Source organism: Oculina patagonica, chromosome 11 (genome assembly GCF_052425735.1).
Source record: "Oculina patagonica isolate OP01 chromosome 11, crgOcupat, whole genome shotgun sequence".
Taxonomy (NCBI): domain Eukaryota; kingdom Metazoa; phylum Cnidaria; class Anthozoa; order Scleractinia; family Oculinidae; genus Oculina; species Oculina patagonica.
Window position 1 is genome coordinate 21,121,140 of NC_135768.1, and position 116,860 is coordinate 21,237,999.

A 116,860-nucleotide genomic window follows, 5' to 3' on the forward strand; every position below is an offset into this window, starting at 1 on the left:
CTCCCGTTAAAATCTTGAACCTTAAGATTTTGACTCCCGTTGAAATCTTGAACTTGAAGATTTTGACTCCCGTTAAAATCTTGAACTTCACGATTTTTACTCTCGTTCATATCTTGAACTTTAGAATTTTGACTCCCGTTAAAATCTTGATCTTCAATATTTTCACTCCCGTTAAAATCTTGAACTTCAAGATTTTGACTCCCGTTAAAATCTTGAACCTTAAGATTTTGACCCCCGTTGAAATCTTGAACTTCAAGATTTTCACCGATCCCGTTAAAATCTTGAACTTAGAGATTTTCACTCCCGTTAAAATCTTGAACTTCAAGATTTTCACTCCCGTTAAAATCTTGAACTTCAAGATTTTCACCGATCCCGTTAAAATCTTGAACTTCAAGATTTTCACTCCCGTTAAAATCTTGAACTTCAAGATTTTCACCGATCCCGTTAAAATCTTGAACTTCAAGATTTTCACCGATCCCGTTAAAATCTTGAACTTCGAGATTTTCACTCCCGTTAAAATCTTGAATTTCAAGATTTTCACTCCCGTTAAAATCTTGAACTTCAAGATTTTCAACGATCCCGTTAAAATCTTGAACTTCAAGATTTTCACTCTCGTTCAAATCTTGAACTGCAGGATTTTAACTCCCTTTAAAATCTTGAACTTCAAGATTTTGACTCCCTTTAAAATCTTGAACTTCAAGATTTTGACTCCCGTTAAATTCTTGATCTTCAATATTTTCACTCCCGTTAAAATCTTGAACTTCAAGATTTTGACTCCCGTTAAAATCTTGAACCTTAAGATTTTGACTCCCGTTGAAATCTTGAACTTCAAGATTTTCACTCCCGTTAAAATCTTGAACTTCAAGATTTTCAGCGATCCCGTTAAAATCTTGAACTTCGAGATTTTCACTGCCGTTAAAATCTTGAACTTCAAGATTTTCACTCCGGTTAAAATCTTGAACTTCAAGATTTTCACCGATCCCGTTAAAATCTTGAACTTCAAGATTTTCACCGATCCCGTTAAAATCTTAACCTTGGAGATTTTCACTCCCGTCAAAATCTTGAACTTCAAGATGTTCACTCCCGTTAAAATCTTGAACTTCAAGATTTTCACCGATCCCGTTAAAATCTTGAACTTCAAGATTTTCACCGATCCCGTTAAAATCTTGAACTTCGAGATTTTCACTCCCGTTAAAATCTTGAACTTCAAGATTTTCACCGATCCCGTTAAAATCTTGAACTTCGAGATTTTCACTCCCGTTAAAATCTTGAACTTCAAGATTTTCACTCCCGTTAAAATCTTGAACTTCAAGATTTTCACTCTCGTTCAAATCTTGAACTTCAAGATTTTGACTCTCGTTCAAATCTTGAACTGCAGGATTTTAACTCCCGTTAAATTCTTGATCTTCAATATTTTCACTCCCGTTAAAATCTTGAACTTCAAGATTTTGACTCCCGTTAAAATCTTGAACCTTAAGATTTTGACTCCCGTTGAAATCTTGAACTTCAAGATTTTGACTCCCGTTAAAATCTTGAACTTCAGGATTTTTACTCTCGTTCATATCTTGAACTTTAGAATTTTGACTCCCGTTAAAATCTTGATCGTCAATATTTTCACTCCCGTTAAAATCTTGAACTTCAAGATTTTGACTCCCGTTAAAATCTTGAACTTCAAGATTTTTACTCCCGTTAAAATCTTGAACTTCAAGATTTTCAACGATCCCGTTAAAATCTTGAACTTCAAGATTTTCACTCTCGTTCAAATCTTGAACTGCAGGATTTTAACTCCCTTTAAAATCTTGAACTTCAAGATTTTGACTCCCTTTAAAATCTTGAACTTCAAGATTTTGACTGCTGTTCAAATCTTAAACTTCAAGATTTTGACTTTCGTTGAAATCTTGAACTTCAAGAATTTCACTCCCGTTAAATTTTTGAACTTCAAGATTTTCACCCCCGTTAAAATCTTGAACTTCAAGATTTTGACTCCCGTTAAATTCTTGATCTTCAATATTTTCACTCCCGTTAAAATCTTGAACTTCAAGATTTTCACTCCCGTTAAAATCTTGAACTTCAAGATTTTCAGCCCCGCTAAAGTCTTGAACTTCAGATTTTGACTCCCGTTAAAATCTTGAACTTCAAGATTTTTACTCTCGTTCATATCTTGAACTTTAGAATTTTGACTCCCGTTAAAATCTTGATCTTCAATATTTTCACTCCCGTTAAAATCTTGAACTTCTAGATTTTGACTCCCGTTAAAATCTTGAACCTTAAGATTTTGACCCCCGTTGAAATCTTGAACTTCAAGATTTTGACTCACGTTAAAATCTTGAACTTCAAGATTTTCACTCCCGTTAAAATCTTCAACTTCAAGATTTTGACTCCTGTTAAAATCTTGAACTTCAAGATTTTGACTCCCGCTAAAATCTTGAACTTCAAGATTTTGACTTTCGTTGAAATCTTGAACTTCAAGATTTTGACTCCTGTGAAAATATTGAATTTCAAGATTTTGATTGCTGTTCAAATCTTGAACTTTAGGATTTTGACTCCCTTTAAAATCTTGAACTTCAAGATTTTCACTCCCTTTAAAATCTTGAACTTCAAGATTTTCACTCCCGTTAAAATCTTGAACTTCAAGATTTTCACCGATCCCGTTAAAATCTTCAACTTTGAGATTTTCACTCCCGTTAAAATCTTGAACTTCAAGATTTTCACCGATCCCGTTAAAATCTTGAACTTCGAGATTTTCACTCCCTTTAAAATCTTGAACTTCAAGATTTTCACTCCCGTTACAGCAAGGCGCCCAAATGTGTGACCACTTTTAATTTATTCACATTCTTTCGTGCAGATTTAATCCAATCAAAAGCCGTGGATAGCTTGCAGTTGACTTCTGATTGGATTAAATCTGCACGAAAGAATGTGAATAAATTAAAAGTGGTCACACATTTGGGCGCCTTGCTGTAAAATCTTGAACTTCAAGATTTTCACTCCCGTTAAAATCTTGAACTTCAAGATTTTCAACGATCCCGTTAAAATCTTGAACTTCAAGATTTTCACTCTCGTTCAAATCTTGAACTGCAGGATTTTAACTCCCTTTAAAATCTTGAACTTCAAGATTTTGACTCCCTTTAAAATCTTGAACTTCAAGATTTTGACTCCCGTTAAATTCTTGATCTTCAATATTTTCACTCCCGTTAAAATCTTGAACTTCAAGATTTTGACTCCCGTTAAAATCTTGAACCTTAAGATTTTGACTCCCGTTGAAATCTTGAACTTCAAGATTTTCACTCCCGTTAAAATCTTGAACTTCAAGATTTTCAGCGATCCCGTTAAAATCTTGAACTTCGAGATTTTCACTGCCGTTAAAATCTTGAACTTCAAGATTTTCACTCCGGTTAAAATCTTGAACTTCAAGATTTTCACCGATCCCGTTAAAATCTTGAACTTCAAGATTTTCACCGATCCCGTTAAAATCTTAACCTTGGAGATTTTCACTCCCGTCAAAATCTTGAACTTCAAGATGTTCACTCCCGTTAAAATCTTGAACTTCAAGATTTTCACCGATCCCGTTAAAATCTTGAACTTCAAGATTTTCACCGATCCCGTTAAAATCTTGAACTTCGAGATTTTCACTCCCGTTAAAATCTTGAACTTCAAGATTTTCACCGATCCCGTTAAAATCTTGAACTTCGAGATTTTCACTCCCGTTAAAATCTTGAACTTCAAGATTTTCACTCCCGTTAAAATCTTGAACTTCAAGATTTTCACTCTCGTTCAAATCTTGAACTTCAAGATTTTGACTCTCGTTCAAATCTTGAACTGCAGGATTTTAACTCCCTTTAAAATCTTGAACTTCAAGATTTTGACTCCCTTTAAAATCTTGAACTTCAAGATTTTGACTCCCGTTAAATTCTTGATCTTCAATATTTTCACTCCCGTTAAAATCTTGAACTTCAAGATTTTGACTCCCGTTAAAATCTTGAACCTTAAGATTTTGACTCCCGTTGAAATCTTGAACTTCAAGATTTTGACTCCCGTTAAAATCTTGAACTTCAGGATTTTTACTCTCGTTCATATCTTGAACTTTAGAATTTTGACTCCCGTTAAAATCTTGATCGTCAATATTTTCACTCCCGTTAAAATCTTGAACTTCAAGATTTTGACTCCCGTTAAAATCTTGAACTTCAAGATTTTTACTCCCGTTAAAATCTTGAACTTCAAGATTTTCAACGATCCCGTTAAAATCTTGAACTTCAAGATTTTCACTCTCGTTCAAATCTTGAACTGCAGGATTTTAACTCCCTTTAAAATCTTGAACTTCAAGATTTTGACTCCCTTTAAAATCTTGAACTTCAAGATTTTGACTGCTGTTCAAATCTTAAACTTCAAGATTTTGACTTTCGTTGAAATCTTGAACTTCAAGAATTTCACTCCCGTTAAATTTTTGAACTTCAAGATTTTCACCCCCGTTAAAATCTTGAACTTCAAGATTTTGACTCCCGTTAAATTCTTGATCTTCAATATTTTCACTCCCGTTAAAATCTTGAACTTCAAGATTTTCACTCCCGTTAAAATCTTGAACTTCAAGATTTTCAGCCCCGCTAAAGTCTTGAACTTCAGATTTTGACTCCCGTTAAAATCTTGAACTTCAAGATTTTTACTCTCGTTCATATCTTGAACTTTAGAATTTTGACTCCCGTTAAAATCTTGATCTTCAATATTTTCACTCCCGTTAAAATCTTGAACTTCTAGATTTTGACTCCCGTTAAAATCTTGAACCTTAAGATTTTGACCCCCGTTGAAATCTTGAACTTCAAGATTTTGACTCACGTTAAAATCTTGAACTTCAAGATTTTCACTCCCGTTAAAATCTTCAACTTCAAGATTTTGACTCCTGTTAAAATCTTGAACTTCAAGATTTTGACTCCCGCTAAAATCTTGAACTTCAAGATTTTGACTTTCGTTGAAATCTTGAACTTCAAGATTTTGACTCCTGTGAAAATATTGAATTTCAAGATTTTGATTGCTGTTCAAATCTTGAACTTCAAGATTGTGACTCTCGTTCAAATCTTGAACTTTAGGATTTTGACTCCCTTTAAAATCTTGAACTTCAAGATTTTCACTCCCTTTAAAATCTTGAACTTCAAGATTTTCACTCCCGTTAAAATCTTGAACTTCAAGATTTTCACCGATCCCGTTAAAATCTTCAACTTTGAGATTTTCACTCCCGTTAAAATCTTGAACTTCAAGATTTTCACCGATCCCGTTAAAATCTTGAACTTCGAGATTTTCACTCCCTTTAAAATCTTGAACTTCAAGATTTTCACTCCCGTTACAGCAAGGCGCCCAAATGTGTGACCACTTTTAATTTATTCACATTCTTTCGTGCAGATTTAATCCAATCAAAAGCCGTGGATAGCTTGCAGTTGACTTCTGATTGGATTAAATCTGCACGAAAGAATGTGAATAAATTAAAAGTGGTCACACATTTGGGCGCCTTGCTGTAAAATCTTGAACTTCAAGATTTTCACTCCCGTTAAAATCTTGAACTTCAAGATTTTCACCGATCCCGTTAAAATCTTGAACTTTGAGATTTTCACTCCCGTTAAAATCTTGAACTTCAAGATTTTCACTCCCGTTAAAATCTTGAACTTCAAGATTTTCACCCTCGTTCAAATCTTGAACTTCAAGATTTTGACTCTCGTTCAAATCTTGAACTTCAAGATTTTCACTCCCTTTAAAATCTTGAACTTCAAGATTTTCACTCCCGTTAAAATCTTGAACTTCAAGATTTTCACTCCCGTTAAAATCTTGAACTTCAAGATTTTCACCGATCCCGTTAAAATCTTGAACTTCGAGATTTTCTCTCCCGTTAAAATCTTGAACTTCAAGATTTTCACCGATCCCGTTAAAATCTTGAACTTTGAGATTTTCACTCCCGTTAAAATCTTGAACTTCAAGATATTCACTCTCGTTCAAATCTTGAACTTCAAGATTTTGACTCCCTTAAAATCTTGAACTTCAAGATTTTTACTCTCGTTCATATCTTGAACTTTAGAATTTTGACTCCCGTTAAAATCTTGATCTTCAATATTTTCACTCCCGTTAAAATCTTGAACTTCAAGATTTTGACTCCCGTTAAAATCTTGAACTTCAAGATTTTCACTCCCGTTAAAATCTTCAACTTCAAGATTTTGACTCCTGTTAAAATCTTGAACTTCAAGATTTTGACTCCAGCTAAAATCTTGAACTTCAAGATTTTGACTTTCGTTGAAATCTTGAACTTCAAGATTTTGACTCCTGTGAAAATATTGAATTTCAAGATTTTGATTGCTGTTCAAATCTTGAACTTCAAGATTGTGACTCTCGTTCAAATCTTGAACTTTAGGATTTTGACTCCCTTTAAAATCTTGAACTTCAAGATTTTCACTCCCTTTAAAATCTTGAACTTGAAGATTTTCACTTCCGTTAAAATCTTGGACTTCAAGATTTTCACTCCCGTTAAAATCTTGAACTTCAAGATTTTCACCGATCCCGTTAAAATCTTGAACTTCGAGATTTTCACTGCCTTTAAAATCTTGAACTTCAAGATTTTCACTCCCGTTACAGCAAGGCGCCCAAATGTGTGACCACTTTTAATTTACTCACATTCTTTCGTGCAGATTTAATCCAATCAAAAGCCGTGGATAGCTTGCAGTTGACTTCTGATTGGATTAAATCTGCACGAAAGAATGTGAATAAATTAAAAGTGGTCACACATTTGGGCGCCTTGCTGTAAAATCTTGAACTTCAAGATTTTCACTCCCGTTAAAATCTTGAACTTCAAGATTTTCACCGATCCCGTTAAAATCTTGAACTTTGAGATTTTCACTCCCGTTAAAATCTTGAACTTCAAGATTTTCACTCCCGTTAAAATCTTGAACTTCAAGATTTTCACCCTCGTTCAAATCTTGAACTTCAAGATTTTGACTCTCGTTCAAATCTTGAACTGCAGGATTTTAACTCCCTTTAAAATGTTGAACTTCAAGATTTTGACTCCCTTTAAAATCTTGAACTTCAAGATTTTGACTGCTGTTCAAATCTTAAACTTCAAGATTTTGACTTTCGTTGAAATCTTGAACTTCAAGAATTTCACTCCCGTTAAATTTTTGAACTTCAAGATTTTCACCCCCGTTAAAATCTTGAACTTCAAGATTTTGACTCCCGTTAAAATCTTGAACTTCAAGATTTTTACTCTCGTTCATATCTTGAACTTTAGAATTTTGACTCCCGTTAAAATCTTGATCTTCAATATTTTCACTCCCGTTAAAATCTTGAACTTCAAGATTTTTACTGGCGTTCAAGTCTTGAACTTTAGGATTTTGACTCCCGTTGAAATCTTGAACTTCAAGATTTTGACTCCCGTTGAAATCTTGAACTTCAAGATTTTGACTCCTGTGAAAATATTGAATTTCAAGATTTTGTTTGCTGTTCAAATCTTGAACTTCAAGATTGTGACTCCCGTTGAAATCTTGAACTTCATGATTTCCACTCGATCCCGCTAAAATCTTGAACTTCATGATTTCCACTCGATCCCGCTAAAATCTTGAATTTCAAGATTTTCACTCTCGTTAAAATCTTGAACTTCAAGATTTTGACTCCGTTTAAAGTCTTGAACTTCAAGATTTGACTCCCGTTACAATCTTGAACTTCTAGATTTTGATTGCTGTTCAAATCTGGAACTTCAAGAGTTTGACTCCCGTTAAAATCTTGAACTTGTAGATTTTGTCTCCAGTTACAATCTTGTACTTCAAAAGTTGGCTCCCGTTAAAATCTTGAACTTCAAGATTTGACTCCCGTGAAAATCTTGAACTTCAAGATTTTAACTCCCTTTAAAATCTTAAACTTCAAGATTTTGACTCCAGTTGAAATATTGAAATTCAAGATTTTGAATCTCGTTCAAATCTTGAACTTTAGGATTGTGACTTTCGTTAAAATCTTGAACTTTAAGAGTTTGACTCCCGTTGAAATCTGGAACTTCAAGACTTTGACTCCCGTTAAATTCTTAAACTTCAAGATTTTGTCTCCTTTGAAAATATTGAATTTCAAGAGTTTTATTGCTGTTAAAATCTTGAACTTCAAGATTTTGACTCCAGTTGAAATATTGACATTCAAGATTTTGAATCTCGTTCAAATCTTGAACTTTAGAATTGTGACTTCCGTTAAAATCTTGAACTTCACGTTTTTGACTCCCCTGTTGAAATCTTGAACTTCAAGATTTTGACTCCCGTTGAAATCTTGAACTACAAGATTTTGTCTCCCGTGCAAATCTTGAACTTTAAGATTTTGACTCCCATTGAAATCTTGAACTCATGATTTCCACTCGATCCCGCTTAAATCTTGAATTTCAAGATTTTCACTCTTGTTAAAATCTTGAACTTCAAGATTTTGGCTCCGTTTAAAGTCTTGAACTTCAAGATTTTGACTCCCGTTACAATCTTGAACTTCTAGATTATAACTCCCTTTAAATCTTGAACTTCAAGATTTTGATTCCCTTTAAAATATTGACAATTTTTGGCAAGACCTGCTCGTAATTATGACGTTACCATGACAACGTCAAATATCATGGTCACATAACTGACATATCAAAATTTCCTCTAGGGATAAATGAACAGCTGCTGAAAGGATTTCAGAATAAATCCTCTTTGTAAAATTTAGAAAAAAATCCATAAGCGGCGTATAAATCTTAACTTTCCAGGGACGGCGTTAACTTTTGGCTTTAAAGCGAAATGTTTCGACAAATTTAAGACTTTGTATGGAAAATTTTGGCGGGAATTACACAGGAACTGCGCACGCTCGCTGCGTTTGACCGCTGTGTTCACAGCGGTCAAACGCAAAAGTTGACGTCACATCCGGTCTTCGCCGCCTTGAACTTGAAAGTGGGAGAACGTTTATAAAAAATTGTTTAAGAAATAGTAGGGGGCTCAGTGAAGATAAATTATCAAATTTCCAGGGACGGCGTTAACTTTTGGCTTTAAAGCGAAAGTTTTCGACAAATTTAAGACTTTGTATGGAACACAGGAACTGCGCTCGCTGCGTTTGACCGCTGTGTGCCATAGACCGGAGTCGACCGGGATATTTTTGGAATCTTTTTCAAACTATTAATTATTCTTTTTATCTTGCTTTCTCTACATTCTTCTTCTTTTTCTTTGGAAACCGATTTTAACATTCTCTCCAAATCGAACCCTGGCGCATTCTTGACCCATACAGCATCTATCACAGGCATTGAACGAGCTATTTGTAATCATTTGGTAAATGCTTGAGCGAGATTGAAACAGAACTAGTATTAGCAACATTGCCTTTTGCTTTTTATTAGATATTCCAAATAAACATGATAAAAGTTGCAAACATATTTTACAGATAACTTTTTCTAGTGACCTTTAAACATTTGCATTTTGAGCTACTCTCAAAATATTATTCAAGACTTGATATCAGTGTTAAAAATTACATGGTACCGGAAAACAAAAGGTAAATAACCATATTTTTTGTCAAATCGTTTTATATATAATTGAGTGCAATGATAATAATTATGTTATAATTGAAAAATAAAACTTGTGCAGTCAGGTGAAAGAATATTTTGATATCTATCCAAAGTCACTTTGAAGGTGTTATGGAGGAAAAAAACTAAGTCTTATCAGTTTTCAGAGCAACTTGAATATTACAAAATTGCTGTAAACTGCAGTGCAGGAGACAACATTATTGGCTAATCCATTCAAAAAATAAAAGCAAACCTTTTCAAAGTTTCTAGATCGAAATGAATGTACCATAAATTTATAATTACGATGTTAACTGCAATGCAAGCGAGCATAATTCAGGGACCCATATACAAAACCTTGCAACTCTCACGTTTTTGATTGTGCGTCCGGGTGTACAGGCTTTCTGCCTGTCAGAGTCTAAAAATAAACCTTTTACGAAAGCTCCTTAGATTAATTTAATGGTCGAATAAGTGAATCCAGAGGATCCGAACTCACAACAACTCCTCTTTCCAACTTCCCCTTTATTCCTTCTTATCCTAACCCAATCCCTGATAGGAGGCAGGTAAAAGATTGCAAAAAAGCTACAAAATTGGATGGCGATTGGTGGAGATTGAGATTGGAAATTTAGGTGATATTAAACGTAATGAAACTATACTGGGATATTATTTGGGGAAAAGGGGATACGGATTGGGTTGTGGGGATATCGTGAAAGGGGTTCATTGGGAAGGCAAGGGATTGTTTTAAAAATAATGAAGGGAAGAAGGCTAAATTAAAAACAACTGGGATTGAAGGGAATATGGCAAAGATTTGTGAGGGGGGATGAATGGGGAAGTAATAATAAATAGTAATAATTAATAATAATAATAATAATTTCTAATAATTTCTAATTAATGAAACTATGCGGGGATACTATAAGGGAGTTAAGGGGGGATTGGGTTGTGAGGGATATCGGGATTGAGGGGGATATGGAAAAAAATTAAAAATAAGAGGTAAAAAATTGTGAGGGGTGATTGAATATTGAATGGGGGTGGTGATAATAATAATAATAATAATAATAATAATAATAATAATAATAAATAATAATAATAATAAATAATAATAATAATAATAAGTAATAATAACAATAATAATAATATTAACTCCACTTTAACAATTGCTATAAATTAGGGCCCTAAAAAATAAATGAATGATATTATGATGGAAATAATTAGTTAAATGATTGGGTTAGGATAAGGGGGAATATCGAGATAAGATGGAGAGGAAAGTTGTGGTGAGTTTAAAAATTATTGAGCAAGGTAGCACAGGAATAGGTTTGGAAAATTGAAGACGGTATTGAGAATGGATTGCACTAAAAGGTAAAAACAAACCGTTAACTTGTTCTAAGATTTTTCTTCCTTCCTTTGAGACCGATTTAAATACCGAATTTTAACACTTGCACTGCAGTAACATATTTGGAAATTTTTGAAGTAGATTTACGTTTTTCTATATTATTACCTGAGTATTGTAAATAAGTAGTATTATAATACGTTGCTTGTAGCCTTGCAAAGTTGTTAAAAAAGAGGTTTAAAAAAAGATAAAAAACGAATGCAAAAAAAAGATATAACTTAATACATGTATGTTGTGAAAGCAAAATTAACTCAAACAAAAAATAGTGTTTTTAAAAATGAAATGTAGTGTTTATAGAAAAAAATATATGTTTTTTTTTTTAAAAAAATAAGCAGTTAAGTTAAATCTCTGGTCGCTTGATTAACACCAGGTATTTCCAGTAAAGTATATATTAATAAAGAGGTTTAGACAGCAATAAAAAACATCCAGTGTCTTTGATACACACATAGCTGGTCATCACAATTTGTTTATAAAAATAAATTAATTAAATAGCCATTAAAACCTTAAGTTGCTTAAGTATTTCTATGTAAAAAAATATCATTAAAGTACTCATTGTCTTCGAGACTCCCTCTCGATTTTCTCCATCAGCTTAAGCTCTGCAGATTCATAAACGATTCCAGGAGCCGCTCTGGGTTTGCTTCCGCTTGTTACAGGTACAGCGGTTGTTCTGTGTGTGGCCATGCTCTGTTGGCTTGCAAGTAAGGGTACAGCGGTTTCTCTAGAAGCTCTCATGCGCGGTTTTCGCACGGTTTTGTCCTCTTTGAGGATAGCTGGCAGTGTTTGTCTTCTCTTGGAGAGCTGGTTCCTTGTTGTGTCGGAAGTTGGAAGCTTAATTGTGCCATAGGAAGCAGAGAATCCCATAGACGTTGTCCTAGAATATCCTGCCGCCATTGGTCGCATGGTATCTCCACTGACAACGGAGCATCCACTGTCGCAATTCGTTGTTGTAATACTAGAAGAACTGGCCTTAGAATCCGGGGATTCAATATCCGGGACACCTGTATCATCAACAGCCTGTGCAGACTCTTTTTCGATCTGCTCCATAAGCGTAAGCTCTCCAGTTTCGTAAAAGATTCCCGAACTGGTACTGGGGCTGTATCCACTGCTCACATGAGCAGGGGCTTTTCTGTGCGTTGTCAAGTTTCCTTGCTTAGGTACAGCGGTTCCTCGAATAGCCTGCATACGCGGTTTTTGGACGTCCTTTACCGAAATTTCGTTGCCCTTAGAGACCGATTGCCTTGTGCTGGAAGATGTAGCATTAACTATATCAGAGGAGGAAGAATAAAAATATTTTAAAATAAATTATCGTCATATTACAACTAGAGCAGTTTTTAGTTGAGTGCCGTACAACCAAAACCAAAGTAGTTACTCTCACCAATCACAAGGGATATTACACTTCAGTTAACCAATCAAGAAACGATCGAAGTAATAACATAAAGTCGTCAGGAAACGCTCGAGGACGTACGTAAGTAAACAAGAAATTGGTTTTGGTTTCACCTCTAATTAGATGAGAATGGGGCGCAATCAATGAGCGTATTAATGAAAAACCAAAATAACATTAAACTACTTGCGACACTGCTGAAGTGAAAATCGCTCGAGTACTTACACTAAATACCACTTATTACAAACAATACACACGATTACAATAAATAAACTTGGCTGACGGAGGAGCTTTTATGATGGGATGATACATTCCATAGAAGCTACTGCCACCATAGGTCGCAGGCATCTTCACTGGCAACGGGACATCCACTTCTCCAACTCAATATTAAAAGTGCACGGTCACGAATGCTGTCAATGCTTGTTCTTCTAACAAAAAACATGCCTTAATAACATCTTGGACACTTTTCTATTAGCGAGTTGTATGTGCTTTACAGTGAGCTTCTTATTATCTATCACACGTGACGCACCCGATGACATCCTTCCTTGGCCTTGTCGACAGTCTCCCTTTTTCAGTACTCTTCAGCATTACTTGACGGTGAGAGTAAACCCATTGCGAAGTTGAAGATTACTGGTAACGAGTGAAAGTCAAAGCCGACAAAGAAAGTTAAAAGGCAAGAAACGAACTTAGAACCAGAGATTGAATTTATTTTAGAAAAATCCAAAATCTACTCAATACCTTCTTCCAAGTTAGTTTTCTTAAACAAATTGTTCTGCCTTGTGGTATTCTTATTCAAACCTGCTCCAACATAGAAATTTTTTTTACCTGAAGCACCACAGTCCGCTGTTGGAATGTCCAAGATCGCGTTTATTATGTTGTCCAAATCCGCATCTTCTGTTTTCTCTGGCTGGTTTGAAGAATGCTTTGTTGCACGATTTTGTCTTGGAATGGAATCTTTGGACAACTGCGGCACTACGCAAGAACTTGAAGCGATTTCCATATTGGTATCAAGTTCTTCTAGTATTAACATGTCTTCGGGTTTCTTTGTGGAATCTTTGTTTGTGCGCTGGACTGCACTAGAGCTCGACAGAGGTTTACCACGTGATGTACCTCCAACAGAGGCATCTTTTGCCAATTTGCAAGTTGAGTGCCTTGGTTTTCGATTATAATCTTGTTTTGGGCGTTGTACCGCACGAGAACTAGAAGCGACTGGTGAAGAACTTTGGGTCTCGCTCGTATTCATAGCAAACGCACGTTTTGGATTTCGAGACTTTGGTCTTTGTAATGAGGAAGAGGTACAAGAAATCGATCGAACTGATTCCGCAGTTGATTCTCCTTCAACGATGTAATCGGTACCCTTTGACAATGCTTTGTCTTCCAAGGTATCTCTTTTCCTCGAGGAATCTGTTCTGGGGTGTTGTGTTGAGCCAGATCTCGATGAGAAATCACTTTTCGAGCAGCGACGATGGACTAGATGGAGAATTTGACACCTTTGATGTGGTTCCGTCTGCCACGTTCCTCGATTTTCTTGTAGGGACCTTCTTTTCGGGACGTGCCTCCCGAGCACCCAAGGAGTTTCGTTCTTTTGAAGTAAACTGGACGGTTTTATCTTGTAGTGTTTGCTTAGATTTGAACAGTTTGGCATCTGTTTGTTTTGATGTTTCAGTAACAGATTGGTTTTTGACACGCTGTCCTGAAGCAGATCTCATCGGAATTGGTACATTAGAGGCCACGTCGACAAGATCGTCATTAAGGATGAATTCAATATCTTCTGCCAAGTTATCATCTGCCTGATTTGAAGAGTCTATAGATTCAGGATTTAATAATCTGTCCATATCCATTGCTAAGAGAAGCTTTGGGTTACTGGTCTTTGGCCTTGGTATTTCGCTAGGACTGCACGGGGTTGGAACATCTTGCTCAACAGCAAAAATGTCATCACTTAAAATCTCCGCAATATCCTTAGCTAATTGATCATCTGCCTGCTTGGAATGTTTTCTTGTCAAATCCTTTTTGGGAGGTGGACGTTTGCAAAGGCTCAGTGAATTCTTTGCATTTGGGACAACTTCGTCAACGTCATCTTCAAGAATATATTTGATCTCTTTTGCCAAGTTGTCATCTTCCTGATCTAGTTATTGAAAAGAAACTTTCTTCCTTGGCAAAGCTTTTCCCGAAGAGACTTGACTATTGGAAATTGATTTAACTGCAGGACGGTCATCTTTTAAGGCATGGTTGATATCCGTTGGAAACTTCTTGTTGTCTATGTGCTTGGCATTTCTTGTGGAACATTTCTTGCGGGGAAATTGTGTCTTTTTTACAGACGAAACTGCACCAGAAGAGATTTCTCCTTTTATTGCGACATCGTCATCATCCTTTGCTAGTTTATCATGCTCGGCATTCTTATTTTCTTTCATGGAATATTTCATGTGTTGATGTGCATTTTTGGTAGATGAAGCTGTTCTAGAAGAAGTGTCTGTGTTTGATTCATCTGCCTGACCGATATCGTCGTTCAGTATGAATCGTATGTCATTGGTTAGCTCTTCATCATTAAAGTCAATCGTCTTCGGTGTTTCCTTGTTAAACGCTGTTGGAGGTAGTGTCTTCTTCCGGGGTAAAACGGTAACATCACTGGCTTCATGTGAAGCGTCGACATCATCACTCAAAATATAATTGATAGCGTTTGCCAATTTCTCGTCCTCTGCCTTCTTCTTGTTTTGGATTGTTGAATGACGCTGAGCATTTTTGACAGGTGAAACTACACCAGAGGGATCTCTGCATTTGAAAAATCGATGTCTTTTGCCAATTTCTCGCCAACTGCGTTTTGTTTTGCTCTCATGGGATATTTTGATAGACGCTGCGACCTTTTGATGGGTGAAACTGAACCAGAGGTGATCTTTCTGTTTACCTCAGCTGTATCGAAATCGTCGCTCAAAATGAAATAAGTATCATTGGCTAGTTCCTTTTCAATGGTATTCTTCTGATATCTTCTGGAAGATTTCTTGGGGCGCTGCGCCATTTCAGTGGGTGAAACTTTATTAGAGGAAAGTTTAAGTTCAGCTGAAGCGACAACGATATTCTTAGTAAGTTCTTCGCCTTCTTTGCTCTTTTGTTCCTTTGTGAAAGATTCCTTGGGACGCTGCGGCTTTTTCTTGGGTGAAACTGCACCAGAAGAGGATTGTGGACTTGATTCATTTGTGTCTTCATCGTCATTTAAGATGTATTTAATATCCAGTGCTAGTTTCTCGTCATCTGTGATAACTTTTTCCGTTGTTGGACATCTCTCGCGATATTGTTTGGTGTCAGCCAAGCTCGTCAATGAATCACTGTGCATCTGTGACAGGCTTGAAGTTGTTGCTGGACTCAAATCGACCTCTTCTACTTCTTGTTCTGAGGTCATCATATGTGTCTGTTTCTTTGTGGCATCCTCTGTGTCCAAGCTTGCCAATGAATTACTGTGCATCTGTGACGGGCTTGAAGTTGTTGATGGACTCAAATCAACCTCTGCTACTTCTTGTTCTGAAGTATTCAGATGTGTCCTTTGCTTTGTGGCGTCCTCTGTTCTGGCCTCCAAAGCTTCATCAGCATCATTCGGCGTCGGTGCAGTGGGTTCACCATGAAATGGATCATCCTTAAGCATACTTCTGATCTCCTCCTCTACTCTAATGTCTTCATCGTCCATCGTTTCTTGAGAAAGATTCTTTTTCAACGTTGGAATTGAGAAAGAACTTATCGCAAATGGAGAACTTGCTGAATCGCCTTCTTCAGTGTCTTTCGCTTTCACCTTTATAGTTAAACGAGAATCAAATAATCATTTAATCGATTGATAAATCAATGAAACAATCAAACAGTGAAAGAAATACAGTCAACTCTCGCCTCTCGCCTAAATGATGTATTTTTTTGTATAATTTTTGTCCAAGGGAGAAAGGCACAATGATGTTTAACCTATGTGAAGCACCAAGGCGTGAAACAGGGCCAGACCACAACACCGGGAACTCTTTGTGATAGAATTTGTTGGATGCCATGCCTGAGTCCACTGAACAACCTCTGTAACAACAAAGATTTTTTTCATTGGACTCAGGCGAAGCATCAATATTTCTTGTCAGTTTCTCGTCCTCTGCATTATTTACAAAATTGCACAGTGTCCCATGAAAATTCAAAGAATATTCATGGGACACTGTGCAATTTTGAAAAGTGAAACTATTCCAGAAAGTATCTGTTAAACTTATTTGTCTCACTGTAGTGTTAAAATAACTTATTTAATTAACTCATTTAATTTCTCACAATTACTCCCTCCACTGCGTTTCCAAAATGTAACCGACTTTCTTCCATATAACTCGCCACAAGAAAAAGCGTTTGGGAGCTATTTTTAAGAAAGGCGGTTACATTTTTGGAATTCCTATTTTTATTCTGGACTGCTTCTGAGCATGTTTCATTAATCTTAGAAAAAGTTCATCATTATTGGCAATAAACTTAATACTGGAACCAGTTTGCGATCGGTAGAAGACGTTCTCTGAAAAACTTTTTTAAAACCAATCTATTTTTCTTGACTCAATATTCGTTGACTTCAAAAATGAACTGAAGGCACCAATTCAAATACGTAGTGGCTAAAACAAACTTTTTTTGTGAACTTATAGAAACGGGAAAGTGGAAAATGGAGAGGTATTAAAGGTATTAATACCTTTACCAGCTTTCCATTTTCCACTCTTCTGTTTCTCCTTGTAGTTTCAGTCCTAGGCCCACCATCGCTCAAGTTGTTTTTCAAATACAGAGAAACGATGTCGGAAAAAAGCACCAAAGTGCACGCGGCAAGACCGAAAGGTGGTCTGGGTATTCAATTCAATTTTGCATATTGGCCTAGAGGAAATGTACAAGTTTGTATTTTTGCACGTGAAGATTTTGGTTTCCCCTTATGAGAACTCTTTCTGCAAGTTTACTTTTACTGTCGCTTGTCTTTGAGTTTTAAAAATTCTTCTAAAATTATGCGTGGCTAAGAGGTCCTTGTTTCCACATTTCTGAAGGGAGAGAAAACGTGCAAATTTCCGTTTCATGTCACCATCTTATTTGTATTCAGCACGTGCAGTAGCTCGATCTCTACTTCTACCCATACTACCTTTCGATCTTGTCGCGTGCACTTTTGGCTTTTTCCGACAACCTTTCGTGAACTAGCTATATCTTACTGGTTTGTCAGGTTTCTTCCTCTTCTTCCTTTTTCTCGCTGATGGGTGTGGTGTTACCTCGGAGCTATAAGGACTTGCCGCACGTGATTCTACAGCGGGCGTGTCATCACTCAAGATGCTGTCTACATCGGATGCCAAGGCCGCCACTTCATCTGGGATTTCTGGAATCTCCTTCTCTACCATACTATCTATGTTCTCACTCAGCATAATCTCATCTTTGTATTTAGGCCGTCGAGTACTGTCCTTCTTTTTCAATCTCGTTATTGCCCCGGCACAATGCGGCTTCGTTGCAACATTTTTTCTATCTTCGCCGTCGTTTTCGGCAAAAGATTGATCACTCCGTTTGTTCGCACTTCCAGTCAAACGGTCCTTCTGCTGCGAAGCATTTTCCAAACATTCTCGCTTCTTTTGGTGGTGATGTTTGGGTGTTTCGTGATGTTCCACGCCCATAGTATGATCATCCGTTTTAATATTTGCTTTCTCCGCTGCATTCTCCACAGTGGATTCTTGCCTGTACTCGTTTTCAGCTGGAAATCGACCAGGAGAGCTACAGACTGAAACAAAGTGTCGCGATGACGATGTACCTGTTGGTCTTGCGTCTTTAGTACAACAGACTCCCATATTTCTAAAAAAATTAAGGTTTTTCTACGAGCGATTTCTTGCACAACTTTACTCAAGAAAATGTGTCTGAGTTTAAATTTTCTTTTGTGACGTTTGCCACACGTAACTTAACGAGAAAATTAGGGAAAAATCGAACGCAGCAGCGCGCGCGCGTGGAAACTATTGATATTTTACAATTTTTTCGCGGTTATGTGGTGGAATACCTTGTCAGTTATTTTCAGGAGTCTTTAATTTTTGTGACAAAAAAAACAACAACAGGAAATTTAGAATTCACAAAAAAAGGGTTCCGCGAAAATTGAAAATGGGATTTTTAATGCAAGTAAAAGTTAACCTAATTGCCGAGTTAGAGCGGTTTTCTTTGGTTGATCTAAGCTAGGAGTGTCTTGCTCCGGTTTTGTTACTCATACGCAGCTACGATAAGATAGTTGTGCGTGTCACTTGAACGGGTATTCGAATCGAATATGCGTTTATTTGATAACGAAAAAATGCTTTCTTATTTATTTTTGTTAAAGGAAGGCTTTCTCCATCTTTCATACCTGTGTACGCTCATGGAATAATTGTCAAGTATCCTCAAGCCATTTTAATCGTAGTGCGAGCGTCCTTGTTTGGACAGAGCAGATCGCTAACGTGAATTCGAAAATTGCTTTTGTTAAAGAACGAAATATTCTATAAGTTACTTTTGAAAAAGGTAAAGAGGAAAGTTCGGAAAGACCACAGCAAATTTGTACTATAAGATTGTTCACCCCCCCCCCCCCCATTTTTCACGCAAAAGAACGCCAGAGAGAGTCACGAGGGGGTAGCCATGGGGGACGGAAGTACTTCCTCTTGCCTCCTGTTTTGCGCTGGCGTGCAGCTCCCCGCGATTCTTTTCCCGCGATCATTTGTTTGATTGATTGATTGATCTAAGAAAAATAGGGGAAAATAGAGGGCTGTAAACAGTGTGGACATACAGACTTTATTGTATAGCTCCCCCTAGGGGCACTCCGCATAAAGAAATTAAAAAAGAAAAAAAAAAAAATATAAAAAAAAAAAAAAAAAAAAAAAAAAAAAAAAAAAAAAAAGGAAAAAAAAAAAAAAAGGGGAAAAAAAAAGTACTGTTGACCTAACTGTATAGAGTACTTGTAATCGGTCTTTTTCTTAGGAACTGACTAGCCGTTTTTTAATCGGGAACCTGAGCGCAAAAAAAAATAAATAAATAATTAAAACGAAGAAAAAAAGGCGGCAAGGACGAGAAGGATTTTGGGGCGAGACTGTATAAGATACGATTCATTTTTTATCTCCTCTATAATTAAGAAAAAATTCCAAAAAATCAACATAAAATTATCAATTTTATTAACATTCACAGTTACAGCTTACTGGTAATGTGAGGTTTCTCCTTCACGGTTTTCTTCAGTTGCCAAACACTTTTCATGTGATCTGAAACTAAACCTCGCAAGGTATCTTCAACATCTCTTCTCTTAACAGCTGAAACTAATTTGTACAGCAAATTAGCAGGAATGCTAAAGTTGATATGAGGGAAGCTTGATGACAGATTTGCATCTTTTATATGGCTTGTGACCCTTGTGACCATCCCTAACAGTTCCCCTGTCTCCATGGAAACCAGAGCTCCTCCACTTGCACCACAATGCACTGCGGCAGTGGACTGAAGTAAAACTGGTTTGTTGTCTGCATATGCAACATTTGATATTACTCCAGAAACAATTGACGCCCCAGTGTTGAGATGACTTGCAAACAATGGAAAACCAACAACATAAATCTCCTCTCCTTTCTTGAATAAAGGTTTTGAGGTGACTACAGATTTTATTTGAGTGACAGCAGGACCTAACCTTGGTCTTAAGGATCCAAATTCAGGATTTGGTTTTACTTTTAATAGTGCAAAATCCAAAGGACAATCTTCTTTAGTAGCATAAAGGACTTGTGCTTTATGATGGGTGCTGTTTGAACTGTCCTGGGAAATCCTGACCTCTCTTGCACTGTTCAAATACCGACTTATGGTTTTGTCTTCCGTTACAATAAGGGTGTTATGACAATCTCGAATCACATGAATACAGGTTGCTATGAGACAAGCCTCTGCATCTACGACAATACCAGACCCCGAAGTGTTCCCACAATGCACCATAATCACACTAGAAAGAGCTGTCTTTAACGTCTTTAACTCTAAAATTGCTTTGATCTGAATGCAAATCAGAAGTATTTCTATCTTGATTTCTTTAGCTCTTAAAATGGTTTGATCTGAATGCATATCAGAAGTTTGAAATCTTTTACTTCAAGATTTTGATCCCCGTTTAAATCTTGAACTTCAAAATTTTTACTCCCGCTGAAATCTTGAACTTCAAGATTTTTACTCCCGTTAAAATCTTGATCCTCAAGATTTTGACTCCCGTTGAAATCTTGAACTTCAAGATTTTGATTGCTGTTCAAATCTTTAACTTCATGATTTCCACTCCTGCTAAAGTCTTGAAATTCAAGATTTTCACTCTCTTTAAAATCTTGAACTTCAAGATTTTGACTTCCGTGGAAATCTTGAACTTCAAGATTTTGACTCTCGTTCAAATCTTGAACTTCAAGAATCTGAATCCCGTGCAAATCTTGAACTTCAAGATTTTGTCTAACGTTGAAATCTTGAACTTTAAGATTTTGACTCCCTTTAAAATCTTGAACTTCAAGATTTTGACTCCCGTTCAAATCTTGAACTTCAGAATTTTAACTCCTGTTGAAATCTAGAACTTCAAGATTTTGACAATCTTTAAAATCTTGAACTTCACGATTTTGACTACGTTTAAAATCTTGAACGTCAAGATTTTGACTCCCGTTAAAATCTTGAAATTCAAGATTTTGACTCCCGTGCAAATCTTGAACGTCAAGATTTTGACTCCCGTTAAAATCTTGAACTTCAAGATTCTGATTCCCGTGCAAATCTTGAACTTCAAGATTTTGACTCCCGTGCTAATCTTGAACTTCAAATTTTGTCTAACATTGAAATCTTGAACTTTAAGATTTTGACTCCCTTTAAAATCTTGAACTTCAAGATTTTGACTCCCGTTCAAATCTTGAACTTCAGAATTTTAACTCCTGTTGAAATCTAGAACTTCAAGATTTTGACAATCTTTAAAATCTTGAACTTCAGGATTTTGACCTCCTTTAAAATCTTGAACTTCAAGATTTTGACTCTCTTTAAAATCTTGAAATTCAAGATTTTGACTCCCGTGCAAATCTTAAACTTCAACATTTCGACTCCCTTTAAAATCTTGAACTTCAAGATTTTGACTCCCGTTAAAATCTTGAACATCAAGATTTTGACTCCCGTTAAAACCTTGAACTTCAAGATCTTGACTCCCGTTGAAATCTTGAACTTCAAGATCTTGACTCCCTTTAAAATCTTGAACTTCAAAATTTTGGCTCCCGTTAAAATCTTGAACTTCAAGATTTTTACTCCCGTTCAAATATTGAACTTCAGAATTTTAACTCCTGTTGAAATCTAGAACTTCAAGATTTTGACAATCTTTAAAATCTTGAACTTCACGATTTTGACTAGGTTTAAAATCTTGAACGTCAAGATTTTGACTCCCGTTAAAATCTTGAACTTCAAGATTTTGACTCCCGTGCAAATCTTGAACTTCAAGATTTTGACTTCCTTAAAAAAATCTTGAACCTCAAGATTTTGACTCCCTTTAAAATCTTGAACTTCAAGATTTTGACTCCCGTGCAAATCTTGAACTTCAACATTTTGACTCCCTTTAAAATCTTGAACTTCAAGATTTTGACTCCCGTTAAAATCTTGAACATCAAGCTTTTGACTCCCGTTAAAACCTTGAACTTCAAGATTTTGACTCCCTTTAAAATCTTGAACTTCAAGATTTTGACTCCCTTTCAAATCTTGAACTTCAAGATTTTGACTCCCGTTAAAATCTTGAACTTCAAAATTTTGTCTAACGTTGAAATCTTTAACTTTAAGATTTTGACTCCCTTTAAAATCTTGAACTTTAAGATTTTGACTCTCGTTAAAATCTTGAACTTCAAGATATTGACTCTCGTTCAAATGTTGAACTTCAAAATTTTGACTTCCGTTGAAATCTTGAACTTCAAGATTTTGACTCCCGTTGAATTCTTGAACTTCAAGATTTTGACTCCCGTTGAAATCTTGAACTTCAAGATCTTGACTTCCGTGGAAATCTTGAACTTCAAGATTTTGACTCTCGTTAAAATCTTGAACTTCAAAATTTTCACTCCCGTGCAAATCTTGAACTTCAAGATTTTGACTCCCGTTCAAATCTTGAACTTCAAGATTTTGACTCTCGTTAAAATCTTGAAATCAAAATTTTGACTCCCGTGCAAATCTTGAACTTCAAATTTTGACTCCCTTTAAAATCTTGAACTTCAAGATTTTGACTCCCGTTGAAATCTTGAACTTCAAGATCTTGACTCCCTTTAAAACCTTAAAGATTTTGATTACTGTTCAAAGCTTGAACTTCAAGATTTTGACTCCCATTCAAATCTTGAACTTTAAGCTTTTGACTCCCTTTAAAATCTTGAACTTCAAGATTTTGACTCCCATTCAAATCTTGAACTTTAAGCTTTTGACTCCCTTTAAAATCTTGAACTTCAAGATTTTGACTCCCGTTAAAATCTTGACCTTCAAGATTTTGACAATCTTTAAAATCTTGAACTTCACGATTTTGACTCGTTGAAATCTTCAACTTCAAGATTTTGACTCCCATTAAAATCTTGAACCTGAAGATTTTGACTCCCGCTAAAATCTTGAACTTCAAAATTTGACTCCCGTTAAAATCTTGAAGTTCAAGATTTTAACGGGAGTCAAAATCTTGAAGTTCAAGATTTGAAAGAGAGCCAAATTTTGAAGTTTAAGATCTTGATTCAATTTAAAATCTTGAAGATTTTGACTCCCGTGCAAATCTTGAACTTCAAGATTTTGACTCCCTTTAAAATCTTGAACTTCAAGATTTTGACTCCCTTACAAATCTTGAACTTCAAGATTTTGACACCGGCTAAAATCTTGAACATCAAGATTTTGACTCCCGTTAAAATCTTGAACTTCAAGATTTTGACTCCCTTTCAAATCTTGAACGTTAAGATTTTGACTCCCGTTAAAATCTTGAACTTCAAGATTTTGACTCCCTTTAAAATCTTGAACTTCAAGATTTTGACTCTCGTTAAAATCTTGAACTTCAAGATTTTGACTCCCATGCAAATCTTGAACTTTCATATTTGACTCCCTTTAAAATCTTGAACTTCAAAATTTTGCCTCGTTAAAATCTTGAACTTCAAGATTTTGACTCCCTTTAAAATCTTGAACTTCAAGATTTTGACTCTCGTTAAAATCTTGAACTTCAAGATTTTGACTCCCATGCAAATCTTGAACTTCAAGATTTTGACTCCCTTTAAAATCTTGAACTTCAAAATTTTGCCTCGTTAAAATCTTGAACTTCAAGATTTTGACTCCCTTTAAAATCTTGAACTTCAAGATTTTGACTCTCGTTAAAATCTTGAACTTCAAGATTTTGACTCCCATGCAAATCTTGAACTTCAAGATTTTGACTCCCTTTAAAATCTTGAACTTCAAAATTTTGCCTCGTTAAAATCTTGAACTTCTAAATTTTGCCTCGTTAAAATCTTGAACATCAAGATTTTGACTCCCGTTAAAATCTTGAACTTCAAGATTTTGACTCCCTTTCAAATCTTGAACGTTAAGATTTTGACTCCCGTTAAAATCTTGAACTTCAAGATTTTGACTCCCTTTAAAATCTTGAACTTCAAGATTTTGACTCCCTTTAAAATCTTGAACTTCAAGATTTTCATTCCCGTTATAATCTTGAACATCAAGATTTTGACTCCCGTTAAAATTTGAACTTCAAGATTCTGATTCCCGTGCAAATCTTGAACTTCAAAATTTTGTCTAACGTTGAAATCTTGAACTTCAAAATTTTGACTCCCGTTCAAATCTTGAACTTCAAGATTTTGACTCTCGTTAAAATCTTGAAATCAAAATTTTGACTCCCGTGCAAATCTTGAACTTCAAATTTTGACTCCCTTTAAAATCTTGAACTTCAAGATTTTGACTCCCGTTGAAATCTTGCACTTCAACATCTTGACTCCCTTTAAAACCTTAAAGATTTTTATTACTGTTCAAAGCTTGAACTTCAAGATTTTGACTCCCATTCAAATCTTGAACTTTAAGCTTTTGACTCCCTTTAAAATCTTGAACTTCAAGATTTTGACTCCCGTTAAAATCTTGACCTTCAAGATTTTGACAATCTTTAAAATCTTGAACTTCACGATTTTGACTCGTTGAAATCTTCAACTTCAAGATTTTGACTCCCATTAAAATCTTGCACCTTAAGATTTTGACTCCCGCTAAAATCTTGAACTTCAAAATTTGACTCCCGTTAAAATCTTGAAGTTCAAGATTTTAACGGGAGTCAAAATCTTGAAGTTCAAGATTTGAAAGAGAGTCAAATTTTGAAGTTTAAGATCTTGATTCAATTTAAAATCTTGAAGATTTTGACTCCGGTGCAAATCTTGAACTTCAAGATTTTGACTCCCTTTGAAATCTTGAACTTCAAGATTTTGACTCCCTTTAAAATCTTGAAATCAAGATTTTGACAATCTTCAAAATCTTGAACTTCACGATTTTGACTCCCGATGAAATCTCGAACTTACAAGATCTTGACTCCCTTTAAAATCTTCAAGATTTTGATTGCTGTTCAAATGTTTAACTTCAAGAATTTGACTCAATTTAAAATATTGAACTTCAAGATTTTGACTCCCGTTAAAATCTTGAACCTCAAGATTTTGACTCCCGTTAAAATCTTGAACTTCAAGATTTTGACTCCCTTTAAAATCTTGAACTTCAAGAGTTTGACTCCCGTGCAAATCTTGAACTTCAAGATTTTGACTCCCTTTAACATCTTGAACTGTATAATTTTGCCTCGTTAAAATCTTGAACTTCAAGATTTTGACACCGGCTAAAATCTTGAACATCAAGATTTTGACTCCCGTTAAAATCTTGAACTTCAAGATTTTGACTCCCTTTCAAATCTTGAACGTTAAGATTTTGACTCCCGTTAAAATCTTGAACTTCAAGATTTTGACTCACTTTAAAATCTTGAACTTCAAGATTTTGACTCCCTTTAAAATCTTGAACTTCAAGATTTTCATTCCCGTTAAAATCTTGAACATCAAGATTTTGACTCCCTTTAAAATCTTGAACTTCAAGATTTTGACTCCCGTGCAAATCTTGAACTTCAAGATTTTGACTCCCTTTAAAATCTTGAACTTCAAGATTTTGACTCCCTTACAAATCTTGAACTTCAAGATTTTCACTCCCGTTAAAATCTTGAACTTCAACATTCTGATTCCCGTGCAAATCTTGAACTTCAAAATTTTGTCTAACGTTGAAATCTTTAACTTTAAGATTTTGACTCCCTTTAAAATCTTGAACTTTAAGATTTTGACTCTCGTTAAAATCTTGAACTTCAAGATATTGACTCTCGTTCAAATGTTGAACTTCAAAATTTTGACTTCCGTTGAAATCTTGAACTTCAAGATTTTGACTCCCGTTGAATTCTTGATCTTCAAGATTTTGACTCCCGTTGAAATCTTGAACTTCAAGATCTTGACTCCCTTTAAAATCTTGAAGATTTTGATTACTGTTCAAATCTTGAACTTCAAGATTTTGACTCTCGTTAAAATCTTGAAATCAAAATTTTGACTCCCGTGCAAATCTTGAACTTCAAGATTTTGACTCCCGTTCAAATCTTGAACTTCAAGATTTTGACTCTCGTTAAAATCTTGAAATCAAAATTTTGACTCCCGTGCAAATCTTGAACTTCAAATTTTGACTCCCTTTAAAATCTTGAACTTCAAGATTTTGACAATCTTTAAAATCTTGAACTTCACGATTTTGACTCCCTTTAAAATCTTGAACGTCAAGTTTTTGACTCCCGTTAAAATCTTGAACTTTAAGATTTTGACTCCCGTGCAAATCTTGAACTTTAAGATTTTGACTCCCTTTAAAATCTTGAACTTCAAGATTTTGACTAATCTTTAAAATTGTGAACTTCACGATTTTGACTCGTTAAAATCTTGAACTTCAAGATTTTGACCCCCGTTAAAATCTTGAACTTCAAGATTTTGACTCCCGTTAAAATCTTGAACTTCAAGATTTTGACTCCCTTTCAAATCTTGAACGTTAAGATTTTGACTCCCGTTAAAATCTTGAACTTCAAGATTTTGACTCCCTTTAAAATCTTGAACTTCAAGATTTTGACTCCCTTTAAAATCTTGAACTTCAAGATTTTCATTCCCGTTAAAATCTTGAACATCAAGATTTTGACTCCCTTTAAAATCTTGAACTTCAAGATTTTGACTCCCGTGCAAATCTTGAACTTCAAGATTTTGACTCCCTTTAAAATCTTGAACTTCAAGATTTTGACTCCCTTACAAATCTTGAACTTCAAGATTTTCACTCCCGTTAAAATCTTGAACTTCAACATTCTGATTCCCGTGCAAATCTTGAACTTCAAAATTTTGTCTAACGTTGAAATCTTTAACTTTAAGATTTTGACTCCCTTTAAAATCTTGAACTTTAAGATTTTGACTCTCGTTAAAATCTTGAACTTCAAGATATTGACTCTCGTTCAAATGTTGAACTTCAAAATTTTGACTTCCGTTGAAATCTTGAACTTCAAGATTTTGACTCCCGTTGAATTCTTGATCTTCAAGATTTTGACTCCCGTTGAAATCTTGAACTTCAAGATCTTGACTCCCTTTAAAATCTTGAAGATTTTGATTACTGTTCAAATCTTGAACTTCAAGATTTTGACTCTCGTTAAAATCTTGAAATCAAAATTTTGACTCCCGTGCAAATCTTGAACTTCAAGATTTTGACTCCCGTTCAAATCTTGAACTTCAAGATTTTGACTCTCGTTAAAATCTTGAAATCAAAATTTTGACTCCCGTGCAAATCTTGAACTTCAAATTTTGACTCCCTTTAAAATCTTGAACTTCAAGATTTTGACAATCTTTAAAATCTTGAACTTCACGATTTTGACTCCCGTTAAAATCTTGAACTTCAAGATTTTGACTCCCGTGCAAATCTTGAACTTTAAGATTTTGACTCCCTTTAAAATCTTGAACTTCAAGATTTTGACTAATCTTTAAAATTGTGAACTTCACGATTTTGACTCGTTAAAATCTTGAACTTCAAGATTTTGACCCCCGTTAAAATCTTGAACTTCAAGATTTTGACTCCCGTTAAAATCTTGAACTTTAAGATTCTGACTCCCGTGCAAATCTTGAACTTCAAGATTTTGACTCCCTTTAAAATCGTGAACTTCAAGATTTTGACTCCCGTTAAAATCTTGAACATCAAGATTTTGACTCCCTTTAGAATCTTGAACTTCAAGATTTTGACAATCTTTAAAATCTTGAACTTCACGATTTTGACTCCCGTTAAAATCTTGAACTTCAAGATTTTGACTCCCGTGCAAATCTTGAACTTTAAGATTTTGACTCCCTTTAAAATCTTGAACTTCAAGATTTTGACTAATCTTTAAAATTGTGAACTTCACGATTTTGACTCGTTAAAATCTTGAACTTCAAGATTTTGACCCCCGTTAAAATCTTGAACTTCAAGATTTTGACTCCCGTTAAAATCTTGAACTTCAAGATTTTGACTCCCTTTTAAAACTTGAACGTCAAGATTTTGACTCCCGTTAAAATCTTGAACTTCAAGATTCTGACTCCCGTGCAAATCTTGAACTTCAAGATTTTGACTCCCGTTAAAATCTTGAACTTCAAGATTCTGACTCCCGTGCAAATCTTGAACTTCAAGATTTTGACTCCCTTTAAAATCGTGAACTTCAAGATTTTGACTCCCGTTAAAATCTTGAACATCAAGATTTTGACTCCCTTTAAAATCTTGAACTTCAAGATTTTGACTCCCGTGCAAATCTTGAACTTCAAGATTTTGACTCCCTTTAAAATCTTGAACTTCAAGATTTTGACTCTCGTTCAAATCTTGAACTTCAAAATTTTGACTTCCGTTGAAATCTTGAACTTCAAGTTTTTGACTCCCGTTGAATTCTTGAACTTCAAGATTTTGACTCTTGTTGAAATCTTGAACTTTAAGATCTTGACTCCCTTTAAAATCTTCAAGATTTTGATTACTGTTCAAATCTTAAACTTCAAGATTTTGACTCCCGTTCAAATCTTGAACTTCAAGATTTTGACTCCCTTTAAAATCTTGAACTTCAAGATTTTGACTCCCGTTCAAATCTTGAACTTCAAGGTTTTGACTCTCGTTGAAATCTTGAACTTCAGTATTTTAACGTTTGACCGCTGTGTGCCATAGACTGGAGTCAAGTACCATATCTGGAAGAGTGAGATATTTTTGGAATCTTTTTCAAACTCTAAATTGTTCTTTTTATCTTGCTTTCTCTACATACTTCTTCTTTTTCTTTGAAAACCGATTTTAACATTCTCTCCAAATCGAACCCTGGCGCATTCCTGACCCATTCGGCATCTATTACAGGCATTGAACGAGCTATTCGTAATAATTAGGTAATTCTTGGGGGAGATTAAAACACCACTAGTATTAGCAACATTGCCTTTTGCTTTTAATTAGATATTCCAAGTAAACATAGGCTGAAAGTTGCAAACATATTTTACAGATAACTTTTTCCAGTGTCCTTTTAACATTTGTATTTTGAGCTACTCTTAATGTATTATTCATGACTTGATATCATTGTAAAAAATTACCTGGTACCAGAAAATAAAGAGTAAATAAACCATATTTTTTGTTGAATCCTTTTTTATATAATAATAATTTTATAAATGAAAAATAAAATTCGTGCAGTCATGGTTGCAAGAATATTCTTCCTTGATATATTTTTAAAGTCACTATGAAGGTGTTATGGAGGAAAAAATCTAAGTCTTATCAGTTTTCAGAGCAACTTGAATAGCACAAAATTACTGTAAACTGAAGTGCAGGAGACAACATTATTGGCTAATCCATTCAGAAAATAAAAGCAAACCTTTTCATAGTTTCCAGATCGAAATGAATGTACCATAAATTTACGACGTAAACTGCAGTGCAAGCGAGCATAATTCAGTGTCCTATAGGCAAAACCTTGGATCTCTCACGTTTTTTATTGTGCGTCCTGTTCTACAGGCTTTCTGCCTGTCAGAGTCTTAGATTAATTTAATGGTCGAATAAGTGAATCCAGAGGATGCCAACTCACAACAACTCCCCTTTCCAACTTCCCCTTTATTCCTTTTTAACCTCACCCAATCGCTGAAGGGAAAGCGCGGGTCAAAGATTGCAAAAAGTTACAAAATTGGATGGCAATTGGTGAAGATTGAGATTGTAATATTAGCAGGTGATAGTAAACGTAATGAAACTATGCGGGGGATATTTTTAGGGAGTAAGGGAATTAGGATTGGGTTATGGGGATGTCGGGAAAGGGGTTCATTGGGAAGGCAAGGGATAGTTGTAAAATGATGAAGGGAGGGATAAAGAAAGCTTTTTAAAAACAACTGGGATAAATGGGAATATGGGAAGACGTCGGAAAAAAAGTTGAGGTAAAGAAAATTTTGTGAGGGGATTGAATGGGAAGGTAATAATAATAGTAACAACAACAAAAACAACAACAACAATGATAATAATAATAATAATAGTAATAATAATAATAATAATAATAATAATAATAATAATAACATTTCTTATTATTAATGAAACTGCGGGGGATATTATTTGGTAGTAAGGGGATTAGGATTGGGTTATGGGGATGTCGGGAAAGGGGTTCATTGGGAAGGCAAGGGATAGTTGTAAAATGATGAAGGGAGGGATTAAGAAAGCTCTTTTAAAAACAACTGGGATAAATGGGAATATGGGAAGACGTCGGAAAAAAAGTTGAGGTAAAGAAAATTTTGTGAGGGGATTGAATGGGGAGGTAATAATAATAGTAACAACAACAATAATAATAATAATAATAATAATAATAATATTTCTTATTAGTAATGAAACTATGTGCGGGATATTATTTGGGAGTAATAATAATAATAATAATAATAATAATAATAATAATAGTAATAGTAATAATAATGATAATAAAACTAATATTTCTTATAATAATTGAAGCTACACGGGGAATATTATTAGGGGGTTAAGGGATTCGGATTGGGTTGTGAGGGATATCGGAAAAGGAGTTTACTGGGAAGACAAGGGATAATGGTAAAATCATGAAGGGAGGGATTAAAAAGCTTTTTAAAAACATCAATGAATTAATAATAATAATAATGATTATGATAATGATAATAATAATAATATTAATAATTATGATATAGGGTAGTCAATTTAGTTTCACAGTTGCTATCAATGTTAGGTAATTTCTCTAATAAAAAGGAATTTCATTATTAAGGGATGGTTGTAAACAATGTGGAGGGAGGAAATGAATTGTTAAAGGATTGGGTTGGATAAGGGGGAATATCGAGGTAAGAGGAAACGGAAAGTTGTTGCGAGTTTAAAAATTATTAAGCAAGGTAGCACAGGATTTGGTTTGAAGAATTGGAGACGGTTTTGAGAATGAATGTCACTAAAAGGTAAAAACGTAAAGTTGACTCGTTCAAGCATTTTCTTTCTTCCTCTGGGACCAATTGAAACACTGAATTTTAACGCTTGCATTGCAGTAACGTATTTTGAAAAAATTATAGTCGATTTCCGTTTCCTTATAGTTATTATTAAAATATTGTATTAAAATTCCTGAAGAATAGTAATACGGTGCTTGTAGGCTTGCAACGTTATTAATAAAGAAGCTTAAAGAAAGATAATCTGAAACAAATGCGAAAAAGTAACATGTTGTAAAAGCAAAATTGATTTAAACTTTTAAAAAGATAGTTTCTTACCTCCATAACAACCTGTGTTTATAAGTGTTTATAAAAATAAAATATAGTGTTTATAAAAATAAAATATAGTGTTTATAAAAATAAAATATAGTGTTTATAAAAATAAAATATAGTGTTTATAAAAATAAAATGTAGTGTTTATAAAAATAAAATACAGCGTTTATAAAAATAAAATACGGCGTTTATAAAAATAAAATATAGCGTTTATAGAAATTAAGTAGTTAAGAAGCCACTAAAATCTGTGGTCGCTTGATGAACAGCAGGTATTTCTAGTAAACTATATATTATGAAAAAGTTTTAGATAACAATTAAAACCTCCAGTGTCTTTCATACACACATTGGTGAATATGAAAATTTGTTTACAGGATTAAATTAGTTGAATAGCCATTAAAACCTTAAGTCTCTTTTAAGAAAAAATTGACATTAGTAATTGTATATAAAAAATATATCATTATGTTTCGTTTAGACAGCAATAAGTACTCATTGTCTTCGAGACTCCTTCTCAATCTGCTCCATCAGCTTAAGCTCTTCAGATTCATAAACGATTCCAGGAGCCGCTCTGGGTTTGCTTCCGCGTGTTACAGGTACAGCGGGTGATCTCTGTGTGACCATGCTCTGTTGGCTTGCAAGTAAGGGTACAGCAGTTTCTCTAGAAGCTCTCATGCGCGGCTTTCGCACGGTTTTGTCCTCTTTGAGGATAGCTGGCAGTGTTTTTCTTCTCTTGGAGAGCTGGTTCCTAGTTGTGTCGGAAGTTGGAAGCTTAATTGTGCCATAAGAAGCAGAGCATCCCATAGACGTTGTCCTAGAAGATCCTGCCGCCATTGGTCGCATGGCGTCTCCACTGACAACGGAACATCCACTGTCGCAATTCGTTGTTGTAATACTAGAAGAACTGGCCTTAGAATCCAGGGATTCAATATCCGGGACACCTGTATCATCAACAGCCTGTGCAGACTCTTTCTCGATCTGCTCCATAAGCGTAAGCTCGCCAGTTTCGTAAAAGATTCCCGGACTGGTGCTGGGGCTGTATCCACTGCTCACATGAGCAGGGGCTTTTCTGTGAGTTGTCAAGCTTCCTTGCTTAGGTACGGCGGTTTGTCGATCAGCTTGCATGCGTGGTGTTTGGACGTCCTTTACTGAGATTCCGTTGCCCTTAGAGACCGACTGCCTTGTGCTGGAAGATGTAGCATTAACTATATCAGAGGAGGAAGAATAAAAATGTTTTAAATATTTTTATCGACATATTACAACTAGAGCAGTTTTCAGTTGAGTACCGTACAACTAAAGCCAAAGAAATTACTCTCACCAACCACAAGAGACATTACACTTCAGTGAACCAATAAAAAAACGATCGAAGTAATAACATAAAGTCGCCAGGAAGCGCACGAATACGTACGTAAGTAAAGAAGATATTGATTTTGGTTTCACCTTTAATTGGATGAGAATGGGGCGCAGGATTTTTGGACCAATCAATGAGCGTATTAATAAAAAACCAAAATAACAGTTAAAAACTTGCGACACTGACGTGAAAATCGCTCGAGTGCTAACACTAAATATCACTTATTACAAACAACAAAACTGATTACAATTAAATAAACTTGGCTTGACGGCAGGAACTTCTATGATGGGATGATACATTCCATAGAAGCTACTGCCACCATGGGTCGCATGGCATCTTCACTGGCAACGGAACATCCACTTCTCCAACTCAATACTAAAAGTGTCCCGAATGTCGCCAATACTTGTTCTTCTAACAAAAGAACATGCCTTAATGGCATCTTGGATACTTTTCTATTAGCGAGTTGTGTGCGCTACAAAGTGAGCTTCTTCAGTTATTATCTATCACACGTGACGCACCCGATGACATACTTTCTTAGCTTTGTCAGTCTCTCTTTTCAAGTACTCTTTAGCATCAACACGGGTTTACGATCGTCGTCACCACCAATTTCGACGCTTAAGAGAACTGGAAACGACAGGAAGTCAAAGCCGAGAAAAAAGTTAAAAGGCAAGAAACGAACTTAGAAAAAGACATTGAAGATATTATAGAAAAATCCAAAATAAACTCAATACCTTTTTCCAAGTTAGTTTTCTTAAACAATTTGTTCTGCCTTGTGGTATTCTTATTCAAACCTGCTCCAACATAGAAAATGTTTTTACCTGAAGCACCACAGTCTGCTTTTGGAATGTCCAAGATCGCGTTTATTATATTGTCCAAATCCGCATTTTCTGTTTTCTCGGGCTGGTTTGAAGAATGCTTTGTTGCACGATTTTGTCTTCGAATGGAATCTTTGGACAACTGCGGCACTACGCATGAACTTGAAGCGATTTCCATATTGGTATCAAGTTCTTCTAGTATTAACATGTCTTCTGATTTCTTTGTGGAATCTTTGTTTGTGCGCTGGACTGCACTAGAGCTCGACAGAGGTTTACCACGTGATGTACCTCCAACAGAGGCATCTTTTGCCAATTTGCAAGTTGAGTGCCTTGGTTTTCGATTATAATCTTGTTTTGGCCGTTGTACCGCACGCGAACTAGAAGCGACTGGTGAAGAACTTTGGGTCTCGCTCGTATTCATAGCAAACGCACGTTTTGGATTTCGGGACTTTGGTCTTTGTAATGAGGAAGAGGTACAAGAAATCGATCGAACTGATTCCGCAGTTGATTCTTCTTCCACGATGTAATCGGTACCCTTTGACAATGCTTTGTCCTTCACGTTCTCTATTATCCTAGAGGAATCTGTTCTGGGGTGTTGTGTTGAGCCAGATCTCGGTGAAAAATCACTTTTCGGCAGCGACGATTGACTAGGTGAAGAATTGGACGCCTTTATAGTGGTTTGGTCTGCCATGTTCCTCGAATTTCTTGTGGGGATCCTCTTTCTGGGACGTGAAGCCTCACGAGGACCCAAGGAGTTTCGTTCTTTTGAAGTAAACTGGACCGTTTTATCTTGTAGTGTTTGCTGATATTTGTACAGTTTGTCGCCTGTTTCCTTCGATGTCTCAGTAACAGATTGCTTTTTGACACGCTGTGATGAAGCAGATCTCAACGGAATAGGTACATTGGAGGCAACGTCGACAAGATCGTCATTTAGTATATATTGCATATCTTCCTCCAGTTGATCATCCGCCTGGTCTGAGGAAACTATTGAATCAGGAGCAAATAATCTATCCATATCCATTGCTAAGAGAAGCTTCGGGTTACTGGTCTTTGGCCGTGGTATTTCGCTAGGATTGGACGAAGTTGGAATGTCTGGCTCAACAGCAAAAATGTCATCACTTAAAATCTCCGCAATATCCTTAGCTAATTGATCATCTGCTTGCTTGGAATGTTTTCTCGTCAAATCCTTTTTGGGAGGTGGAAGTGTGCAAAGGCTCGACAAATTCTTCGTATATGGGACAACGTCGGCAACATCACCTTCAATAATATCTGTAATTTCTTTTGCCAAGTTGTCATCTAGTTCCTGAAAAGAAACTTTTTTCTTGGCGAAGCTTTTCCCGAAGAGATTTGACTCTTGGAAATTGATTTAACTGCAGGACGGTCATCTTTCAGGGCATGGTTGATGATATCCGTTGGATGTTTCTTGTCGTCTATGTGCTCGGCTTTTCTAGTGGAACATTTCTTGCGGGGACACTGTGGCTTTTTTGCAGACGAAACTGCACCAGAAGAGATTTCTTCCTTTCTGGCGACATCGTCGTCATCTTTTGCTAGTTTCTCATGCTCTGCATTCTGGTTTTCTTTCATGGAACATTTTTTAGGACGATGTGTATTTTTTGTAGGAGAAACAGCTCTAGAAGAAGTGTCTGTGTTTAATTCATCTGCCAGAGCGACATCGTCGTTCAGTATGAATCGAATGCCATTGGCTAGCTCTTCGTCAATCGTCTTCGGTGTTTCCTTGTTATACGTTGTTGGAGGTAGTGTCTTCTTCCGAGGTGAAACGGTAACATCACTGGCTTCATGTGTAGCGACATCATCACTCAAAATATAATTGATAGCGTTTGCCAATTTCTCGTCCTCTGCCTTCTTGTTGTTTTGGATTGATGAATATTTCATAAGTCGCTGTGTATTTTTGACAGGTGAAACTACTCCAGAGGAGATCTCCGCATTTGAAAAATCGATGTTTTTTGCCAATTCCTCGCCAACCGCGTTCTGTTTTGCTCCCATGGGATATTTTGATGGACGCTGCTTCTTTTTGATGGGTGAAACTGTACCAGAGGTGATCTTTCTGTTTGTCTCAGCTGTACCGAAATTGTCGCTAAAAATATAATAAGTATCATTGGCTAGTTCCTTTTCAGTGGTATTCTTTTGCTCTTTTCTAAATAATTTCTTGGGACGCCGCGCCATTTTAGTGGGTGAAACTTTGCCAGAGGTGATTTTTAGTTCAGCTGAAGCGACTCCGACATTCTTTCTAAGTTCTTCGCCTTCTTTGCTCTTTTGTTCTTTTGTGAAAGATTCCTTGGGACGCTGCGGCTTTTTCTTGGGTGAAACTGCACCAGAAGAGGATTGTGGACTTGATTCATTTGTGTCTACATCGTCATTTAAGATATATTTAATATCCAGTGCTAGTTTCTCGTCATCTGTGATAACTTTTTCCGTTGTTGGATATCTCTCGCGATATTGTTTGGTGTCAGCCAAGCTCGTCAATGAATCACTGTGCATCTGTGACAGGCTTGAAGTTGTTGCTGGACTCAAATCGACCTCTTCTACTTCTTGTTCTGAGGTCATCATATGTGTCTGTTTCTTTGTGGCATCCTCTGTGTCCAAGCTTGCCAATGAATCACTGTGCATCTGTGACGGGCTTGAAGTTGTTGATGGACTCAAATCAACCTCTGCTACTTCTTGTTCTGAAGTATTCAGATCTGTCCTTTGCTTTGTGGCGTCCTCTGTTCTGGCATCCGGAGCTTCATCGGCATCATTCGGCGTCGGTGCACTGGGTTCACCATTAAATGGATCATCCTTAAGCATACTTCTGATCTCCTCCTCTACTCTAATGTCTTCATCGTCCATCGTTTCTTGAGAAAGATTCTTTTTCAACGTTGGAATTGAGACAGAACTTATCGCAAATGGAGAACTTGCTGAATCGCCTTCTTCAGTGTCCTTCGCTTTCACCTTAATAGTTAAACGAGAATCAAATAATCATTTAATCGATTGATAAAACAATGAAACAATCAACCAGTGAAAGAAAAATACAGTCAACTCCCGCCTAAATGATGTATTTTCTTTTGTATAATTTTTGTCCAAGGGAGAAAGGCACAATGATGTTTAACCTATGTGAAGCACCAAGGCGTGAAACAGGGCCAGACCACAACACCGGGAACTCTTTGTGATAGAATTTGTTGGATGCCATGCCTGAGTTCACTGAACAACCTCTGTAACAACAAAGATTTTTTCATTGGACTCAGGCGAAGCATCAATATTTCTTGTCAGTTTCTCGTCCTCTGCATTATTTATAAAAAGGCACAGTGTCCCATGAAAATTCAAAGAATATTCATGGGACATTGTGCAATTTTGAAAAGTGAAACTATTCCAGAAAGTATCTGTTAAACTGATTTGTCTCACTGTAGTGTTAAAATAACTTATTTAATTAACTCATTTAATTTCTCACAATTACTCCCTCCACTGCGATCGGTAGAAGACGTTCTCTGAAAAACTTTTTTAAAACCAATCTATTTTTCTTGACTCAATATTCGTTGACTTCAAAAATGAACTGAAGGCACCAATTCAAATACGTAGTGGCTAAAACAAACTTTTTTGTGAACTTATAGAAACAGGAAAGTGGAAAATGGAGAGATATTAAAGGTATTAATACCTTTACCAGCTTTCCATTTTCCACTCTTCTGTTTCTCCTTGTAGTTTCAGTCCTAGGCCCACCATCGCTCAAGTTGTTTTTCAAATACAGAGAAACGATGTCGGAAAAAAGCATCAAAGTGCACGCGGCAAGACCGAAAGGTGGTCTGGGTATTCAATTCAATTTTGCATATTGGCCTAGACGAAATGTACAAGTTTGTACTTTTGCACGTGAAGATTTTGGTTTCCCGTTAGGAGAACTCTTTCTGTAACTTTACTTTTACTGTCGCTTGTCTTTGAGTTTTAAAAATTCTTCTAAAATTATGCGTGGCTAAGAGGTCCTTGTTTCCACATTTCTGAAGGGAGAGAAAACGTGCAAATTGCCGTTTCATGTCACCATCTTCTTTGTATTCAGCACGTGCAGTACCTCGATCTCTACTTCTACCCATACTGCCTTTCGATCTTGTCGCGTGCACTTTGGCTTTTTCCGACAACCTTTCTTGAATTAGCTATATCTTACTGGTTTGTCGTGCTTCTTCTTTTTCTTCCTTGTTCTCGCTGATGGGCGTGGTGTTACCTCGGAGCTGGTAGTACTTGCTGCACGTGATTCTACAGCCGGCGTGTCATCACTCAAGAAGCTATCTACATCGGATGCCAAGGCCGCCACTTCATCTGGGATTTCTGGAATCTCCTTCTCTACAATTAAATCAATGTTCTCACTCAGCATAATCTCATCTTTGTATTTAGGCCGTCGAGTGCTGTCCTTCTTTTTCAATCTTGTTATTGCCCCAGCACAACGCGGCTTCGTTGCAACAACTTTGCTATCTCCGCCGTCGTTTTCGGCTAAAGATTGATCACTCCGTTTTTTCGCACTTCCAGTCAAACGGTTCCTCTGCTGCGAAGCATTTTCCAAACATTCTCGGTTCCTTTGGTGTTGATGTTTGGGCGTTTCGCGATGTTCCCCGCACAAAGGATGGTCATCGTTTTTAATACTTGCTTTCTCCGCAGCATTCTCCACAGCGGATTCTTGTCTGTACTCGTTTTCAGCTGGAAATCGACCAGGAGAGCTACATACTGAAACAAAGTGTCGCGATGACGATGTACCTGTTGGTCTTGCGTCTTTAGTACAACAGACGCCCATATTTCTCAAAAAATTAGTTTTTTCTACGAGTGATTTCTTGCACAACGTTACTCAACAAAATGAGTCTGAGTTTAAATTTTCCTTTGTGACGTTTGCCATACGTAACTTAACGAGAAACTTAGAAAAAAATCGAACGCAGCAGCGCGCGCGCGTGAAAAAAATATTGATATTTTACGACTTTTTGAGGGGGTATGTGGTGGAATATATTGTCGGTTATTTTCAGGAGTTTTTAATCTTTGTGACGATAAAAAAGACAACAACAGGAAATCAAGAATTCACAAAGAAAGGGTTCCGCGAAAATTGGTAATGGGATTTTAATGCAAGTAAAAGTTAACCTAATTGCTGAGTTTAAGCTAGGAGAGTATTGCTCCGGTTCAGTGTTATCCATACGCAGCTACTATAAGATAGTCGTGCATGTCACTTGAAAGGGAATTCGAATCGAAAATGCGTTTTATTTGATAACGAAAAAATGCTTTGTTAGTAATTTTTGTTAAAAGAAGGCTTTCTCCATCTTAATACCTGTACGCGCTCATGAAATAATTGTTAAGTACCCTCAAACAATTTTACTCGTAGTGCGAGGGTCCTTGTTTGGACAGAGCAGATCGCTAACGTGAATTCGAAAAATTACTTTTGTTAAAGAAGGAAATATTTCTTTAAGTTACTTCTGAAAAGGTGAAGAGGAAAGTTCGGAAAGACCACAGCAGATTTGTACTATAAGACTGTTCACGCCCCCCCCCCCCCTTCTTTTCACGCAAAAGATCGCCAGAGAGAGTCACGAGGGGTAGCTATGGGGGACAGAGGAACTTCCTCTTGCCTCCTGTTTTGCGCTGGCGTTCAGCTCTCCGCGATCATTTGATTGATTGATCTAAGAAAAATACGAGAGAATAGAGGGCTGTGAACAGTCTGTGGTACTGTTGACCTAGCTGCATTGAGTATTTGTAGTCGGTCTTTTTCAAAGGAACTGACTAGCCGTTTTTTGACCGGTAACCTGAGGGCAAAAAAAAAAAGGAAAAAAGAAAAAAAAAGGCGGCAAGGACAAGAAGGATTTTGGGGCGAGACTGTATAAGATACGATTTATTTTTCATTTCCTCTATTATTAAGAAAACATGCCAAACAATCAACGTTAATTTTATTAACATTCACAGTTACAGTCTGCTGGTAATGTGAGGTTTCTCCTTCACAGTTTCCTTCAGTTGCCAAACATTTTTCATGTGATCTGAAACTAAACCTTGCAGGGTATCTTCAATATCTTCACTCTTCACAGCTGAAACTAATTTGTACAGCAAATCAGCAGGAATGCTAAAGTTGATATGAGGGAAGCTTGATGACAGATTTGCATCTTTTGTATGGCTAGTGACCATCCCTAACAGTTCCCCTGTTTCCATGGAAACCAGAGCTCCTCCACTTGCACCACAATGCACTGCGGCAGTGGACTGAAGTAAAACTGGTTTGTTGTCTGCATATGCAACATTTGATATTATTCCGGAAACAATTGACGCCCCAGTGTGAAGATGACTTGCAAACAGTGGAAAACCAACAACACAAATCTCCTCTCCTTTCTTGAATAAAGGTTTTGAGGTGACTACAGGTTTTATTTGAGTGACTGCAGGACCTAACCTTAGTCTTAAGGATCTAAATTCAGGATTTGGTTTTACTTTTAATAGTGCAAAATCCAAAGGACAATCTTCTTTAGTAGCATAAAGGACTTGTGCTTTATGATGGGTGCTGTTTGAACTGTCCTGGGAAATCCTGACCTCTCTTGCACTGTTCAAATACCGACTAATGGTTTTGTCTTCCGTTACAATAAGGGTGTTATGACAATCTCGAATCACATGACTACAGGTTGCTATGAGACAAGCCTCTGCATCTACGACAATACCAGACCCCCAAGTGTTCCCACAATGCACCATAACCACACTTGAAAGAGCTGTCTTTGTAATGTCCCTAGCTCTTAAAATATTTTGATCTGAATGCATATCAGAAGTATTTCTATCTTGATTTGCTTTCACAATGCGATCCACTTGATTTTTACTTTTGTCCTGGCAGTTTAAGACACCAAAAAGCACTTCAGTTAAGTGTTGAGGTATTGACGTTAAGTTTTCACTCACAAGTTTCCATAAACTGCGTAGAACGTATCCAAGGGAACTCGCAACAGTGATTCCAGTCCACTCGCCATTTCTCCAACAAAATGGCGCTAGAACAATTCCGTAAGGAGCGCTGTTTTTTATTGATCCAGATTGCAGTCTCTTCAGATACAATGGACATCCTTCACATCCCGGAACGCAACGTGCATCAGTGATAATTATTTCATCATTCATCCCTACAACGTTCGATACAATTGCTTTGGAAAGACTGTTATAAAAAACTGGGGGGCATTCGCAACCGAACGGTGTCCCAACGATAAACACTGTATCTCCTTTCTTGGGTCTTCCTGAATCCAGAACTGTTGATAAATTGAAGGGATTAGTAGAGAAATAGTTGCTGAGCGTTTTCACTTGAATAAGCACAAAATCTGAAAGGCAGTTTCGATGTGCAAGGGTTTCGTCTCCATTTCCACTTTCGGCAGGCAACGCTGTTTTCGCTAATTCGCCCTGACCAAATGATTCAAATTTCCACTCCGATTGCGGAAAAATACGTTCTGCGATCCTTTGCAGTCCATAATCTCTCCAATATAAGACTACATGACCTTGAAGTGTTCTGAATTGTTCTTCTCCGTTTCTCCGAAAAATTACCTCGACGGCAATTTCACCATTCGGGGAGGTGGCCGCGAAATCATCGTGGAAAAGAAAGGGGGAATCCGCGCTGATATCACGTTGACTTTCAATTTGAGGCAATGCATCATGGAATAAAGACGCAACTGTTAAGACAATACCGTTAACACTGTCTAAAACAATGCCACAACAGCTCAAATCGGAATTACATCTTTTGACCAAAACGCAACGATCGTCCGCCATCTTGGATGCTGGCTTGCGAAACCGCGATTTCATGGAACGCGGTAAACCGTGAAAAGTATTGCGCGTGAGTCGCTTCTCCATCTTGGCGCTGAAATTTGACTTTTGTTGTTCGACCTTTGATGAACGACTTTAGAAAAATTTTGCTTGTTATCCCGTCGATTTACAACATTTGCTGAATACTTTACCGTCTTTATGCCGTGAATAAGTATATCTTCATCGTGAAAGGGTGAAGTAGTGAGATGGAGGCCTTAACCGCATCTCAGGATTCAGAAAAAAGGTGAGCTTGTCTAGAACTTTATTTGCTTTGTTTTGTGTTTACTACTGTTGACTTAAGCTTAAGTTTATATAAAATTGGCTAGTTCAAGATTTTGCTTCATATTTACTTATGCGAAATAGATACATACATATATACTGTCAAGTCTTACATACCTCTTTGTGTGGTTTCAATTCTTTGATTCTCGCAATCCCAAAATATTATATACACCTTCAGAAAATTGAGTGTTGCTTGTTTCAGCCAGGACAGACTTTTTTGTGTAGTCCCAGTACAAAATGCAAATTTTAACTTTTTTTAAAGGATCAGAATGGAAGGTAAAAGGAATTCATCCAGCCGTCAATCTTTGGTGAGACTAAATAAATTATAAACAAGAAATGTATTTTAAAAGCTCTGAATAATAGTTGTATGATAGCTTAGCTTGGTTTTGCTTGGTACGGTCTTAAATATAGCAGCATGTGGAAAGTGTCGAGAACATAAGATAGTAAGAGCAGGGATGTAGGTAAGAAAAGTCTCTAAGAAAAGAAGGTTATCAAGTAAATTTGGCTACCATGCTGGGAATCCAAATCCAGCGATCTGAGTTCAAGGCTTCAAGCCCTCCGGCTGGCTTATGTCATGGTGTTGTGTTCTTGGGCAAGACACTTTACTCTCAGGGTGCCCCTCCACCCAGGTGCACAAAAGGGTTCCCTGTAAATATACTGCTGGGGGTAACCCTGCGATGGACTACAGCTGTAGCATCCCATCCAGAGATCGCTCTATGCTACTGAAACCAGGACAAGTCCCGGCCTGATGGGCCACTTGGATAAACTTACAATTGATACAAAAAGGGATGTAAAATGTTCTGAACTGTTCAAAGTGCTTGTGATACATGCAGACATAATGACATTTCACAAATAGGTCTTTTGCCCCTGTAACACAGCCCTTATCACACAGCACCATGGCTTACTCTTGGAGCAACGTGGGTCCTGGCATCCTTCCTCCATCTTGTCAACTGAGAGACTTGAACCTAAGTTCCCACATCATCTGATCTCCATCCCCAATTGTACAGTGTAGTTTAAGTGAATATTTCAAGTAAGAGCATGCTTAGGGTGGGGCATGACCCATGCGCACTTGGAATGTCAGCTGTTCTAAGCATGGGGATGGTGCTTGCCCACATGCCCAGGGGAAATCAGCTTACGCAGGTGTGGGGATTTTGGTGATTCAAAATGACGCAAGCTGGGAATGCCCTATTCCATCTATAGCTTGCACCTGCAAGGAATCATGGTACAAATGTAGTTGTATTTATCAAACCATGCGCGAGACTTGGCAAGGATGAATAGTACTACCATGATTCCCTGCAGGCTGAGAAGGGAAATCTAACGCACCATAGAGAGTTGACACATGGACTTTCATTGGGAGTGTGGTTCGAAGATACCAAAGGCGCAATAAGCTATTTTGCTTTCTTTTTTCTCTTCAACTAGGGATGCAAATTAGGTAGTGAGCACGTGTAGTCGGTGTGAATTAATCTGCCCAATTTTATTAAGACTTGAATTTCTTTTTCGCTTCAGTTTACAAGTTACTGGGATCGGTTACCGGAGGAACTAAGACAACAAATCCAATGGATGGCTGACTTTCAACATGCAGAAGAAAGATTATTCAAGGGTTGGAATGACATTCATGAACTGTTTGATCCTTGTGGACATTGTGCTCTGTTTAAATTGTACGAGGGTCGAGTCGATACCATGGGTAACTTGATCAGCAAATCCCCTAGAATGTGGTGGAAAGTCACAATGACCCCGTCAGCTCAATGTTTTCACTGTTGTGAATGGTTTCACACTCGTTGCATGAATTTACACGTACATTCACCAGATCATCCTGCTACAAGCCGTTGGCGAATACTTGATGACGATGGAGTAGAATTTAGGAAATGGCATTCTGAACTCCAACGTTTTGAAATAAACTATAATAGCCGTAATGTCGATGATGATGATGACGACGACGATGATGATTGATCAGACTAAATGATCTAATCTAACCTTGTGATTGGTGTATAGTAGAGATTACCTTATAATGTCGCAAAACATGAGTGGTCTGAATAAAATGGCGTGGATTGGTTAGAATAAAATGATGTCATTACCTTTTGTGGTCACATAATTCTCTGATTGGTCAGAGTGATGACAACAACAAGAACAACAGTGTATCGCCAATTATTCATCTTATTGTGTAATTAAAGTTTTACAGTTTCAACATTTTTTTTGCATGCATTATTTTTTGGACTTTTACAATTAACTTCCCAGTGGACTATCACTAATTTTCTATGGCTTTGGTCATTTTTGTTGTGTTTCCCTTGTCCCTTAAATTGTTATCAATGTTGTGCTGTTTGGCAGTCTTGTTTTGATTTCCAGATCACTGCATTTCAATCCATTTTCCAGTTTGGTTCCTGGACCCAAGATCTGGTAACCTGGCCAGTGAAGTTCGATCCCGGTTCTAATGCCGAGCCATTTCTGCTTGTCGATTTTTTCCCCGTTGTCATCATTGATACTCTATCTGCTGTCTCAACATTTTGCCTTTGGTTCTCAAACATTGAGATTCCTCGGGAAACAACATTTTAAAAGTGTTTCTCCCGGCACCATTCCTTAAGTTTTTATCCCGTCCGAGGAAATACCCTAATGAATAGTGTCGTCTGAGAAAATGTTTTATAAACAAGCGAGCTAGTGAGTCTACATACCAAAAAACCCCACTAAATTCAAAACTCAATGCATTTAGTACGTAGGTTTCTTGTTTGTTGGTTCTTTTTTTCGTTTGTTAAATTTCGGCTTTCAAATCTTTCATCCAGAAAGGTAAAAACTAAAAAGTGAGAGACACACTAATAAACATCTTCGTGCCACATTTTAGTCACACAATTTCTAATTGTGATTTTTTTTCTGTAATTTTCAAGACTGTGATATATTATGACGGCCTTTTCCCTGCCGATTTCGAAATGCCTTGGGTCTGGCTAGTAGGTTTTATAATACTATTCGAAATGTAGTCTGACCACGTGCTAACAGGACTAGCTCTACTTATTGCTGTATCCTATCCGTTTATAATAAATAATTAATAATTTGGATGTCTATAAAATTGTGGCTGAAAAACATAGCCACCATCGAGATGCACTTTTGCGATTGCTTTTTATTTCTGCCATTTGGGTTGTTTAATGTTCATTGGCCGTGACCACATGTCCTCTTCCATGTAGACGGCTTTTATTATTATCAATTATTTTAAGTAACAAACATGTAAAACAGGTATCTTTGGTACATTTATTGTTTATTGTTTTTTTTTTTTAATTATCCTGTTAACATCTGTATTCATGACATTTTTCTTTAGTATTATTCAGGGATTGATGTTTGTGTCAAACTGACATTAAATAAAACTTTACAATATATATAAAGTGTAAGTTAAGAATATTTTGTTACATTTTGTTATATTGTTACATTAGTAAAAGAACAATTGTCCTTTCAACTTGATTGTTACAGCCATTGTTTCAAGAACATTTTCTTGAAGTTTGTTCAAAGTGATTTTAAAGGTGTTATGGAGGAAGGAGGAAGGAAAGGTGTTATGGAGGAAAAAACAGTTGTAAACTGCAGAGTAGGCGACAGCATTAATTATAATTGTTTTTTTTTTCAACCAGAAAATAAAAACATAGCTATTCAAGGTTTCCAGATCAAAATAAGTGCCACAAAACTATGTTGTATACTGCAGTGCAAGCGAGCATAATTCAGGGTCCTATAAACAAAGCCTTGGATCTCTCAGGTTTTTTGGTTTGCGACTGGATCTACATGCTTTTAAGCTGTTAGAGTCTGTAAAGAAACCTTTGTCGAAAGCCTTTGAGTATTTTACTAGCGTTTTTTTATTTTGGGTCTGGGTCTACAGGCTTTAAACCTATTAGAGTCTGTAAAGAAGGCATTGTTGTTGAAGGCATTGAAGTCTTTGGGTAATTTAACTCACCACAACTTTCCTTCCGTGCTTTCCCAATATTCCTTTTTATCCTAACGCAATCCCGGAACGGAAAGCAGGTAAAAAATTGCACAAAAATAGAAAATTTGTTAAGAGGCGATTGTTGAAGATTGATAATTATAATGACAATGATGATGATGATGATAATAATAATAATAATAATAATAATAATAATAATAATAATAATAATAATAATAATAATAATACTGTAATAATGATAATAATAATACTAATACTAATAAAAAATTTATGCGGGGCATTTTATCGGGGAGTTAAGGGATTGGGTTTTGAGGGATAACGTGTGTGGGGTTTATTGGGAAGGCAAGGGATAACGGTTAAATCATGAAGGGAGGGATTAAGAAAGCTTAATAATAATAATAATAATAATAATATAAAGGGGATATTATTAGGGAGTTAAGGGATTGGGATTGGGTTGTGAGGAATATCGCAAGGGAGGTTTATTGGGAAGACAAGGGATAATGTTAAATAAAGCTTAATAATAATAATATGCGGGGGATATTGTTAGAGAGATAAGGGATTGGGGTGTGTGGAATATGTATTTTATAATTAATAATAATAATTATAATAAAAAAATTATGATAAAAGATAGCCACTTTAGTTTCACAATTGCTGTCAATGTCGGCCCTATTAAAATAAGAAATGAATTGTTTTATTAAGGGATGGTTGGAAACGCCGTAGAGGGAAGAAATGGATACTTAATGGCTTGGGTTAGGATAAGAGGGAATATTGAGGTCAGAGGGAGAGGAAGTTGTGGTGAGTTTAAAAATTATTGAGCAAGGTTCCACAGGATTAATTAGGTTTGGAGATTTGTAGCCGGTATTGAGAATGGCCGACACTAAAAGGTAAAAAACGAGAAGTTGACTCCTTTAAACTTTTTTCCTCTCCGACCGATTGAAAAACTGAATTAAAACGCTTGCACTGCAGTAACAAAGATTGAAATTGACATTTTTCTATAGGTCTTATATAAATATTGTGTTTAACTTACAGTATTGTAATACGTTGCTTGTAGCCATGCAACGTTATTAATAAAGAGTTTTAAAAAAAGATAAATAAATGCAAAAAAGTAACATAAACTTATATGTTGTAAAAGCAAAAAAAATTAATTCAAACTTAAAAAGATGATTTCTTACCTCCATAACCACCTTTGCTGATCAATAAAGCGTTACAGCTTTTATAAAAAATACAGTGCTTTTAGAAATAAACTATACTTAAAAAAAAAAACAGTTAAGTAGCTATTAAAATCTCTGAACCATTGATTAACACCAGGTATTTTTAGTAAGTATAAATTATTAAAACGTTTTAGATAATGATAAAAACATTCCAGTGTCTTTGATACACACATTGCTGATCTTGAAAATTTGTTTACAGGAATAAATTAGTTAAATAGCCATTAAAACTTTAAGTCGCTTAATTAACATCACTATTTTTATGTAAAAAACAACATTACATTAAGTTAAGACATAAAAAAGTACTCATTGTCTTCGAGACTCCCTCTCAATCTGCTTCATCATCTTAAGCTCTTCAGATTCATAAACAATTCCAGGAGCCGCTCTGGGTTTGCTTCCGCTTGTTACAGGTACAGCGGGTGATCTGTGTGTGGCCATGCTCTGTTGGCTTGCAAGTAAGGGTACAGCGGTTTCTCTGGAAGCTCTCGTGCGCGGCTTTCGCACGGTGTTTTCCTCCTTAAGGATAGCTGGCAGTGTTTTTCTTCTCTTGGAGAGCTGGTTCCTAGTTGTGTCGGAAGTTGGAAGCTTTATTGTGTCAGAAGAAGCAGAGCATCCCATAGACGCTGTCCTAGAAGATCCTGCCGCCATTGGTCGCATAGTATCAACGGAACATCCACTGTCGCAATTCGTTGTTGTAATATTAGAAGAACTGGCCCTAGAATCCGGGGATTCAATATCCGGGACACCTGTATCATCAAAAGCCTGTGCAGACTCTTTCTCGATCTGCTCCATTAACGTAAGCTCTCCAGTTTCGTAAAAGATTCCCGGACTGGTGCTGGGGCTGTATCCACTGCTCACATGAGCAGGGGCTTTTCTGTGAGTTGTCAAGCTTCCTTGCTTAGGTACAGCGGCTTGTCTATCAGCTTGCATGCGCAGCGTTTGGACGTCCTTTACCAGGATTCCGTTGCCCGTAGAGACAGACTGCCTTGTGCTGGAAGATGTAGCATTAACTATATCAGAGGAGGAAGAATAAAAATGTTTTAAATACATTTTACCACTTCCATGATATTTATTCACAAAAATACTTCTAGCATAGATTTATTTATTTAACACTTGTAAGAACAGATGTATCACCACTAGCACGTTACACTAAAGATCTCTAACTACAAGCAACAACACTGATTAAAATTCTTTAATCTTGTCATTGCGGCCCTTCCATGATGAGACGTTATTGAGAAATTAGCTTCTGCCGTTATGGGCCACATGGCATCTTCACTGCTAACACCCACTGCTCCAACGCATGCGCAATATTAAAAATTTACCTAATGCTGTAAATGCTTGTTCTTCTTACAGAAGAACAAGCCTTAGAAACATCCTAGACACCTTTCTATTAGCGATTTGTGTGCACTACACAGTTAGCTTCTTAATTATCTGTCACACATGACGCATCCGATGAAATCCTTCCTTAGACATTCCAACAGTAGACTCTGTTGGAATGAAGCAGCAGAGTCTACTGTTGCAATGTCCAAGATTCGATGCCATCCTTTCGCCAGCAAATCTACACGCAGTTTTGGCAGGAAGCATAACCACGTTGCAGCCTCTCAGAGCAAGGAAGATTATCAACCCAATACAATGGGGAAAGCTCTTTCCTGCCATCCCTACTTCAGTGTCTTCACGCGACTTTGACACAACTCTGTTAATGGTTCTGTTAAGAAACTTGTGTGGTTTAATTCCTTCTCCAACTGGCTGGGATGCATTACCTGCCGTAACTGCCGTCTACTGTTGAATGTCCAAGATCACGTTTATTATATTGTCCAAATCCTTCCTTGGCTTTGCCAGTCTCTCTTTTTCAGTACTCGTTTGCTTTACGGTTTTACGGTCGTCGTCAAGAGTTAAAGATACCAAAACTTAATGGTGAGAGTGAAGCCATTGCGAAGCTCAAGAGAACTGTTAACGAGAGGCAAACAAAGCCGAGAAAAAAAGTTGGAAAGTTGGAAGAGAAGAAACGAACTTAGAAGAAAATATTGATAACATCGTAGAAAAATCCAGAATGTTGTCGATATCCTCTTCCAAATTAGTTTCCTTAAACAGCTTGGGCTGCCTTGTTGTATTCTTTTTTAAACCTGCTTCAACAAAGAAAATATATTTTTACCTGAAGTACCACAGTCTACTGTTGGAATGTCCAAGATCGCTTTTATTATATTGTCCAAATCCGCATCTTCTGTTTTCTTGGGCTGGTTTGAGTCCTGCTTTGTTGCACGATTTTGTCTTCGAGTGGAATCTTTGGACGACTGCAGCACTACGCAAGAACTTGAAGCGATTTCCATGTTTGAATCAAGTTCTTCTAGTATCAACATGTCTCCTGGTTTCTTTGTGGAATATTTGTTTGTGCGCTGGACTGCACTAGAGCTCGACAGAGGTTTACCACTTGATGCACTTTCAACAGAGGCATCTTGTGCCAATTTACAAGTTGTGTGTCTTGGTTTCCGATTATAATCTTGTTTTGGGAATTGTACTGTACGAGAACTAGAAGCGATTGGTGAAGAACCTTGGGTCTTGCTCGTATTCATAGCAAACGCACGTTTTGGACTCCGAGACTTAGGTCTTTGTAATGAGTAAGAGGTAAAAGAAATCGGTGGAACTGAATCTGCAGTTGATTCTTCTTCCACGATGTAATCGGTACTCTTTGACAATGCTTTGTCCTCCAAGTTATCTCTTTTCCTCGAGGAATCTGTTCTGGGGTGTTGTTTTGAGCCAGATCTCGACGAGAAATCACTTTTCGGCAGCGACGATGGACTAGGTGGAGAATTTGACGCCTTTGATGTGGTTCCGTCTGCCACGTTCCTCGATTTTCTTGTAGGGATCTTCTTTTTGGGACGTGAAGCCTCCCGAGCACCCAAGGAGTTTCGTTCTTTTGAAGTAAACTGTACGGTTTTATCTTGTAGTGTTTGCTTAGATTTGAACAGTTTGGCATCTGTTTGTTTTGATGTTTCAGTAACAGATTGGTTTTTGACACGCTGTCCTGAAGCAGATCTCATCGGAATTGGTACATTAGAGGCCACGTCGACAAGATCGTCATTAAGGATGAATTCAATATCCTCTGCCAAGTTATCATCTGCCTGATTTAAAGAATCTATAGATTCAGGATTTAATAATCTGTCCATATCCATTGCTAAGAGAAGCTTTGGGTTACTGGTCTTTGGCCTTGGTATTTCCCTAGGATTGGACGGGGTTGGAATATCTTGCTCAACAGCAAAAATGTCATCACTTAAAATCTCCGCAATATCCTTAGCTAATTGATCATCTGCCTGCTTGGAATGTTTTCTTGTCAAATCCTTTTTGGGAGGTGGAAGTTTGCAAAGGCTCAGTGAATTCTTTGCATTTGGGACAACTTCGTCAACGTCATTTTCAAGAATATATTTTATCTCTTTTGCCAAGTTGTCATCTTCCTGATCTAGTTCCTGAAAAGAAACTTTCTTCCTTGGCAAAGCTTTTCCCGAAGAGACTTGACTCTTGGAAATTGATTTAACTGCAGGACGGTCATCTTTTAAGGCATGGTTGATATCCGTTGGAAACTTCTTGTTGTCTATGTGCTTGGCATTTCTTGTGGAACATTTCTTGCGGGGAAATTGTGTCTTTTTTGCAGACGAAACTGCACCAGAAGAGATTTCTCCTTTTATTGCGACATCGTCATCATCCTTTGCTAGTTTATCATGCTCGGCATTCTTGTTTTCTTTCATGGAATATTTCATGTGTTGATGTGCATTTTTGGTAGATGAAGCTGTTCTAGAAGAAGTGTCTGTGTTTGATTCATCTGCCGGACCAATATCGTCGTTCAGTATGAATCGTATGTCATTGGTTAGCTCTTCGTCAATCGTCTTCGGTGTTTCCTCGTTAAACGCTGTTGGAGGTAGTGTCTTCTTCCGGGGTAAAACGGTAACATCACTGGCTTCATGTGAAGCGTCGACATCATCACTCAAAATATAATTGAAAGCGTTTGCCAATTTCTCGTCCTCTGCCTTCTTCTTGTTTTGGATCTCTGCATTTGAAAAATCGATCTCTTTTGCCAATTTCTCGCCAACTGCGTTTTGTTTTGCTCTCATGGGATATTTTGATAGACGCTGCAACCTTTTGATGGGTGAAACTGAACCAGAGGTGATCTTTCTGTTTACCTCAGCTGTATCGAAATGGTCGCTCAAAATGAAATAAGTATCATTGGCTAGTTCCTTTTCAATGGTATTCTTCTGATCTCTTCTGGAAGATTTCTTGGGGCGCTGCGCCATTTCAGTGGGTGAAACTTTGCCAGAGGTGATTTTTAGTTCAGCTGAAGCGACATTGATATTCTTACTAAGTTCTTCGCCTTCTTTGCTCTTTTGTTCTTTTGTGAAAGATTCCTTGGGACGCTTCGGCTTTTTCTTGGGTGAAAGTGCACCAGAAGAGGATTGTGGACTTGATTCATTTGTGTCTACATCGTCATTTAAAATATATTTAATATCCAGTGCTAGTTTCTCGTCATCTGTGATAACTTTTTCCGTTGTTGGATATCTCTCGCGATGTTGTTTGGTGTCAGCCAAGCTCGTCAATGAATCACTGTGCATCTGTGACAGGCTTGAAGTTGTTGCTGGACTCAAATCGACCTCTTCTACTTCTTGTTCTGAGGTCATCATATGTGTCTGTTTCTTTGTGGCATCCTCTGTGTCCAAGCTTGCCAATGAATCACTGTGCATCTGTGACGGGCTTGAAGTTGTTGATGGACTCAAATCAACCTCTGCTACTTCTTGTTCTGAAGTATTCAGATCTGTCCTTTGCTTTGTGGCGTCCTCTGTTCTGGCCTCCAAAGCTTCATCAGCATCATTCGGCGTCGGTGCATTGGGTTCACCATGAAACGGATCTTCCTTAAGCATACTTTTGATCTCTTGCTCCACTCTAATGTCTTCTTCGTCCATCGTTTCTTGAAAAAGATTATTTTTCAACGTTGGAATTGAGACAGAACTTATCGCAAATGGAGAACTTGCTGAATCGCCTTCTTCAGTGTCCTTCGCTTTCACCTTAATAGTTAAACGAGAATCAAATAATCATTTAATCGATTGATAAATCAATGAAACAATCAACCAGTGAAAGAAATACAGTCAACTCTCCCCCGCCTAAATGATGTATTTTTTTTGTATAATTTTTGTCCAAGGGAGAAAGGCACAATGATGTTTAACCTATGTGAAGCACCAAGGCGTGAAACAGGGCCAGACCACAACACCGGGAACTCTTTGTGATAGAATTTGTTGGATGCCATGCCTGAGTCCACTGAACAACCTCTGTAACAACAAAGATTTTTTTCATTGGACTCAGGCGAAGCATCAATATTTCTTGTCAGTTTCTCGTCCTCTGCATTATTTACAAAAAAGCACAATGTCCCATGAAAATTCAAAGAATATTCATGATACACTGTGCAATTTTGAAAAGTGAAACTATTCCAGAAAGTATCTGTTAAACTGTTTTGTCTCAATGTAGTGTTAAAATAACTTATTTATATAATGTTTTTAATTAACTCATTTAATTTCTCACAATTACTCCCTCCACTGTGTTTCCAGAATGTAACCGACTTTCTTCCATATAACTCGCCACAAGAAAAAGCGTTTGGGAGCTATTTTTAAGAAAGGCGGTTACATTTTTGGAATTCCTATTTTTATTCTGGACTGCTACAGAGCGTGTCTCATTAATCTTAGAAAACGTTCATCATTATTGGCAATAAACTTAATACTGGAACCAGTTTGCGATCGGTAGAAGACGTTCTCTGAAAAACCTTTTTAAAACCAATCTATGTTTCTTGAATCAATATTCGTTGACTTCAAAATGAACTGAAGGCACCAATTCAAATACGTAGTGGCTAAAAAAACCTTTTTTGTGAACTTATAGAAACAGGAAAGTGGAAAATGGAGAGGTGTTAAAGGTATTAATACCTTTACCAGCTTTCCATTTTCCACTCTTCTGTTTCTCCTTGTAGTTTCAGTCCTAGGCCCACCATCGCTCAAGTTGTTTTTCAAATACAGAGAAACGATGTCGGAAAAAAGCACCAAAGTGCACGCGGCAAGACCGAAAGGTGGTCTGGGTATTCAATTCAATTTTGCATATTGCCCTAGAGGAAATGTACAAGTTTGTATTTTTGCACGTGAAGATTTTGGTTTCCCCTTAGGAGAACTCTTTCTGTAAATTTACTTTTACTGTCGCTTGTCTTTGAGTTTTAAAAATTCTTCTAAAATTATGCGTGGGCTAAGAGGTCCTTGTTTCCACATTTCTGAAGGGAGAGAAAACGTGCAAATTTCCGTTTCATGTCACCATCTTATTTGTATTCAGCACGTGCAGTACCTCGATCTCTACTTCTACCCATACTACCTTTCGATCTTGTCGCGTGCACTTTGGCTTTTTCCGACAACCTTTCTTGAATTAGCTATATCTTACTTGTTTGTCGTGTTTTTTCTTCTTCTTCCTTCTTCTCGCTGATGGGCGTGGTGTTACCTCGGAGCTGGAAGGACTTGCTGCACGTGATTCTACAGCCGGCGTGTCATCACTCAAGAAGCTATCTACATCGGATGCCAAGGCCGCCACTTCATCTGGGATTTCTGGAATCTCCTTCTCTACAATTAAATCAATGTTCTCACTCAGCATAATCTCATCTTTGTATTTAGGCCGTCGAGTGCTGTCCTTCTTTTTCAATCTTGTTACTGCCCCAGCACAACGCGGCTTCGTTGCAACAACTTTGCTATCTCCGCCGTCGTTTTCGGCTAAAGATTGATCACTCCGTTTTTTCGCACTTCCAGTCAAACGGTTCCTCTGCTGCGAAGCATTTTTCAAACACTCTCGGTTCCTTTGGTGTTGATGTTTGGGCGTTTCGCGATGTTCCCCGCACATAGGATGGTCATCCGTTTTAGTAGTTGCTTTCTCCGCAGCATTCTCCACAGCGGATTCTTGTCTGTACTCGTTTTCAGCTGGAAATCGACCAGGAGAGCTACATACTGAAACAAAGTGTCGCGATGACGATGTACCTGTTGGTCTTGCGTCTTTAGTACAACAGACGCCCATATTTCTCAAAAAATTAGTTTTTTCTACGAGTGATTTTTTGCACAACGTTACTCAACAAAATGTGTCTGAGTTAAATTTTCCTTTGTGACGTTTCCCATACGTAACTTAACGAGAAACTTAGAAAAAAATTCAACGCAGCAGCGCGCGCGCGTGGAAAAAATAGTGATATTTTACGACTTTTTGCGCGGGTATGTGGTGGAATATATTGTCGGTTATTTTCAGGTGTTTTTAATCTTTGTGACGATAAAAAAGACAACAACAGGAAATCAAGAATTCACAAAGAAAGGGTTCCGCGAAAATTGGTAATGGGATTTTAATGCAAGTAAAAGTTAACCTAATTGCTGAGTTTAGGCTAGGAGAGTATTGCTACGGTTCAGTGTAATCCATACGCAGCTACTATAAGATAGTCGTGCGTGTCACTTGAAAGAGAATTCGAATCGAATATGCGTTTTTTTGATAACGAAAAAATGCTTTTTTTATTTTATTTTTGTAAAAAGAAGGCTTTCTCCATCTTTAATACCTGTGCGCACTCATGGAATAATTGTTAAGTATACTCGATCAATTTTAATCGTAGTGCGAGCGTCCTTGCTTTGACAGAGCAGATCGCTAACATGAATTCTAAAATTGCTTTTGTTAAAGAACGTAATATTCTATAAGTTATTTCTGAAAAGGCGAAGAGGCAAGTTCGGAAAGACCACAGCAGATTTGTACTATACGACTCACGCCCCCCCCCCCCCCATTTTTTTCATGCAAAAGAACTCCAGAGACAGTCACGAGGGGGTAGCCATGGGGAACGGAAGTACTTCCTCTTGCCTCCTGTTTTGCGCTGGCGTGCAGGTCCCCGCGATCATTTGATTGATTGATTGATCTAAGAAAAATAGGAGAAAATAGAGGGCTGTAAACAGTGTGAAGTACTGTTTACCTAGCTGTATAGAGTACTTGTAATCGGTCTTTTTCTTAGGAACTGACTAGCCGTTTTTTAATCGGGAACCAGAGCGCAAAAAAAAAAAAAATAAATAAATAAATAAATAATTAAAACGAAGAAAAAAAAGGCGGCAAGGACGAGAAGGACTTTGGGGCGAGACTGTATGAGATACGATTCATTTTTCATCTCCTCTATCATTAAGAAAACATGCCAAAAAATCAACATAAAATTATCAATTTTATTAACATTCACAGTTACAGCTTGCTGGTAATGTGAGGTTTCTCATTCACAGTTTCCTTCAGTTGCCAAACATTTTTCATGTGATTTGAAACTAAACCTTTCAAGGTATCTTCAACATCTCCACTCTTCACAGCTGAAACTAATTTGTACAGCAAATCAGCAGGGATGCTAAAGTTAATATGAGGGAAGCTTGATGACAGATTTGCATCTTTTGTATGGCTGGTGACCATGCCTAACAGTTCCCCTGTTTCCATGGAAACCAGAGCTCCTCCACTTGCACCACAATGCACTGCGGCAGTGGACTGAAGGAAAACTGGTTTGTTGTCTGCATATGCAACATTTGATATTATTCCGGAAACAATTGACGCCCCAGTGTGAAGATGACTTGCAAACAGTGGAAAACCGACAACACAAATCTCCTCTCCTTTCTTGAATAAAGGTTTTGAGGTGACTACAGATTTTATTTGACTGACAGTAGGACCTAACCTTGGTCTTAAGGATCTAAATTCAGGATTTGGTTTTACTTTTAATAGTGCAAAATCCAAAGGACAATCTTCTTTAGTAGCATAAGGGACTTGTGCTTTATGATGGGTGCTGTTTGAGCTGTCCTGGGAAATCCTGACCTCTGTTGCACTGTTCAAATACCGACTAATGGTTTTGCTTTCTGTTACAATAAGGGTGTTATGACAATCTCGAATCACATGACTACAGGTTGCTATGAGACACGCCTCTGCATCTAGGATAACACCAGACCCCCAAGTGTTCCCACATTGCACCATAACCACACTAGAAAGAGCGGCCTTTATAATGTCCCTAGCTCTTAAAATGTTTTGATCTGAATGCATATCAGAAGTATTTCTATCTTGAGTCGCTTGCACAATGAGATCCACTGGAATTTCTCTTTGGTCCTGGCAGTTCAAAACACCAAAAACCATCCCAGTTAAGTGTTGAGGTATTGATGATATGTTTTCGCTCAAAAGTTTCCATAAACTGCGAAGAACGTATCCAAGAGAACTCGCTACAGTGATTCCAGTCCACTCGCCATTTCTCCAACAAAATGGCGCTAGAATAATTCCGTAAGGAGCGCTGTTTTTCATTGATCCAGACTCCAGTCTCTACAGATACAATGGACATCCTTCACATCCTGGAACGCAACGTGCATCAGTGATAATTATTTCAGTATTAGTTCCTACAACGTTGGATACAATTCCTTTGGAAAGACTGTTGTAGAAAACTGAAGGACATTCGCAACCGAACGGTGTCCCAACGATAAACACTGTATCGCCTTTCTTGGGTCTCACAGAGCCACAAACTGTTGATAAATTGACGGGATTAGAAGAGAAATAGTTGTTGAGAGTTTTCACTTGAATAAGCACAAAATCTGAAAAGCAGTTTCGATGTGCAAAGGCCTCGTCTCCATTCTCACTTTCGGCAGGCAACGCTGTATTTGCTGTTTTCCCTAATTCGCCCTGACCAAATGATTCGAATTTCCACTCCGATTGCGGAAAAATACGTTCTGAGATTCTCTGCAGTCCATAATCCCTCCAATATAAGGCTACATGACCTTGAAGTGTTCTGAATTCTTCTTCTTCGTTTCTCCGAAAAATTACCTCGACGGCAATTTCACCATTCGGCGCGGTGGCCGCGAAATCATCGTGGAAAAGAAAGGGGGAATCCGCGCTGATTTTACGTTGTTTTTCAATCTGAGGCAATAAATCGACGAATAAAGACGCAACTGTTAAGACAATGGCGTTAACACTGTCTAAAACAATGCCACAACAGCTCAAATCAGAATTACATCTTTTGACCAAAACGCAGGGATCGTCCGCCATCTTGGGTGCTAGTTTATGAAACCGCGATACCGCCGAACCGCAGAAGCTCGCGAAATATGATGCGCGCGAGTCGCTTCTCCATCTTGGCGCTGAAATTTGACTTTTGTTGTTCGACCGTTTTGGTTTTCCGTCGATTTACAGCGTTTGCTGAATACTTTGCCGCCTATATGCCGTGAATAGGTATATCTTTATCGTGAAAGGGTTAAGTATTGAGATGGAGGCCTTTACCGCATCTCAGGAGTCAGAAAAAAGGTGAGCTTGTGTTCGATTGTGTATAGAGCTTTCTTTGTTTCTTTGTTTTTTTGGCTAGTTCAAGACTTTGCTTCATATTTACTTATGCGAAATAGATTCACACATACATGCTGTCCAGTCTTACAAACCTCTTTGCGTGGTTTCAATTCTGTGCGCAAATATAACTTTAGCAAAATCTGGCCTGTATCGGAGGGTTTAAATAAAATGCAGATCGCAGGTCAGAATGTGGAAGGAATTCTATTGTTTGTGTTGTTGTCTTTGTTTTGTTTGTTGTTGTTGTTGCTATTTGAACGGGAGTTAAATGTAATTATTGATTCTCGCAATTCCAAAATATTATATACACCTTTAGAAGATTCTAGTGAGTGTTGCTTGTTTGAGCCAGGCCAGACTTATTTGTGTAGTCCCACTACAAAATGCAAATGACTGTTTTCCACAAAAGGATTGCTAATTCAACAATGGAATGATGAAAGTTTGTACAACAATGATTGAGGTGAGATCAAGGTAAATGAATTTTTAATAGCTTAATTACGCATACCCTGAAGAATCATGTACGAATAGCAAATTCAAGTCTGCGTATGGTCCAGTCTGATTGCATGACATCTAAAATTGTCATCAACTAAGTCATTCACATAGTTCATATGCAGGGACTATGCAAAAAGTCTGGCTTAAAGAAACAGTGCTCTTTAGAATCATTTATAATTCTTCAAATGGTACATATATAGTATATTGGATTGGCAAGAATCAGTAATTGCAGAATTCAATAAATTATTTTGACCCCTGAGTAAATAGTAAAGAACAATTCTGACCTGTGACCTGTCACCTGCAACCTGCAATTTACTCCCTCCATTTTAATTATTTCAATAATATCCGAGGTGATAAATTTTAAACTTTTTTTAAAGGATCAGGATGGAAGGTGAAAGGAATTCATCCAGCCATCAATCTTTGGTGAGACTAATTAAACTATAAACAAGAAATTTATTTTAAAAGCTCTGAATAATAGTTGTATGATAGCTTAGCTTTGTTTTGCTTGGTACAGTCTTAAATATACAGTGTAGCAGCATGTGGAAAGTGTTGAGAACATAAGATAGTAAGAGCACAGATGTAGAAGGCTATCCAGTAAATTTGGGAGGCGTGGTGACCTTATGGCTACCATGCTGGAGTCCAGATCCAGCGATCTGGGTTCAAGGCTTCAAGCCCTCGCTTTTGTCATTGTGTTGTGTTCTTGGGCAAGACACTTTACTCTTACGGTGCCCCTCCACCCAGGTGCATAAATGGGTACCCTGCAAATTTACTGCTGGGGGGTAACCCTGCGATGGACTAGCATTCATCCAGGGAGGAATAGAAATACTCCTAGTCGCCCCATGCTACTGAAACCGGACAAGCTCCGGCCTGATGGGCCATAGGCACTTGGATAGGAAGCTGGGAATGCCCGATTCCCTCTATGGCATACGCCTGCAGGGAATCATTGTAGTTGTATTCATCAATCCATGCACAAGACTTAGCAAGGATGAATACAACTACCGTGATTCCCTGCAGGCGCACTTCATAGAGGGAATCAGCCAATAAATAGTATATGATATACAATATATTCAGGAAGTCATTGGTTAAAAATGGAAATCTGGAGCACCATAGAGAGTCGACACATGGTCTTTCATCAGGAGTGTGGTTCTGAAGGCACGATAAGCTATTTTGCTTGTTTTTTTCCTTTCCAATAGAGATGCAAATTAGGTACTGTAGTGAGCATGTGTAGTCCATATGTATTACCGTATTTACTCGAAATAAGCGCCGCCCCCGAATAAGCGCCACAGTCCAGATGCGGCGCGTATTCAAGGAAATCTGTTTAAACTAAAAACCGCACTACAAAGCAACTCTAAAACAAAACTTGGATATTTCTTTCCATCAAAAGCGATATTTTGCAGTTCAAAGTGATTGTTTTACCGCTCACCCAATTGGTTTTTCTATCCAACATTCTTACAATACGTAGCTCTGTAAATGTTGCGAAGGCCGTGAACTTTGCCAGGTCAGCTAACGCCACTTCTCTGTTCAGCAAGAGACGAATACTGACAATCAAAAGACGCTATTTCAATTAATGTAAAGGTTTAGATTCTTTGTGGCGTCAGAATTTTTAATAAGCTCCGCCCTCTAATAAGCGCCGCACTTGAGACGCAAAAAATTTAATAAGCGCCGCTGCGCTAATATTCGAGTAAATACGGTAAGCGGACCAATTTGATTAAGACTTGAATTTCTTTTTTGCTTTGAACAGATTACAAGTTACTGGGATCGGTTACCGGAGGAATTAAGACAACAAATCCAATGGATGGCTGACTTTCAACACGCAGAAGAAAGATTATTCAAGGGTTGGGATGACATTCATGAACTGTTTGATCCTTGTGGACATTGTGGTCTGTTTAAATTGTACGAGGGTCGAGTTGATACCATGGGTAACTTGATCAGCAAATCCCCTAGAATGTGGTGGAAAGCCACAATGACCCCGTCAGCTCAATGTTTTCACTGTTGGAAATGGTTTCACACTCGTTGCATGAATTTACATGTACGATCACCAGATCATCCTGCTACAAGCCGTTGGCGTATACTTGATGACGATGGAGTAGAATTTAGAAAATGGCAGTCTAAACTCCAACGTTTTGAAATAACCTATAATAGCCGTAATGTCGATGATGATGATGATGATGATGATAATGATCCTGAACCAGCTTGGTTCCTGGACCCATGATCTGATAACCTGGGCAGTGATGTTCGATCTAGGTTCTATTGCCGAACCATTTCTATTTGTCGATTTTTTTCCTGTTGTCGTTGTTCATACACTCTATGAGGGTGTCAATGGGGTATAGCTATAGTCAGTAAGCAGCTAAAAAAATGCTCCTTAGTCAGTAAACAGCTAGAAAAACGCTACTTAGTCAGTAAGCAGCAAAAAAATCGTTTAGTCAGTTAGTTGACATGATTCTGAGTCCTGCAGAGTCTTGTAGTGGTTCCCAAGTGCTGTCGCACTTTTTTCCAGCTTGCAATGTTCTTGAACAGTACATCAAATCAGCTTGAAGAACATTGTTTTTTTAAAAACCCAGCCTAACCACTGCCCAAATTTATCTTCCATTTCGAGTTGTCAAGATGTGAGGAACCAGAGCATCACTCTCCTCATCATCATCCTCAGACAAGTGAGACAAAGATAAACTGGAATCAGAGCCAGAGTCATACTCTTCGATAACTTCCTCTTCCTCTCCTTTATTAATGACTTCCTCCACATTGCTTTCAAGAGGATCTTGTGGTAGGTTTAGCCCGTATGCTGACATGGGCAATGTGCCAGCTGAAAATTTTGTTGATTGCTGCCTACAGACTCTACAGTAAGCTGTCGAACACACTGTCCATGTTCACTCGCCCATTCCCTCATCTTTGCAATGTTTACCTTGTCTATGCGCACTATATACTGGGATTGGAGTTAATTTCGCAATAGCAGACAGATCCGTTGCGAGCTCTGGAACTGGATAGTAGGATCTCCGGAGGGTGAAGTATTCAACAGTTCAGTTTGTTAGTCGCTTGATAAATTCTCTCATTCCCTTTCCAAACTCTCGGTAGTAGTCTAGCAAACTTAGCTAAACTTGGTGCTAGGTGTTTCATCCTCGTAGTTGCGTGAAGGTTCTTTACCACCAAAGTCAACAGAGACTGTAGGTTCATCGCGTTTGCAGCATCTGGACTCATGAATTCTTATAGTTTTAGGAGACGTCTAATGCTGTTTAACATAAGCTCACAAGATTTCATGGTCTTGCTGGCTACTGTGCCCTCTGGTCCATTGGTGATTCTTTCTGAGCCAATCTGCAATTTTATTGTGCATCTGGGACACATCTTTTGAGGACCTTGTAACACCCTGTAGACAGGTTTGCGCATCCACAAGGGTAGAATCCATACCTGTCTGGCCTCGCAAATGAATTCCAAAGTTATGAAATAGGTCCCCAAGGTGTGTTAGGAAGTCAACCGTACAGTCCAAAGGGGTTACAAGCTTGACAAGAAACATTTCTTTCTTTTTTATTTCACAATAATGTTGTTATTCTCAAAAAGTCTTATTTCTTTTTATCAATTTCTAACTTTTATTGGTCGGCTTTGCTCCATATACGCTTAAAAATCACATGCTTTTATACGCTTGTCAGTTAATTTTTTCTAATTTATACGCTTACGATAGCGAAAAAAGTCCTTTATACGCTAAGCAGTTAACCCCATTGACACCCTCCTCTATCTGTTGTCTCATCATTTTTCCTTTGGCTCTCAAACATTGAGATACTTGGGAAACAACATTTTGAGTGTTTCGCCCCGGGACCATTCCTTAGGTTTTTATCCCGTCTGAGGAAAACACCCTAAAGAATAGTGTCATCCGTGACAATTTTTAAAAAAACAAGCATGTGAGTCGATCTACAAACCAAAAAAAACACTAAATTCAAAACTCAGTGCATTTGGTAAGTTTCTTGTTTTGCAATTTCCAATTGTGATTTTTTGTGTGTGTTAAGCTTTTAGAGCGTGACATATTATGACAGCCTTTTTTCCAGCCGATTTCGAAATGCCTTTGGTCTTGCTAGTAGATTTTTTAATACTATTCGAAATATAGTCTGACCACATTTCTGGGTCTAAATAATAATAAAAAGAATAATACAAAATTTGTAAGTTTATAAAATTGTGTCTGAGAAACATAGCTAACACCACATGCATTCCTATGGTTGCTTTTACAGTTGTAGCCTGAAATATTTGATTACAAACGTATATTACAGCTTTCTTTATTTTGTACATATAAATGAACCTTGATTTCTTTGTTTTTCAATCATTTATTCTGAAACATTTGTATTTATAAGAGCTTTTTATTTATTATTATTTATAACCTGATAATTGTATCAAAAGACATTTCACTTACACTTTATTGTTAAGTAACACGTATGATATTTTGTTACATTTCGTTACATTAGTAAAAAATACAATTATCCATTCAATTCGATTCTTGCAGCCATTGTTTCAAAAAACGTTTGCTAAATGTCTGTTAAAAGTGATTTTTAAGGTCGGGACACACTATGCGACAAGTTGCAGTGACAGGTCGCTGCGACAAGTGGCTCTGTGTGTACTGCTTAAAAACAAGTCACTGCGACAAGGTGTTTGTTCGATGCGCAACTATAGTGTCCCAATTCAATAATTATATAGATATTGATATTGAACTTCAAGATTTTGACTCCCGTTCATATCTTGAACTAAAATATTTTGACTCCCGTTAAAACCTTGAAGTTTAAGATTTTTACTCCCGTTTAAATCTTGAACTTCAATATTTAGATTGCTGTTCAAATCTTGAACTTCAAGATTTTGACTCTCGTTCAAATCTTGAACTACAGGATTTTAACTCCCTTTAAAATCTTGAACTTCAAGATTTTGACTCCCTTTAAATCTTGAACTTCAAGATTTTGACTGCTGTTCAAATCTTAAACTTCAAGATTTTGACTTTCGTTGAAATCTTGAACTTCAAGATTTTGACTCCCGTTTAAATCTTGAACTTCAAGATTTTGACTCCCGTTTAAATCTTGAACTTCAAGATTTTCACTCCCGTCAAAATCTTAAACTTCAAGATTTTCACTCCCGTTAAAATCATAAACTTCAATATTTTGACTTCCTTTAAAATCTTGAACTTCAAGATTTTGACTCCCGTTCAAATCTTGAACTTCAAGATTTTGACTTTCGTTGAAATCTTGAACTTCAAGATTTTGACTCCTGTGAAAATATTGAATTTCAAGATTTTGATTGCTGTTCAAATCTTGAACTTCAAGATTGTGACTCTCGTTCAAATCTTGAACTTTAGGATTTTGACTCCCTTTAAAATCTTGAACTTCAAGATTTTCACTCCCGTTAAAATCTTGAACTTCAAGATTTTCACTCCCGTTAAAATCTTGAACTTCAAGATTTTCACCGATCCCGTTAAAATCTTAAACTTCGAGATTTTCACTCCCGTTAAAATCTTGAACTTCAAGATTTTCACTCCCGTTAAAATCTTGAACTTCAAGATTTTGACTCCTGTTAAAATCTTGAACTTCAAGATTTTCACTCCCGTTAAAATCTTGAACTTCAAGATTTTCACCGATCCCGTTAAAATCTTAAACTTCGAGATTTTCACTCCCGTTAAAATCTTGAACTTCAAGATTTTCACTCCCGTCAAAATCTTGAACTTCAAGATTTTCACTCCCGTTAAAATCTTGAACTTCAAGATTTTCACTCCCGTTAAAATCTTGAACTTCAAGATTTTGACTCCTGTTAAAATCTTGAACTTCAAAATTTTCACTCCCGTTAAAATCTTGAACTTCAAGATTTTCACCGATTCCGTTAAAATCTTAAACTTCGAGATTTTCACTCCCGTTAAAATCTTGAACTTCAAGATTTTCACTCTCGTTCAAATCTTGAACTTCAAGATTTTGACTCTCGTTCAAATCTTGAACTTCAAGATTTTCACTCCCGTTAAAATCTTGAACTTCAAGATTTTCACTCCCGTTAAAATCTTGAACTTCAAGATTTTCACCGATCCCGTTAAAATCTTGAACTTCAAGATTTTGACTCCCGCTAAAATCTTGAACTTCAAGATTTTGACTCCTGTGAAAATATTGAATTTCAAGATTTTGATTGCGGTTAAAATCTTGAACTTCAAGATTGTGACTCTCGTTCAAATCTTGAACTTTAGGATTTTGACTCCCTTTTAAATCTTGAACTTCAAGATTTTCACTCCCGTAAAAATCTTGAACTTCAAGATTTTCACTCCCGTTAAAATCTTGAACTTCAAGATTTTGACTCCCGTTAAAATCTTGAACTTCAAGATTTTGACTCCTCTTAAAATCTTGAACTTCAAGATTTTGACTCCCGCTAAAATCTTGAATTTCAAGATTTTGACTCCCCTTTAAATCTTGAACTTCAAGATTTTCACTCCCGTCAAAATCTTAAACTTTAAGATTTTCACTCCCGTTAAAATCATAAACTTCAATATTTTGACTTCCGTTAAAATCTTGAACTTCAAGATTTTCACCGATCCCGTTAAAATCTTAAACTTCGAGATTTTCACTCCCGTTAAAATCTTGAACTTCAAGATTTTCACTCCCGTTAAAATCTTGAACTTCAAGATTTTCACCGATCCCGTTAAAATCTTGAACTTCGAGAATTTCACTCCCGTTAAAATCTTGAACTTCAAGATTTTCACTCTCGTTCAAATCTTGAACTTCAAGATTTTGACTCTCGTTCAAATCTTGAACTTCAAGATTTTCACTCCCGTTAAAATCTTGAACTTCAAGATTTTCACTCCCGTTAAAATCTTGAACTTCAAGATTTTCACTCCCGTTAAAATCTTGAACTTCAAGATTTTCACTCCCGTTAAAATCTTGAACTTCAAGATTTTCACTCCCGTTAAAATCTTGAACTTCAAGATTTTCACTCCCGTTAAAATCCTAAACTTCAAGATTTTAACTCCCGCTAAAATCTTGAACTTCAAGATTTTGACTTTCGTTGAAATCTTGAACTTCAAGATTTTGACTCCTGTGAAAATATTGAATTTCAAGATTTTGATTGCTGTTCAAATCTTGAACTTCAAGATTGTGACTCTCGTTCAAATCTTGAACTTTAGGATTTTTACTCCCTTTAAAATCTTGAACTTTAAGATTTTCACTCCCGTTAAAATCTTGAACTTCAAGATTTTCACTCCCGTTAAAATCTTGAACTTCAAGATTTTCACCGATCCCGTTAAAATCTTGAACTTTGAGATTTTCACTCTCGTTAAAATCTTGAACTTCAAGATTTTCACTCCCGTTAAAATCTTGAACTTCAAGATTTTCACTCTCGTTCAAATCTTGAACTTCAAGATTTTGACTCTCGTTCAAATCTTGAACTTCAGGATTTTAACTCCCTTTAAAATCTTGAACTTCAAGATTTTGACTCCCTTTAAAATCTTGAACTTCAAGATTTTGACTGCTGTTCAAATCTTAAACTTCAAGATTTTGACTTTCATTGAAATCTTGAACTTCAAGAATTTCACTCCCGTTAAATTTTTGAACTTCAAGATTTTCACCCCCGTTAAAATCTTGAACTTCAAGATTTTGACTACCGTTAAAATCTTGAACTTCAAGATTTTCACTCCCGTTCAAATCTTGAACTTCAAGATTTTGACTCCTGTTAAAATCTTGAACTTCAAGATTTTGACTCCCGCTAAAATCTTGAATTTCAAGATTTTGACTCCCGTTTAAATCTTGAACTTCAAGATTTTCACTCCCGTCAAAATCTTAAACTTCAAGATTTTCACTCCCGTTAAAATCATAAACTTCAATATTTTGACTTCCGTTAAAATCTTGAACTTCAAGATTTTGACTCCCGTTAAAATCTTGAACTTCAAGATTTTGACTCCTGTAAAAATCTTGAACTTCAAGATTTTGACTTTCGTTGAAATCTTGAACTTCAAGATTTTGACTCCTGTGAAAATATTTAATTTCAAGATTTTGATTGCTGTTCAAATCTTGAACTTCAAGATTGTGACTCTCGTTCAAATCTTGAACTTTAGGATTTTGACTCCCTTTAAAATCTTGAACTTCAAGATTTTCACTCCCGTAAAAATCTTGAATTTCAAGATTTTCACTCTCGTTCAAATCTTGAACTTCAAGATTTTGACTGTCGTTCAAATCTTGAACTTCAAGATTTTCACTCCCGTTAAAATCTTGAACTTCAAGATTTTCACTCCCGTTAAAATCTTGAACTTCAAGATTTTCACTCCCGTTAAAATCTTGAACTTCAAGATTTTCACTCCCGTTAAAATCTTGAACTTCAAGATTTTCACTCCCGTTAAAATCTTGAACTTCAAGATTTTGACTCCTGTTAAAATCTTGAACTTCAAGATTTTGACTCCCGCTAAAATCTTGAACTTCAAGATTTTGACTTTCGTTGAAATCTTGAACTTCAAGATTTTGACTCCTGTGAAAATATTGAATTTCAAGATTTTGATTGCTGTTCAAATCTTGAACTTCAAGATTGTGACTCTCGTTCAAATCTTGAACTTTAGGATTTTCACTCCCTTTAAAATCTTGAACTTCAAGATTTTCACTCCCGTTAAAATCTTGAACTTCAAGATTTTCACCGATCCCGTTAAAATCTTGAACTTTGAGATTTTCACTCCCGTTAAAATCTTGAACTTCAAGATTTTCACTCTCGTTAAAATCTTGAACTTCAAGATTTTCACTCTCGTTCAAATCTTGAACTTCAAGATTTTGACTCTCGTTCAAATCTTGAACTGCAGGATTTTAACTCCCTTTAAAATCTTGAACTTCAAGATTTTGACTCCCTTTAAAATCTTGAACTTCAAGATTTTGACTCCCGTTAAATTCTTGATCTTCAATATTTTCACTCCCGTTAAAATCTTGAACTTCAAGATTTTGACTCCCGTTAAAATCTTGAACTTCAAGATTTTGACTCCCGTTAAAATCTTGAACTTCAAGATTTTGACTCCCGCTAAAATCTTGAATTTCAAGATTTTGACTCCCGTTTAAATCTTGAACTTCATGATTTCCACTCGAACCTGCTAAAATCTTGAATTTCAAGATTTTCACTTTCGTTACAATCTAGTTCTAGATTTCGATTGCTGTTCAAATCTGTAACTTCAAGACTTTGACTCTTGTTACAATCTTGAACTTCAAGATTTTCACTCCCGTTAAAATCTTGAACTTCAAGATTTTCACTCTCGTTCAAATCTTGAACTTCAAGATTTTGACTCTCGTTCAAATCTTGAACTTCAGGATTTTAACTCCCTTTAAAATCTTGAACTTCAAGATTTTGACTCCCTTTAAAATCTTGAACTTCAAGATTTTGACTGCTGTTCAAATCTTAAACTTCAAGATTTTGACTTTCATTGAAATCTTGAACTTCAAGAATTTCACTCCCGTTAAATTTTTGAACTTCAAGATTTTCACCCCCGTTAAAATCTTGAACTTCAAGATTTTGACTACCGTTAAAATCTTGAACTTCAAGATTTTCACTCCCGTTCAAATCTTGAACTTCAAGATTTTGACTCCTGTTAAAATCTTGAACTTCAAGATTTTGACTCCCGCTAAAATCTTGAATTTCAAGATTTTGACTCCCGTTTAAATCTTGAACTTCAAGATTTTCACTCCCGTCAAAATCTTAAACTTCAAGATTTTCACTCCCGTTAAAATCATAAACTTCAATATTTTGACTTCCGTTAAAATCTTGAACTTCAAGATTTTGACTCCCGTTAAAATCTTGAACTTCAAGATTTTGACTCCTGTAAAAATCTTGAACTTCAAGATTTTGACTTTCGTTGAAATCTTGAACTTCAAGATTTTGACTCCTGTGAAAATATTTAATTTCAAGATTTTGATTGCTGTTCAAATCTTGAACTTCAAGATTGTGACTCTCGTTCAAATCTTGAACTTTAGGATTTTGACTCCCTTTAAAATCTTGAACTTCAAGATTTTCACTCCCGTAAAAATCTTGAATTTCAAGATTTTCACTCTCGTTCAAATCTTGAACTTCAAGATTTTGACTGTCGTTCAAATCTTGAACTTCAAGATTTTCACTCCCGTTAAAATCTTGAACTTCAAGATTTTCACTCCCGTTAAAATCTTGAACTTCAAGATTTTCACTCCCGTTAAAATCTTGAACTTCAAGATTTTCACTCCCGTTAAAATCTTGAACTTCAAGATTTTCACTCCCGTTAAAATCTTGAACTTCAAGATTTTGACTCCTGTTAAAATCTTGAACTTCAAGATTTTGACTCCCGCTAAAATCTTGAACTTCAAGATTTTGACTTTCGTTGAAATCTTGAACTTCAAGATTTTGACTCCTGTGAAAATATTGAATTTCAAGATTTTGATTGCTGTTCAAATCTTGAACTTCAAGATTGTGACTCTCGTTCAAATCTTGAACTTTAGGATTTTCACTCCCTTTAAAATCTTGAACTTCAAGATTTTCACTCCCGTTAAAATCTTGAACTTCAAGATTTTCACCGATCCCGTTAAAATCTTGAACTTTGAGATTTTCACTCCCGTTAAAATCTTGAACTTCAAGATTTTCACTCTCGTTAAAATCTTGAACTTCAAGATTTTCACTCTCGTTCAAATCTTGAACTTCAAGATTTTGACTCTCGTTCAAATCTTGAACTGCAGGATTTTAACTCCCTTTAAAATCTTGAACTTCAAGATTTTGACTCCCTTTAAAATCTTGAACTTCAAGATTTTGACTCCCGTTAAATTCTTGATCTTCAATATTTTCACTCCCGTTAAAATCTTGAACTTCAAGATTTTGACTCCCGTTAAAATCTTGAACTTCAAGATTTTGACTCCCGTTAAAATCTTGAACTTCAAGATTTTGACTCCCGCTAAAATCTTGAATTTCAAGATTTTGACTCCCGTTTAAATCTTGAACTTCATGATTTCCACTCGAACCTGCTAAAATCTTGAATTTCAAGATTTTCACTTTCGTTACAATCTAGTTCTAGATTTCGATTGCTGTTCAAATCTGTAACTTCAAGACTTTGACTCTTGTTACAATCTTGAACTTTAGGATTTTGACTCCAGTTGAAATATTGAACTTCAAGATTTCTACTGCCGTTCAAATCTTGAACTTTAGGATTTTGACTCACGTTAAAATCTTGAACTACAAGATTTTGACTTTCGTTGAAATCTTGAACTTCAAGATTTTGACTCTCGTTCAAATCTTGAACTTCAAGATTTTGACTCTCGTTCGAATCTTGAACTTCAAGATTTTCACTCCCGTTAAAATCTTGAACTTCAAGATTTTCACTCCCGTTAAAATCTTGAACTTCAAGATTTTCACTCCCGTTAAAATCTTGAACTTCAAGATTTTGACTTTCGTTGAAATCTTGAACTTCAAGATTTTGACTCCTGTGAAAATATTGAATTTCAAGATTTTGATTGCTGTTCAAATCTTGAACTTCAAGATTGTGACTCTCGTTCAAATCTTGAACTTTAGGATTTTGACTCCCTTTAAAATCTTGAACTTCAAGATTTTCACTCCCGTTAAAATCTTGAACTTCAAGATTTTGACTCCCGTTAAATTCTTGATCTTCAATATTTTCACTCCCGTTAAAATCTTGAACTTCAAGATTTTCACTCCCGTTAAAATCTTGAACTTCAAGATTTTGACTACCGCTAAAATCTTGAACTTCAAGATTTTCACTCCCGTTCAAATCTTGAACTTCAAGATTTTCACTCATGTTAAAATCTCGAACTTCAAGATTTTGACTCCCGTTAAAATCTTGAACTTCAAGATTTTGACTCCTGTTAAAATCTTGAACTTCAAGATTTTGACTCCCGCTAAAATCTTGAATTTCAAGATTTTGACTCCCGTTTAAATCTTGAACTTCATGATTTCCACTCGAACCTGCTAAAATCTTGAATTTCAAGATTTTCACTTTCGTTACAATCTAGTTCTAGATTTCGATTGCTGTTCAAATCTGTAACTTCAAGACTTTGACTCTTGTTACAATCTTGAACTTTAGGATTTTGACTCCAGTTGAAATATTGAACTTCAAGATTTCTACTGCCGTTCAAATCTTGAACTTTAGGATTTTGACTCCCGTTAAAATCTTGAACTACAAGATTTTGACTTTCGTTGAAATCTTGAACTTCAAGATTTTGACTCTCGTTCAAATCTTGAACTTCAAGATTTTCACTCCCGTTAAAATCTTGAACTTCAAGATTTTCACTCCCGTTAAAATCTTGAACTTCAAGATTTTCACTCCCGTTAAAATCTTGAACTTCAAGATTTTCACTCCCGTTAAAATCTTGAACTTCAAGATTTTGACTCCCGTTAAAATCTTGAACCTTAAGATTTTGACTCCCGTTGAAATCTTGAACTTCAAAATTTTGACTCCCGTTAAAATCTTGAACTTCAAGATTTTCACCGATCCCATTAAAATCTTGAACTTTGAGATTTTCACTCCCGTTAAAATCTTGAACTTCAAGATTTTCACTCCCGTTAAAATCTTGAACTTCAAGATTTTCACTCTCGTTCAAATCTGAAAACTTCAAGATTTTGACTCTCGTTCAAATCTTGAACTTTAGGATTTTGACTCCCTTTAAAATCTTGAACTTCAAGATTTTCACTCCCGTCAAAATCTTGAACTTCAAGATTTTCACTTCCGTTAAAATCTTGAACTTCAAGATTTTCGCCGATCGCGTTAAAATCTTGAACTTTGAGATTTTCACTCCCGTGAAAATCTTGAACTTCAAGATTTTGACTCCTGTTGAAATCTTGAACTTCAAGATTTTTACTCCCTCTAAAATCTTGAACTTCAAGATTTTGACTTTTGTTGAAATCTTGAACTTCAAGATTTTGACTCCTGTGAAAATATTGAATTTCAAGATTTTGATTGCTGTTCAAATCTTGAACTTCAAGATTGTGACTCTCGTTCAAATCTTGAACTTTAGGATTTTGACTCCCTTTAAAATCTTGAACTTCAAGATTTTCTCTCCCGTTAAAATCTTGAACTTCAATATTTTCACTCCCGTTAAAATCCTGAACTTCAAGATTTTCACTCCCGTTAAAATCTTGAACTTCAAGATTTTGACTCTCGTTCATATCTTGAACTTTAGAATTTTGACTCCCGTTAAAATCTTGATCTTCAATATTTTCACTCCCGTTAAAATCTTGAACTTCAAGATTTTGACTCCCGTTAAAATCTTGAACCTTAAGATTTTGACTCCAGTTGAAATCTTGAACTTCAAAATTTTGACTCCCGCTAAAATCTTGAACTTCAAGATTTTGACTTTCGTTGAAATCTTGAACTTCAAGATTTTGACTCCTGTGAAAATATTGAATTTCAAGATTTTCATTGCTGTTCAAATCTTGAACTTCAAGATTGTGACTCTCGTTCAAATCTTGAACTTTAGGATTTTGACTCCCTTTAAAATCTTGAACTTCAAGATTTTCACTCCCGTTAAAATCTTGAACTTCAAGATTTTCACTCCCGTTAAAATCTTGAACTTCAAGATTTTCACCGATCCCGTTAAAATCTTGAACTTTGAGATTTTCACTCCCGTTAAAATCTTGAACTTCAAGATTTTCACTCCCTTTAAAATCTTGAACTTCAAGATTTTCACTCCCGTTAAAATCTTGAACTTCAAGATTTTCACTCCCGTTAAAATCTTGAACTTCAAGATTTTCACCGATCCCGTTAAAATCTTGAACTTCAAGATTTTCACTCCCGTTAAAATCTTGAACTTCAAGATTTTGACTACCGCTAAAATCTTGAACTTCAAGATTTTCACTCCCGTTCAAATCTTGAACTTCAAGATTTTCACTCATGTTAAAATCTCGAACTTCAAGATTTTGACTCCCGTTAAAATCTTGAACTTCAAGATTTTGACTCCTGTTAAAATCTTGAACTTCAAGATTTTGACTCCCGCTAAAATCTTGAATTTCAAGATTTTGACTCCCGTTTAAATCTTGAACTTCAAGATTTCCACTCGAACCTGCTAAAATCTTGAATTTCAAGATTTTCACTTTCGTTACAATCTAGTTCTAGATTTCGATTGCTGTTCAAATCTGTAACTTCAAGACTTTGACTCTTGTTACAATCTTGAACTTTAGGATTTTGACTCCAGTTGAAATATTGAACTTCAAGATTTCTACTGCCGTTCAAATCTTGAACTTTAGGATTTTGACTCCCGTTAAAATCTTGAACTACAAGATTTTGACTTTCGTTGAAATCTTGAACTTCAAGATTTTGACTCTCGTTCAAATCTTGAACTTCAAGATTTTCACTCCCGTTAAAATCTTGAACTTCAAGATTTTCACTCCCGTTAAAATCTTGAACTTCAAGATTTTCACTCCCGTTAAAATCTTGAACTTCAAGATTTTCACTCCCGTTAAAATCTTGAACTTTGAGATTTTCACTCCCGTTAAAATCTTGAACTTCAAGATTTTCACTCTCGTTAAAATCTTGAACTTCAAGATTTTCACTCTCGTTCAAATCTTGAACTTCAAGATTTTGACTCCCGTTAAAATCTTGAACTTCAAGATTTTCACCGATCCCATTAAAATCTTGAACTTTGAGATTTTCACTCCCGTTAAAATCTTGAACTTCAAGATTTTCACTCCCGTTAAAATCTTGAACTTCAAGATTTTCACTCCCGTTAAAATCTTGAACTTCAAGATTTTCACTCCCGTTAAAATCTTGAACTTTGAGATTTTCACTCCCGTTAAAATCTTGAACTTCAAGATTTTCACTCTCGTTAAAATCTTGAACTTCAAGATTTTCACTCTCGTTCAAATCTTGAACTTCAAGATTTTGACTCCCGTTAAAATCTTGAACTTCAAGATTTTCACCGATCCCATTAAAATCTTGAACTTTGAGATTTTCACTCCCGTTAAAATCTTGAACTTCAAGATTTTCACTCCCGTTAAAATCTTGAACTTCAAGATTTTCACTCTCGTTCAAATCTGAAAACTTCAAGATTTTGACTCTCGTTCAAATCTTGAACTTTAGGATTTTGACTCCCTTTAAAATCTTGAACTTCAAGATTTTCACTCCCGTCAAAATCTTGAACTTCAAGATTTTCACTTCCGTTAAAATCTTGAACTTCAAGATTTTCACCGATCCCGTTAAAATCTTGAACTTTGAGATTTTCACTCCCGTTAAAATCTTGAACTTCAAGATTTTCACTCCCGTTAAAATCCTGAACTTCAAAATTTTCACTCTCGTTCAAATCTTGAACTTCAAGATTTTGACTCTCGTTCAAATCTTGAACTGCAGGATTTTAACTCCCTTTAAAATCTTGATCTTCAACATTTTGACTCCCTTTAAAATCTTGAACTTCAAGATTTTGACTGCTGTTCAAATCTTAAACTTCAAGATTTTGACTTTCGTTGAAATCTTGAACTTCAAGAATTTCACTCCCGTTAAATTTTTGAACTTCAAGATTTTCACCCCCGTTAAAATCTTGAACTTCAAGATTATGACTCCCGTTAAATTCTTGATCTTCAATATTTTCACTCCCGTTAAAATCTTGAACTTCAAGATTTTCACTCCCGTTAAAATCTTGAACTTCAAGATTTTCAGCTCCGTTAAAATCTTGAACTTCAAGATTTTGACTACCGCTAAAATCTTGAACTTCAAGATTTTCACTCCCGTCAAAATCTTGACCTTCAAGATTTTGACTCCCGTTAAAATCTTGAACTTTGAGATTTTCACTCCCGTTAAAATCTTGAACTTCAAGATTTTCACTCTCGTTAAAATCTTGAACTTCAAGATTTTCACTCTCGTTCAAATCTTGAACTTCAAGATTTTGACTCCCGTTAAAATCTTGAACTTCAAGATTTTCACCGATCCCATTAAAATCTTGAACTTTGAGATTTTCACTCCCGTTAAAATCTTGAACTTCAAGATTTTCACTCCCGTTAAAATCTTGAACTTCAAGATTTTCACTCTCGTTCAAATCTGAAAACTTCAAGATTTTGACTCTCGTTCAAATCTTGAACTTTAGGATTTTGACTCCCTTTAAAATCTTGAACTTCAAGATTTTCACTCCCGTCAAAATCTTGAACTTCAAGATTTTCACTTCCGTTAAAATCTTGAACTTCAAGATTTTCACCGATCCCGTTAAAATCTTGAACTTTGAGATTTTCACTCCCGTTAAAATCTTGAACTTCAAGATTTTCACTCCCGTTAAAATCCTGAACTTCAAAATTTTCACTCTCGTTCAAATCTTGAACTTCAAGATTTTGACTCTCGTTCAAATCTTGAACTGCAGGATTTTAACTCCCTTTAAAATCTTGATCTTCAACATTTTGACTCCCTTTAAAATCTTGAACTTCAAGATTTTGACTGCTGTTCAAATCTTAAACTTCAAGATTTTGACTTTCGTTGAAATCTTGAACTTCAAGAATTTCACTCCCGTTAAATTTTTGAACTTCAAGATTTTCACCCCCGTTAAAATCTTGAACTTCAAGATTATGACTCCCGTTAAATTCTTGATCTTCAATATTTTCACTCCCGTTAAAATCTTGAACTTCAAGATTTTCACTCCCGTTAAAATCTTGAACTTCAAGATTTTCAGCTCCGTTAAAATCTTGAACTTCAAGATTTTGACTACCGCTAAAATCTTGAACTTCAAGATTTTCACTCCCGTCAAAATCTTGACCTTCAAGATTTTGACTCCCGTTAAAATCTTGAACTTCAAGATTTTGACTCCCGCTAAAATCTTGAACTTCAAGATTTTGACTTTCGTTGAAATCTTGAACTTCAAGATTTTGACTCCTGTGAAAATATTGAATTTCAAGATTTTGATTGCTGTTCAAATCTTGAACTTCAAGATTGTGACTCTCGTTCAAATCTTGAACTTTAGGATTTTGACTCCCTTTAAAATCTTGAACTTCAAGATTTTCACTCCCGTTAAAATCTTGAACTTCAAGATTTTCACCGATCCCGTTAAAATCTTAAACTTCGAGATTTTCACTCCCGTTAAAATCTTGAACTTCAAGATTTTCACTCCCGTTAAAATCTTGAACTTCAAGATTTTCACTCTCGTTCAAATCTTGAACTTCAAGATTTTGACTCTCGTTCAAATCTTGAACTTCCAGATTTTCACTCCCGTTAAAATCTTGAACTTCAAGATTTTCACTCCCGTTAAAATCTTGAACTTCAAGATTTTCACTCCCGTTAAAATCTTGAACTTCAAGATTTTCACTCGCGTTAAAATCTTGAACTTCAAGATTTTCACTCCCGTTAAAATCTTGAACTTCAAGATTTTGACTCCTGTTAAAATCTTGAACTTCAAGATTTTGACTCCCGCTAAAATCTTGAACTTCAAGATTTTGACTTTCGTTGAAATCTTGAACTTCAAGATTTTGACTCCTGTGAAAATATTGAATTTCACAGATTTTGATTGCTGTTCAAATCTTGAACTTCAAGATTGTGACTCTCGTTCAAATCTTGAACTTTAGGATTTTGACTCCCTTTAAAATCTTGAACTTCAAGATTTTCACTCCCGTTAAAATCTTGAACTTCAAGATTTTCACCGATCCCGTTAAAATCTTAAACTTCGAGATTTTCATTCCCGTTAAAATCTTAAACTTCAAGATTTTCACTCCCGTTAAAATCTTGAACTTCAAGATTTTCACTCCCGTCAAAATCTTGAACTTCAAGATTTTCACCGATCCCGTTAAAATCTTGAACTTTGAGATTTTCACTCCCGTTAAAATCTTGAACTTCAAGATCTTCACTCCCGTTAAAATCTTGAACTTCAAGATTTTCACTCTCGTTCAAATCTTGAACTTCAAGATTTTCACTCCCGTCAAAATCTTGAACTTCAAGATTTTGACTCCTGTTAAAATCTTGAACTTCAAGATTTTGACTCCCGCTAAAATCTTGAACTTAAAGATTTTGACTTTCGTTGAAATCTTGAACTTCAAGATTTTCACTCTCGTTCAAATCTTGAACTTCAAGATTTTGACTCTCGTTCAAATCTTGAACTTCAAGATTTTAACGGGAGTGAAAATCTTGAAGTTCAAGATTTTGACTTTCGTTGAAATCTTGAACTTCAAGATTTTGACTCCTGTGAAAATATTGAATTTCAAAATTTGGATTGCTGTTCAAATCTTGAACTTCAAGATTGTGACTCTCGTTCAAATCTTGAACTTTAGGATTTTGACTCCCTTTAAAATCTTGAACTTCAAGATTTTCACTCCCGTTAAAATCTTGAACTTCAAGATTTTCACTCCCGTTAAAATCTTGAACTTCAAGATTTTCACCGATCCTGTTAAAATCTTAAACTTCGCGATTTTCACTCCCGTTAAAATCTGGAACTTCAAGATTTTCACTCCCGTTAAAATCTTGAACTTCAAGATTTTCACCGATCCCGTTAAAATCTTGAACTTCAAGATTTTCACTCTCGTTCAAATCTTGAACTTCAAGATTTTGACTCTCGTTCAAATCTTGAACTTCAAGATTTTAACGGGAGTGAAAATCTTGAAGTTCAAGATTTTGACTTTCGTTGAAATCTTGAACTTCAAGATTTTGACTCCTGTGAAAATATTGAATTTCAAGATTTTGATTGCTGTTCAAATCTTGAACTTCAAGATTGTGACTCTCGTTCAAATCTTGAACTTTAGGATTTTGACTCCCTTTAAAATCTTGAACTTCAAGATTTTCACTCCCGTTAAAATCTTGAACTTCAAGATTTTCACCGATCCCGTTAAAATCTTGAACTTTGAGATTTTCACTCCCGTTAAAATCTTGAACTTCAAGATTTTCACTCCCGTTAAAATCTTGAACTTCAAGATTTTGACTCTCGTTCAAATCTTGAACTTCAAGGTTTTGACTCTCGTTCAAATCTTGAACTGCAGGATTTTAACTCCCTTTAAAATCTTGAACTTCAAGATTTTGACTCCCTTTAAAATCTTGAACTTCAAGATTTTGACTGCTGTTCAAATCTTAAACTTCAAGATTTTGACTTTCGTTGAAATCTTGAACTTCAAGAATTTCACTCTCGTTAAATTTTTGAACTTCAAGATTTTCACCCCCGTTAAAATCTTGAACTTCAAGATTTTGACTCCCGTTAAATTCTTGATCTTCAATATTTTCACTCCCGTTAAAATCTTGAACTTTAAGATTTTCACTCCCGTTAAAATCTTGAACTTCAAGATTTTCAGCCCCGTTAAAATCTTGAACTTCAAGATTTTGACTACCGTTAAAATCTTGAACTTCAAGATTTTCACTCCCGTTCAAATCTTGAACTTCAAGATTTTCACTCCCGTTAAAATCTTGAACTTCAAGATTTTGACTCCCGTTAAAATCTTGAACTTCAAGATTTTCACTCTCGTTCAAATCTTGAACTTCAAGATTTTGACTCTCGTTCAAATCTTGAACTTCAAGATTTTAACGGGAGTGAAAATCTTGAAGTTCAAGATTTTGACTTTCGTTGAAATCTTGAACTTCAAGATTTTGACTCCTGTGAAAATATTGAATTTCAAGATTTTGATTGCTGTTCAAATCTTGAACTTCAAGATTGTGACTCTCGTTCAAATCTTGAACTTTAGGATTTTGACTCCCTTTAAAATCTTGAACTTCAAGATTTTCACTCCCGTTAAAATCTTGAACTTCAAGATTTTCACCGATCCCGTTAAAATCTTGAACTTTGAGATTTTCACTCCCGTTAAAATCTTGAACTTCAAGATTTTCACTCCCGTTAAAATCTTGAACTTCAAGATTTTGACTCTCGTTCAAATCTTGAACTTCAAGGTTTTGACTCTCGTTCAAATCTTGAACTGCAGGATTTTAACTCCCTTTAAAATCTTGAACTTCAAGATTTTGACTCCCTTTAAAATCTTGAACTTCAAGATTTTGACTGCTGTTCAAATCTTAAACTTCAAGATTTTGACTTTCGTTGAAATCTTGAACTTCAAGAATTTCACTCTCGTTAAATTTTTGAACTTCAAGATTTTCACCCCCGTTAAAATCTTGAACTTCAAGATTTTGACTCCCGTTAAATTCTTGATCTTCAATATTTTCACTCCCGTTAAAATCTTGAACTTTAAGATTTTCACTCCCGTTAAAATCTTGAACTTCAAGATTTTCAGCTCCGTTAAAATCTTGAACTTCAAGATTTTGACTACCGTTAAAATCTTGAACTTCAAGATTTTCACTCCCGTTCAAATCTTGAACTTCAAGATTTTCACTCCCGTTAAAATCTTGAACTTCAAGATTTTGACTCCCGTTAAAATCTTGAACTTCAAGATTTTGACTCCTGTTAAAATCTTGAACTTCAAGATTTTGACTCCCGCTAAAATCTTGAATTTCAAGATTTTGACTCCCGTTGAAATCTTGAACTTGATTTCCACTCGAACCTGCTAAAATCTTGAATTTCAAGATTTTCACTTTCGTTACAATCTAGTTATAGATTTCGATTGCTGTTCAAATCTGTAACTTCAAGACTTTGACTCTTGTTACAATCTTGAACTTTAGGATTTTGACTCCAGTTGAAATATTGAACTTCAAGATTTCTACTGCCGTTCAAAAATCTTGAACTTTAGGATTTTGACTCCCGTTAAAATCTTGAACTACAAGATTTTGACTCCAGTTGAAATATTGAACTTCAAGATTTTTACTCTCGTTCATATCTTGAACTTTAGAATTTTGACTCCCGTTAAAATCTTGATCTTCAATATTTTCACTCCCGTTAAAATCTTGAACTTCAAGATTTTGACTCCCGTTAAAATCTTGAACCTTAAGATTTTGACTCCCGTTAAAATCTTGATCTTCAATATTTTCACTCCCGTTAAATTCTTGAACTTCTAGATTTTGACTCCCGTTAAAATCTTGAACCTTAAGATTTTGACTCCCGTTGAAATCTTGAACTTCATGATTTCCACTCGATGCCGCTAAAATCTTGAATTTCAAGATTTTGACTCCGTTTAAAGTCTTGAACTTCAAGATTTTGACTCCTGTTACAATCTTGAATTTCTAGATTTTGACTCCCGTTACAATCTTGTCAACTTCTAGATTTTGATTGCTGTTCAAATCTGAAACTTCAAGAGTTTGACTCCCGTTAAAATCTTGAACTTCTAGGTTTTTGCTCCAGTTAAAATCTTGAACTTCAAGATTTTGATTCCCGTTGAAATCTGAAACTTCAAGATTTTGACTCCCGTTGAAATCTTGAACTTCATGACTTTGACTGGAGTTAAAATCTTGAACTTCAAGATTTTAACTCACTTTAAAATCTTGAACTTCAAGATTTTGACTCCCGTTACAATCTTTTATTTCTAGATTTTGACTCCCGTTACAATCTTGTCAACTTCTAGATTTTGATTGCTGTTCAAATGTGGAACTTCAAGAGTTTGACTCCCGTTAAAATCTTGAACTTCTAGATTTTTACTCCAGTAAAATCTTGTACTTCAAAATTTGGCTCCTGTTAAAATCTTGAACTTCAAGATTTGACTCCCGTTAAAATCTTGAACTGCAAGATTTTAACTCCAGTTAAAATCTTGTACTTCAAAATTTGGCTCCCGTTAAAATCTTGAACTTCAAGATTTGACTCCCGTTAAAATCTTAAACTTCAAGATTTTGACTCCAGTTGAAATATTGAAATTCAAGATTTTGAATCTCGTTCAAATCTTGAACTTTAGGATTGTGACTTTTGTTAAAATCTTGAACTTCAAGAGTTTTATTCCCGTTGAAATATGAAACTTCAAGACTTTGACTCCCGTTAATATCTTGAACTTCAAGATTTTGACTCCCGTTACAATCTTGAACTTTTAGATTTTGATTGCTGTTCAAATCTGGAACTTCAAGAGTTTGACTCCCGTTAAAATCTTGAACTTGTAGATTTTGACTCCAGTTACAATCGTGTACTTCAAAAGTTGGCTCCCGTAAAAATCTTGAACTTCAAGATTTGACTCCCGTGAAAATCTTGAACTTCAAGATTTTAACTCCCTTTAAAATCTTAAACTTCAAGATTTTGACTCCAGTTGAAATATTGAAATTCAAGATTTTGAATCTCGTTCAAATCTTGAACTTTAGGATTGTGACTTTCGTTAAAATCTTGAACTTTAAGAGTTTGACTCCCGTTGAAATCTGGAACTTCAAGACTTTGACTCCCGTTAAATTCTTAAACTTCAAGATTTTGTCTCCTGTGAAAATATTGAATTTCAAGAGTTTGATTGCTGTTAAAATCTTGAACTTCAAGATTTTGACTCCAGTTGAAATATTGACATTCAAGATTTTGAATCTCGTTCAAATCTTGAACTTTAGAATTGTGACTTCCATTAAAATCTTGAACTTCACGTTTTTGACTCCCCTGTTGAAATCTTGAACTTCAAGATTTTGACTCCCGTTGAAATCTTGAACTACAAGATTTTGTCTCCCGTGCAAATCTTGAACTTTAAGATTTTGACTCCCATTGAAATCTTGAACTTCATGATTTCCACTCGATCCCGCTTAAATCTTGAATTTCAAGATTTTCACTCTCGTTAAAATCTTGAACTTCAAGATTTTGGCTCCGTTTAAAGTCTTGAACTTCAAGATTTTGACTCCCGTTACAATCTTGAACTTCTAGATTATAACTCCCTTTAAATCTTGAACTTCAAGATTTTGATTCCCTTTAAAATATTGATAATTTTTGGCAAGACCTGCTCGTAATTATGACGTTACCATGACAACGTCAAATATCATGGTCACATAACTGACATATCAAAATTTCCTCTAGGGATAAATGAACAGCTGCTGAAAGTTTCAGAATAAATCCTCTTTGTAAAATTTAGAAAAAAATCCATAAGCGGCGTATAAACCTTAACTTTCCAGGGACGGCGTTAACTTTTGGCTTTAAAGCGAAAGTTTTCGACAAATTTAAGACTTTGTATGGAACACAGGAACTGCGCACGCTCGCTGCGTTTGACCGCTGTGTGCCATAGACCGGAGTCATATTTTTGGAATCTTTTTCAAACTATTAATTATTCTTTTTATCTTGCTTTCTCTACATTCTTCTTCTTTTTCTTTGGAAACCGATTTTAACATTCTCTCCAAATCGAACCCTGGCGCATTCTTGACCCATACAGCATCTATCACAGGCATTGAACGAGCTATTTGTAATCATTTGGTAAATGCTTGAGCGAGATTGAAACAGAACTAGTATTAGCAACATTGCCTTTTGCTTTTTATTAGATATTCCAAATAAACATGATAAAAGTTGCAAACATATTTTACAGATAACTTTTTCTAGTGACCTTTTAACATTTGCATTTTGAGCTACTCTCAAAATATTATTCAAGACTTGATATCAGTGTTAAAAATTACATGGTACCGGAAAACAAAAGGTAAATAACCATATTTTTTGTCAAATCGTTTTATATATAATTGAGTGCAATGATAATAATTATGTTATAATTAAAAAATAAAACTTGTGCAGTCATAGTTGAAAGAATATTCTCCCTTGATATCTATCCAAAGTCACTTTGAAGGTGTTATGGAGGAAAAAAAAACTAAGTCTTATCAGTTTTCAGAGCAACTTAAATATTACAAAATTGCTGTAAACTGCAGTGCAGGAGACAACATTATAATTGGCTAATCCATTCAGAAAATAAAAGCAAACCTTTTCATAGTTTCCAGATCGAAATGAATGTACCATAAATTTATAATTACGATGTTAACTGCAGTGCAAGCAAGCATCATTCAGGGTCCTATAGGCAAAACCTTGCATCTCTCACGTTTTTGATTGTGCGTCCGGGTGTACAGGCTTTCTGCCTGTCAGAGTCTAAAAATAAACCTTTTACGAAAGCTCCTTAGATTAATTTAATGGTCGAATAAGTGAATCCAGAGGATCCGAACTCACAACAACTCCTCTTTCCAACTTCCCCTTTATTCCTTCTTATCCTAACCCAATCCCTGATAGGAGGCAGGTAAAAGATTGCAAAAAAGCTACAAAATTGGATGGCGATTGGTGGAGATTGAGATTGGAAATTTAGGTGATATTAAACGTAATGAAACTATACGGGGATATTATTTGGGGAAAAGGGGATACGGATTGGGTTGTGGGGATATCGTGAAAGGGGTTCATTGGGAAGGCAAGGGATTGTTTTAAAATAATGAAGGGAAGAAGGCTAAATTAAAAACAACTGGGATTGAAGGGAATATGGCAAAGATTTGTGAGGGGGGATGAATGGGGAAGTAATAATAAATAATAATAATTAATAATAATAATAATAATTTCTAATAATTTCTAATTAATGAAACTATGCGGGGATACTATAAGGGAGTTAAGGGATTGGGTTGTGAGGGATATCGGGATTGAGGGGGATATGGAAAAAAATTAAAAATAAGAGGTAAAAAATTGTGAGGGGTGATTGAATATTGAATGGGGGTGGTGATAATAATAATAATAATAATAATAAATAATAATAATAAATAATAATAATAATAATAATAATAAGTAATAATAACAATAATAATAATAACAATAATAATAATATTAACTCCACTTTAACAATTGCTATAAATTAGGGCCCTAAAAAATAAATGAATGATATTATGATGGAAATAATTAGTTAAATGATTGGGTTAGGATAAGGGGGAATATCGAGATAAGATGGAGAGGAAAGTTGTGGTGAGTTTAAAAATTATTGAGCAAGGTAGCACAGGATTAGGTTTGGAAAATTGAAGACGGTATTGAGAATGGATTGCACTAAAAGGTAAAAACAAACCGTTAACTTGTTCTAAGATTTTTCTTCCTTCCTTTGAGACCGATTTAAATACCGAATTTTAACACTTGCACTGCAGTAACATATTTGGAAATTTTTGAAGTAGATTTACGTTTTTCTATATTATTACCTGAGTATTGTAAATAAGTAGTATTATAATACGTTGCTTGTAGCCTTGCAAAGTTGTTAAAAAAAGAGGTTTAAAAAAAGATAAAAAACGAATGCAAAAAAAGATATAACTTAATACATGTATGTTGTGAAAGCAAAATTAACTCAAACAAAAAATAGTGTTTTTAAAAATGAAATGTAGTGTTTATAGAAAAAAATATATGTTTTTTTAAAAAAAAAAAATAAGCAGTTAAGTTAAATCTCTGGTCGCTTGATTAACACCAGGTATTTCCAGTAAAGTATATATTAATAAAGAGGTTTAGACAGCAATAAAAAACATCCAGTGTCTTTGATACACACATAGCTGGTCATCACAATTTGTTTATAAAAATAAATTAATTAAATAGCCATTAAAACCTTAAGTTGCTTAAGTATTTCTATGTAAAAAATATCATTAAAGTACTCATTGTCTTCGAGACTCCCTCTCGATTTTCTCCATCAGCTTAAGCTCTTCAGATTCATAAACGATTCCAGGAGCCGCTCTGGGTTTGCTTCCGCTTGTTACAGGTACAGCGGTTGTTCTGTGTGTGGCCATGCTCTGTTGGCTTGCAAGTAAGGGTACAGCGGTTTCTCTAGAAGCTCTCATGCGCGGTTTTCGCACGGTTTTGTCCTCTTTGAGGATAGCTGGCAGTGTTTGTCTTCTCTTGGAGAGCTGGTTCCTTGTTGTGTCGGAAGTTGGAAGCTTAATTGTGCCATAGGAAGCAGAGAATCCCATAGACGTTGTCCTAGAATATCCTGCCGCCATTGGTCGCATGGTATCTCCACTGACAACGGAGCATCCACTGTCGCAATTCGTTGTTGTAATACTAGAAGAACTGGCCTTAGAATCCGGGGATTCAATATCCGGGACACCTGTATCATCAACAGCCTGTGCAGACTCTTTTTCGATCTGCTCCATAAGCGTAAGCTCTCCAGTTTCGTAAAAGATTCCCGAACTGGTGCTGGGGCTGTATCCACTGCTCACATGAGCAGGGGCTTTTCTGTGCGTTGTCAAGTTTCCTTGCTTAGGTACAGCGGTTCCTCGAATAGCCTGCATACGCGGTTTTTGGACGTCCTTTACCGAAATTTCGTTGCCCTTAGAGACCGATTGCCTTGTGCTGGAAGATGTAGCATTAACTATATCAGAGGAGGAAGAATAAAAATATTTTAAAATAAATTATCGACATATTACAACTAGAGCAGTTTTTAGTTGAGTGCCGTACAACCAAAACCAAAGTAGTTACTCTCACCAATCACAAGGGATATTACACTTCAGTTAACCAATCAAGAAACGATCGAAGTAATAACATAAAGTCGTCAGGAAACGCTCGAGGACGTACGTAAGTAAACAAGAAATTGGTTTTGGTTTCACCTCTAATTAGATGAGAATGGGGCGCAATCAATGAGCGTATTAATGAAAAACCAAAATAACATTAAACTACTTGCGACACTGCTGAAGTGAAAATCGCTCGAGTACTTACACTAAATACCACTTATTACAAACAATACTAACACTGATTACAATTAAATAAACTTGGCTTGACGGCAGGAGCTTTTATGATGGGATGATACATTCCATAGAAGCTACTGCCACCATAGGTCGCATGGCATCTTCACTGGCAACGGGACATCCACTTCTCCAACTCAATATTAAAAGTGCACGTGTCACGAATGCTGTCAATGCTTGTTCTTCTAACAAAAAACATGCCTTAATAACATCTTGGACACTTTTCTATTAGCGAGTTGTATGTGCTTTACAGTGAGCTTCTTATTATCTATCACACGTGACGCACCCGATGACATCCTTCCTTGGCTTTGTCGACAGTCTCCCTTTTTCAGTACTCTTCAGCATTACTTGACGGTGAGAGTAAACCCATTGCGAAGTTGAAGATTACTGGTAACGAGTGAAAGTCAAAGCCGAGAAAGAAAGTTAAAAGGCAAGAAACGAACTTAGAACCAGAGATTGAATTTATTTTAGAAAAATCAAAAATCTACTCAATACCTTCTTCCAAGTTAGTTTTCTTAAACAAATTGTTCTGCCTTGTGGTATTCTTATTCAAACCTGCTCCAACATAGAAATTTTTTTTACCTGAAGCACCACAGTCCGCTGTTGGAATGTCCAAGATCGCGTTTATTATGTTGTCCAAATCCGCATCTTCTGTTTTCTCTGGCTGGTTTGAAGAATGCTTTGTTGCACGATTTTGTCTTGGAATGGAATCTTTGGACAACTGCGGCACTACGCAAGAACTTGAAGCGATTTCCATATTGGTATCAAGTTCTTCTAGTATTAACATGTCTTCGGGTTTCTTTGTGGAATCTTTGTTTGTGCGCTGGACTGCACTAGAGCTCGACAGAGGTTTACCACGTGATGTACCTCCAACAGAGGCATCTTTTGCCAATTTGCAAGTTGAGTGTCTTGGTTTCCGATTATAATCTTGTTTTGGCCGTTGTACCGCACGAGAACTAGAAGCGACTGGTGAAGAACTTTGGGTCTCGCTCGTATTCATAGCAAACGCACGTTTTGGATTTCGAGACTTTGGTCTTTGTAATGAGGAAGAGGTACAAGAAATCGATCGAACTGATTCCGCAGTTGATTCTTCTTCCACGATGTAATCGGTACCCTTTGACAATGCTTTGTCCTTCATGTTCTCTATTATCCTTGAGGAATCTGTTCTGGGGTGTTGTGTTGAGCCAGATCTCGGTGAAAAATCACTTTTCGGCAGCGACGATTGACTAGGTGAAGAATTTGACGCCTTTATAGTGGTTTGGTCTGCCATGTTCCTCGAATTTCTTGTGGGGATCCTCTTTCTGGGACGTGAAGCCTCACAAGGACCCAAGGAGTTTTGTTCCTTTGAAGTAAACTTGACCGTTTTATCTTTTAGTGTTTGCTTAGATTTGAACAGTTTGTCACCTGTTTTCTTCGATGTCTCAGTAACAGATTGCTTTTTGACACGCTGTGCTGATTCAGATCTCATCGGAATTGGTACATTAGAGGCCACGTCGACAAGATCGTCATTAAGGATGAATTCAATATCCTCTGCCAAGTTATCATCTGCCTGATTTAAAGAGTCTATAGATTCGGGATTCAATAATCTGTCCATATCCATTGCTAAGAGAAGCTTTGGGTTACTGGTCTTTGGCCTTGGTATTTCGCTAGGATTGGACGGGGTTGGAACATCTTGCTCAACAGCAAAAATGTCATCACTTAAAATCTCCGCAATATCCTTAGCTAATTGGTCATCTGCCTGCTTGGAATGTTTTCTTGTCAAATCCTTTTTGGGAGGTGGAAGTTTGCAAAGGCTCAGTGAATTCTTTGCATTTGGGACAACTTCGTCAACGTAATCTTCAAGAATATATTTTATCTCTTTTGCCAAGTTGTCATCTTCCTGATCTAGTTCCTGAAAAGAAACTTTCTTCCTTGGTGAAGCTTTTCCCGAAGAGACTTGACTATTGGAAATTGATTTAACTGCAGGACGGTCATCTTTTAAGGCATGGTTGATATCCGTTGGAAACTTCTTGTTGTCTATGTGCTTGGCATTTCTTGTGGAACATTTCTTGCGGGGAAATTGTGTCTTTTTTGCAGACGAAACTGCACCAGAAGAGATTTCTCCTTTTATTGCGACATCGTCATCATCCTTTGCTAGTTTATCATGCTCGGCATTCTTGTTTTCTTTCATGGAATATTTCATGTGTTGATGTGCATTTTTGGCAGATGAAGCTGTTCTAGAATAAGTGTCTGTGTTTGATTCATCTGCCGGACCGATATCGTCGTTCAGTATGAATCGTATGTCATTGGTTAGCTCTTCGTCAATCGTCTTCGGTGTTTCCTTGTTAAACGCTGTTGGAGGTAGTGTCTTCTTCCGGGGTAAAACGGTAACATCACTGGCTTCATGTGAAGCGTCGACATCATCACTCAAAATATAATTGATAGCGTTTGCCAATTTCTCGTCCTCTGCCTTCTTCTTGTTTTGGATCTCTGCATTTGAAAAATCGATGTCTTTTGCCAATTTCTCGCCAACTGCGTTTTGTTTTGCTCTCATGGGATATTTTGATAGACGCTGCGACCTTTTGATGGGTGAAACTGAACCAGAGGTGATCTTTCTGTTTACCTCAGCTGTATCGAAATCGTCGCTCAAAATGAAATAAGTATCATTGGCTAGTTCCTTTTCAATGGTATTCTTCTGATATCTTCTGGAAGATTTCTTGGGGCGCTGCGCCATTTCAGTGGGTGAAACTTTGCCAGAGGTGATTTTTAGTTCAGCTGAAGCGACATTGATATTCTTACTAAGTTCTTCGCCTTCTTTGCTCTTTTGTTCTTTTGTGAAAGATTCCTTGGGACGCTGCGGCTTTTTCTTGGGTGAAAGTGCACCAGAAGAGGATTGTGTACTTGATTCATTTGTGTCTACATCGTCATTTAAGATATATTTAATATCCAGTGCTAGTTTCTCGTCATCTGTGATAACTTTTTCCGTTGTTGGATATCTCTCGCGATATTGTTTGGTGTCAGCCAAGCTCGTCAATGAATCACTGTGCATCTGTGACAGGCTTGAAGTTGTTGCTGGACTCAAATCGACCTCTTCTACTTCTTGTTCTGAGGTCATCATATGTGTCTGTTTCTTTGTGGCATCCTCTGTGTCCAAGCTTGCCAATGAATCACTGTGCATCTGTGACGGGCTTGAAGTTGTTGATGGACTCAAATCAACCTCTGCTACTTCTTGTTCTGAAGTATTCAGATCTGTCCTTTGCTTTGTGGCGTTCTCTGTTCTGGCCTCCAAAGCTTCATCAGCATCATTCGGCGTCGGTGCACTGGGTTCACCATTAAATGGACCATCCTTAAGCATACTTCTGATCTCCTCCTCTACTCTAATGTCTTCATCGTCCATCGCTTCTTGAGAAAGATTCTTTTTCAACGTTGGAATTGAGAAAGAACTTACCGCAAATGGAGAACTTGCTGAATCGCCTTCTTCAGTGTCTTTCGCTTTCACCTTTATAGTTAAACGAGAATCAAATAATCATTTAATCGATTGATAAATCAATGAATTACAGGCCTTCTGATAGGTTGCGGCAAAAAAGCAGAAATTATGCGGCATTTTTAGGGCAGATTATGCGGCAAGAAAGTACTATTATGCGGCAAATTATGCAATTTTATCTGAGCAATTTTTTAGCTTGTTTTACAAGGTTTCAGGTGATGAAAATCCATTTTTTTGCATTTCAAAAAATAATAAGAGCATAAAGAAAAGATAAATATTTGTATTAGAATGAACTAGATTATTTTCACCACATTTGCGTTTATTCCAATGTCAAATGGCTTTCCGTGTACACTACATGACGTAGTAGAACGTTGAGGACTTTTGGTGACATAATATATGAAGTGACAAGATGCCGCTGACTAAATTGATTAAGGCGCACGTGTTAACGTGCAGTGGTTGAACGATCGAACAATCTACGATGTTTTTTACTTCATGGAAGGATTTAAACATTCTGAATTCAGCCATTTTGCCTTGTTAACTTCAGTACAATACAAGAAAGCAACGATAGAAAGCAAATTTATTTGTGTGAATGTTGTTATGGCTAAGTTGAAACTGAAAAAGGAAGTTGCCTGCTCGAAGTAATGTTGTTCGTTTGAAAACCACATCAGAGGTGTTTCAAGGTTTTTTGACAGGTAAACCACCTTGAAACAATGTTAAAATTGTCTTAGAACTTAGTTAAAGCGAGTATTTCCTTTTCCTTTTCTCAAATTGTGCGATTTTGTACGAATTATGCGATTTTTATGAATTATGCGAAAAGTTGCGATTTGAGGTCAATTATGCGAAATCGCAACATCGCATATATAAATATCAGAAGCCCTGATGAAACAATCAACCAGTGAAAGAAATACAGTCAACTCTCGCCTCTCGCCTAAATGATGTATTTTTTTGTATAATTTTTGTCCATGGAGAAAGGCACAATGATGTTTAACCTATGTGAAGCACCAAGGCGTGAAACAGGGCCAGACCACAACACCGGGAACTCTTTGTGATAGAATTTGTTGGATGCCATGCCTGAGTCCACTGAACAACCTCTGTAACAACAAAGATTTTTTCATTGGACTCAGGCGAAGCATCAATATTTCTTGTCAGTTTCTCGTCCTCTGCATTATTTACAAAAATGCACAGTGACCTATGAAAATTCGAAGAATATTCATGGGAGATTGTGCAATTTTGAAAAGTGAAACTATTCCAGAAAGTATCTGTTAAACTGTTTTGTCTCAATGTAGTGTTAAAATAACTTATTTAATAAACTCATTAAATTTCTCACAATTACTCCCTCCACTGTGTTTCCAAAATGTAACCGACTTTCTTCCATTTAACTCGCCACAAGAAAAAGCGTTTGGGAGCTATTTTTAAGAAAGGTGGTTACATTTTTGGAATTCCTATTTTTATTCTGGACTGCTACAGAGCGTGTCTCATTAATCTTAGAAAACGTTCATCATTATTGGCAATAAACTTAATACTGGAACCAGTTTGCGATCGGTAGAAGACGTTCTCTGAAAAACCATTTTAAAACCAATCTATGTTTCTTGACTCAATATTCGTTGACTTCAAAAATGAACTGAAGGCACCAATTCAAATACTTAGTGGCTAAAAAAACCTTTTTTGTGAACTTATAGAAACAGGAAAGTGGAAAATGGAGAGGTATTAAAGGTATTAATACCTTTACCAGCTTTCCATTTTCCACTCTCCTGTTCCTCCTTGTAGTTTCAGTCCTAGGCCCACCATCGCTCAAGTTGTTTTTCAAATACAGAGAAACGATGTCGGAAAAAGCACCAAAGTACACGCGGCAAGACCGAAAGGTGGTCTGGGTATTCAATTCAATTTTGCATATTGGCCTAGAGGAAATGTACAAGTTTGTACTTTTGCACGTGAAGATTTTGGTTTCCCCTTAGGAGAACTCTTTCTGTAACTTTACTTTTACTGTCGCTTGTCTTTGAGTTTTATAAATTCTTCTGAAATTATGCGTGGCTAAGAGGTCCTTGTTTCCACATTTCTGAAGGGAGAGAAAACGTGCAAATTTCCGTTTCATGTCACCATCTTATTTGTATTCAGCACGTGCAGTACCTCGATCTCTACTTCTACCCATACTACCTTTCGATCTTGTCGCGTGCACTTTGGCTTTTTCCGACAACCTTTCTTGAATTAGCTATATCTTACTGGTTTGTCGTGCTTCTTCTTTTTTTTCCTTCTTCTCGCTGATGGGCGTGGTGTTACCTCGGAGCTGGTAGTACTTGCTGCACGTGATTCTACAGCCGGCGTGTCATCACTCAAGAAGCTATCTACATCGGATGCCAAGGCCGCCACTTCATCTGGGATTTCTGGAATCTCCTTCTCTACAATTAAATCAATGTTCTCACTCAGCATAATCTCATCTTTGTATTTAGGCCGTCGAGTGCTGTCCTTCTTTTTCAATCTTGTTATTGCCCCAGCACAACGCGGCTTCGTTGCAACAACTTTGCTATCTCCGCCGTCGTTTTCGGCTAAAGATTGATCACTCCGTTTTTTCGCACTTCCAGTCAAACGGTTCCTCTGCTGCGAAGCATTTTCCAAACATTCTCGGTTCCTTTGGTGTTGAAGTTTGGGCGTTTCGCGATGTTCCACGCACATACGATGGTCATCCGTTTTAGTACTTGCTTTCTCCGCAGCATTCTCCACAGCGGATTCTTTTCTGTACTCGTTTTCAGCTGGAAATCGACCAGGAGAGCTACATACTGAAACAAAGTGTCGCGATGACGATGTACCTGTTGGTCTTGCGTCTTTAGTACAACAGACGCCCATATTTCTCAAAAAATTAGTTTTTCTACGAGTGATTTCTTGCACAACGTTACTCAACAAAATGAGTCTGAGTTTAAATTTCCCTTTGTGACGTTTGCCATACGTAACTTAACGAGAAACTTAGAAAAAAATCGAACGCAGCAGCGCGCGCGCGTGAAAAAAATATTGATATTTTACGACTTTTTGCGCGGGTATGTGGTGGAATATATTGTCGGTTATTTTCAGGAGTTTTTAATCATTGTGACGATAAAAAAGACAACAACAGGAAATCAAGAATTCACAAAGAAAGGGTTCCGCGAAAATTGGGAATGGGATTTTAATGCAAGTAAAAGTTAACCTAATTGCTGAGTTTAAGCTAGGAGAGTATTGCTCCGGTTTTGTTATCTATACGCAGTAAGATAGTCGTGCGTGCACTTGAAAGAGAATTCGAATCGAATATGCGTTTTTTTTGATAACGAAAAAAATGCTTTTTTATTTTATTTTTGTAAAAAGAAGGCTTTCTCCATCTTTAATACCTGTGCGCACTCATGGAATAATTGTTAAGTATACTCGATCAATTTTAATCGTAGTGCGAGCGGCCATGCTTTGACAGAGCAGATCGCTAACATGAATTCTAAAATTGCTTTTTTTAAAGAACGAAATATTCTATAAGTTATTTCTGAAAAGGCGAAGAGGCAAGCTCGGAAAGACCACAGCAGATTTGTACTATACGACTCACGCCCCCCCTCCATTTTTTCACGCAAAAGAACGCCAGAGAGAGTCACGAGGGTGTAGCCATGGGGGACGGAAGTACTTCCTCTTGCCTCCTGTTTTGTGCTGGCGTCCAGCTCTCCGCGATCATTTGATTGATTGATCTAAGAAAAATACGAGAGAATAGAGGGCTGTGAACAGTCTGTGGTACTGTTGACCTAGCTGTATAGAGTACTTGTAGTCGGTCTTTTTCTTAGGAACTGACTAGCCGTTTTTTATCGGGAACCTGAGCGCAAAGAAAAAAAAAGGAAAGAAAACTACATAAGATAGGATTCATTTTTCATCTCCTCTATCATTAAGAAAACATGCCAAAAAATCAACATAAAATTATCAATTTTATTTACATTCACAGTTACAGCTTGCTGGTAATGTGAGGTTTCTCCTTCACAGTTTTTTTAAGTTGCCAAACACTTTTCATGTGATCTGATACTAAACTTTGCAAGGTATCTTTAACATCTCCACTCTTAACAGCTGAAACTAATTTGTACAGCAAATCAGTAGGAATGCTAAAGTTGATATGAGGGAAGCTTGATGACAGATTTGCATCTTTTGTATGGCTTGTGACCATCCCTAACAGTTCCCCTGTCTCCATGGAAACCAGAGCTCCTCCACTTGCACCACAATGCACTGCGGCAGTGGACTGAAGTAAAACTGGCTTGTTGTCTGCATATGCGACATTTGATATTATTCCGGAAACAATTGACGCCCCAGTGTGAAGATGACTTGCAAACAGTGGAAAACCAACAACATAAATCTCCTCTCCTTCTTGAATAAAGGTTTTGAGGCTACTACAGATTTTATTTGAGTGACAGTAGGACCTAACCTTAGTCTTAAGGATCTAAATTCAGGATTTGGTTTTACGTTCAATAGTGCAAAATCCAAAGGACAATCTTCTTTAGTAGCATAAAGGACTTGTGCTTTATGATGGGTGCTGTTTGAACTGTCCTGGGAAATCCTGACCTCTCTTGCACTGTTCAAATACCGACTTATGGTTTTGTCTTCCGTTACAATAAGGGTGTTATGACAATCTCGAATCACATGACTACAGGTTGCTATGAGACAAGCCTCTGCATCTACGACAATACCAGACCCCCAGGTTTCCCACAATGCACCATAATCACACTAGAAAGAGCTGTCTTTAACGTCTTTAACTCTAAAATTGCTTTGATCTGAATGCAAATCAGAAGTATTTCTATCTTGATTTCTTTAGCTCTTAAAATGGTTTGATCAGAAATCTTTTACTTCAAGATTTTGACTCCCGTTAAAATCTTGAACTTCAAAATTTTTACTCCCGCTGAAATCTTGAACTTCAAGATTTTTACTCCCGTTAAAATCTTGATCCTCAAGATTTTGACTCCCGTTGAAATCTTGAACTTCAAGATTTTGATTGCTGTTCAAATCTTTAACTTCATGATTTCCACTCCTGCTAAAGTCTTGAAATTCAAGATTTTCACTCTCTTTAAAATCTTGAACTTCAAGATTTTGACTTCCGTGGAAATCTTGAACTTCAAGATTTTGACTCTCGTTCAAATCTTGAACTTCAAGAATCTAAATCCCGTGCTAATCTTGAACTTCAAAATTTTGTCTAACGTTGAAATCTTGAACTTTAAGATTTTGACTCCCTTTAAAATCTTGAACTTCAAGATTTTGACTCCCGTTCAAATCTTGAACTTCAGAATTTTAACTCCTCGGTTGAAATCTAGAACTTCAAGATTTTGACAATCTTTAAAATCTTGAACTTCACGATTTTGACTACGTTTAAAATCTTGAACGTCAAGATTTTGAATTCCGTTAAAATCTTGAACTTCAAGATTTTGACTCCCGTGCAAATCTTGAACGTCAAAATTTTGACTCCCGTTAAAATCTTGAACTTCAAGATTCTGATTCCCGTGCAAATCTTGAACTTCAAGATTTTGACTCCCGTGCTAATCTTGAACTTCAAATTTTGTCTAACGTTGAAATCTTGAACTTTAAGATTTTGACTCCCTTTAAAATCTTGAACTTCAAGATTTTGACTCCCGTTCAAATCTTGAACTTCAGAATTTTAACTCCTGTTGAAATCTAGAACTTCAAGATTTTGACAATCTTTAAAATCTTGAACTTCACGATTTTGACTTCCTTTAAAATTTTGAACCTCAAGATTTTGACTCTCTTTAAAATCTTGAACTTCAAGATTTTGACTCCCGTACAAATCTTGAACTTCAACATTTCGACTCCCTTTAAAATCTTGAACTTCAAGATTTTGACTCCCGTACAAATCTTGAACTTCAACATTTCGACTCCCTTTAAAATCTTGAACTTCAAGATTTTGACTCCCGTTAAAATCTTGAACTTCAAGATTTTAACTCCCGTGCAAATCTTGAACTTCAAGATTTTGACTCCCTTTAAAATCTTGAACTTAAAGATTTTGACTCCCGTTGAAATCTTGAACTTCAAGATCTTGACTCCCTTTAAAATCTTGAACTTCGGAATTTTAACTCCTGTTGAAATCTAGAACTTCAAGATTTTGACAATCTTTAAAATCTTGAACTTCACGATTTTGACTAGGTTTAAAATCTTGAACGTCAAGATTTTGACTCCCGTTAAAATCTTGAACTTCAAGATTTTGACTTCCTTTATAAAATCTTGAACCTCAAGATTTTAACTCCCTTTAAAATCTTGAACTTCAAGATTTTGACTCCCGTGCAAATCTTGAACTTCAACATTTTGACTCCCTTTAAAATCTTGAACTTCAAGATTTTGACTCCCGTTAAAATCTTGAACATCAAGATTTTGACTCCCGTTAAAACTTTGAACTTCAACATTTTGACTCCCTTTAAAATCTTGAACTTCAAGATTTTGACTCCCTTTAAAATCTTGAACTTGAAGATTTTCACTCCCGTTAAAATCTTGAACGTCAAGATTCTGATTCCCGTGCTAATCTGGAACTTCAAAATTTTGACTCCCGTTGAATTCTTGAACTTCAAGATTTTGACTCCCGTTGAAATCTTGAACTTCAAGATCTTGACTCCCTTTAAAATCTTGAAGATTTTGATTACTGTTCAAATCTTGAACTTCAATATTTTGACTCTCGTTAAAATCTTTAAATCAAAATTTTGACTCCCGTGCAAATCTTGAACTTCAAGATTTTGACTCCCGTTCAAATCTTGAACTTCAAGATTTTGACTCTCGTTAAAATCTTAAAATCAAAATTTTGACTCCCGTGCAAATCTTGAACTTCAAGATTTTGACTCCCGTTCAAATCTTGAACTTCAAGATTTTGACTCTCGTTAAAATCTTGAAATCAAAATTTTGACTCCCGTGCAAATCTTGAACTTCAAATTTTGACTCCCTTTAAAATCTTGAACTTCAAGATTTTGACTCCCGTTGAAATCTTGAACTTCAAGATCTTGACTCCCTTTAAAACCTTAAAGATTTTGATTACTGTTCAAAGCTAGAACTTCAAGATTTTGACTCCCATTCAAATCTTGAACTTTAAGCTTTTGACTCCCTTTAAAATCTTGAACTTCAAGATTTTGACAATCTTTAAAATCTTGAAATTCACGATTTTGACTCGTTGAAATCTTCAACTTCAAGATTTTGACTCCCATTACAATCTTGAACCTTAAGATTTTGACTCCCGCTAAAATCTTGAACTTCAAAATTTGACTCCCGTTAAAATCTTGAACTTCAAGATTTTAACGGGAGTCAAAATCTTGAAGTTCAAGATTTGAAAGAGAGTCAAACTTTGAAGTTTAAGATCTTGATTCAATTTAAAATCTTGAAGACTTTGACTCCCGTGCAAATCTTGAACTTCAAGATTTTGACTGCCTTTAAAATCTTGAACTTCAAGATTTTGACTCCCTTTATAATCTTGAACTTCAAGTTTTTCACTGCCGTTAAAATCTTGAAATCAAGATTTTGACAATCTTCAAAATCTTGAACTTCACGATTTTAACTCCCGATGAAATCTCGAACTTACAAGATCTTGACTCCCTTTAAAATCTTCAAGATTTTGATTGCTGTTCAAATGTTTAACTTCAAGAATTTGACTCAATTTAAAATATTGAACTTCAAGATTTTGACTCCCGTGCAAATCTTGAACGTCAAAATTTTGACTCCCGTTAAAATCTTGAACTTCAAGATTCTGATTCCCGTGCAAATCTTGAACTTCAAGATTTTGACTCCCTTTATAATCTTGAACTTCAAGTTTTTCACTGCCGTTAAAATCTTGAAATCAAGATTTTGACAATCTTCAAAATCTTGAACTTCAGAATTTTAACTCCTGTTGAAATCTAGAACTTCAAGATTTTGACAATCTTTAAAATCTTGAACTTCACGATTTTGACTTCCTTTAAAATTTTGAACCTCAAGATTTTGACTCTCTTTAAAATCTTGAACTTCAAGATTTTGACTCCCGTACAAATCTTGAACTTCAACATTTCGACTCCCTTTAAAATCTTGAACTTCAAGATTTTGACTCCCGTACAAATCTTGAACTTCAACATTTCGACTCCCTTTAACATCTTGAACTTCAAGATTTTGACTCCCGTTAAAATCTTGAACTTCAAGATTTTAACTCCCGTGCAAATCTTGAACTTCAAGATTTTGACTCCCTTTAAAATCTTGAACTTAAAGATTTTGACTCCCGTTGAAATCTTGAACTTCAAGATCTTGACTCCCTTTAAAATCTTGAACTTCGGAATTTTAACTCCTGTTGAAATCTAGAACTTCAAGATTTTGACAATCTTTAAAATCTTGAACTTCACGATTTTGACTAGGTTTAAAATCTTGAACGTCAAGATTTTGACTCCCGTTAAAATCTTGAACTTCAAGATTTTGACTTCCTTTATAAAATCTTGAACCTCAAGATTTTAACTCCCTTTAAAATCTTGAACTCCAAGATTTTGACTCCCGTGCAAATCTTGAACTTCAACATTTTGACTCCCTTTAAAATCTTGAACTTCAAGATTTTGACTCCCGTTAAAATCTTGAACATCAAGATTTTGACTCCCGTTAAAACTTTGAACTTCAACATTTTGACTCCCTTTAAAATCTTGAACTTCAAGATTTTGACTCCCTTTAAAATCTTGAACTTGAAGATTTTCACTCCCGTTAAAATCTTGAACGTCAAGATTCTGATTCCCGTGCTAATCTGGAACTTCAAAATTTTGACTCCCGTTGAATTCTTGAACTTCAAGATTTTGACTCCCGTTGAAATCTTGAACTTCAAGATCTTGACTCCCTTTAAAATCTTGAAGATTTTGATTACTGTTCAAATCTTGAACTTCAATATTTTGACTCTCGTTAAAATCTTTAAATCAAAATTTTGACTCCCGTGCAAATCTTGAACTTCAAGATTTTGACTCCCGTTCAAATCTTGAACTTCAAGATTTTGACTCTCGTTAAAATCTTAAAATCAAAATTTTGACTCCCGTGCAAATCTTGAACTTCAAGATTTTGACTCCCGTTCAAATCTTGAACTTCAAGATTTTGACTCTCGTTAAAATCTTGAAATCAAAATTTTGACTCCCGTGCAAATCTTGAACTTCAAATTTTGACTCCCTTTAAAATCTTGAACTTCAAGATTTTGACTCCCGTTGAAATCTTGAACTTCAAGATCTTGACTCCCTTTAAAACCTTAAAGATTTTGATTACTGTTCAAAGCTAGAACTTCAAGATTTTGACTCCCATTCAAATCTTGAACTTTAAGCTTTTGACTCCCTTTAAAATCTTGAACTTCAAGATTTTGACAATCTTTAAAATCTTGAAATTCACGATTTTGACTCGTTGAAATCTTCAACTTCAAGATTTTGACTCCCATTACAATCTTGAACCTTAAGATTTTGACTCCCGCTAAAATCTTGAACTTCAAAATTTGACTCCCGTTAAAATCTTGAAGTTCAAGATTTTAACGGGAGTCAAAATCTTGAAGTTCAAGATTTGAAAGAGAGTCAAACTTTGAAGTTTAAGATCTTGATTCAATTTAAAATCTTGAAGACTTTGACTCCCGTGCAAATCTTGAACTTCAAGATTTTGACTGCCTTTAAAATCTTGAACTTCAAGATTTTGACTCCCTTTATAATCTTGAACTTCAAGTTTTTCACTGCCGTTAAAATCTTGAAATCAAGATTTTGACAATCTTCAAAATCTTGAACTTCACGATTTTAACTCCCGATGAAATCTCGAACTTACAAGATCTTGACTCCCTTTAAAATCTTCAAGATTTTGATTGCTGTTCAAATGTTTAACTTCAAGAATTTGACTCAATTTAAAATATTGAACTTCAAGATTTTGACTCCCGTGCAAATCTTGAACGTCAAAATTTTGACTCCCGTTAAAATCTTGAACTTCAAGATTCTGATTCCCGTGCAAATCTTGAACTTCAAGATTTTGACTCCCGTGCTAATCTTGAACTTCAAATTTTGTCTAACGTTGAAATCTTGAACTTTAAGATTTTGACTCCCTTTAAAATCTTGAACTTCAAGATTTTGACTCCCGTTCAAATCTTGAACTTCAGAATTTTAACTCCTGTTGAAATCTAGAACTTCAAGATTTTGACAATCTTTAAAATCTTGAACTTCACGATTTTGACTTCCTTTAAAATTTTGAACCTCAAGATTTTGACTCTCTTTAAAATCTTGAACTTCAAGATTTTGACTCCCGTACAAATCTTGAACTTCAACATTTCGACTCCCTTTAAAATCTTGAACTTCAAGATTTTGACTCCCGTACAAATCTTGAACTTCAACATTTCGACTCCCTTTAAAATCTTGAACTTCAAGATTTTGACTCCCGTTAAAATCTTGAACTTCAAGATTTTAACTCCCGTGCAAATCTTGAACTTCAAGATTTTGACTCCCTTTAAAATCTTGAACTTAAAGATTTTGACTCCCGTTGAAATCTTGAACTTCAAGATCTTGACTCCCTTTAAAATCTTGAACTTCGGAATTTTAACTCCTGTTGAAATCTAGAACTTCAAGATTTTGACAATCTTTAAAATCTTGAACTTCACGATTTTGACTAGGTTTAAAATCTTGAACGTCAAGATTTTGACTCCCGTTAAAATCTTGAACTTCAAGATTTTGACTTCCTTTATAAAATCTTGAACCTCAAGATTTTAACTCCCTTTAAAATCTTGAACTTCAAGATTTTGACTCCCGTTGAAATCTTGAACTTCAAGATCTTGACTCCCTTTAAAACCTTAAAGATTTTGATTACTGTTCAAAGCTAGAACTTCAAGATTTTGACTCCCATTCAAATCTTGAACTTTAAGCTTTTGACTCCCTTTAAAATCTTGAACTTCAAGATTTTGACAATCTTTAAAATCTTGAAATTCACGATTTTGACTCGTTGAAATCTTCAACTTCAAGATTTTGACTCCCATTACAATCTTGAACCTTAAGATTTTGACTCCCGCTAAAATCTTGAACTTCAAAATTTGACTCCCGTTAAAATCTTGAAGTTCAAGATTTTAACGGGAGTCAAAATCTTGAAGTTCAAGATTTGAAAGAGAGTCAAACTTTGAAGTTTAAGATCTTGATTCAATTTAAAATCTTGAAGACTTTGACTCCCGTGCAAATCTTGAACTTCAAGATTTTGACTGCCTTTAAAATCTTGAACTTCAAGATTTTGACTCCCTTTATAATCTTGAACTTCAAGTTTTTCACTGCCGTTAAAATCTTGAAATCAAGATTTTGACAATCTTCAAAATCTTGAACTTCACGATTTTAACTCCCGATGAAATCTCGAACTTACAAGATCTTGACTCCCTTTAAAATCTTCAAGATTTTGATTGCTGTTCAAATGTTTAACTTCAAGAATTTGACTCAATTTAAAATATTGAACTTCAAGATTTTGACTCCCGTGCAAATCTTGAACGTCAAAATTTTGACTCCCGTTAAAATCTTGAACTTCAAGATTCTGATTCCCGTGCAAATCTTGAACTTCAAGATTTTGACTCCCGTGCTAATCTTGAACTTCAAATTTTGTCTAACGTTGAAATCTTGAACTTTAAGATTTTGACTCCCTTTAAAATCTTGAACTTCAAGATTTTGACTCCCGTTCAAATCTTGAACTTCAGAATTTTAACTCCTGTTGAAATCTAGAACTTCAAGATTTTGACAATCTTTAAAATCTTGAACTTCACGATTTTGACTTCCTTTAAAATTTTGAACCTCAAGATTTTGACTCTCTTTAAAATCTTGAACTTCAAGATTTTGACTCCCGTACAAATCTTGAACTTCAACATTTCGACTCCCTTTAAAATCTTGAACTTCAAGATTTTGACTCCCGTACAAATCTTGAACTTCAACATTTCGACTCCCTTTAAAATCTTGAACTTCAAGATTTTGACTCCCGTTAAAATCTTGAACTTCAAGATTTTAACTCCCGTGCAAATCTTGAACTTCAAGATTTTGACTCCCTTTAAAATCTTGAACTTAAAGATTTTGACTCCCGTTGAAATCTTGAACTTCAAGATCTTGACTCCCTTTAAAATCTTGAACTTCGGAATTTTAACTCCTGTTGAAATCTAGAACTTCAAGATTTTGACAATCTTTAAAATCTTGAACTTCACGATTTTGACTAGGTTTAAAATCTTGAACGTCAAGATTTTGACTCCCGTTAAAATCTTGAACTTCAAGATTTTGACTTCCTTTATAAAATCTTGAACCTCAAGATTTTAACTCCCTTTAAAATCTTGAACTTCAAGATTTTGACTCCCGTGCAAATCTTGAACTTCAACATTTTGACTCCCTTTAAAATCTTGAACTTCAAGATTTTGACTCCCGTTAAAATCTTGAACATCAAGATTTTGACTCCCGTTAAAACTTTGAACTTCAACATTTTGACTCCCTTTAAAATCTTGAACTTCAAGATTTTGACTCCCTTTAAAATCTTGAACTTGAAGATTTTCACTCCCGTTAAAATCTTGAACGTCAAGATTCTGATTCCCGTGCTAATCTGGAACTTCAAAATTTTGACTCCCGTTGAATTCTTGAACTTCAAGATTTTGACTCCCGTTGAAATCTTGAACTTCAAGATCTTGACTCCCTTTAAAATCTTGAAGATTTTGATTACTGTTCAAATCTTGAACTTCAATATTTTGACTCTCGTTAAAATCTTTAAATCAAAATTTTGACTCCCGTGCAAATCTTGAACTTCAAGATTTTGACTCCCGTTCAAATCTTGAACTTCAAGATTTTGACTCTCGTTAAAATCTTAAAATCAAAATTTTGACTCCCGTGCAAATCTTGAACTTCAAGATTTTGACTCCCGTTCAAATCTTGAACTTCAAGATTTTGACTCTCGTTAAAATCTTGAAATCAAAATTTTGACTCCCGTGCAAATCTTGAACTTCAAATTTTGACTCCCTTTAAAATCTTGAACTTCAAGATTTTGACTCCCGTTGAAATCTTGAACTTCAAGATCTTGACTCCCTTTAAAACCTTAAAGATTTTGATTACTGTTCAAAGCTAGAACTTCAAGATTTTGACTCCCATTCAAATCTTGAACTTTAAGCTTTTGACTCCCTTTAAAATCTTGAACTTCAAGATTTTGACAATCTTTAAAATCTTGAAATTCACGATTTTGACTCGTTGAAATCTTCAACTTCAAGATTTTGACTCCCATTACAATCTTGAACCTTAAGATTTTGACTCCCGCTAAAATCTTGAACTTCAAAATTTGACTCCCGTTAAAATCTTGAAGTTCAAGATTTTAACGGGAGTCAAAATCTTGAAGTTCAAGATTTGAAAGAGAGTCAAACTTTGAAGTTTAAGATCTTGATTCAATTTAAAATCTTGAAGACTTTGACTCCCGTGCAAATCTTGAACTTCAAGATTTTGACTGCCTTTAAAATCTTGAACTTCAAGATTTTGACTCCCTTTATAATCTTGAACTTCAAGTTTTTCACTGCCGTTAAAATCTTGAAATCAAGATTTTGACAATCTTCAAAATCTTGAACTTCACGATTTTAACTCCCGATGAAATCTCGAACTTACAAGATCTTGACTCCCTTTAAAATCTTCAAGATTTTGATTGCTGTTCAAATGTTTAACTTCAAGAATTTGACTCAATTTAAAATATTGAACTTCAAGATTTTGACTCCCGTGCAAATCTTGAACGTCAAAATTTTGACTCCCGTTAAAATCTTGAACTTCAAGATTCTGATTCCCGTGCAAATCTTGAACTTCAAGATTTTGACTCCCGTGCTAATCTTGAACTTCAAATTTTGTCTAACGTTGAAATCTTGAACTTTAAGATTTTGACTCCCTTTAAAATCTTGAACTTCAAGATTTTGACTCCCGTTCAAATCTTGAACTTCAGAATTTTAACTCCTGTTGAAATCTAGAACTTCAAGATTTTGACAATCTTTAAAATCTTGAACTTCACGATTTTGACTTCCTTTAAAATTTTGAACCTCAAGATTTTGACTCTCTTTAAAATCTTGAACTTCAAGATTTTGACTCCCGTACAAATCTTGAACTTCAACATTTCGACTCCCTTTAAAATCTTGAACTTCAAGATTTTGACTCCCGTACAAATCTTGAACTTCAACATTTCGACTCCCTTTAAAATCTTGAACTTCAAGATTTTGACTCCCGTTAAAATCTTGAACTTCAAGATTTTAACTCCCGTGCAAATCTTGAACTTCAAGATTTTGACTCCCTTTAAAATCTTGAACTTAAAGATTTTGACTCCCGTTGAAATCTTGAACTTCAAGATCTTGACTCCCTTTAAATTCTTGAACTTCGGAATTTTAACTCCTGTTGAAATCTAGAACTTCAAGATTTTGACAATCTTTAAAATCTTGAACTTCACGATTTTGACTAGGTTTAAAATCTTGAACGTCAAGATTTTGACTCCCGTTAAAATCTTGAACTTCAAGATTTTGACTTCCTTTATAAAATCTTGAACCTCAAGATTTTAACTCCCTTTAAAATCTTGAACTTCAAGATTTTGACTCCCGTGCAAATCTTGAACTTCAACATTTTGACTCCCTTTAAAATCTTGAACTTCAAGATTTTGACTCCCGTTAAAATCTTGAACATCAAGATTTTGACTCCCGTTAAAACTTTGAACTTCAACATTTTGACTCCCTTTAAAATCTTGAACTTCAAGATTTTGACTCCCTTTAAAATCTTGAACTTGAAGATTTTCACTCCCGTTAAAATCTTGAACGTCAAGATTCTGATTCCCGTGCTAATCTGGAACTTCAAAATTTTGACTCCCGTTGAATTCTTGAACTTCAAGATTTTGACTCCCGTTGAAATCTTGAACTTCAAGATCTTGACTCCCTTTAAAATCTTGAAGATTTTGATTACTGTTCAAATCTTGAACTTCAATATTTTGACTCTCGTTAAAATCTTTAAATCAAAATTTTGACTCCCGTGCAAATCTTGAACTTCAAGATTTTGACTCCCGTTCAAATCTTGAACTTCAAGATTTTGACTCTCGTTAAAATCTTAAAATCAAAATTTTGACTCCCGTGCAAATCTTGAACTTCAAGATTTTGACTCCCGTTCAAATCTTGAACTTCAAGATTTTGACTCTCGTTAAAATCTTGAAATCAAAATTTTGACTCCCGTGCAAATCTTGAACTTCAAATTTTGACTCCCTTTAAAATCTTGAACTTCAAGATTTTGACTCCCGTTGAAATCTTGAACTTCAAGATCTTGACTCCCTTTAAAACCTTAAAGATTTTGATTACTGTTCAAAGCTAGAACTTCAAGATTTTGACTCCCATTCAAATCTTGAACTTTAAGCTTTTGACTCCCTTTAAAATCTTGAACTTCAAGATTTTGACAATCTTTAAAATCTTGAAATTCACGATTTTGACTCGTTGAAATCTTCAACTTCAAGATTTTGACTCCCATTACAATCTTGAACCTTAAGATTTTGACTCCCGCTAAAATCTTGAACTTCAAAATTTGACTCCCGTTAAAATCTTGAAGTTCAAGATTTTAACGGGAGTCAAAATCTTGAAGTTCAAGATTTGAAAGAGAGTCAAACTTTGAAGTTTAAGATCTTGATTCAATTTAAAATCTTGAAGACTTTGACTCCCGTGCAAATCTTAAACTTCAAGATTTTGACTGCCTTTAAAATCTTGAACTTCAAGATTTTGACTCCCTTTATAATCTTGAACTTCAAGTTTTTCACTGCCGTTAAAATCTTGAAATCAAGATTTTGACAATCTTCAAAATCTTGAACTTCACGATTTTAACTCCCGATGAAATCTCGAACTTACAAGATCTTGACTCCCTTTAAAATCTTCAAGATTTTGATTGCTGTTCAAATGTTTAACTTCAAGAATTTGACTCAATTTAAAATATTGAACTTCAAGATTTTGACACCTGTTAAAATCTTGAACATCAAGATTTTGACTCCCGTTAAAATCTTGAAGTTCAAGATTTTGACTCCCTTTCAAATCTTGAACGTTAAGATTTTGACTCCCGTTAAAATCTTGAACTTCAAGATTTTGACTCCCTTTAAAATCTTGAACTTCAAGATTTTGACTCCCTTTAAAATCTTGAACTTCAAGATTTTCATTCCCGTTAAAATCTTGAACTTCAAGATTTTGACTCCCGTTAAAATCTTGAACTTCAAGATCTTGACTCCCTTTAAAATCTTGAAGATTTTGATTGCTGTTCAAATCTTGAACTTCAAGAATTTGACTCCCTTTAAAATCTTGAACTTCAAGGTTTTCACTGCCGTTAAAATCTTGAAATCAAGATTTTGACAATCTTTAAAATCTTGAACTTCACGATTTTGACTCCCGTTGAAATCTCGAACTTCCAAGGTGTTGACTCCCCTTAAAATCTTAAAGATTTCGATTGCTGTTCAAATCTTAAACTTCAAAAATTTGACTCCCTTTAAAATCTTGAACTTCAAGATTTTGATTCCCGTTCAAATCTTTAACTTCAAGATTTTGACAATCTTTAAAATCTTGAACTTCATGATGTTGACTCCCGTTAAAATCTTGAACTTGAAGAGTTTGACTACCGTTAAAATCTTGAACCTCAAGATTTTTATGCCCGTTAAAATCTTAAAGTTCAAGATTTTGACTCCCTTTAAAATCTTGAACTTCAAGATTTTGACTCCCTTAAAAATCTTGAATTTCAAGATTTTGACTCCCGTTAAAATCTTTAACTTCAAGATTTTGACAATCTTTAAAATCTTGAACTTCATGATGTTGACTCCCGTTAAAATCTTGAACTTGAAGAGTTTGACTACCGTTAAAATCTTGAACCTCAAGATTTTTATGCCCGTTAAAATCTTAAAGTTCAAGATTTTGACTCCCTTTAAAATCTTGAACTTCAAGATTTTGACTCCCTTAAAAATCTTGAATTTCAAGATTTTGACTCCCGTTAAAATCTTGAACTTCAGTATTTTAACTCCTGTTGAAATCAATAACTTCAAGATTTTGACAATCTTTAAAATCTTGAACTTCACGATTTTGACTCCCTTTAAAATCTTGAACTTCAAGATTTTGACTGCCTTTAAAATCTTTAACTTCAAGATTTTGACTCCCGTTAAAATCTTGAACTTCAAGATTTTGACTCCCGTTCAAATCTTGAACTTCAGAATTTTAACTCCTGTTGAAATCAAGAACTTCAAGATTTTGACTCCCGTTAAAATCTTGAACATCAACATTTTGACTCCCGTTATAATCTTGAACTTCAAGATTTTGACTTCCTTTCAAATCTTGAACGTTAAGATTTTGACTACCGTTAAAATCTTGAACTTCAAGATTTTGACTGCCTTTAAAATCTTGAACTTCAAGATTTTGACTCCCTTTAAAATCTTGAACTTCAAGATTTTCACTCCCGTTAAAATCTTGAACATCAAGATTTTGATTCCCGTTAAAACCTTGAAAATCAAGATTTTGACACCGGTTAAAATCTTGAACATCAAGATTTTGACTCCCGTTAAAATCTTGAACATCAACATTTTGACTCCCGTTATAATCTTGAACTTCAAGATTTTGACTTCCTTTCAAATCTTGAACGTTAAGATTTTGACTACCGTTAAAATCTTGAACTTCAAGATTTTGACTGCCTTTAAAATCTTGAACTTCAAGATTTTGACTCCCTTTAAAATCTTGAACTTCAAGATTTTCACTCCCGTTAAAATCTTGAACATCAAGATTTTGATTCCCGTTAAAACCTTGAAAATCAAGATTTTGACACCGGTTAAAATCTTGAACATCAAGATTTTGACTCCCGTTAAAATCTTGAACTTCAAGATTTTGACTCCCTTTCAAATCTTGAACGTTCAGATTTTGACTACCGTTAAAATCTTGAACTTCAAGATTTTGACTCCCGTTCAAATCTTGAACTTCAAGGTTTTGACTCTCGTTGCAATCTTGAACTTCAGTATTTTAACTCCTGTTGAAATCTAGAACTTCAAGATTTTGACAATCTTTAAAATCTTGAACTTCACGATTTTGACTAATCTTTAAAATCGTGAACTTTACGATTTTGACTCGTTAAAATCTTGAACTTCAAGATTTTGACCCCGGTTAAAATGTTGAGGTCTTGAGGTTCAAGATTTTGACTCCCTTTAAAATCTTGAACTTCAAGATTTTGACTCCCGTTCAAATCTTGAACTTCAAGATTTTGACAATCTTTAAAATCTTGAAATCATGATTTTGACTCCCGTTAAAATCTTGAACTTGAAGAGTTTGACTACCGTTAAAATCTTGAACCTCAAGATTTTGATTCCCGTTAAAATATTGAAGTTCAAGATTTTGACTCCCTTTAAAATCTTAAACTTCAAGATCTTGACTCCCTTAAAAATCTTGAACTTCAAGATTTTGTCTCCCGTTAAAATCTTGAACTTCAAGATTTTGACTCCCGTTCAAATCTTGAACTTCAGTATTTTAACTCCTGTTGAAATCAAGAACTTCAAGATTTTGACAATCTTTAAAATCTTGAACTTCACGATTTTGACTCCCTTTAAAATCTTGAACTTTAAGATTTTGACTGCCTTTAAAATCTTTAACTTCAAGGTTTTGACTCCGTTAAAATCTTGAATTTCAAGATTTTGACTCCCGTTCAAATCTTGAACTTCAGAATTTTAACTCCTATTGAAATCAAGAACTTCAAGATTTTGACAATCTTTAAAATCTTGAACTTGACGATTTTGACTCCCTTTAAAATCTTGAACGTCAAGATTTTGACTCCCGTGCAAATCTTGAACTTTAAGATTTTGACTCCCTTTAAAATCTTGAACTTCAAGATTTTGACTAATCTTTAAAATCGTGAACTTCACGATTTTGACTCGTTAAAATCTTAAACTTCAAGATTTTGACCCCCGTTAAAATCTTGAACCTCAAGATTTTGACTCCCGTTAAAATCTTGAACTTCAAGATTTTGACTCCCGTTCAAATCTTGAACTTCAGTATTTTAACTCCTGTTGAAATCAAGAACTTCAAGATTTTGACAATCTTTAAAATCTTGAACTTCACGATTTTGACTCCCTTTAAAATCTTGAACTTCAAGATTTTGAATGCCTTTAAAATCTTTAACTTCAAGATTTTGACTCCCGTTAAAATCTTGAACTTCAAGATTTTGACTCCCGTTCAAATCTTGAACTTCAAGATTTTGACTCCCTTTAAAATCTTGAACTTCAAGATTTTGACTCCCGTTCAAATCTTGAACTTCAAGGTTTTGACTCTCGTTGAAATCTTGAACTTCAGTATTTTAACTCCTGTTGAAATCTAGAACTTCAAGATTTTGACAATCTTTAAAATCTTGAACTTCACGATTTTGACTCCCTTTAAAATCTTGAACTTCAAGATTTTGACTGCCTTTAAAATCTTTAACTTCAAGATTTTGACTCCCGTTAAAATCTTGAACTTCAAGATTTTGACTCCCGTTCAAATCTTGAACTTCAAGATTTTGACTCCCTTTAAAATCTTGAACTTCAAGATTTTGACTCCCGTTCAAATCTTGAACTTCAAGGTTTTGACTCTCGTTGAAATCTTGAACTTCAGTATTTTAACTCCTGTTGAAATCTAGAACTTCAAGATTTTGACAATCTTTAAAATCTTGAACTTCACGATTTTGACTAATCTTTAAAATCGTGAACTTTACGATTTTGACTCGTTAAAATCTTGAACTTCAAGATTTTGACCCCCGTTAAAATGTTGAGGTCTTGAGGTTCAAGTTTTTGACTCCCTTTAAAATCTTGAACTTCAAGATTTTGACTCCCGTTCAAATCTTGAACTTCAGTATTTTAACTCCTGTTGAAATCAAGAACTTCAAGATTTTGACAATCTTTAAAATCTTGAACTTCACGATTTTGACTCCATTTAAAATCTTGAACTTCAAGATTTTGACTGCCTTTAAAATCTTTAACTTCAAGATTTTGACTCCCGTTAAAATCTTGAACTTCAAGATTTTGACTCCCGTTCAATTCTTGAACTTCAGAATTTTAACTCCTGTTGAAATCAAGAACTTCAAGATTTTGACTCCCGTTAAAATCTTGAACTTCAAGATTTTGACTCCCGTTCAAATCTTGAACTTCAGAATTTTAACTCCTGTTGAAATCAAGAACTTCAAGATTTTGACCATCTTTAAAATCTTGAACTTCACGATTTTGACTCCCTTTAAAATCTTAAACGGTCAAGATATTGACTCCCGTTAAAATCTTGAACTTCAAGATTTTGACTCCCGTTCAAATCTTGAACTTCAGAATTTTAACTCCTGTTGAAATCAAGAACTTCAAGATTTTGACAATCTTTAAAATCTTGAACTTCACGATTTTGACTCCCTTTAAAATCTTAAACGTCAAGATATTGACTCCCGTTAAAATCTTGAACTTTAAGATTTTGACTCCCGTTCAAATCTTGAACTTCAAGATTTTGACTCCCTTTAAAATCGTGAACTTCAAGATTTTGACTCCCGTTAAAATCTTGAACATCACGATTTTGACTCCCTTTAAAATTTTGAACTTCAAGATTTTGACTCCCGTTAAAATCTTGCACTTCAAGATTTTGACTTCCTTTAAAATCTTGAACTTCAAGATTTTGACTCTAGTTCAAATCTAGAACTTCAAAATTTTGACTTCCGTTGAAATCTTGAACTTCAAGTTTTTGACTCCCGTTGAATTCTTGAACTTCAAGATTTTGACTGCCGTTGAATTCTTGAACTTCAAGATTTTGACTCCCGTTGAAATCTTGAACTTTAAGATCTTGACTCCCTTTAAAATCTTGAAGATTTTGATTACTGTTCAAATCTTGAACTTCAAGATTTTGACTCCCTTTAAAATCTTGAACTTCAAGATTTTGACTCCCTTTAAAATCTTGAACTTCAAGATTTTGACTCCCTTTAAAATCTTGAACTTCAAGATTTTGACTCCCGTTGAAATCTTGAACTTCAAGGTTTTGACTCTCGTTGAAATCTTGAACTTCAGTATTTTAACTCCTGTTGAAATCTAGAACTTCAAGATTTTGACAATCTTTAAAATCTTGAACTTCACGATTTTGACTAATCTTTAAAATCGTGAACTTTACCATTTTGACTCGTTAAAATCTTGAACTTCAAGATTTTGACGCCCGTTAAAATGTTGAGGTCTTGAGGTTCAAGATTTTGACTCCCTTTAAAATCTTGAACATCAAGATTTTGACTCCCGTTCAAATCTTGAACTTCAGTATTTTAACTCCTGTTGAAATCAAGAACTTCAAGATTTTGACAATCTTTAAAATCTTGAACTTCACGATTTTGACTCCCTTTAAAATCTTGAACTTCAAGATTTTGACTGCCTTTAAAATCTTTAACTTCAAGATTTTGACTCCCGTTAAAATCTTGAACTTCAAGATTTTGACTCCCGTTCAAATCTTGAGCTTCAAGATTTTGACTCCCTTTAAAATCTTGAACTTCAAGATTTTGACTCCCGTTCAAATCTTGAACTTCAAGGTTTTGACTCTCGTTGAAATCTTGAACTTCAGTATTTTAACTCCTGTTGAAATCGAGAACTTCAAGATTTTGTCAATCTTTAAAATCTTGAACTTCACTATTTTGACTCCCTTTAAAATCTTGAACTTCAAGATTTTGACTCCCTTTCAAATCTTGAACGTTAAGATTTTGACTCCCGTTAAAATCTTGAACTTCAAGATTTTGACTCCCTTTAAAATCTTGAACTTCAAGATTTTGACTCTCGTTCAAATCTTGAACTTCAAAATTTTGACTTCCGTTGAAATCTTGAACTTCAAGTTTTTGACTCCCGTTGAATTCTTGAACTTCAAGATTTTGACTCCCGTTGAAATCTTGAACTTTAAGATCTTGACTCCCTTTAAAATCTTGAAGATTTTGATTACTGTTCAAAACTTGAACTTCAAGATTTTGACTCCCGTTCAAATCTTGAACTTCAAGATTTTGACTAATCTTTAAAATCGTGAACTTTACGATTTTGACTCGTTAAAATCTTGAACTTCAAGATTTTGACCCCCGTTAAAATGTTGAGGTCTTGAGATTCAAGATTTTGACTCCCTTTAAAATCTTGAACTTCAAGATTTTGACTCCCGTTCAAATCTTGAACTTCAGTATTTTAACTCCTGTTGAAATCAAGAACTTCAATATTTTGACAATCTTTAAAATCTTGAACTTCACGATTTTGACTCCCTTTAAAATCTTGAACGTCAAGATTTTGACTCCCGTTAAAATCTTGAACTTCAAGATTTTGACTCCCGTTCAAATCTTGAACTTCAGTATTTTAACTCCTGTTGAAATCAAGAACTTCAAGATTTTGACAATCTTTAAAATCTTGAACTTCACGATTTTGACTAATCTTTAAAATCGTGAACTTTACGATTTTGACTCGTTAAAATCTTGAACTTCAAGATTTTGACCCCCGTTAAAATGTTGAGGTCTTGAGATTCAAGATTTTGACTCCCTTTAAAATCTTGAACTTCAAGATTTTGACTCCCGTTCAAATCTTGAACTTCAGTATTTTAACTCCTGTTGAAATCAAGAACTTCAAGATTTTGACAATCTTTAAAATCTTGAACTTCACGATTTTGACTCCCTTTAAAATCTTGAACGTCAAGATTTTGACTCCCGTTAAAATCTTGAACTTCAAGATTTTGACTCCCGTTCAAATCTTGAACTTCAGAATTTTAACTCCTGTTGAAATCAAGAACTTCAAGATTTTGACTCCCGTTAAAATCTTGAACTTCAAGATTTTGACTCCCGTTCAAATCTTGAACTTCAGAATTTTAACTCCTGTTGAAATCAAGAACTTCAAGATTTTGACAATCTTTAAAATCTTGAACTTCACGATTTTGACTCCCTTTAAAATCTTGAACGTCAAGATTTTGACTCCCGTTAAAATCTTGAACTTCAAGATTTTGACTCCCGTGCAAATCTTGAACTTTAAGATTTTGACTCCCTTTAAAATCTTGAACTTCAAGATTTTGACTAATCTTTAAAATCGTGAACTTCACGATTTTGATTCCCTTTAAAATCTTGAAGATTTTGATTACTGTTCAAATCTTGAACTTCAAGATTTTGACTCCCGTTCAAATCTTGAACTTCAAGATTTTGACTCCCGTTCAAATCTTGAACATCAACATTTTGACTCCCGTTATAATCTTGAACTTCAAGATTTTGACTCCCGTTCAAATCTTGAACTTCAGTATTTTAACTCCTGTTGAAATCAAGAACTTCAAGATTTTGACAATCTTTAAAACCTTGAACTTCACGATTTTGACTCCCTTTAAAATCTTGAACTTCTAGATTTTGAGTGCCTTTAAAATCTTTAACTTCAAGATTTTGACTCCCGTTAAAATCTTGAACTTCAAGATTTTGACTCCCGTTCAAATCTTGAACTTCAGAATTTTAACTCCTGTTGAAATCAAGAACTTCAAGATTTTGACTCCCGTTAAAATCTTGAACTTCAAGATTTTGACTCCCGTTCAAATCTTGAACTTCAGAATTTTAACTCCTGTTGAAATCAAGAACTTCAAGATTTTGACAATCTTTAAAATCTTGAACTTCACGATTTTGACTCCCTTTAAAATCTTAAACGTCAAGATATTGACTCCCGTTAAAGTCTTGAACTTCAAGATTTTGACTCCCGTTCAAATCTTGAACTTCAGAATTTTAACTCCTGTTGAAATCAAGAACTTCAAGATTTTGACAATCTTTAAAATCTTGAACTTCACGATTTTGACTCCCTTTAAAATCTTAAACGTCAAGATATTGACTCCCGTTAAAATCTTGAACTTCAAGATTTTGACTCCCGTTCAAATCTTAAACTTCAGTATTTTAACTCCTGTTGAAATCAAGAACTTCAAGATTTTGACAATCTTTAAAATCTTTAACTTCAAGATTTTGACTCCCGTTAAAATCTTGAACTTCAAGATTTTGACTGCGTTTAAAATCTTTAACTTCAAGATTTTGACTCCCGTTAAAATCTTGAACTTCAAGATTTTGACTCCCGTTCAAATCTTAAACTTCAGAATTTTAACTCCTGTTGAAATCAAGAACTTCAAGATTTTGACTCCCTTTAAAATCGTGAACTTTAAGATTTTGACTCCCGTTAAAATCTTGAACATCAATATTTTGACTCCCTTTAAAATTTTGAACTGCAAGATTTTGACTCCCGTCCAAATCTTGAACTTCAAGATTTTGACTCCCTTTAAAATCTTGAACTTCAAGATTTTGACTCTCGTTCAAATCTCGAACTTCAAAATTTTGACTTCCGTTGAAATCTTGAACTTCAAGTTTTTGACTCCCGTTGAATTCTTGAACTTCAAGATTTTGACTCCCGTTGAAATCTTGAACTTTAAGATCTTGACTCCCTTTAAAATCTTGAAGATTTTGATTACTGTTCAAATCTTGATCTTCAAGATTTTGACTCCCGTTCAAATCTTGAACTTCAAGATTTTGACTCCCTTTAAAATTTTGAACTTCAAGATTTTGACTCCCGTTAAAATCTTGCACTTCAAGATTTTGACTCCCTTTAAAATCTTGAACTTCAAGATTTTGACTCTAGTTCAAATCTAGAACTTCAAAATTTTGACTTCCGTTGAAATCTTGAACTTCAAGTTTTTGACTCCCGTTGAATTCTTGAACTTCAAGATTTTGACTGCCGTTGAATTCTTGAACTTCAAGATTTTGACTCCCGTTGAAATCTTGATTTTTAAGATCTTGACTCCCTTTAAAATCTTGAAGATTTTGATTACTGTTCAAATCTTGAACTTCAAGATTTTGACTCCCTTTAAAATCTTGAACTTCAAGATTTTGACTCCCTTTAAAATCTTGAACTTCAAGATTTTGACTCCTTTAAAATCTTGAACTTCAAGATTTTGACTCCCGTTCAAATCTTGAACTTCAAGGTTTTGACTCTCGTTGAAATCTTGATCTTCAGTATTTTAAATCCTGTTGAAATCTAGAACTTCAAGATTTTGACAATCTTTAAAATCTTGAACTTCACGATTTTGACTAATCTTTAAAATCGTGAACTTTACGATTTTGACTCGTTAAATACTTGAACTTCAAGATTTTGACCCCCGTTAAAATGTTGAACCTCAAGATTTTAACGGGTATCAAAATCTTGAGATTCAAGATTTTGACTCCTGTGCAAATCTTGAACTTCAAGATTTTGACTCCCTTTAAAATCTTGAACTTCAAGATTTTGACTTCCTTTAAAATGTTGAACCTCAATATTTTCTCTCCCGTTAAAAACTTGAACATGTAGATTTTGACTCCCTTAAAATCTTGAACTTCAAGATTTTGACTCTCGTTGAAATCTTGAACTTCAAGATTTTGACTCCCGTTGAATTCTTAAACTTCAAAATTTTGACTTCCGTTGAAATCTTGAACTTCAAGATTTTGACTCCCGTTAAATTCTTGAACTTCAAGATTTTGACTCCCGTTAAAATCTTGAACTTCAAGATTTTGATTCTCGTTGAAATCTTGAACTTCAAGATTTTGACTCCCTTTAAAATGTTGAACGTCAAGATTTTGACTCCCGTTAAAATCTTGTACGTCAAGATTTTGACTCCCTTTAAAATCTTGAACGTCAAGATTTTGATTCCCGTTAAAATCTTGAACGTCAAGATTTTGACTCCCTTTAAAATCTTGAACGTCAAGATTTTGACTCCCGTTGAAATCTTGAACTTTAAGATTTTGACTCCCTTTAAAATCTTGAACTTCAAGTTTTTGACTTCCGTTAAAATCTTGAACTTCAAAATTTTGACAATCTTTAAAATCTTGAACTTCACGATTTTGACTCGTTAAAATCTTGAAGTTCAAGATTTTGACTCCCTTTGAAATCTTGAACTTCAAGATTTTGACTCCCGTTAAAATCTTGAAATTAAAGATTTTGACCACCTTTAAAATCTTGAACTTCAAGATTTTTACTCCCGTTAAAATCTTGAAATTCGAGATTTTGACTCCCATTAAAATCTTGAACGTCAAGATTTTGGCTCCCTTTAAAATCTCGAACTTCAAGATTTTGACTCCCGTGCAAATCTGGAACTTCAAGATTTTGACTCCCGTTAAAATCTTGAACTTCAAGATTTTGACTCCCGTTAAAATCTTGAACTTCAAGATTTTGACTCCCGTTAAAATCTTGAACTTCAAGATTTTGACTCCGGTTAAAATCTTGAACTTCAAGATTTTGACTCTTGTTAAAATCTTGAACTTTAAGATTTTGACTTCCGTTAAAATCTTGAACTTCAAGATTTTGACTCTTGTGCAAATCTTGAACTTCAACATTTTGACTCCCTTTAAAATCTTGAACTTCAAGATTTTGACTCCCGTTAAAATCTTGAACTTCAAGATTTTGACAATCTTTAAAATCTTGAACTTCACGATTTTGACTCCCTTTACAATCTTGAACTTCAAGATTTTGACTCCCTTTACAATCTTGAACTGCAAGATTTTGACTCCCTTTAAAATCTTTAACTTCAAGATTTTGACTCCCGTTAAAATCTTGAACTTCAAGATTTTGACTCCCGTTCAAATCTTGAATTTCTAGATTTTGACTCCCGTTCAAATCTTGAACTTTAGAATTTTAACTCCTGTTGTAATCTTGAATTTCAAGATTTTGACAATCTTTTAAATCTTGAACTTGACGATTTTGACTCCAGTTAAAAATTTAAAATTAAGAAAAACGTAAGGACAACAGCGAAAACAGAGCAGTTCATACAATGTCCACTACAAACAGTTTATGCTTGCACGTGAATCATTGTTCTTGAGTCAATTGACCGCAACATCCATTTACATTGAAAATTCCTTCTTTTAGTAGTACTAAACTCATTCTTTCTTGATTATTGACGTAATGTGAGTCACTTAATTTTCGCGTTTATGTTATGTTCGCGACACTTTTTGTTCGCGTCCCGTTAATTTCGCGATTTTTTTGGAATCGCGAAATCGCAAAATTAACGTGTCGCGAAAATTTAATGTAATAAGGTATATTACCTCCGTCTCATACCCCTTCCCCCACCCCCAGGCAATTTCAAGTGGCCGATGAAAGATGACCCATAGTAACCCGAACAGAATGAATGACCCTCAATTATACCATTCCTACAAAAAAATCAAAAGCCCTTTGGGCTTAGTGCCTCGTGTCACTTTTCAGAGTTTATTTGAAAATAGATCGCTTTTCACGTCTATCTATTGCTTGCAAAGATATCGTAAATTGAAAAGCGTTCATCTAAGGGACGAACCATTATTTTTTTGGAGGGGGGGGGGAGATGAAAAATATTGAAAAACATTGTTTGCAGGGACTGGAAAGACAAAATAAATTGTTTGCAAAAACGATATGTATATCAAAAAATAGTAAGAATTTCGAAAAAAATGTTTGCAGAGGTGTATAAGCTAAAAAAAAAAAGTTGGCAGAGGAAATTTTTCCCCCTCCCCCCCCCCTTCAAGAAAATAATGGTCCGTCCCTAACATAAAGAAACATTTAGAGTCCCCACCCCCAAAAATTTGAAATAAAACTGAAGCTACGTTTGTCGCTCGATCAAAGTTGTGAAATTTACAACACGATATACGAAACTCTTGACTCAGGTCAATTTAGAAATCTTATCAGTATAAGCGATTTCCCAAGCAGCCGAAAGTAGGCCTTTACTAAAATTCAAAGTACACTAGAGCATGTAGCAGTTGAACAGTAATAGGACTTCGATGACAGTAGAAAAAGAATACTTTACAATTATTCTATGAGCCCGCGTTGGATACGAGGTGGTAAATAGCCAACGAGGCACGAAGCGCCGAGTTGGCTATAACGACTCTTATCCAACCTGGGCGAATAGAATAATTGTTTTTTTAAATTCTTCTTTAAGTTTAAATCGACTGGACATTTCAGTTTGATGTAAACGAAGTGATAGTATGAGGACGCGGGAAAGTTTGTGGCGTGGTGTTCACTTCTTGAGTTGAATGAAACACACGCGGAAAGCATGCGAGAGAGTTTTCTTCCGAAGATTTTCATCCAATAATCTCCTCCTGTTTTCAAACATTTTTCGACTTTTTCTGATGGAACTGTCGCTTCCCGCAGAAAAATTTAACGCTGAGCGGCACTTGCCGCACTCATTTCCCATATAAGGTCAAACATAGGTATACGAGCTTCTTCTTGGAATGCACGATCGCAAAAATTTAAAAGGGTGCTTGCATGCTCTTTATTTTGTTTTAATCTCGTTCCACAAGACACCTGCGAACGAGGTTACTGTTTTTTTATGTAGGTAGCTTTTTTGAAAGTGCTCGCTCTTTGCAATGCTAACTATTGTGTTGTCGACTTATGATTGAGCATTTTTCTTGATGAAGAATTGTAGTAACGACCTATCAAAGTATAAGGACTGGACACGGTGGACACGGATCATCCACCCAACAATAGACCTTCACAGCGGTCAAACGCAAAAGTTGACGTCACATCCGGTCTTCGCCGCCTTGAACTTGAAAGTGGGCAAACGTTTGTAAAATATTGTTAAAGAAATAGTACGGTGAAAGAACAGTGCAAGCTGGGACACTCAGTGTCCCAGTTTGATAAATTATCAAATTTCCAATCCATAAGCGGCGTATAAACCTTAACTTTCCAGGGACGGCGTTAACTTTTGGCTTTAAAGCGAAAGTTTTCGACAAATTTAAGACTTTGTATGGAACATTTTGGCGGGAATTACACAGGAACTGCGCACGCTCGCTGCGTTTGACCGCTGTGTGCCATAGACTGGAGTCAAGTACCATATCTGGAAGAGTGAGATATTTTTGGAATCTTTTTCAAACTCTAAATTGTTCTTTTTATCTTGCTTTCTCTACATACTTGTTCTTTTTCTTTGAAAACCGATTTTAACATTCTCTCCAAATCGAACCCTGGCGCATTCCTGACCCATTCGGCATCTATTACAGGCATTGAACGAGCTATTCGTAATAATTAGGTAATTCTTGGGGGAGATTAAAACACCACTAGTATTAGCAACATTGCCTTTTGCTTTTAATTAGATATTCCAAGTAAACATAGGCTGAAAGTTGCAAACATATTTTACAGATAACTTTTTCCAGTGTCCTTTTAACATTTGTATTTTGAGCTACTCTTAATGTATTATTCATGACTTGATATCATTGTAAAAAATTACCTGGTACCAGAAAATAAAGAGTAAATAAACCATATTTTTTGTTGAATCCTTTTTTATATAATAATAATTTTATAAATGAAAAATAAAATTCGTGCAGTCATGGTTGCAAGAATATTCTTCCTTGATATATTTTTAAAGTCACTTTGAAGGTGTTATGGAGGAAAAAAGTCTTATCAGTTTTCAGAGCAACTTGAATAGCACAAAATTGCTGTAAACTGCAGTGCAGGGGACAACATTATAATTGGCTAATCCATTCAGAAAATAAAAGCAAACCTTTTCATAGTTTCCAGATCGAAATGAATGTACCATAAATTTACGACGTAAACTGCAGTGCAAGCGAGCATAATTCAGTGTCCTATAGGCAAAACCTTGGATCTCTCACGTTTTTTATTGTGCGTCCTGTTCTACAGGCTTTCTGCCTGTCAGAGTCTTAGATTAATTTAATGGTCGAATAAGTGAATCCAGAGGATCCCAACTCACAACAACTCCTCTTTCCAACTTCCCCTTTATTCCTTCTTATCCTAACCCAATCCCTGATAGGAGGCAGGTAAAAGATTGCAAAAAAGCTACAAAATTGGATGGCGATTGGTGGAGATTGAGATTGGAAATTTAGGTGATATTAAACGTAATGAAACTATACGGGGATATTATTTGGGGAAAAGGGGATACGGATTGGGTTGTGGGGATATCGTGAAAGGGGTTCATTGGGAAGGCAAGGGATTGTTTTAAAATAATGAAGGGAA

The 116,860-nt window shown here is 35.7% G+C and overlaps 5 protein-coding genes and 1 pseudogene across 5 annotated transcripts; all 6 read right to left on the bottom strand.

Annotated features, from left to right (window-relative positions):
• Positions 1-11,321: 11,321 nt before the first annotated feature.
• On the bottom strand, positions 11,322-53,405 carry LOC144629748 (uncharacterized). The gene is made up of 3 exons (XM_078487965.1): positions 52,758-53,405; positions 48,457-51,352; positions 11,322-12,160 (listed from the first exon to the last, which is right to left on the bottom strand). Exons 1-3 carry the CDS (start codon positions 53,376-53,378, stop codon positions 11,448-11,450), a joined length of 4,230 nt encoding a protein of 1,409 aa, XP_078344091.1. The 5' UTR covers positions 53,379-53,405; the 3' UTR covers positions 11,322-11,447.
• Positions 15,013-17,929, bottom strand: LOC144630695 (uncharacterized). Its single transcript, XM_078489071.1, has 2 exons — positions 17,454-17,929; positions 15,013-16,057 (listed from the first exon to the last, which is right to left on the bottom strand). The coding sequence occupies exons 1-2, from the start codon at positions 17,901-17,903 to the stop codon at positions 15,032-15,034; spliced, it is 1,476 nt and encodes a 491-aa protein (XP_078345197.1). The 5' UTR covers positions 17,904-17,929; the 3' UTR covers positions 15,013-15,031.
• On the bottom strand, positions 31,444-35,045 carry LOC144630921 (uncharacterized). Its single transcript, XM_078489280.1, has 3 exons — positions 34,524-35,045; positions 33,156-34,455; positions 31,444-32,191 (listed from the first exon to the last, which is right to left on the bottom strand). Exons 1-3 carry the CDS (start codon positions 35,043-35,045, stop codon positions 31,479-31,481), a joined length of 2,535 nt encoding a protein of 844 aa, XP_078345406.1. The 3' UTR covers positions 31,444-31,478.
• Positions 39,066-40,874, bottom strand: LOC144630062 (peroxisomal leader peptide-processing protease-like). The gene has a single exon (XM_078488342.1). The coding sequence runs from the start codon at positions 40,872-40,874 to the stop codon at positions 39,066-39,068; it is 1,809 nt and encodes a 602-aa protein (XP_078344468.1).
• A 1,116-nt stretch (positions 53,406-54,521) lies between the features above and the next one.
• On the bottom strand, positions 54,522-56,375 carry LOC144631154 (peroxisomal leader peptide-processing protease-like; annotated as a pseudogene).
• A 25,824-nt stretch (positions 56,376-82,199) lies between these two features.
• Positions 82,200-89,812, bottom strand: LOC144629749 (uncharacterized). Its single transcript, XM_078487966.1, has 3 exons — positions 89,192-89,812; positions 84,091-86,986; positions 82,200-83,138 (listed from the first exon to the last, which is right to left on the bottom strand). The coding sequence occupies exons 1-3, from the start codon at positions 89,810-89,812 to the stop codon at positions 82,426-82,428; spliced, it is 4,230 nt and encodes a 1,409-aa protein (XP_078344092.1). The 3' UTR covers positions 82,200-82,425.
• Between the last annotated feature and the right edge of the window lie 27,048 nt (positions 89,813-116,860).

Bases quoted from the DNA above. Each gene is read 5' to 3' on its own strand.
- LOC144630921 (XM_078489280.1), bottom strand. From the start codon at position 35,045: ATGAAATATTCATCAATCCAAAACAACAAGAAGGCAGAGGACGAGAAA. The intron at 34,456-34,523 runs GTTAAATCAATT...GTTTCTTTTCAG, and splicing joins TGAAAGATGACCGTCCTGCA to GAACTAGATGACAACTTGGC. The intron at 32,192-33,155 runs GTAAAAACATTT...CCTCTGATATAG, and splicing joins AGCAGACTGTGGTGCTTCAG to TTAATGCTACATCTTCCAGC.
- LOC144630062 (XM_078488342.1), bottom strand. From the start codon at position 40,874: ATGGCGGACGATCGTTGCGTTTTGGTCAAAAGATGTAATTCCGATTTG.
- LOC144629749 (XM_078487966.1), bottom strand. From the start codon at position 89,812: ATGGGCGTCTGTTGTACTAAAGACGCAAGACCAACAGGTACATCGTCA. The intron at 86,987-89,191 runs GTAAGATATAGC...TTAACTATAAAG, and splicing joins AGAAGAAGCACGACAAACCA to GTGAAAGCGAAAGACACTGA. The intron at 83,139-84,090 runs GTAAAAAAAATT...CCTCTGATATAG, and splicing joins AGCGGACTGTGGTGCTTCAG to TTAATGCTACATCTTCCAGC.
- LOC144629748 (XM_078487965.1), bottom strand. From the start codon at position 53,378: ATGGGCGTCTGTTGTACTAAAGACGCAAGACCAACAGGTACATCGTCA. The intron at 51,353-52,757 runs GTAAGATATAGC...TTAACTATTAAG, and splicing joins AGAAAAAACACGACAAACAA to GTGAAAGCGAAGGACACTGA. The intron at 12,161-48,456 runs GTAAAAATATAT...CCTCTGATATAG, and splicing joins AGTAGACTGTGGTACTTCAG to TTAATGCTACATCTTCCAGC.
- LOC144630695 (XM_078489071.1), bottom strand. From the start codon at position 17,903: ATGGGCGTGGAACATCACGAAACACCCAAACATCACCACCAAAAGAAG. The intron at 16,058-17,453 runs GTAAGATATAGC...TTAACTATAAAG, and splicing joins GGAAGAAACCTGACAAACCA to GTGAAAGCGAAAGACACTGA.